General features: G+C 44.8%; 3 protein-coding genes across 3 annotated transcripts; all 3 read left to right on the top strand.

Annotated features, from left to right (window-relative positions):
- The first annotated feature begins 1363 nt into the window (after positions 1-1363).
- DISP2 (dispatched RND transporter family member 2) lies at positions 1364-30392 on the top strand. The gene is made up of 8 exons (XM_035097324.2): positions 1364-1461; positions 11374-11826; positions 15848-15877; positions 19000-19123; positions 20322-20434; positions 24502-24620; positions 25827-25924; positions 26896-30392. Exons 1-8 carry the CDS (start codon positions 1364-1366, stop codon positions 30304-30306), a joined length of 4446 nt encoding a protein of 1481 aa, XP_034953215.2. The 3' UTR covers positions 30307-30392.
- A 3057-nt stretch (positions 30393-33449) lies between these two features.
- KNSTRN (kinetochore localized astrin (SPAG5) binding protein) lies at positions 33450-42448 on the top strand. The gene is made up of 9 exons (XM_035111154.2): positions 33450-33724; positions 35217-35295; positions 35834-35951; positions 37984-38043; positions 39089-39188; positions 39836-39950; positions 40866-40927; positions 41225-41299; positions 41969-42448. Exons 1-9 carry the CDS (start codon positions 33593-33595, stop codon positions 42110-42112), a joined length of 885 nt encoding a protein of 294 aa, XP_034967045.2. The 5' UTR covers positions 33450-33592; the 3' UTR covers positions 42113-42448.
- Positions 42449-43884: 1436 nt separating this feature from the next.
- On the top strand, positions 43885-65196 carry IVD (isovaleryl-CoA dehydrogenase). Its single transcript, XM_035111166.2, has 12 exons — positions 43885-44055; positions 48249-48338; positions 51316-51367; positions 52222-52391; positions 54688-54781; positions 55925-56061; positions 56750-56846; positions 58862-58955; positions 60355-60436; positions 61320-61424; positions 62045-62117; positions 62451-65196. The coding sequence occupies exons 1-12, from the start codon at positions 43915-43917 to the stop codon at positions 62582-62584; spliced, it is 1269 nt and encodes a 422-aa protein (XP_034967057.1). The 5' UTR covers positions 43885-43914; the 3' UTR covers positions 62585-65196.
- Positions 65197-107253: the final 42057 nt, after the last annotated feature.

Genomic DNA, 107253 nt, shown 5'->3' on the forward strand with positions numbered 1-107253 from the left:
CAAACTACCGTAGTATCACAGAACAGCTTATATGGTTTTTATGCTGTCTTAAGACTGCTATGGCATTAAAAGAGGAAGGGCTTATTCTAAACAGAAGGTGGATTACTGAGTTTCCATCACTCTTAACGATTCCTATTATTTAATTATATATTGTCCTCGCTTTTCAATGAGGGTAACACAAAGAAGATGTCATTACAGTATATTGAAAAGGTCACGGTCAATGCTAGTGATACAAGAGTCAGTGTCAGAAGTTAGCCCAAAGCTACTACAATCACAGACAATTCTGCCATTCATTCCTGAAAGGATATAAATTGTGCTATGCATTGTGAGGATACTATTGTGTAAGCTAAATTTAACTCCCTTTAATTTAAAATCACTGTTTTGTGGCCAGACCTCAGCTTGGATTGTGTTATGTTTTGTTTATCTTCATTCCCTGATTTTTATTGCAGCTTCCAACATGCAAAAAAACAAAGCAAATCCATCCAACTTAAATTAAAAACATTCAAACGATAATCATCTGAATGCACTGAATGCACAACACCTGAAATTGGTTTTCTTTTAAAGTCAATTTCCCCTTAAACCTTCCTTGACACATCATTCACAAGGAATCGAGTGTTAAGCCTTTTTAAGCAAGATGGGAACTTATTTATTTTGAACACACAACTTTTTAATCATAGCTGAAACAAAATAAAATAAATTCAGTAGCACCTTAGAGACCAACTAAGTTTGTCATTGGTATGAGCTTTCATGTGCATGCACACTTCTTCAGATACCTTTTAATCATAGGTAGGAACCCCGACCCCTTCCCAAAAACCGAGAATTAATGTTTAAAGCAGAAATTAAGAAGTGACTGGCATGCGGAGCTCAGGTAAGGTTTACTGCTCCTGCTCCTTTATCGGAAACATCTGGTCAAGAAGTTTGGCTCAGAAACTACAACATGTATTCAAATGCAAGTTGCTTTTCTTTTCTGGATGGATTTGGGGTCTACAAAGTTACAGAATTTGTGGAAATAAATCCAGGCTGGAAAAGCACCGATACTTCGAAGGCACTGAGGACCATAGGCCCATTATCACCCTCGTGGATATGTTCTCGGCCATAACGAGGTTGATCAGCCCAACTGGCCAGCAGCCCCAGCCCCCGCTCCAAAGCATGTCTCCCCTCCCCTCTCCCTTCGCTGCTATTGGACCACGTGTCCGGCTCGGCCCGGTCCCCTCCCCAGCCGATTCTCCCAGGATTAGCGCACGCGCTTTCTCGGCCGAGGGAGCAGCCGCTTTCAGCACCGCGGAGCTGCGGACAGCGCCTTCCGCCCTCCCCACCAAGGCGGCGCTTTTGCGGTCAGGAGGCCACGGCGCCGGCGAGGACCATGGAGGGCGCGGCGGGCTCCCAGTCGCTGGACGGGGAGGCGGCTGCCGGCCAGAGATCAGAGGCGAGGCGCCCGGAGACAGCGGGCTGCACCTCTAGGTAAGGTTGAGCCTCCAGGGGGCTGCCAATCGGCCGGGGAAACGCCGCGTGCCCATCTCCTCCTCCTTCCCAGAACCTTCGGGGGTGTCCTTGAGGTGCATCGCTCCTTTCCCCGCCGCCACCCCACCCCACCCCCACCCCGCGCTCCGTTCCCGCTCCTTTCCCAGACAATGGAGCCGATCTCCCCTGGGCGATGGGAGGTGGGAGAAGGGCGGCGGAGTGGAGAAGGGGGGTAGGGAGAGAGGGACTTCTGCTTTTCCAGCACCCCACCCCACCCGGTTGCATCGCCGCCGCAGGCCACATAGCCGCTGATCCTCCTTCCTCGAAAAGTTGGCCTTGCAGAGCGAGTGGGGGAGGAAGGCGCGCGGCAGTGTCCCCGAGGTCCAACCCTATTGTTCTGGGATCTGCCGCGGGAAGGCGTTGCTCTGCGACGGTTTTGCAGGTCCCTCGAATCTCCCTCGCGATGCTCCGGGATGGGAAACGAGACCCACCCGAGCCAGGCGCCTTCACTGGGCCAGGGGGCTGACGCGCCTGCCTGCCTGCCTGATATGCCTGCGAGGGCAAAGGATCCCCGTCGGCGCATCTGTCGCCACGCTGCGGGGCGCCTTTTCATCCCCGATTGAAGGGACGCGCGTCGCCCTTGATCCGGGAAGAGGAGCTGTCGTTTGTGTCCGGGAGAGAATTCCTCCGCCCGGCAGCCCGGGATCGAGGGAAAGCAACGACTAAGAGGAGCCCTGTGCTGGGGCGCCACGAACAAAAGGAGCGACTGGGCAAGATTTCGCCCAGCTTTCCTCGCTCTGCAGTTCCCAAGAAGGCGGAGCCAAGGCTGGGCTGGGCTGGGCTGCCTTCGATCTCTCACCCTCTCTAAAATACACTGTGTCTTTGATACCGGCTGATCAGAGGGTGCCGGATATGTAACAACGGCAAATGCTGTGATCTAGAAATATATCTGCCGCGTAAGGTGGGGTGTGTTTGTGTGTGCTTTGAAATTGGAGCCAACTCCTAGGGCCAAACCCCCGCCCCAAAGTTGATGGGCGATGCCATTCAAATAGTGTTTGTGTGTGTGTGTGTGTGTGTGTGTGTGTGTGTGTGTGTGTGTGTGTCGTGTCGTGTGTCTTGTGTCTTGTGTCTTGTGTCTTGTGATCGATTATGCGGGGCGGAACTTGCCTGGGGTCCCCCAATATTTTATTCAAGTTGCCACCACCCCCGATGGGTGCAATGGAATGAAATCAGGCGCTATCAGAAGAGGTCCTAACTATAGCCTTAGAGCAGGCATCCCCAAACTCGGCCCTCCAGATGTTTTGCAACTACAATTTCCATCATCCCTGACCACTGGTCCTGTTAGATAGGGATGATGGGAGTTGTAGTCCCAAAACATCTGGGAGCCAAGTATGGGGATGCCTGCCATAGAGGAAGAAATCAGTAGGGTACTGGGATGTGGTGGGTTTAGGAAACATTGCTTTAAGGAAGCTCTCTTTAAGGAGAGCTTCGTCTTGGATTCCCTTCATGGGCCAGGGAGGTAGGTGTGTGTTTATAATCAACATGGATAGGTTTAAATTCGAAGCCAGGGATGCAAACTCTGTCAATTCTTTCATGGACTGAAACAGACTGAATTGCAGATTAACTTTGCCCCACCCCAATTAATCAAAGGTCTGAAGGCAGGTAGGGCCTGATCAGCCTGCTCCCTCCCTTATTTAGGAACATAGGAAGTTGCCTTCTACTGAGTTAGAGCGCTGGTCCATCTAGCCCAGTGTTGACTACAAGGACTGGCAGCAGCTCTCCGGGGTTTTAGACTGGAGCCTTTCCTAGCTCTACTGGGAGATGCTGGATATTGAACCTGGGTGTAACCTTTTGGGTGTAAAGCCATGGGTGTAGCCAGGATTTATGTTTGGGGCCAGAACCTCAGTTAGTCAAGTATTTTGTATTGATTTACTTTATGGGGGGCAGCTGCCTTTGCTTGGCTACACCCATGTGTAAAGCAGATGTTCAGCTTTCCACAATGGATTTAATGAAATGAAAGCATGCAGAGGAATTAACTAGCTTGCAACCCAAACTGGCCTTCCAAGTGGCGCAATGATGGCTTTCATTCAAACAGTATGAAGCATAGGCAGCTGATGCCACCCATGGCCATTACAGCATTTGAGCTGAGCTCAGTGTGATCTCAAAATTCAGGAAGGATGGATCAAGTGATGACTCTTAGTCATTAAAATTCTATTTCTCCAACTGAAAATTCTCTAATGGAGAAGGGTCATAGCTCAGTGGTAGAGCATCTGCTTTGCTTACAGAAGGTCCCAGGTAAAATTCCTGACATTGCTAGGTTGGGCTGGGGGGGGGGACTCCTACCCAGCCTCCTGGATTATTTCCTGCCAGTCATATTGAGCTAGATGGTCTGGCTCATTACAAGGCAGCTGCCTGAGCCCCTGTGTTGTAAACCAGATACGGAAACAGCATGTTAGATGGAGCACATGACTTTTGATTTGGCCTAGCAGGGCCCTTCTTGTGTTCAGTAGGGGATCTTCTGCAACACTAATAGCCTTGAACTTTGTTGTTTTTCAAGGCATTCCCACATTGGTTGAAAAAGACATACCGTACTTTTCTGTGTATCAGACTAGGGTTTGGTTTTTTTTACTAAAAATAATGTTAAAATGGGGCTAGTCTTATACACAGGGGCAATCTCCCTCCATTTTCTTAATTTTGAGTCCCCCAAAATAGGAGGCGTCTTATACATGGAAATGTACATTAATTAAAGGTGGCTATTGCTTTAACAAAGCCTAGCCACTCTTCTTGGTCAAACCACAGTGAAGAGAAACACCTGTTCTTTCAGGATGCCCATGAAAGCACCTGTATTGTGGTTTTGCAACACACAAGTGTGTTTAAAATTAATGGATGGATGGCTTGTTTGAAAACCAGTGAATTGAGAGCTCTAGTGAGAGACTGTTATAGCCTAATGGAATTTGCATATACACGCTGTTGTCAGCCAAACATGCTAAAAGTGTTTTATGTTTTTAGAGTGGTACTTCAACTGTAGCTGACTGGGAATAGGAAGGATTCCCAAACTATGTTCCATAACATCTCAAAAGCTATTTTCCTCTCTCTGGAGCATTAGAGATCATACACCTAGTTGAGTAGAAAGGCTTAAGCTGTTGGCAGGTGGACAGAAGATGGATCAGGCTCCACTGGTAGATCTCTTGGTGATTTGCATAGGGTTGCCAGACTCAATAGAGGACAGGACTCCTGTGCCTTTAATTGCCCTGCTCTCTTTTGTGTCTGGAAACCTTAAAGAGAAACCAGCAGACCCTTTGCTTAGAAATTAAACAAAGGGTCTGCTGGTTTCTCTTTAAGGTTTCCAGAATCAAAAGAGAGCAGGGCAATTAAAGGCACAGGAGTCCTGTCCTCTATTGAGTCTGGCAACCCTAGATTTGCATCAGGTCAGCAATGATTTCTAACTCCCAATTGCAATAACAAAGTGGTTTTTAAGTGGTTTACAATGAAGGTTTGAACACCAATTTATTCAAAGCAACAAACCTACAATAATTGAAGAAGGATAAAGAATAAACGTCAAGAGGCAACAAAACAAAAGTAAAAGTGCAATGGCACATTACATCAAAGCAATACAACCATTTAATAAGAAGGTTTGGAGAATAGGAGAGTTGTTGTTTTTCACCTGGTGCTGAAGGTTATGAGAATAGGTGTCAGTCAAATACCACAACTTGGGTACCACCACTGAGAAGACTCTGTCCATGGTGGTCTCCCACTTTAACTGAGACAGCAGGGACCGTCATATGGGAGCAGGCAACCCTGACCCCAAGTTGTATAGGTCAAAATCAACGCAATAGGCCTGGAAAGAAATGGGAAGTCAATGATTTTCTAATATTGGGGAATATATCATCGTTGGCATGTTCTAGTTCTTCATGGACCACTTCATTCTGAACCAACTGCTGTTGCACTTTAACCATAAGCTCTAGAATTTTGCTTTCTGCATATCTCATTGACTGTTTAAGTAATTTTCTACTCAAATAAGATTGTGCCAATGGCCTTTTTTCTATCCACTTCCCTCAAACTGGGTTCCATATTCCATTGCTGTCTTTATTTATAGCTTTGTAGCCTAGTAAAGAGTTCTGTATGGGACGCGGGCTTGCTGATCAGAAGGTCGGCGGTTTGAATCCCCACGACGGGGTGAGCTCCTATTGCTTGGTCCCAGCTCCTGCCAACCCAGCAGTTCGAAAGCACATCAAAGTGCAAGTAGATAAATAGGTACCGCTCCAGCGGGAAGGTAAACGGCGTTTCCGTGTGCTGCTCTGGTTCGCCAGAAGCGGTTTAGTCGTGCTGGCCACATGACCACGACTGGACCTAATGGTCAAGGGTCCCTGTGCCTTTAAAAAGTTTTGTGGAACAAAACATTTGCTTCATTCTCACTCTAAACAAATAGGTTCAATAAAACGCAGTGCCTCTGAACTACGCATTTATGGCTGGCAAGTATAGAACCCTAAATCTCAACATGTCCAAAGCTATGTCATTGTGAACTCATTCCAAAATGATGTCATTGCTGGCTCAGCCTCAAATTTTCTGCTTGCTGATTTACAGCTATGGACCTGTTTGCTCAGCAAAAAAAATTCCGAGGTTTTCTGACGCTCACCTTTCCTCGGTAACTTAATTGGGTCCTGCCTGATCTCACCATTATTTGCATACTGACAGGTCTCTGTGTGAGATGAAAAAGGTTCCTCACAAAGAGGCATTATTGACAAGAGATGTGGGAGGATAAAAATATGTGTGCCTTAGTTTAGCATTGTACTATACCTATCTTATACAGTACTATGTCTTTAGCTGCTTTACTATTTTGTACATTGGAAGCATCTGTTTATATAGAAAATGAGAATGATCAGCTTTATTGTGGGTGGCAGATGCATTTTAAAGATGCAGTGACTTCCTGCTTATGTCTCTTCCAGAACAGATGCAGCCTTTACCTTTAAGCCTAGTTTGGGTGGATGACCTAGACTGGTTGATTGGCAGGAGGAGTGAGAACCTGTTCATTCTCCTGAACCTTTCTGATGTTTTTGCTATCTTTAGTTATTGAGGCCTCCTGGGCCATCTGGCAGGGATGGGGGACACCTTCTTCTTCTTCTTCTTCTTCTTCTTCTTCTTCTTCTTCTTCTTCTTCTTCTTCTTCTTCTTCTTCTTCTTCTTCTCACTCATAGCTGAGTAAGATTGTCTTCCATGAACACAGTCTTAACAGTGAGTCCTTAAGTGACTGTGGAGGCCAATTCTGGATCCACACATCCTTCCACAGTGGGAATATAGGTTTCCGGGCAGGAGTTGATCACGGTGAAGGTTTGCCAAGCGTGCCTTCCTCTTAACACGTTTCTCCCTTGCATCCTTAGTTTGAGTGTCTTCAAAGCCCATGACACCTTTGGTAAAGGCTGTTCTCCAACTGGAGCGCTCGCAGGCCAGTGTTTCCCAGTTGTCAGTGCTTATATTACTTTTTTTTTTAGATTTGCCTTGAGAGAGTCTTTAAACCTCTTTTGTTGGCCACTAACATTACGCTTTCCATTTTTAAGTTCGGAATAGAGTAATTGCTTTGGAAGATGATAATCGGGCATCCACACAACATGACAACAAAGATGATGTTGAAGAATCATTGCTTAAACACTGGTGATCTTTGCTTCTTCCAGTACACTGGCATTAGTTTGCCTGCCTTCCCAAGTGATACGTACATTTATTTATTTTTGAGACACCATTGAGAGAATCATTTGAGGAGTTGGGGATGCAGGGGAGGCTGTGTGGCACACACTTTGTCCCCCAGCCTTGCTGCTGCCACCCCCACCACAAGCACCAGAGGCAGCCATCTCACTCTGCCTAATGGTTGGCATTAATCGATGTGGTTCTGCTCCATATTAATGGTGAGAAATCCAACTTATCTGGAAATGAGTGGTTTTCTATTGGTGGACAGTTGTAACCCCCAAGTCCAAGAACCCTCTAGCCACAATGATACATGCATATGCCACCATGATATATATACCGTCCTACTTACCTTTGAAGAGTCTTCAACAACTTCACTTAATTCAAAATGTGGCACTCTGTGGTAATGAGATGAGAAGAGTGTGCAACTAGGTTGGTTACTGGGGGGAAATGCATTCTTTTCCAGTTTGTTTAGGGCACTGTTTATGTGTTGGCCCTAACCTTTGAAAACTCAAAAGTCTAAACAGGCTGCAAACCTTGGGAAGACATTCTTCTGAGTGAGTGCCCTACACACACACACACACACACACACACACACACACACACACACTGGTACACAAAGATCCTTTAAAAAAACATTTTTCTGAAGTAAAGAAGTTGATGGGGAAGGTGGACGGTCTCAGCAGAGGTGCATACTTTATGGAATGTTCATCCCAGCCATGTCTAATATATTGTCATGATCAGCTGCTTTGATATTCTGTACTTTGGAAGAATGGGAGGCTCATGATGCCACAGGTGGCAGCCAATCAGTGCTTTGCACTGTCGGCCACTGGTTTGCCTTGAGCTCAGTCCTGGGGAGAAGAACAAACAATAAGCAAATGCTTCCACATCAGCCCCACTACTCCAATTATTGTATGTTTGATTGCATCCCTTTTCTTCTCCTCTTTACAATTATCACTGCTGGATTCTGGTCAAGATCAGGTATCTTCTCTACATTGGCTTATGAAAGTGATAGGAGAGACAAATAAGGGGTGGCAGTCAAGCAGCTGTGATACACAATTAGAGCTGTTGGCTCCTACCTTTTCTTCCTTGTTGTCTGCTTTGCTGAGTATCTCTTTTGTTTCTTTCTTGGTTGCATCCAGCTGGTCTAGACAAAAACAGAGCTGTCAGACCATAACTTTGAAGCTGCAGGCTTTTACTGTTCCATGGATGGGAGAACATTTCTGCTCCCACTGTAGTCTCAACAGTTCTGAATATAAATTCGTACTATGACTGGGAATCTCACTGCCCATCCAGATCTCTCCTTTTTTTGCTTTGTCCTTGGATCACCATCAGTGAATTGATAGATGACCATAAATTTGACAGTATCGCAGTGTAATAAAGATACCAATTTCTCTCAATTAAATATGTCCGGCATCTAATATTTTCCTTAGAAAATCATCTTGATGTGCCGCCCAAAGAAGTGATAACTTGGATCACTGTTAACAAATAGTGCTGGCCTTCCTGTTCATCATTGAAGGTCATCGCAAAAAAATGTTTATGAGTCTGCAAATTTCCTTAGCACACAGTTAAGAAAATTGGCTTGTCATTTTCAATCAGGCAAGTGTGGGAGTCCTGTAACTAAATGTGAATTTTTCACTTACTCTATAATGTTCTTATTCTTAAAAGTTTACACTCACATGTGGACTCTTAAAAGAATTGATACCCTGACATTTGAAAGCATTCAGGCTGAAAGTCTAGTATGAGTTTGGGCTACTTTTTACATACCAAAATAACTTAGCATTGCTGTGCCACCGTGGGAACTAGAAACTTGCCTTAAGGAAACAAAAATAGGACCTGAAAATCACTAAAAAGGCTTCAAGGCTTATATGCTGGTTTTCAGACAAAAAGTTCACATTTTCTCAAAATGTGATCTGAAAGTGGGGCAAGCTTGCCCCAATGCCGAATGCCCCACTCCTGATTTTCACATGTTGAGTACAGACATCAGCAAAAGGGGGCGGCTGCACCCAAGCAGTTGCAGGTGTATACCTGCATGATCAGGAATTTATTTGTCTGAAAATAACTACGGTAGCGGGTATGGTTGGTTTAAACTACCAGTCAAGTTTTAAAGAGGGAGGCCTTCTGTTATGCAGCATTGCTGCCCCAGCTCTCGCCAAGTTCAGAGAGAGGGGAGGCATCCCAGTGGCAGCAAATGTGGGGGATAGCATGGAGGGAGGGGCACCATTCCTCAGGTGGTAAAGCAGGATAGGCCCCCCTGACAAGCAGGCTTCCTTAAGTTCATTCCTCTCCCCCTTATGAAAATGCCCAAGCTTTATAATCAGCCTGGGAAGACCTGCTCTCTGGCCCATTGCTGTCAAAGCATCTTCAATGTATTTTATGAAAATCTAACAATATGTTTAGGGTCACAGGTGGCGCTGTGGGTTAAACCACTGAGCCTAGAGCTTGCCAATCAGAAGGTCGGCAGTTCGAATCCCTGCGATGGGGTGAGCTCCCATTGCTCGGTCCCAGCTCCTGCCAACCTAGCAGTTCAAAAGCACATCAAAGGGCAAGTAGATAAATAGGTACCGCTCTGGCGGGAAGGTAAACGGCGTTTCCGTGTGCTGCTCTGGTTTGCCAGAAGCGGCTTTGTCATGCTGGCCACATGACCTGGAAGCTCCCTCAGCCAATAACGCGAGATGAGCGCCGCAACCCCAGAGTCGGTCACGACTGGACCTAATGGTCAGGGGCCCTTTACCTAGCAATAATTTAGAAAATGTAACACTAAGTACATAGTAAAAACTAACGCACAGCCCTGTTTACACTTCCTCTCAATTATTCTAAAGTGCAATGTTGTTGTTTAGTCGTTTAGTCGTGTCTGACTCTTCGTGACCCCATGGACCATAGCACGCCAGGCACTCCTGTCTTCCACTGCCTCCCGCAGTTTGGTCAAACTCATGTTCGTAGCTTCGAGAACACTGTCCAACCATCTCGTCCTCTGTCGTCCCCTTCTCCTAGTGCCCTCCATCTTTCCCAACATCAAGGTCTTTTCCAAGGATTCTTCTCTTCTCATGAGGTGGCCAAAGTATTGGAGCCTCAGCTTCACGATCTGTCCTTCCAGTGAGCACTCAGGGCTGATTTCCTTAAGAATGGATAGGTTTGATCTTCTTGCAGTCCATGGGACTCTCAAGAGTCTCCTCCAGCACCATAATTCAAAAGCATCAATTCTTCGGCGATCAGCCTTCTTTATGGTCCAGCTCTCACTTCCATACATCACTACTGGGAAAACCATAGTGCAATAAAGGGCTTTACAAAGTGCCTACAAATTCATTAATCTGCAAGATGCCTATTCCTATCAATGTGTTATAGTTCTCTCTTTTATATTCACTGTAATGGATTGTAATGATGAATATCCAACCTCTATCTATTCTCCATCTCATCTGTAGATAATACTCAGTGGTAATAAAACTTCCTATTTTCTTTGTACCATCTCTTAACTAAATATTGTTATGAGAGGGGTTTGGGGGGGCGGGGAGAGAGTAGGTTGTAAGTGTAATCCTCCTAACTCCTGGATCCTGCAAGTGTTAACATTTAAGCCAGGCTAGCTTTTTGTGTTGAAGTGATCACTGGGTGATGGGCCATTAAGAGAAACAAAGGAAATGGGCTTTGTGTGAGATAGCAAATGGGTGGGACTCCTTTATGGGTGGGGCAAATCATTAGATGGATAAAGCAGAGCTTAGAGTTGAGTTATGGTGATGTGGGCCAGAAGCGAAGCAGCAAACAGAGATGGGGGTCATGTTTGATTCCTGTTTGAATCCAAGGTTTGTGGCTATGGAAGAAACAAGATCCTTTTGGCTCTGAACCCCTCCATGGTAGGCTCAGGTTGTATATTATGTACAAATAATCCATAAATCCTAAAGACACCACAGTCTCTACTATGCCTAATTCCAAAAGAAAACACAGGCCTTGGGTAAGCGCCGGGAGCCCCAGGATCTCGCACTGCTCAGAGATTAGGGTGGTATGCCACAATACCGTGGGCGTAAAACCTTCCGATACAGGCAGTCGTTTGAGGGATAATCTTTTTGCTGTGTCAAAAAGCTTTTATGCTGCTTCTGTTCTTCTGTTGCCATTTCAGTGTTTTATTGGTTACTGTTCACGTAAGGAACTTCCTCTCTGTGATTGCCGAGACAATGAATGCCTCTTGGCATATTTTTTACATAGGAAAGCAATAAAGAAAAGCAAACCCATTTCTTCTCACAGGGAAAAAGTAAAGCCAGAGCTTTGTCAAAGTTGTCTTAATGTGCCGGAGATCAGAAAGACAGAGCCGAGCTCCAGCGGACGCTCCTGGGAACGGAGATGTCCCGTCCATCACTGCCCGATTGATGCTTCTCCCAGCTCAGCGAGATATCACCAGGCCTCTTCCAGCCATATGCATGCCCCAATCTCCACTCGATCCAACGGGCAGGTGCCCTCTGGCTCCCAGGACTCCTTCCAGCCTCACCTGTATTACCACTGCAACCAGCAAGAAGCCAGAAGCAGCTATGCCTTGCCTCCCCTGCCAGGGCACGGGGAGAGGGCGACCTTGTGCTCCCATCACTCCAGTGGGGATTCGTCGTCAACTCCCCAGCACGAGGCTGCGGACATGAGATGGAAACAGTGGCCCCATGACCAGCAGCAGTTTTGGCCAGTGCAACACCATGTCGTCACGGTCAGGTGAGGACGGACGACTATAACATCAAGGGATAAGGAGATGGAGAGTCTTGGCTTGCTCTGTGGAGCACCATGTGCCTCTGAAATCCTCTTCGTGCATTTTATTTTTCAGTGGACACTTTAGGCCATCGCTTAGCGGTGGAGCATGTGCTTTGCATGCAAACCACCACCACCACCCTCCCGTATCTTCAGCTCACAAAAGGACTAGGTAGCCCCATAAAGTTTCTGCCAGTCAGAACAGACAATGCTAGCCTAGATGGACAAATGCAAAGCAGCTTCCTTTATTTCTATGTGTACCTAGAAAAGCAAATGCAGCAAACATGCCTCAGTTTTACAGGTACTGTACACTCATTAGGTAACCAGGAATGGTTATGGCTCCCTAGTTGGGTGCAGATTCAGTGGCAAACCCGAGCATAGTTTTGGGGAGGGGGTGAAGTGGGTTTGTGGGCTTGCCTTACTCCCATGTTTTTAAAACACTTCCCCCTTTGCTCATTTCTCAGAGGCACCTAGTAACATAAAAGCAATAGTCACTTAATTTTGATGCTAATACTCCTTTACAAGCTGAAACTTAACGATCCTCGTTCTGGCTCCAGGCCAGTCTAAGGGCTGTTTGCTGCCTTACTTTTAAGATCTGAATACACTCTTGGGAGTTAAACCTCCCTCTAAATCGCCATGAAAGTGCCGTGCTTCTATTATAAATTTATGCAGCTCTCTCTCTTGGGAGCTGTTTCTGCGGTTTTGCCCTTTGTGTGTTTTTTCGTCAAGAAAACAAACAGACAAGCCATTGTGTTTTAATTTAACAATTAATTTTTTCATAACGTTGCAGAGGCAGAAACAGCTCCAGAAAGTTTGCACCGTTTTTTCAGACATGGTGTGAAATGTGAGTCTTAGGGTAGGCATGTGTGCTGATTTGCACAGGGAAGCTCTCAATTGGAAGGACTCCTCTCTCTGAAGGGCTGCCCACCCAGTCCTAGTCCAACTGCCTCACAATAGTGGGGTGTGTAGCATAGGTAGATCCATTCCCTCTTCTTATAATTCTGTAGTGATACATTTTGAATTCCCTCCTTTGCAAGTGGCCACTCTAGAGCTTAATACACTCTCCCTCACCCAGTCCTCGAACAGCAGGATTCTGCTTTAAAATTTCATTTAATGGATTTTGCTATTTGTGTGTGTGTGTTCTGCATGCAAATTCTGAAGCAAATTCTTCTAATTCAAATTTACTTGCCCAATTTCTAATGAATGAGCCTCCTGATTTGAATCTTGTTTTCACTATTCTCAAGTTTTGGATACTATCGGATTTGGTTTTGGTTGTTGCTCTTAATCTGTACTGGAAATCATATCTGGAAAAATGATATTTATTTATTTACTCCCTCCCCTCGGGGCTACCAAGAATACTTAGCATTCTCGCCTTAAAATTCATCCACGAGGAAAGTTAGGATCTATGATGACAATCCAGCGCCTTGCATCTTTTTATCTTTTCCTCCCGCATGCTCTGTTGTGCATGTGTTCTCTGCCATTGACCTTTCCTTCTCCTACACTTAGAGTGGCATTTGTGCAAGAGCTCTGTTCCTAGTGCATTGCTCCACAGAGGGTATGGGCTGATTTGTCCTCTGCACTTTTAAGATCAAAAGCAAAATTTGATCATTTAAAATTAAGTTGCATTTGAATTCTAAATGGCCGAACAAATTCATTTCTGCTCTGGCTTAATGACTGTAGTCTGGCTTTGCAAATTCTTTGCTTTTCATGATCATGCCTCTCTCCCACCATTATGAGAGGTCCCCTTGGCAGTACAAGCTCACTCACCTGTACAACAACCTTGTCGTACTTCACCTAATCTATATGGGTTGGACTTGGGTACCATCACCGAGGTTGTGCCAGTGTCAGCGGAGGCATGACGCTGAACTTGATTGCGAGCACAGTCTTCTCACTTAGGATGGCAAATACATGAATGATGGGCCCTTCCCTGCATCTTTATAAGTACAGCTGGAGGGGTGTGTACAATCCCCACCTTTCTTCCATGGAGCTCAAGGCAGCGAACACAATTGCTCCCCTCCTCATTTAATCCCCACAACAACCCTGTGAGGTAGGTCAGGCTGAGAGGCAGTGACAGGCCTAAGGTCACCCAGTGAGCTTCATGGCCGAGCGGGGATTTGAACCCTGGTCTCTCTCTGACACTCTAACCATAATAATAATAATAATAATAATAATAATAATAATAATAATAATATATTATTTGTACCCCGTCCATCTGGCTGGGTTTCCCCAGCCACTCTGGGCAGCTTCCAACAAAGATTAAAATATATTAAAGCATCAAACATTAAAAGCTTCCCTAAACAGGGCTGCCTTCAGATATCTTCCAAATGTCAAGTAGTTGTTTATCTCTTTGACATCTGATGGGAGGGCGTTCCACGGGGCGGGCGCCACTACCGAGAAAGCCCTCTGCCTGGTTCCCTGTAACCTCACTTCTCACAGCGAGGGAACCGCCAGAAGGCCCTCGGCGCTGGACCTCAGTGTCCAGGCAGAAGGATGGGGGTGGAGACACTCCTTCAGGTATACTGGGCCAAGGCTGTTTAGGGCTTTAAAGGTCAGCACCAACATTTTGAATTGTGCTCAGAAATGTACTGGGAGCCAATGTAGGTCTTTCAGGACCGGTGTTATATGGTCTCGGTGGCCGCTCCCAGTCACCAATCTAGCTGCCGCATTCTGGATTAGTTGTGGTTTCTGGGTCACCTCTAAAGGTAGCCCCACATAGAGCACATTGCAGTAGTCCAAGTGGGAGATACTGTAACTAGAGCATGCACCACTCTGGCGAGACAGTCCGCGGGCAGATAGAGAACCAGATGGAGCTGGTAGACAGCTGCCCGGGATACAGAATTGACCTGTGCCTCCATGGACAGCTGCAAGTCCAAAATGACTCCCAGACTGCGCACCTGGTCCCTCAGAGGCACAGTTACCCCATTCAGGACCAGGGAGTCCTCCACCCCAGCCCACCCCCAGTCCCCCAAGAACAGTACTTTTGTCTTGTCAGGATTCAACCTCAATCCATTAGCTACCATCCATCCTCCAACTGCCTCCAGGCACTCACACAGGACCTTCACTGCTTTCACTGGTTCCAATTTAAACGAGAGGTAGAGCTGAGTATCATCTGCATATTAGAATCATAGAATCTACCTCTCGTTTAAATATTGATGGACACCCAGCCCAGCCCCCCTGATGATCTCTCCCAGCGGCTGCATATAGATGTTTAAAAGAATGGGGGAGAGGACAGAACCCTGAGGCACCCCACAAGTGAGGGCCCAGGGGTCTGAACATTCGTCTCCCATCACCACTTTCTGGACATGGCCCAGGAGGAAGGAGCGAAACCACTGTATAACAGTGCCCCCAGCTCCCAGCTCCTCTAGACGGTCCAGAAGGAAGTTATGGTCAATGGTGTCAAAAGCCACTGAGAGATCCAGCTGAACTAGGAAACAGCTCTCACCTTTGTCCCTAGCCCACCGGAGATCATCAACCAGCGCGACCAAGGCAGTTACACCACAAAGGCTCCCACTCCTACATTCTGCCATTGTGCCTTTTGAAACTTATAACCTATATTCCAAGCGGATGCAGGGATTGTGCACTGAATTCCTCAAGGAAACTTTCAGGGATTCCCCAGCTGAGAGCCCAAGTCTTTCGCCAAGGGACACAAATTCCCATCATCCCTTGCTGTCACCTGTGCTGGTTGAGCCTGGTGGAAGTTGCTGTCCGAATCTGCCTGGAGAGTCATAAGTTTTAGATGCTTCAGCCTGGTTGCTGCTTGAATGAACCAAGTCAGCAGAGGACCCCCGTAAGCTGCAGGGACAGCTAAGTCCATCATCACCCAAACTGCCAGCCTCCCCAACCATGCTATTTAGGGTTCATTGGCTCGTACCGCATCCCAGACCTCTGACTTTGTCCTTTGCCTGCCTGGAAGGGTTAACGCTCTCATGAACAGAGACTTCTGCCTGGGCTGAAATTAATAAGCCAATGAATATCTTTCTCCCTACAGACATGACAAAGTGTTCAGGATGCCAAAGAGGTAGGTTACAATCAATCTCTCTACCCTATCATCATGTCTTCCCCTTCTCCTCACACCCTGCTATTAGGAACGAGGCAATGTATTATTCCTGGTGACATCCCAGGCAGGCAAAGAGCTGCAGCTACATTAGTAGGTTCACAGCTCCTCATTAAGAGCTTCCCATCTGTTTCACGTCCCCCGCTCCCCCCAAACCCAACCCGCTTTGCAAGAGATGTACTCCGCAGCTTTAAGGAAAAGCTAGCCTTCCAGAGAGCTTTCCCCATATCACGCTCGAACCAGGTATTGCCGTGTATTGTCCTGCATGTATGGCCTTCCTTTGCATGTTGCACGGTTTTGCACGTTCAACATTTAGCATGCCCCGTTATGCTCAACATAAGACGTGAAGTGCCAACATTTGCTTTCCCCCACATCACAAGTGTTTCACATGAATGTACGTTAGGTAGTTGGTGACGGTTGTGGCTCTCCGTGGTGTTTCTACAGTGTAAATATGGTGTGTGTGTGTAATATATGTAGTACTTTCTGTGTTGTGAAGCAGGCGTATGCTAACTTCTTAATTTGTGCCTATATTTACTGAAATGGATTTAGTGCCCTGAAGCTAACACTAGTAGCTAAAGGCATTTTGGATACAGAAGCTAGGGACTGGCCTTCAAAAAAAGTGCTTTCATTCAGCTGGGCATGCTGGGTTGAGCATCTTGACTCACTGCATGATATCGGTCTCATCTCTTCACTTCTGCATGCTCCAGCCTCTTCATCTTCCAAGTGATGACACTGTTTATTTGCCTCAGCTAGAGATCTGCTACCAAGCTGCTCCTCTGACAGACACAGCATAATATAGATAAAATGTTAACAAGGAAATTCAGGGACTGGACGGAGGGCCAACATTTCTCTGACAAGAATTTTCAGATCGGTTTTTGAAATATTTCCTTTTGGGAGCTTCACCGCCAACCTATTGGAGAATGTTAGCCCGGCCCAGAGAATATTCAGTGAAAAGCCACCCCAAATGTCTCTGGCCATGAATGAAAATGGGGACTGACTGGCGCAGCTGTAGTTTAATTACTGTCTAATACCATTGTCATCGTAGGGAGGGAAGCAGCAGGCTTGGCACCTGCCCCTTTCAGTCTTACCTTCTCGTTGCTTCTTTCATCCATTCAGTATTACCTGAGCCAAAGGCTGTGTACAAACCAACCATTTAAAGCACGTGACTTGCCCACAAAGAATCTGGAGCACTGTAGATCATTAAGGGTGCTGGGAATTGTAGCTTTGTGAAGGGGTAAACTACAGTTCCTGGGATTCTTTGATGGTATATAGGGACACGGGTGGCGCTGTGGTCTAAACCACTGAGGCTTGCTGATCAGAAGGTTGGCGGTTCGAATCCCCGCGATGGGGTGAGCTCCCGTTGCTCGGTCCGTGCTCCTGCCAACCTAGCAGTTTGAAAGCACATCAAAGGGCAAGTAGATAAATAGGTACCGCTCTGGCAGGAAGGTAAACGGCGTTTCCGTGTGCTGCTCTGGCTCGTCAGAAGTGGTTTAGTCATGCTGGCCACATGACCCGGAAGCTGTCTGCAGACAAATGCTGGCTCCCTCCGCCTATAGAGCGAGATGAGCACACAACTCCAGAGTCGTCCGTGACTGGACCTAACGGTCAGGGGTACCTTTACCTGTACTTTTACATACTTTAAATGGATGCAGGTAGGTAGCCGTGTTGGTCTGACGTAGTTGAAACAAAAAATAAAAAAATTCCTTCAGGTAGCAGGAGCCAAAATTTATCAGAAGAGAATTTCAAGAAACGTTTGATAACATTCTTTTTGGCCACCCCAGAACTATAAAATGAGGAGGTTCTAACTCTGATTGGAGCAGCAGTGCTGGGGAAGGGAGTGTTTCCCTCCTGTGTCATTTTCCCCAAAGAGAAATCACTCCCAAGTTGTTACACTAGTCCTGCTGGTAAATAATAGGCAGGTATTTACTTATATTATGCATCTCTTTCCTCCTAGCAAGAAGGCTAAATGCAGCTTCTCTCTCTCTCTCTCTCTCTCTCTCTCTCTCTCTCTCTCTCTCTCTCTCTCTCTCTCTCTCTCTCTCTCTGTGTGTGTGTGTGTGTGTGTGTGTGTGTGTGTGTGTGTAAGAGAGAGAGTTTTCAATCCAGAAACAGCACAGGATCTCCACTTCTCTAGCCCCACTGCTCCAATCAAAATTGCAGGCTTCACCCCTTCCAAATGGCTGCTTTAAAGAGGAAGTCTCTTACTGCAGTGAGAGAGACCAACCATTAGGCTGTCTTAGGGTATTGTTCACATTAGTAGCTTGAAACACAGCAAGGTCACCCCCTTCCCCCTGCATTTCAAGCCCCATTTTCACATCAGAGAGGGCACAGGGATGTCTAACATGTATGGCCTTTTTGGTCTGAAGGTAAAATGCTGAGACCTCAAGGCAACCGGTAGTTTGGCCGGGCCTCTCCTCTAAAATAACTTGATAGGGTTTCCCTCTCAGCTCCCCCTTATTCCACCCCAAGAGGAATGGAATAATTTGGTCATGCATGGTGCTAAAAACTGAGCTCCGTTACTATATACACCTCCTCTCCATCCTTGAAAATGGAGAGGGGACATGACGAACAAGGTACCCGCGGAGGAGCAAAGGATGCAGGCCCCCAGCCGCAGGACTGCTCCACAGAGCCCTCCAAGCATGTGTGCTAATGTTATTTCCCTAACCATTCTGGGGTGGGTAAGGCACCTTTTAGCCACTTATTTATTGGGGGGATTAAAGGAAGAGCCTAATTTCAGGGCAGAGTGAGGCAGGTAGGTTGGCCTGTTCTCCAGCTATGAAGACTTGGGGGAATAGTTACAGGTACAGCCTAGTATGTCGCCATGTGCTTAGGTAATCTGAACCAAAACTTGTGAACCCAGAGCATGAGCCAGTGACCCGCTCGCCGCTCCCACCAGCACCCACCCTGAAACCTGGTGCCAGAGATCACACCAGTAGCCAGTGTGGGTTTTAACTGGCAATGTCAAAAGAAAGAAGACCCTCCCCCCTTTACCCACCTAAGAGAGGGGGGGGGAGAGAGAGAAAAATGAATGAAACAGAAAATGAAATGAAATGGCAGCTTCTTGTTTTCCTTTCGCTCCTTTCCAGTTTGTCCCAAGTGATTGCTGAGTGGCCGGTCGCTGTCTTAGTGCTCTGTTCGTTGACCGTGTTGGTCTGTACGCTGGTGAGCGTGTTAGTGGGGAATTTGCCTGATTTTTCTGAGCCCTTGATGGTAAGTTCCTGCAGTTGATCTGCCTCAGGGACATACAGTATCCTTCCATGTAAAGGTTGGTTACCCCCTTTCCATGCTTTAGAGTTGCCCTGGCAAATACTTGTACTGTAGGTGCCTAATGAGATTTCTTCTCCCGCAGACTTCCAATAAAATATGTAAAGAGTGTCAGTTTGCATTTCTTAGTACAGAAAGTATTGATCTGATGTGTAGAGGTCTTTCCTATTCTAATTAGTTCAAGAAGGTTCCGGAAGCTTCTCTGTGTGAAAGAAACAAGCAGAAGGTTCATGATGTTTGGGTTATTCCTTCAGAGAAGCCGAGTACAGCTGGTTTAAACTGGTTCTGTTCTCTCTTCTGTCAAGATCATGCTGACTATAATAATAGGCCAGAAGGAGCCTGGGTTTCACTTTCTCTTTCTATCTCTCTTCTTTCTGGTGTGGTGTTCTGTATATAGTGTTAAGGTTTAGACTTTAAGTTATTGTAAGTTTCAGTTAAGTCTGCTGCAACTGGACTTCTTATGGACAGTGCCAATCCTGAACGTATTGGATTTGTGACCATTATGCTCATTTGCCTTCAGTAGCAGTGAAGCTCTGCTGGATGAAATATTAATTGCCTCTGGTCTATTTTCTGGGAATCCTGCAATGTGTTTAAGTTTTTACTCTGCTAACTATACATTGGAGTTCTGCTCTGGATCAATGTTGAGTAGAATTTCCACTACAATGAGAACATTATAAGTGTTGTCGTCTTTTTCAACCACTCTTGTAGATTTTCAGAACTCATTAAATAACCTGACCTTAATAAAGTCCTCAAGTAAATTATGGCCTTTTCTGGTGTGGGGAGGCTAAATCCAGACTTTACATATTGGGCAAAATCCTCGTAGCAAAAGTCCTATTGACATGGATGATGGGAGCTGCATAATAGATTTGCATTGAATTGAAATGAACTGGAATTTGTTCAATCCCATTGAAATTAATGGGACATCTTACCTATCGAAGCACTTCATTAAAATGGGTCCAGACTTGGTTTGCTCAGGATTAATTCTGGTTATCCAGTCTTGAAATCTTAAACTTGTACATGTTTCAGAAAAAAGGACTCATCTGAACATACACATTAGATTAGTGCTGTAGCCAATGGCGTATTGTAAATAGAAATGCTCTTGTATAACATCTTGAAATATGCACATTTTTATATTTATAAATAGGGATTTGAGCCACGAGACACCGACATAGGCAGAAAGCTCACTGTCTGGAAGAATATGAAAAGCCACACAGGCTATAAGAAGATTCTCTCTCTTTCCCCTCACACTGACAACAGGTACTGTACATGTTTTGGGGGCAGTGATATGGATTACAGATCTTCGACTACAACAATGAGATTGTTTTACTGCAAAATCAGATGGCCGAATATCAAAAAGAGCATTGGGGACTTTAATATAAGCTTATTGTATTATTGCATTGTGATATAGCCAAACCCAGTTGCCCCAAAACTGAAAAGCCTAACAAACAGTGGGCCAAATTCAACTAAATAGTTTCACTAGTGGGAGCCAGCACGAGTTCTGCTAGAGCAATAGGACTTCCCCCTCTTTGTTCCCTCCACACACCTTCACCAAATCTGCTTGAGAGAGTCAAGAGATGCCCCTGAACAGCGCGTGGGACAAGGAGAGAGGAAATGCCTTTGCAGGACTTTGAATTCTGCCCATCATCATTAGCATCTCTAGAGCAGGAGTGTGGAACCTTTGGCCCTCCAGAGGTTGCTGAACCAAAACTTCCATCAGCTCTAGCAGGCATAGCCAATGACTTAAGATTATAGAAGTTGTAGTTCATCAACATCTGGGGGAGCCAAGATTCCCCATGCCTGCTCTAGATCAAGGGGCTCCCAAACTCTGCTTCAAGGGCCACTGGCTTCTTTCAGGCAGTCTATAGCATGTTTGTAAAAATAGTTAATTATCGTAAGCCGTGCTATAGTAGTTCATGGGTTGGTTACTTCCAGACTGCCGCTCATGCTTGATCCGGAAGCTGCAGTTAGCGTATAATGCTGCAGCACGATTGCTGACAGGAGTGAGGCCTTGTCAGCATATAGCACCTGTGCTCAGAGATCTGCACTGGTTGCTGATTTCCTACCGGGTCAAATTACTATTAGTATACCAAGCCCTTAGCAACTCTTATATATATATATATATATATATATATATATATATATATATATATATATACTTTTCAAATTTATACGTTTCATTAATTTTACAATCCATTGAACATTTCAAAATTTGACTTCCTCCCCCCTCTTTCTGTGGTTCCTTCAATTTATTTTTTCATATCTTCTGCATATCCAAATTCATTTAATTTACTCATTTAATTATCTACTGTAAATACATACTCTTATAAAACTGCAGGCTATTACAATAATCCTGCTAATGTTTTTATATGTTTACAGTTTATCTGTAAATATTCAATAAACAATTTCCATTCTTTTATAAAGAGTTTGTTATCTTGATTTCTTAGTATTCCAGTAAGTTTCGCCATTTCTGCATATTCCATAAATTTTTGTATCCTTTCTTTACTGGGACTTCTGCTTCTTTCCATTTTGAGGCAAGTAACATTCTTGCTGCTGTATAAATTTCTATACAATCTAGGTAGTTCTGTCCCTATAATTCCCAAAAGAAAACCTTCTGTTTTTTTAATAAAAGTTTTTTTGAACATCTTTTTCAATTCATTGTATATCATTTCCCATTTCCCTTAACAACTCGTGACCAGTTTACCTATGAGATCGTCTTACCCAAGTGCCCACTTGACTGCTTCGACCGGCAGAATTGGCACGACTACAGGCTCAATACATACTGCCACTTCTCCATTTGTAAGAACTTGGTTGTTTAGTGTGGCATCGCCTGCAATTTTGGAACTCCCTGGCTCTTGAGATCAAGCAGGCAGCTTCACTGTTCTCTTTTCAGTGCCTGCTAAAAACAAACCTACCCAGATGCTTAGGAAGTTGAGAAAATTTTAATCTGTTTCCGTAATTTAACTTTCATATGTTTAAAAACATAGTTGTATTTCTCCCCCTGGATTTTATTGTTTTGCTTTTTGGTAAACTGCTTTGGTTTATTTTAACAATCAAGTAGTTTATAAATTTTATAAAATAAATAAATGCATCTAGTGCAGTGCATTATGACTGCTACAACACGCAGACAAAAAACCAATTAAGTGTTCCACAGGAACCTCAGAATTTTTCTAGGGGGTGCGGGCGCACGTGCAGGGAGTTTGGAACTATTGCTCTAGGACAGGGATGTCCCAAGAGATTGCGATCTACTGCCACTATAAAAACACTGGCAGTGATCTACCCATTGGATTAACCAAAGATTAACCAAAGTTGTTGAGCTTTTTGGGGGGAGCCTTCACCAAAAGTTGAGCTTTTGGGGGGGGTGTCAGGCCGAAAGTTGATGAGTTTTTTTGGGGGGGGTTGGCTGATCCATCAGGATTACACGATCGACCAGGAACGCCCCGCAATCAACTGGTAGATCGTGATTGACCCGTTGGACATCCCTGCTCTAGAAAGAACAATGATCCATTTCTTATTGTGTTATGTATTGTGGAACCATCAATATACATGGTGCTTAGCAGCATAAAATAGGAACTGGAAAAAAGACTGTGGTCTATATTTCCACACTGGGGGAGGCAACAATGTGGGGGGCAGGAAGCACAGGGATAACAAGCAAGAGGCACAGAGGCTTGTCTCCTAAGATGTTAATGCAATAGGGTTCCTACCATATTTCTGTGAGTCAGATATTCAGGCAATGTGTTTCCATAGAAACTAATCATTAGCCAGTCTTCCTTAGGTCTTCTGAATGGTGCAAAAGCTGGCCTCCCCTCCCCCAAGGATGATGATGATGATGATGATAATGATGATGCTAACCACCACCACCATTTTATTATTTATACACCGTCCATCTGGCTAGGTTTCCCCAGCCACTCGGGGCAGCTTACATAAAACATAGATGTGATCAAGGTGTCCGTAGGGCTGGCCTAAGGCATTTTATTTATAGAGGAAAGAGCAAGACATTATTAGCCAGGAGTTTTGTTGGGGGGGGGGGAGATCACAGGTAAAAATCCTCTCAATAAAAGGACATTGTGGGGGAGGGGACAGGCTTCTGTTTAATGCTTTTCAATATTTTTTTGAGGATTTCACGTGGGCTATGCCCAGGCATAGGGACCCAGGTGGCGCTGTGGGTTAAACCACAGAGTCTAGGGCTTGCTGATCAGAAGGTCGGCGGTTCGAATCCCTGCAACGGGGTGAGCTCCCGTTGCTCGGTCCCAGCTCCTGCCCACTTAGCAGTTCGAAAGCACATCAAAGTGCAAGTAGATAAATAGGGACCGCTCCGGCGGGAAGGTAAACGGCGTTTCCGTGCGCTGCTCTGGTTCGCCAGAAGCAGCTTTGTCATGCTGGCCACATGACCCGGAAGCTGTCTGCGGACAAACGCTGGCTCCCTCCGCCTATAGAGCGAGATGAGCGCCGCAACCCCAGAGTCAGACACGACTGGACCTGATGGCCAGGGGCCCCTTTACCTTTATGCCCAGGCCCAGCGCTTTTATTTCTTAAAAGATGTTTAGGGGTACTCTCATTTTGACTCAAGAAAATCACCATTTTATAATTCAAATTGGGGGAAATAAAGACAGTAAATGGAGAAAAGTACTAAGATTCACAAAATGTTTAGGGGTGTGCATACAAGAGCACTGGCTATGCCCATGTTACCCACCCCACTTCTTGTGCAGTGGCAATTAGCTCTTACTTCCTCACTGGCAATGGGGCAGTGCCCTTCCCCCCTGAGACAAACAGGGGAGTTTAAAGGGTGCAGGAGAGACCATACCACACACCTCTCTTCTCACCCTCTCTCTGATGTGGGGCAGTGGAATTAGCTGCCCCTTGGAGTGCTCAAACTATTATTTATTTATTTGTAAATAAATGCAAACATGACACACCATGGGCTGCCTCCAAATGAAACAATGTCAGCGCCCGGTAAGTGCTGCGTCCCTGGAATTTCCGCTACTTGAAGAAGTTGGGTGAGCATAGGGATAGGTGAACTTAAGGAGCATCACGGAAGGAAATTTTCCCCACCCCCAAAAAGAAACCCTCTCTGTGGGGAAGAACAATGTGGGGTGAGGTGACACATTGTTAGGAAGGAGGAGGGGGCAGGAACTTATTTAAGTTACACTGTTGTTTACATTCCCTCCAAACATACTGTAGGATCCAAGCCTGGCAGAGGACAAGGGCAAGAGAGGAGGGAGAAGGAGAAGCCTTTCTTACAGCTCTGTATCATAAAAAGCCATGCAAATGAGTTGCAGAACAATGCTCAGTTCAGGACAATGTTGTTTCTTCTTCTTTTTTGCTAGTTACGGGGACATAGGCATGAACAGAGGGCAGAGATCCATACAAGGTGAACAAGCAGCAAGAATAAGGAGGATGGTGGAGCCAGACTATGAAAAGGATGGCTTCTTTTGTGGACCCCCAGGTAAGTTTTGTTTGAGATTGCCCTGCAGAACTGACCAAGGCAAGAAAGTAGTAAGGATGTTTTCTGTGAACCCCCCTGAGACCTCCGGGTATAGGGCGGTATATAAATTCTAATAATAATAATAATAATAATAATAATAATAATAATAATATAATTTTCCTTATGGAAGGTTTTTGAAGCTGCCTCGTTCCATATACTCATTTAAGAGCCTTCAGCTTGTGTGAAATACCTTCAGTGCAGATCTGAAACTAATAAGAGGTGTCATTTCCTATATTACAAGCAGGGAAGCAAAGTGAGAGCTTCTATTCTTTATCAAATTTATATACCGCTCTTCATCATAAGATTGCAGGGTGGTTCAGAGAGTAAAATACAGGATAAAAACATGGAAATAAGTAAGACAAAACAGCAAAACAACCCCCCACTTCCCACAGACACATTTAAAGGCTCCAGAATATTAATCAGCTTAAGAGTTGGCCAATATTGTGTGGTGTGTGTGTGTGTGTACGCATTAGTAATAGTGAAAGGACTCGGAGATGCTTCTTATCCCCCAGCCTCAAAAACCCACAAGTGCAGCACTGGTAATCCAAGGACATGGGTATAAACTGGAATGATTTGATGCTTTGAGGGTTAAAATAAATAAATAAAATGAAGCAGTGTGTAGATTTTATGAAATAAAACAATTAATAAATTAAATAAATGGCCAGACACAGGATGCCAATTAAAACCAAGTTAACAGGAAAAGAAAATAAAGACGGCTAGATAGCTGTGGCATAGCCCAAGTTTAAGTGTGTGAAGAAACCAATGGTTTAGCAAACAGGGTAAGTCTTGTATGAGTTACAGGTAGGTAGCCGTGTTGGTCTGACGTAGTCAAAACAAAAAATAAAAAAATTCCTTCCAGTAGCACCTTAGAGACCAACTAAATTTGTCATAGGTATGAGCTTTCATGTGCATGCACACCTCTTCAGATAAGAAGTATCTGAAGAAGTGTGCATACACACAAAAGCTCATACCTATGACAAACTTAGCTGGTCTCTAAGGTGCTCTTGTTGTATGGTTACCTCTTTGGAAAGCAGAGTTATGCAAGGACAGTGAAAGCAGCCTATAGCATCATTCCCCCCTCCCAACCCAAATGTCTAGAGCTTGTTCCAAGTAGGTTGTCAGGTATCTCTTCTGTTACATAACTGTACCTACTATTTTGGCCCTTAGGGAAAAGTTATTCTCAGCTGGTATTTATGTCCACAACTGCTGGAAGCTTATGGAACTTGAAAGCAATACAATCCATGTGTCAAATGGAACAGGACAAGGTTGGTATTGCTCTAAGGAATATGTACACACCTATACTCCTGGATTGTTTTAACTTCAGGTTAATGCTTCTGAATCAGTGTGAAATCCTTACTTAGAGGTATACTGTATATACTCGAGTATAAGCCTACTTTTTCAGCATTAAAAATGTGCTGAAAAAGCCACCCTCGGCTTATACTCGAGTGAGGCGGGCAGCAGCGGAGAATGGCACAGGACCGGGGGTTCGGATAAGCGTTGCGCTGTGACTCTCCGAACCCCCGTCCTATGCCTGCTCTGTGCGAGGCGGCGGGGAGGGAGAAGCGGAGAGGAAGGGATCCTTCCTTGCCGCTTCTCCCCCCCACCCCGCTGCCGACAGCTGGGAAAGGCATAGGATGGTACCTGTATTTATTTTTATTTTTGAAATGTACCAGTAGCTGCTGCATTTCCCACCCTCTGCTTATACTCGAGTCAATAGGTTTTCCCAGTTTTTTGAGGTAAAATTAGGTGCCTCAGCTTATACTTGAGTATATATGGGTAGTCTCTCTCTCTCTCTCTCTCTCTCTCTCTCTCTCTCTCTCTCTCTCTCTCTCTCTCTCTCTCTCTCTCTCTCTCTCATACACACAGAGAGGCACATAGGAGGTGCCTTACTCAGACCATTGCTCCATCTCGCTCAGTATTGTCTCCATAGGCTGGCAGAGGCTCTCCAGGGTTTCAGATAGGGGATATTCCAGCCCTACTTGGAGATCTTGGGGACTGAACCTGAGGCTTTCTGCTCTACCACTGAGCTACTAGCCTTCCCCACAAATTCCGTAGAACCCTACATCTTGAAACACGACACTATGCTTTAAATGACGACTGAAACAGGGGATGTGTGTGAACAATATCTTTAAAACTCCCCATCCTCAGAACAAGACATTTGTCAAAAGGATAAAACAGACACGGCAGTGGCAGCGGGGCAGGCCTAATTCATTCTTTTCCCCTTTGGCTTTTCCAGATCCGTTCTCATGCAGAGTTTGGGAATCTCTGCCAGCGTACTGAAGCCAACGAATGCTGTCCGAGTTGGTCTCTTGGAAACTTTATCGCAGCCCTGTACAACCGGTCGTCTTGTTTAGAGGTTACCGAAGCCGACGTTTCCCACACCCTTGTGCTCCTTCGTACATGTGCCCCCGACTATCACAAAGGTGTCCTTGTCCCTCCTTGCATCGGTCCCAAGACTGAAAGAGACAAGCACGCCCAGTGCTCCAAAATCCCCGAGAAATGCACACGCTTCCGTGCTGTTTACCAGCTTCTTCATTTCCTGGTCGACCGAGATTTTCTCAGTCCACAGACAGTGGGATACCAAGTGCCAACCTTGAAATACAGCCTGCTGTTCTTGCCTATGGTGAAAGGAGCATCCATGCTGGGCATCTACCTGAACAACCTTGAGTCGTGGGACTTGTTTGATAATTACACGTCCATTACTGGGATGGATCTGGGCCTTAAGCAGACCTTATTCCAGCACTACCTATTACTGGATACCGTGTATGCAGTCTTGGCGATACTGGCCATATTTCTAAGCATATTTTTTTATTTGCGCTCGGTCTTTATTACTTTTATCACCTTAATTATTGTCTTTGGTACCTTGATGATTTCCTATTTCTTGTACAAGGTGGCCTTTAGATTCTCCTACTTCCCTTTTGTAAACCTAACAGCGGTAGTCATTCTCAGCGGTCTTTGTGCCAACCACACCTTTGTCTTTTTCGACCTCTGGAACCTGAGCAAGAGCCAGAACCCATCCGCTGGGCTACTGCAGTGGGTAAGACTAACCATGCATCACTTTGGGTATCTCATGCTAGCATCTTGCCTGACGACTGGTGCTGCTTTCTACGCCAGCTACATGAGTTACATAACTGCCATCCGATGCTTTGCCATCTACATGGGCACCTCTGTCCTGGTGAACTTGGTCTTCATGCTGACCTGGCTTCCTTCCACCGTTGTGCTGTATGAACGTTACCTAGCAAGGAACTGTGTCTATAAACCAGAGGGCTATTGGAATAACAGTGGGCACAAGAGTGTCATTCTCTCTCTCCACCACATCCTCAGGCGTATCCAGAAAACCTGGCATGAAACCGCCAAGTTATTATTTGAGAAAGTCCTTCCTTGCGGGGTGATAAAGTTCCGCTATATATGGATCTGCTGGTTTACCGCCTTGGCTATAGGGGGTGCCTACATTTCCTGCCTGAACCCTAGGCTCAAATTGCCTTCTCTAGAGATGTCATCTGTGCAGGTTTTCAGGCTAAGCCACCCCTTTGAGAGGTATGATGCCGAATATTGTAACGAGTTTATGTTCGAAAGGCTAGAGCGAGGAGAAGACCTGCACATGCCCGTCACTATTATATGGGGTGTACTCCCAGTGGACAATGGGGATCACTTTAACCCCAAGAACAATGGCACTCTGGTGATGGACCCAGCATTTACCATTGAAAATTCTGAAGCTCAGTTATGGCTGCTGGACTTTTGCCAAAAAGTTAAAAACCAGACTTTTTACTACGCTGAGCTGGAACAAAAATCCACCGTTTGCTTCATGGAAGAATTTCACCGGTGGATGGATAGCCGCCAGTGCTCTAAGAGAGATCACAGCTTCAACCTCTGCTGTAATCACTTCTCCTTCCCATACAGCAGAGAAGTCTTCCTTCATTGCATCAAAATGATGATTATGGAACAAAGCAGAGATGAGGCTGAGACTCGGGACCTAGGCCTCAGATTTGATGAAAGGGGCAACCTGGTTGCTTTGGTGCTACAGTTTCAAACCATTTACTACTACAGCTTCAACTATAGCAAGGCCAAGCATTTCTATGATGAAATTGGCCTCTGGATAAGAGAAGAGATGAAGGTAGCCCCCATGGGGCTTCAGAACGGCTGGTTCACCAGCAAGCTGGAGCTCTACAATCTCCAGCACAGCGTGGACACAGAGAGTATGGTAGTGCTGGGCTTATCAATAGCCATCACATTTGTGGTTCTTTTGCTCACAACTTGGAATGTCCTTCTTAGCTTGTTCTCCGCCGCAGCTATTACAGGCACCGTTCTGGTAACTGTCGGCCTGTTGGTCCTCCTGGAGTGGCAGCTCAACGCGGTGGAGTCTCTCTTCATTTCAGCAGCAGTGGGTCTCTCCGTTGACTTCACGGTCAACTACTGCATATCCTACCACTTGTGTCCGCATCCTGATCGCCTGAGCCGTGTAGCCTTCTCCCTGAAGCAGATGAGCTGTGCCACTGTTATGGGGACTTCGGCTTTGTTTTCGGCAGGTGTCCTCATGCTGCCTGCCACCGTGCTGGCCTACAGGAAGCTGGGCATTTTTGTGATGATGATCAAGTGTGTCAGTTGCGGCTTTGCGAGCTTCTTCTTCCAGTCTCTGTGCTGTTTCTTTGGCCCGGAGAAGAATTGCGGACAAATAATTTGGCCTTGCACTCGTGCTCTGAAAAAGTATTCGGATGACCCGAGCTCTTCCAACAGAACGTTTTCCTGTGGAGGAAATGAGAAGCAGAGTCGGTTACAAAAAGATCAGGAATCCAACAGTGCAAATGAACAGTACGAGCTCCAGCCTTTGGCCAGGAAGCTTAGTGACAGCTTTGACAACAGCACCTCCACAAGCAAGTTGTCCAATCGTCCGTCTGTCTTATCTGAAGACATTCAGCTCCAAGATAGCAAGTGCTCTGGAATGGAAGTTCATCCTTCCTCTGAAAAGGACAGACAGAAGCTGGAACAGAATGCAGGGCGTCATGTAGCCCTTTGCCAATGTCCAGCCATGCAAACATCTTCTCCTTACAAACCTGGAAGCAGCTCTGGAATCGAAGGAGAAAGTCATAAGGACAGGCCTTGCAGAGACTGCAGATGTAAAAAATATGGCCATAAAGCTTGGGACCATCTTCAGTCAGCCAGCACAGTCGATGACAAACTGCTGAATAAATCTCACTCCTCAAGCAACACCGATCAACAAAAATCAGATTATACCTCAGAAAATAGTAATGTACCAGAAACTGAAATGTACGAACTCCACAGATGCCTTTATTCCACTGGCAGCTCTTTCAGTGCTCAGAATGTCTCCAGTGAGACATCCCTGAGTGACTTTGAACCAAGCGTAAAACTCATGGAATCCGCCAGTTATTGCCCAGGTCATTTAGATGTAGCGGGTTCTTGCTGTCCAACTCAAAGAGGTCACCTGAATGGAAAGAGAGACACCCTGAGGCTGGACCTGAGGGAGACTGTCTTTGACACTTCTGCTTCAGCATCCCAGCAAAACAGCGGTTTGAGGAGAACTCAGAGGTTAGGAGTAGGGGGCGAGGATCCAGTTGTCTTGCCAAACAGCAAACCAGATATGCCTGATGTTTGGATCAAGCGGTCTGGCGCCCAAAACTCTGGATACTGAAATGAACATCTCAGAGGAAATAATTGCTATTTCAGGGGCAAGGATAATTAATTTCCATTTTGAGTAGTGAGTATAGAACTTTTCCAAAAACGAGAACAAGCTGCATTTTTACAAAGCCAGCAAACCTGGTGCGGATTAGAGGCGGATGTTATTGCAGTGTAAGCTGTTCAACTGCCTGCTCAATAGACAGTGCCATATTCTCTATTATACTGCAGGATTATTAAGCAAGAGTTCTTTGTCATTCTCCAGTGCAATTCGTTTTGGAGTAAACGGAGAGGCATGATGATGAGTGGAATAAGTGTGAAGTAAATGGCTCAAAGGATATTTTAAAGACAAAGGGAAACCCTTTTCTAAAACATCATTGCTACTAACCGACTGAATTTGATGGCGTGACACAAAAAGTGTCTTTTAGCTCAGTCACCCCTCTTTTCACCATCAGTTAAACAAATCTCCTTAGGGAAATTGTATTCAGATAGCTGAAAGTAATATTATCTGGGGTACTTTCTTTCAGAGAAGACTAACCAGTAGCCTTTCAAAAATAATGGTGGTTGCTCTCTCCAATTTATCCCTGCAATGTAATTTACAAGTGGAACCTGCAAGAAATTGTTTTGCAGCATGGAACATTTCTGTTCTGGTGTCCAGCCAACCAGCCATGCCTTTCCCTAGATATGTTGTTCCATTACCCCCTCCAGTTTTCCACCTCCCTGCCAGTCAGGATTCTGTGGCCACTGAGCATGCTCAGTCCTCATTGGGTTGCTGTTTTTGCCCCCTTAAGTCTGCCCCTCCTACTTATTTTGTGCCCTTCTGCAAACCTTAGATTTCCCCTGCTGATAGCTTCCTCTTTCGCGTGGATAGTGAAGTTTTGGCTGCAGAAGAGCTGGTACACAGAGAACAAGTTTGTTATTAACATATAAGATCCCTAAATCAGAAATTCAGCATATTTTTCTCTTTCCCACTGACAGTGTGCTTAAAGTTCATCAGACATTTTTCTTGTAACTCTTCATTTTCTGATATGGGTAATTTGTGTTTCACCTTAGCTGCTAGTATTTCAAGCTGTACAGAGATGTCTAAGTTTGCATATTTATGGAATCCCGCAATTTACTTTCTCTCTCTCCATTGGCCATGTCACGCCCTGCCCTGGCCCTCTGAACCATCACAGTCTTTTCCCATTTACTTGTCAAAGTGATATCCCAGCGTAAAAAATAAACATGTTTCCTAATCTGGGCTCAAAATCTTAATTATTTTTGTTTTCGCAGCTAGTTGTGTGATTTATATTATACATACATGGACAGAGTGCCAACTACCACCCACACCAAGATCCAGGGCGCTCTGTACTTTCACACACACACACACACACACACACACACACACACACCAGACCTTCCATCACTATTTAACTAACACTGTGCTCTTCCTTGAGGCTGGTTCACATGCATTTTCTCAGCAGGCCAGTCCTATCCTGTAAAGCAAACAGAAGTGTGCAGTAGCTGAACAGATGTACTGAAAATGTAAAGGAACCTCTTGCCAAAGATTTTTGCTTGCTGGATTAAATTAGAAAAGGGGCAAGGCTGTAAATTTTCCTTGACACCAACCTCTCACAAGCTGGTGCTCCACATGCTTTGAACTCCAACTCCCATCAACCCCAGACAATATGATCAACAGTCAGGGATTACGAGAGTTGTAGTTCAAAACATCTGGAGTGAGAGGGGATGTTGGCTTCACACAATCCAGTGTTGCCACATTGTTGCTCTCTGGCTGTTTGAAGGGGTACACTTGCACAAAAGCAGGACAAACCCCCACAGAACATCTGTGGCATGAAACGTTACAGGATTTCACCAGGAACCTGTTTGACATGCATTGCCTGGACGTACAGTATATGAATCTCAGGCTAGAGTGCATCAAGCCAAACCAAGGCAGGAAATAATCAGGTTGTTGACTTTTTGTATCTCGGCTAAAAAAAAAAAGCCGCACGACAGGAGTACAGTATACACCAGGGGTGGCCAACTTCCAAAAGACTGTGATCTACTCACAGAGTTAAAAAACTGGCAGTGGGGGGTTCAGGTCAAAGTTGTTGAGCTTCTTTAGGGAAGAGGAAAGCGACGTTGAGCTTTTTTAAAAAAGAAAGAAAGGAAAGCCCTGTTTTGGTGGTTAGGTGGTCATTTTAGGGGTGCAGGGCAAATATGTTGAGCTTTTTTAAGGGGAGCCAAAATAAATTAGCTTCTTTGGGGGGAGCCACTGACCTATCGGTGATCTACCACAGATGTCCAGTGATCTACCGATATATCATGATTTACCTGTTGGACGTGCCTGGTATACACCAAATATTCAACCCCCAGCCCCACCAACGAATCCCGGGAGCTATACTTTGTTAAGGGTGCTGGGAACTATAGCTCTGTGAGGGGTAAATCCCTGGATTCTTGTGGGAGGTGTTTGTGCTTTAAATTTATGGAGTGTACACGATCACTGTCTAACTACCGGGAAGGTGCGAGTGGAGTGGAGAGTAGTCGGCATTGCTACCGGTAAGTGTCAGTCGGCACTACAGGCTGGCTTGTTCTGTCCACTTGCCATCCTGGCTCAGGGACACGTGTATTGTCACCTCTGCAAAGCAGGACACGTGCCAGCAGTGCTGCATTCCCTATCCTGAAAGCCCAGTGACGGAAGAAGCGACACTTGGTGGCACATCTGCTTTCTCAGCAGCGCTGAAGCTACAGAACCCCCGATGCCAGGTGTGTCCTAGAAATAAATATATAGGCTAGTCCACCCAAGTCTGCAAACCGAGGGTCACTTCCTTCGGAGCAAGCCCCATGGAAATCTGTCCGATATAAGCCTCACTACGCATCGCTTCAAAGCAGAGCAACAGCAACCAAAACATCCCCTGATAACACGCCCCGTCGTGCAAAACCCTTATTAAGCCTCTCCTCGTCCGCTTCCCACAGTAGCGCAGGGCAAGTTCTTCCTTCAGCGCCGGAGTTGGAGGAGTCGAAGAGGCTTCACTTTTCATCCTGCGCAGGCGCCGCTTCGCCGGGTTGGGGTGGTGGGGAGAAAGCAGCGGGGAGCCGGAGAAGCCGAGTAATTCGGCGCCTGCGCAGCGGGCTCGTTCCTCGGCTCGCTCGAACTCTCGCGTGGTAACGCGGTGACTGGAGTCGGTTCCCGTTCAAACGCTGGCGGGAGTTGGGCGGCGTCGGTCCCGATAAAGCGCAGGAGGACGGGAGTCGGCTCTATTGTGTTTAGAAGGCCTTGTGCAATTAGGCGGAGGGAACTATTGTGCGGCGGCCTTTGCTCGCTAATGCGCGGTGCGCTCTGTACATGCTCAGGAGAAATACTTAACCTCATTGACGCTCGTTATCCACTGAGCCGTGGGAAGTTCCCGGGGTGCTGCTCTTCCTTGGGGAGTTTGGTGGCCTCCGGAGACTTAACGGTATGTGTGCGTTGTATTTGCAAATACATGGCTGGGGGTGCAGCATTAAACTACACCATGACTCCCTCTTTAGGGTGACAGGCAGCGCCCTAAGACCCTCGGGGAGACCAGCTCTGCCCCCGCAGGGCCTTCCCCCCACCCAACCTTTGCATTGAGCTGGTAGGCTGCTGTTTTGTCTCTTCTCCAGGCAAGGTATAACCAGCTCCTTCAGCCTTTCTTCATAGGACCTGGTCTCCAGGCTCCTCAACATCTTCCCTCTAGACACCTTCCAGTTTGTTGACTGCCTCCTTAAACTGCCCACAGCTGCAATACTGGTCGGTATCTCCCTTGTAAGCTACACTTTGCTAACAGGGCTATTCCTTGCGGGGAAGTGGGCAAGACATAGGTTCTGGCCTCGTCCATGTTGCTTTCCCCAACCTTTGGAAAGGTCGGGCCTGCTGTGTCTCTGCTTCCCCGCCTTGGATAACGCAGCTCTTTTAAAATATTATTATTATTTATTAAATATTTCTTAGTTTACAAAAATCCGTGCATTGTCTCTTTTTCAAGTTGTGTTTTCTACAGATCAGTTTCATTTGTTGTGAGACATTAGCGTTTCATACAGCATTAAGTTAGGTAGGAAAGGGGGGGATGGTGAGTGGGGTGTGGTCAGGTGGTTATGTTTCTATTGTACTTAGTGCAGGCATCCCCAAACTTTGGCCCTCCAGATGTTTTGGACTACAATTCCCATCATCCCTGACCACTGGTCCTGTTAGCTAGGGATCATGGGAGTTGTAGGCCGAAACATCTGGAGGGCCGCAGTTTGGGGATGCCTGACTTAGTGTATGTGTGGGGTTTTGTGTCAGCGTCACTTGTATAGGTTCTCTTACTATTTGCTTGCATTCCCTTGGTGGTGAGAGAGCTTGGTTGTGGCCTAGGGTGTGGTTGGTTGTCTTTGGTTGGCTGTAGTGAGATTTGTTTTTTTTTGTGTGTGTGAGTGTGTGTATTTTTGGATCAGGTTAGCTGATTGATAAAGCAGCTCTTGAAGATGAAGCTGGCATGCAAATAAAATGATTAAAATCAGTCAGTCATGATAAAACTCATAAAAGAGGTGCTGTGGATCAAACTTGTTGGGAAATGTCTTTAAATTCTAGGCTATCAGTGAAAACCTAGTGATGGGGTCAATGTGTTCTGTGCATCTTGAAATGGGGCTGGTGTTTCCAATTTTGAGAGATGAGCCAGCACATTCAAAACAGATGCCATATTGTATGGGCATGCCCTTTTTTCAAATCAGCCCTCTGTGTAGTAGAGAATCTGCAAGGAGCATGATTGAAAAAGGGAGGTGACTTGCTGCTGGGTTCTTTATTCTTCACCCACTGCTGGATGTTGTACGTGCTGTGTGTTCCTCTGGTTTGTTTCATTCCTTGTGCCTGAGGGGGTCCCTGCACTTCATGCACCCTATAGGTTGCAGCAGTTTGTCTAACAAACATGCAATGCTTCTTTCCTGTTCTTACAGGCTTTCAACATGGAAAATGAGAAGTCCAGGATTCCTATCTACACCTTCCAACAGCCCAGAGTTGTCAGTATACCAACAGGTCTGTTAGGCTCTTGAGAGAACTACTGTATTGTTACTGTATATCTGTGGGTTTCCCCCCCCCCTATGTTGCTCATCTTCAAGTGCTCATCCTAACAGCTGTGGCAGCCAGGATGAATCTCCCAGGCTAGGAGATGGCTGGAGAGCCTGTGGCCCTCCAGATGTTGCAGCACTCCAGCTCCCATTGGCCAATAGTCAGTGGTGATGGGAGCTGAAGTCTAGCAATTTTTAGAGGCCCACATGTTCCCTGTCCTGCCTAGAATTTTCTAATAAGCTGCTTGCCCTGAGTTGAGCTCTACCATGTGATCAAACCTTAGGTTGGCACCATGTGCCCAGACCTTCATTGAACCTGCATTGAAATATCATCTAGGTAAAACAAGGGCCAAACTATTTACCTTTCTAAATGCCTGGTGTGGTTGTGGGCTTTTAGGGAGAAAAAAAAGTGGGTCTTCAAATGCTATTTAAATGTGAGGGAGGTGCTTTCAATAGTGTGAGTTACTGAGTTTCCTTTTGTTTTTAAATGGATTCCTTTTTTGCAGATCCACATTCAAAAAAGCAGTGTTTTGTCAAAAATGACCTCGGCCCCCTGAAAGCTCCTGATTTCACTTTTGATGAAAATGTTCCTGTGCGTGCTGCCCTCAAAGACACAAATCAAAGGTAAGTACCATGTTTCTCCGAAAATAAGCCATACCCCGAAATTAAGCCATAGTGATAGGCAGTTTAACCTTGTAGGTTAAACTGTACCATACTTAATAATAATAAAAAAGACATCCCCTGAAAATAAGCCACCATGTGTTTTTTTGTGTTTTTTTTAGGAAAAATAAATATAAGATGGTGTCTTATTTTTGGAGAAACACAGTATAAGTGTATACAGTGGTACCTCAGGTTAAGTACTTAATTGGTTCCGGAAGTCCGTACTTAACCTGAAGCGTGCTTAACCTGAAGTGAACTTCCCCATTGAAAGTAATGGAAAGTGGATTAATCCGTTCCAGACGATGAAAAAAACCCCTAAAACAGCAATTTAACACGAATTTTACTGTCTAACGAGACCATTGATCCATAAAATGAAGGCAATAATCAATGTACTGTACTATAAAATAAAGAAGACAGTATTGTAGATGAAAAAATTAACATTTACAGTGGTAACTCGGGTTAAGTACTTAATTTGTTCCGGGGTACCATTCGCACCCTGAAAAGTACTTAACCCGAGCGGCGATGGTGTGTGAAGCGCGCAGATCACTTCTGCGCATGGGCGCGTGGCGGAACCCGGAAGTAAACACTTCCAGGTCCGCGGAGTACTTAACCTGAAAGTACTCAACCTGAAGCGTACTTAACCCGAGGTATGACTGTACTGCCACGGAGATTTGCTATGGAAGTTCTACTGAATGTGCCCTAGACACCTGTGTTGCACTTGACTGGGATATGAAGGAACAGACAGCTTTCTTCAAGGCCATGCCTAGTTTTGGGAACTCCTTACCCATTAAGGCCTCTCTTCTACCAGCTGATCTGTTGACATTATTATCTTTTCTCTATTTTATTATTGATATTATTGCCTTCCTGCCCCTGCTTTTTTATAAAAACATGTTTAGATGTGCAGACTGCTTTGAGCACTTCTTTTAATGGAAAGGTATTGTAAAATACCTTTTAAAAAGCAAACAAAGCTTGTAATCATTGGTATTTAACAACAAACATGACTGCTTGACATTTCTCAGCAAATGTGCTGCTTTAACCTAGAATCAATAGAACTAACAGCACTAACACGGAGCTTGGGGGTCACGTTGTCCATCCCCTGCTTGACACAAGCTGCAAGTACAGTATTCCTGACAGATTGCTATGCAGCCTCTGCCAACCAGCTTCTGGTTTAATGTCCCAAACTTTTTTCAAAGAGGGCCAGATTTGATGAAGTGAATGGCCGTGGGGGCTGACCAAAGGGCCAACCAAGGTTGTTGAGCTTTTTTTAAGGATTTTACCCCAGGAAATAAACTGCCACAGGAGCCAGGTTAAACCAGCTGGCGGGCTGGATTACGCCCCCGAAACGGACTTTGGACATGCCTGCCCTAAGTGAATGTGAGCCCACCACTACCTGATGGAGTCTCATCCATCAGCCTGTATTTTTCTAAGTTCTTTTACAGCTCAGGATTGTTGCAGTCTGCAAGTTTCTCCTGCAACTTCCAAAGATCTCTGAAGCCTGCTCCATAGTAACTCGGAGCAAAACTTTTAAGTACGGCTGCCCCTGTTCTGTGAAACAGCATTTCTGTCAATAGCATTTCTATCTGCACTTTCTGGAAACAGTTGAAGGTTATGTTCCGACATACTTTACCAGCTGCATAATGGATCTGTACCCTGAATGCCCGCTTGTTGGGATGGTTAGCCTTGTTTTAAATGTATTTGCCTTTTTGTGTTCTTAATTGTTTTAAATTATTTTATGTGTAAAAAGCCTGGAGATTGTGGTTTGGAATGTTTAATTATTATTAAATTAATAATAATAATAATAATTAATAGGTTTCTCATAATGTTTAGCCAAAAGCTACTTCCTTGCAATTTCTACACTTGATGAAATGTACCAAATGGTGTGATGGAATTTTGGATTTAAATAATGGCAAATGTTCAGAGGATCAAGCTGTTAGTTGGTTTGGCTTTGTAATAATAATAATAATAGCTACAAATATCATTATTTTACTCTATTAAGGTACATAAAGAAGGCAACACAGCCAACACCTAAGAAAGCAGCAACGTCAAATGCTCGAACGTGAGTGCCCCAAAGCAAAGCTGCTTTTTATGCTTTTTCTTTCTCTGCTTCCTACTTGTTCACAACATGACTATATCTGTATATAGTCTTTTTGATTCTGTCAATGTTTAATTTTTTTGAATTATTTCCCCCCTATATTTCTTAAAGATGACCTCATTTAAGAAAATGCAGAATATCATATAAACATCATGATGTATTTCAATGTTTGTTTTGCATTATGTGATTTTTTTTAAAAAAAGTCACCATGCAGCTTCAGTGTGCAGCTATATACAGTCATACCTTGGTTTTTGAACAGCTTAATTCTTGAACATTTTGGCTCCCAGACACCGCAAACCCAGAAGTGACTGTTCCGGTTTGCAAACTATTTTTGGAAGCTGAACGTCTGACGGGGCTTCCACGGCTTCCAGTTGGCTGCAAGAGCTTCCTGCAGCCAATCCGAAACAGCACCTTGGTTTCCAGATGTTTTGGAAGTCGAACAGACTTCCGGAACGGATTCCGTTCAATTTCCAAGGTACGACTGTATACACTTCTGAGTCCATGGTGAACACTGAAATGTCCAAGAGTAGTAAATTGCAAAGCTGAGAATGTTGTTATCATAGGCTGGTCAGAAAGTGCTTCTTGATTAGAATATTCCTCACATAGGGCCCTAAACTAGGAACTGCAGGTTTGCTGGATCTTCATTTTTCATACATTTAAAGGTTAAAAAGATTTCGGAGCCCAGTCCTTGCATGCAAAAAGGCATCCCTAATTACCCCCAATCTTTCTTCATTTCAGGTGTGTAACTTAGAGCAGGGATGCTGGGAGGGAGTCGTTTTGTTGCTGCTATTGATAAATAGTTGGGAGTCAGAAATCCTTACCTGGGTACATTACCCAAAGATCTGGTACACCTGGATCTACTTTCTCCCCTCTGCCTATGTTATAAATGACAACTCAGGTATATTTACCTCTTTCTATCTATGGTGTTGTGTGTGAGCTTAGTCTGAATGTTAAATGCAGACAAACTGCTCATCCACGATGCATCAGTGATATGTTTTTGATCCTATAGCACTATGAGCAGATACAGACGGGAGGCTGAGCTCAGAAACAAGAACAAGCAGTTGGAGTCTGCTAAATGGGAAGTGAGCTCAAAGCTGATGGAAGCAGAGGTAGGAAGCAGACTTGATTCTGATTATCCTAAAATGATCTCAACTGTGCGCTGAGTTCCCCCCAGATTCCAACACCCTTCTAAGAAGATTAGGCAAATTCATGGAGAATAAGGCCATTGATGGCTACCAGCCATGGTGGCTGTATGCTACCTCCCAAGATCAGAGGCATGTTGTCTCTGAATACTAGTAACTGGAGAAGAACAGTGGGAGAGGGCTTATGCACTCATGTCTTCTTTGTGGGCTTCCTATAGGAATCTGGTTGAGCACTGCGGGAAGCGGGATGCTGTACTAGGCAGCCCTTTTGGTCTGATCCAGCAGACCAAATCTGGGACAAGATGCTAAGGTATCTTGTCCTGGCATTGGCTCATTGGACTGTATTTGCCCAATGGGCCACACTGTGTGTGTGAGGTTATTTAAAAATATGTTACCAGATTTAAACAGGTTTTGAAAAGGCCATGTAAGAAATTGGCTTGTAGAAATATTAATGCCTGCTCATGCCAGCAGTCTATGCAGGGTGGAGGGCAGGCTTGCTTCCCTCTAGTGTGCAGTTTTTCATTCCTCCTGCACCAGGCAAGCAAATCTTAAATGCTTGAAGGCCTAATAAAAACTAGTGTTCTGCTGTTTGGTTTAGTTATCTGTGCTTGCAGAAAGAACTGAAGAATACGAAGGAGCAGTGCGATAGTCTGGAAAAAGAAAACCAGAAGCTGAAGAAATTTCAGGAGAGCTGCATGTTGATCTTGGCAGCTAGGAATTGTGATCCAGGTATAAAATACATTTGCTTCTCTGCTCTCCCCTGTACGTATACATCTGCAGTATACCATCACTTTCTCCCAAATGTCTTAATGGAATTGAAATTCCTTGGATAAAATTCCCTGTGATTTTCTTTCTTTCTTTCTTTGTTTGTTTGTTTGTTTGTTTCTTCCTACACTGGGTGCAAGGAGGTTGCAGGGCCTCTTGGCACCTCCTGTGATCAGGGCACATACACGGGAACACCTGTACACTTCTGGATGTTTGTTTATGGTTCACCCAGAGTGTACGGTAGTGCTGGAAGCAGGGTCAAGGGGATGTGCTGATATTGGGACCCCAGTGCCCCACATTTGCCTTTGTGTATTCGTGGAGGAATGTGCAAAAAGGACTATTAGCTGGGTTTTAGTACAGGTTAAAAATCTGAGTGAATGTATGAAACTATTTTAAGGTTAGTTTGGACCATTGGTCAATCTTGTGCAAGCTTATCTACTGATGGGCAGCCCACTCCAAGGCCTAGAGCAAAAATCTTTCCCAGTAGTGCGGCTTTAAGTGGAGATGCCAGGGGTTGAATCTTCTGGATGGAATGCATGTGTTTCACTGCTGAACTTATAGTCCCTCCCCATGCGATCACACTGTGATCTGCATAATCTTATAAATTCTTAATTTGGTGTTTTAGATGGGAGAGTGGGTTATTGGTTTGTGTGGCGCGGTGTTCTTGTTTTTATTATGTATCTTGTTTTTATCTTGTATTTTTATGTCGTGAACTGCCCTGGGATCTATGAATGAACGGCAGTGTATGAATTTAATAGTAAATTTTGGGTTGCTTATTTAGGATAGTCCCAAAACTATGGGACTGGAAGCCATGCTTCTGGTAAATTAACAGGAAATGTATGGTTCTGGCTTGTAAATGTTTCTTTTCATTCCAATTAGCTACAGGTGACAAACTTTTGGAAGAGGATGAGGAGAACATGAAGAAACAGGCTGAAATAATGGTGAGAGAATGAACCTGTTTCCTCTTCCCTAGGAAACTGCTTGCCTGACTCTTCCCCTCCACCTGCAAAGTTTCTTCTATACATTTTGCTGAGTTCCAGTTGTCATGGTTCCTAAATAACTACGGAGATACCTTCTGAATATCTCCAGGACAGGATTTGACAGAACTGCTGTCCCTGATGCATGGCAGTCAATGTGATGACCTCTACATATTTCTAGGCGACTGTCGTCATCCCTGACCATTGGACATGCTGGCTGGACCCCACCTTGTCAACCCCTTCTCATCCCTTTTCTTTCAGGACTTGATGGAGAAGCTGACTACTGACCTTGAACTATTCACCCAGATGGCAAAAGAGCAAAAAGAGAATCTTAAGGTAAAATCTGAATTGTCTTCCTTCTCCATTACTGCCAACATACAGAGCTTACACAGCTAGGTCTCCAGACACACAGCAACACCACACAAATTCCTTTCTTCTAAATGTTTTTTTTCTTCTCTGTTCACGTGACGCTAACCACACCTCCATATATGTATGCAAACTTCTTACTTCTGTTTGGCAAGAGGGGAAAGGCCTGAACTGACAACTTCACACTGCAAGCAAGCCACTTTGCAGAGCGATCTTATACCTGCTAACTGAAAACAAGTCATGTAAACATTGAAGGCTAGCAAATTTATTATGGCATAAGCTTCATGGACTTCAGTACTTAATCGAAACAAAATAAAAACAATTCCTTCCAGTAGCACCTTAGAGACCAACTAAGTTTGTCATTGGTATGAGCTTTCGTGTGCATGCACACTTCTCAGATACACTGAAACAGAAGTGTATCTGAAGAAGTGTGCATGCACATGAAAGCTCATACCAATGACAAACTTAGTTGGTCTCTAAGGTGCTACTGGAAGGATTTTTGTTTGTTTGTTTCGACTACGTCAGACCAACACGGCTACCTACCTGTATTCAGTACTTAATGTTTTTGCTGCCTTCCTGAAAACTGAAAATACAAGTTGTGTGTAGAATACCTTAACTATTAATTTTCTTTCCTCATAGGAGACACACATCAAATGGAAGCAGGTGGAGGAGGAGCAGGCCCATTTCTTAGAGCGGGAGCAGTGTTTTCATAGAGAAATGGAAGATTTGTTTGCCATCTTGGATCAGGCAGAGGAACTTGTTAATTCACCTTTTGAGGGGTAATTAATTGAATAAAATAAAAGCAATTTAGAATCAGAATCATACGTAGGATTTCTTTTTTTGTAATAAAATGTAATAAATGAAAGAAGCAATATAAATACAATTTTAAAATACAGCATCTAGCACAACTTATTACAATTGCTACATCAAGTATAGAAAGCATTAAGTGGTCCGTCAAGGCCATCAGCAGTTTTCAAGTAGTAGTTATTGGGGAAGTTTGGGAATCTGTGCAGTGGTTCCTCCCTTGGGGGGGGGGGGATACTTCTGTTCAAATTGAAAACAGGATTTATTCTGTATCTATTCAATAAATCTACTCCTTTCTGCTTGGAATAAATGAAAGTATTCCTGTTTATTTCAGTACTGTCTACAACACTAGTATTACTGTACAGTCGTACCTTGGAAGTCGAACGGAATCCGTTCAGGAAGTCCATTCAACTTCCAAAACGTTCAGAAACCAAAGCGCGGCTTCTGATTGTCTGCAGGAAGAACGTTTGGGTTCCAAAGAACGTTCACAAACTGGAACACTCACTCCGGGTTTGCAACGTTCAGGAGCTAAAACGTCCGAGTACCAAGGCACAACTGTACTTGGTTTCACTTTAGTATCAGGGCAATGAAAGACAATAGTAATGGAACAGCAGACTTGAGGCCTTGTTTCCTTAAAAACTGAATTTACACAACTGCACCTGTTTGTTCACATCTTGATGCTTGACTTTTTAAAGGGGAGTGCAGAACTCAAGTTTAGCAGCTCATGAACTATCAAGTACAGTGGGTGTATAAGCTGCAAACTTGCTATTGGCAAAGTATTTAAAAATATTAAAGACTAGGATGGCAAAGCCTAGGAAAGGTAAGGTAAGGTTTGTTGTGCAAAAAATTGTCATGTACACAACCACCCCACCAAGCCACAGGACATGAAATAAAAACCGTACCAGGTGAGTTCTGCTTTTTGTAGGGAAGACAACAATTAATAAATAGCATAATCATCCAGGGATGTGGGTGGCACTGTGGTCTAAACCACTGAGCCTAGGGCTTGCCAATTGGAAGGTTGGCGGTTTGAATCCCCGTGACGGGGTGAGCTCCCATTGTTCGGTCCCAGCTCCTGCCAACCAAGCAGTTCGAAAGCACGTCAAGTGCAAGTGCAAGTAGATAAATAGGTACCGCTCCAGTGGGAAGGTAAATGGCGTTTACCAGAAGCGGCTTAGTCATGCTGGCCATGTGACCTGGAAGCTGTCTGCAGACAAACGCTGGCTCCCTTGGCCACTAAAGTGAGATGAGCGCTGCAACCCCAGAGTCGTCCACAACCTTTAGCATAATCATACCCCCCTTGCTTGCCATTTTTCTAAATTAAAAAGCCTGAAATGTTATAACATTCCCTTGCAGGCGGTTATTCCAGTCTCCTTTGTAATTTTGGTTGCCCTTTCCTGTTTTCTCTAGCTCTATAAAATCGTTTCATGACGCATGGTGTCCAGAGCTTCATTTTTTATTTTCGATCGTCTTCCCAACGATCCCCACCATGGAATTTGCCTTTTTTCCCCACAGCAGCCGCACACCGGGAAAGTACCTTTGAGATTTCACATCAAAAGGGTTGTGGGGTAGCACGAAGCTGAAGCCGCCGCCGCCCGACACTGGGCCACCCAAAGCCGATTCCTTGGATTTGGTTAAGGCAGCGTCCTCGCAGCGATTGGCTCTTGTTTCTCCCACCCGTCTCATTGGGCAACCAGTCCCCACCCGCTAGCGCTGGTTGGTAGAGAAGGCCTTTGGGGCGGAGCCATGATCCACGGGCCTGACGAGTCCCACACGGAACCGAGATGGCGGCGGCGGCGCTGAGGCGAGGAGTGGCTGGCTGGGCCCGGCGCCGCTTCTTGGGAGGACTGTCGCAGGGGCGGCGAGGCTGCGCCGGAGCCCCGCTGGATGATACGGTTAATGGGCTTAGCGAGGAGCAGCAGCAGGTACAGCGGAGCCCTTGGTGGGCTGAAGGTCGCTCACCGGGAGCCTTTCTCTCCCCGACGCCCCCTCTGCGCCTGCTCCGTCCAGACTCCGCGCAGGAGTCGCGCTTCAGAGCTGCGCTCCTGTTGGCCTCGAAGGGTCCCGCCCCGTCGGGTGCTCGCGCAGGGCCTTCTCCTGCGACGGCCAGTTCTCAATAACAAGGCTTTGCTGTGGACCATATGGAGCAGTGGTCGGAAAGACGCGAGCGCCTCTGAGCATCTGCAGAGTGCCCACTCCACCCCTCTCCACGGCCTTGGGTTATCGTGTCCCCAAATTTCTAATGCGGTGGAGGACGACTTCCTAGTTTGAAAGGGCAACTTGATCCCATCCTCTTCCCAGCGCAGCAACTTGCTTTCTATTATTTTACAGGGCTTTCCTTTATAAGTTCCACAGCTGCAAGTCGGCCTGGATGTCTTTTATTCTAGAGCAAATGAAAGGTCACTGTGTGAGATCTCATTTTGACGTGGACACAGATTTGCACCCTTAGCACAGCAGTTAATTCGGAGTAGCTGCCCTTTCTTAGTTACAGTCACCATTGCAGATTAATGTCTCTACTCCTCTCCTAAGTGTACTAGGAAGGGAGATAAAAGGTGACTCTTTTAAAGGCCAGACTAAATGTAGCGAATTGGTTTTCTTTCTCTTACAAAAATGCAGCTAGGGAGGCTTTTTAGGGACCCAGGTGGCGCTGTGGTTAAACCACTGAGCCTAGGGCTTGCTGATCAGAAGGTCGGCGGTTCGAATCCCTGTGACGGGGTGAGCTCCTGTTGCTTGGTCCCAGCTCCTGCCAACCTAGCAGTTCGAAACCATGTCAAAATGCAAGTAGATAAATAGGAACCGCTACAGCGGGAAGGTAAACGGTGTTTCCATGTGCTGCTCTGGTTTGCCAGAAGCGGCTTTGTCATGCTGGCCACATGACCTGGAAGCCATACGCCGGCTCCCTCGGCCAATAATGCGAGATGAGCGCGCAACCCCAGAGTCGGTCACGACTGGACCTAATGGTCACGGGTCCCTTTACCTTTACCTTACTCCTCTCCTAAGTGTACTAGGAAGGGAGATAAAAGTTGACTCTTTTAATGGCCAGACTAAATGTAGCGAATTGGTTTTCTTTCTCTTACAAAAATGCAGCTAGGGAGGCTTTTTAGGCTGTTTAGGGAGGCTTTTAATGTTTATTAGATTATTTTATTTTATTTTTCTGTTGGAAGCCACCCAGAGTGGCTGGGGAAACCCAGCCAGATGGGCGGGGTATAAATAAATTATTATTATTATTATTATTATTATTATTATTATTATTACTGTGTTTGAGCTTTCTCCTCTTCTGGGTTTCCTATTAAAACAAGTGTTCCCACCCACCCTTTCTCTCTCTCCTGCCTCCCCCCCCCCACTTTGGTTAAGGGGGGTGACAGCTAACAACCAACAGCAATAACAAAGCCACCAGAAAGGAACACACACACACACCTTGTGGCAGTTCTCTGCTTTAGATTGCAGGTTTATTCGTAAATGAAATACCTTTGGGTCGCAAAGCCACATGTTGTTGTTGTTTAGTCGTGTCCGACTCTTCGTGACCCCATGGACCATAGCACGCCAGGCACTCCTGTCTTCCACTGCCTCCCGCAGTTTGGTCAAACTCGTGTTCGTAGCTTCAAGAACACTGTAGTTTAGTTCAAAAGTTAAGGGGTATATGTTTTGCTCAGCTCTATCTGGAGAAACCTGTTAAAGCTACTAGATTCCAAAATGGCTCAGGTAACTGACATCAGGAATCACAAGACAGAGAAACCAGTAGGAGAACACTTCAATCTCCCAGGACATTCTATACAAGATCTCAAAGTAGCTGTCTTATTACAAAAGAATCTCAGAAATAGACTGGAAAGAGAAGTTGCTGAATTGCAACTTACTGTATTACCAAACTTAAAACCATGGAGAGACTGAAAAGAGACATTGGATTCTAACGTCATTATACATGATAAAGCTATTTTTAGCCGTCTCACCCCTTGATTTTTCCTGTAAGACCAATTGCAGTCATTAACAGTCGTCAACAGGTTTACCACACCTATTGGCCAATCACCCACTCCCACCACCTTCTGAGTAATACGCCTCCCCACCCTCTCACTATATATAAGGGCCTGGTGACTTCTGTTTCAGTGTATCTGAAGAAGTGTGCATGCACACGAAAGCTTATACCAATGACAAACTTAGTTGGTGTCTAAGGTGCTACTGGAAGGATTTTTTTTATTTTGTTTCTAGGATGGTGTAAGCCAGATAGCTCTCCCAAGTTTTTTCAGTCAGATAACAGCTTACCAGCATTCTATTGGTAATTTTCTGTATAAAGGAGGATATTTCCACTATCCCTATCCTTTCAAAAGCACCGAAGAATTAAATAAAGGTGCCTTTAAGGGTGGGTGTCAGTTTCCACCAGTTCATTTTCTTCTTTTGTGTCTCCTTGAAAGAGTGTGCTTCTAGCCTTGGAAAAGAAGGTGATTTCTAAATCTTTGTCAGCAACTGGTAGCTGCTTACAGTCCTCATGACACAATGGCAAGTCAAGGGAGGGAGTGTCTAAATTTCAGTTAGGCTCTTGCGGCACTGCTCTCTTCAGATGCAATCCTAAATATGATTTCTTGGCAAATTAAATTGTACTGGAACCAGTAGGATTTCCAAGTAAATGTGTTGTCTGAGTTATTTCTATCCTGCCTTTCACGGCAAGCTCCCACAAGGCAGTTTGCAGTGACTTTTAAAACCAATACAATAAACAATATACTGTACGATAGATCAGAAGCTGCATCTGATACAAAGACAAAAGGACTCGGCAATGGAAAAAAAAAAGTTTGAGGGGAAACATTTAGGGTCTGTTTTGAAGGCCTGCAGAAGTGAGCCAGATTTGAGTTCATGGGGGAGGGAATTCCACAGGTGTGTTTTAAGATCAGATGGGTTGTCTCTTATGTTCTGGGATCACTGCTCAGTTGTAGAACGTACGTTTTGCAGGGCGCAGGGTGCCACCTGTGATTTGGGTTGCCTGTGCTGGAATTATCTCTGGAGGGCCACTACCAGTTCAGAGAGGCAGGTTTGGGCAAGATAGAAAGCTGGTGTGATTTAGTATATACTAGCTCCACTGTAATCTTTATAGTATACGGTGTGTGTAGCAGTGATGTAGCGAAACCTTTTATAGCTTATCAAGCAGTGATTTGGCTGTAAACCTCTCGTGCTGCGTCCATCCGTTTTAGTGCAGTTTGTTTCTCCTGTAAAAAGTAGGGCTAATGATACTTGATCATACAGGTTTTTAAGTGAGATTTAAAAAAAGAAGAAGAAGAAGTCTTGATGATGCCCAAGTGATAGATTCTTGTTATGTACATACTAAAGCATCTCATCCAATAGTAGCATTACAGAGCAAGTCCTAACTCCCACATCAGTTAAGAAGAGGCTGAAATGTTCCTCTATCAGCAGGCCCTAGTATATTTGCAGAAGGCTTTATGGATGTAAATCTCCCCTCAGTGGAAAACCTCAAAACAGAGGGTTTCAGGGCCAGTGACAGCCAAGGTCTTCTGCTTCTGAGGCCTCTCCATATTCCCGAGAGACCCCAGGATCCCATCCATCAATTTGGCTCAATCAGCAGTCTTGGGCCATGTATTGCATGCAGCATTCTTTAGAGTGGCTCTGCGGGTTTGGTTTGGTTTTGCTGGCTTTGGGACTTTGAAATGTCACATTTCTTGCTTAGTTGAACATCACTTTTTTGGTGTTGGCATGCTACATAGATAGGCCCACGGGTAGTTAGGAATTAGTGTGAACTTTCTTCTACCCATCCACACATCCAAGTTTTTGGGGTATATTTCAGCATAAAATATTTTAACCGAAGCCAACAAACTTCTTCATGTTACTAGGTAGGGGATAACTCTAAAAACCAGATTGAACCTGTTTTAAAATATCAAGAGATATACATTGTAGACTAGACAGAAAGTGCTTTGTCAGTAACTTCACAGGTTTCAGCTGCCACCATAGTTAGTGCTAAACAGTTTTATTGAATAAGTGGGAATTTAATAGAATATTCTATTCTGGGCTTGCGATATCAAAGAAAAACAGCTAGGGAACCTTTTTTGATAGCATTCAAAGGAAGGAACTTGGCAGTTGTGATGCATAATGTGCACTTTTACTTTTTCATTTCTAACAGCTTCGGCAAACTATGTTCAAATTCTGTCAGGAGCACTTGGCTCCAAAGGCCCAAGAAATTGATCAGCAGAATGAATTTGAAGGCATGAGGGTAAGTGCTTCAGTACTGTGAACCTTCGCTTAGCCACAGAGCTTGTATTTTTCAGTGATTTACTTATTATATATGTAACATGACTTCAGGAGATGCATGAATATAATTTAAAGGATGCAAATATGAAGGGTTTGAGAAAGTTACAAAATGCCTACCCATTAGAAAGAATAAACAACTAATATACATGTTTGGTATTGTTTCTGTCTTATTTTTCAAAGTTTTCCATCTCCGTCACCTGAAATAATGTATATCCTCTCCTGAGCATATAAATCTTTTCTTGGAACCTTCTTCAGGTTGTAAAGAGCTAACTGTTCCATATGTTGGGTTTCTAGAATATGGGATTTAACAGATTCCCTCTTGCGTTAATTGTTAATGAGCTAGAGATTTTTTTTTATGGGATTTCCTGCTTCTCACTGTTTTTATAAGCCTTGCAGTACTTGAACTTTTATACCTGCTGTGTTTCACAGAGAATTACTTTTAAAATGTTTGCAATAGCCTTTTATGGAACCAATTTTTGAGTGCTGTGGGACCTTGCAATTTAATTATATGGTGTCCTTCACCAGGATAGCTAGGAAATGTAACCAGTTCTAAGAAGTACAGAAAGTAAGCAAAATGACTACGTTATTGGCAATTGTACCATTTCCAGAAGGTCAGTCACGCAAAATAACCATTAACAGTAAGTCACTTTGTAAATAAGCCCACAAAAGTTAGGGACACCCCCCCCCCCGGAAGGGCAATTGTAATGGCCTGTTGGAGTCTGGTAGTGAGCTCTGTCCGTTTTCTGGCAGTCCACTTGCCTTCTAGGCTGGGCACAGAGAAGGGTCAGGTCTCCTATCTGTCCTCTAACATAATTATGTAACTTCTCATAGAGAAAGAAACTAGAAAAGCAAAGATTAAAAGGTGACACCCCCACCCCAACTCCACAAATCAGGGCCATCCATCCTGACAACGTTCCAGGCCCAGAGAGCAGCTGTGCTGCAGTAAGGTGTTCGTCTAGAAAACCACTTGAGGGCTAATGCAGTGTCAACGTATATAAGGCAGGGGAAGGCAGTTCCCCTTCTCCATGTGCCTCCACCTTCCCAGGGCAGCTGGGACATTTATGAGACATTAATTCCTTCCTTGCCTTGTATATACAAGCAAAAGCCGTCCTATGAGTCCCTCCAAAGGGAAGGGCAGTAACTCAGTGGCATAGCACATGTTTCCATGAAGAAGCTCTTGGTTTCAATCCCTGGTGCCCCCCACCAAGCTTCAGCTGCTAAAACATCCACGGTAGCAGGCTTGGGGCAAAGCTTTGCCTGTGATCTTGTATAGCTGCTGCCAGTCAGAGTAGACATTATTTGGCTGGATGGACCAACAGCAGCTTTGTGTGAAGTTCGGTTGGGCATATCCCACACTACCAAAAGACCTGTCCTTTGCTGTTTCAGATTCTGGCTGGACAGGCAGAACTAGGGAGAAATCATTATGAGATGCTCAGGAGGAAGAAACTCTTCCTGGATTCAAGCTGATGTGACAGAGGAGTGTCAAATATTGAGAGATCCCAGAAGCTGTTTTAAAATACAAAGTTTTCTGGTTTCTGAGCTGATCTCCTGATTATAAGTGGCTGGCTCCTAATTTGAAATGGTTCGGCTTAATAGTGCTATGGTTCCCTGTCACCCTGTTAATGAGGAAAACCTGATGGTGATTGGCAACCTGTCACATTTTTCAGTGTGTCAGGAATGTCTTGGGAAGATGAAGCATCACTGCAGAAGAGATGGGGGCTCAGTGGACAGTATGTCAGTTCTGGAAGATGAATGCTGCTATTTAATTGGATTTTCCCACATCACGATAGTGACTCATAAGCAAAGGTCGATCTAAATGGTGATGTGCATGTAGAGCTACACTAAGTGGGGGGAAACAGTGCTGGGCACGTCTGCTTGGAGCAAGATGAACTAAAGACAATGTTCATCAAACTTTTTGAACTCTTGCTCCTATACAAAATTACTATGCTTCTCTGGCCATCTGTGTTGTACAGTAAGCCCACAACTTGTGCCCATTTAACTTGGTGCACATTCAGCTTTATGCACATGGGTATATATTTAAAAGTGGGCAGGGTTCCAGGATAAATGGTGTTTGCAATCTCACCTGCCCTGTTTAGGGAAGTTTATAATGTTTGATGTTTTATCATGTTTTTAATAATCTGTTGGGAGCCGCCCAGAGTGGCTGGGGAAACCCAGCCAGATGGGCGGGATAATAATAATAATAATAATAATAATAATAATAATAATAATAATACACAACCCAGTGGGTTTTGACTACATGCAATTTTGACTTTAGGTGTGATCCAGGGAACATAACTCCCACATAAGTTGTGAGCTTACTGTACAATCCTGTCCCTTCATTCCTCCTCCTGTGTCTTGTGTGCCCCATCCCACAGAGACTTTTATAGCGGATATGTGACACATGTTTTCACTACCTGGGATCACCTTGTGGAAAATAATGTTGTGTAGACTCCTTTGATCTTGGTGAGCTAATGATTGTCTGCAAAATGACGGCAGAGTGCTTGTTTTGAGCTTGCACCGGAAATGCTATCAGGTTGGGTTGCAGAAGAGCCAGATGTCTGGAGCCATGTAGATTGATGGTGCTATATAAATAAATGCTTATAATGTTAATCACATCCATGTAATGCAAGTTCATATGTTAATCTATTTAGGATTACAGAGCGCATTGTTCTGGTGGTTCTAGCTGGGTAGCAGCATGGAAGAAGTTGTTCTTTTTTTTTTAGTATTTCTTAATTTTTATGGAACAAATCTTTAGTGGATGTGAAGTATTCCAGGTGGCCATGACCTTCTGTTTCACAGCAGGTTCCATGACAACCAATATTTTGCCCAGCTTTTTGCTTCTGTGGGGAAATTAAAATGATATGTTCAGGGGAAAACCCTGGTTCCTGGTCTTGTGAAAGGTCAGGGCCTCTCTAACAGCTCTGCTCTGCTCTTTGTAGGCATTCTGGAAGAAGCTGGGTGATCTAGGTGTTCTAGGAATAACTGCTCCAGGTGAGTGTGTAGCTAGCCCTGCCTTCCTTATTCTGACGAAATATGGTATATTTAAGTGGGAAATGCTGCGGGTTAGTAATCTCTGTGGATGAATAATTGGGAGAACAAGGGCTTGAGGGAAAAACAGACCCCATTAGCTCACTGGCAGTTTGTCAAAGGCCAAAGCTGTTAAGGTCTAAACGAACACCTTATCTATGACATGTTTTCTATATGGATATTGCCTTTGTTTAGAAGGTATGTGTACTTTTGTTACATGTGACAAACACATATGTGGCTGTGATGGAGCATGGCACACACAGGGAGCCCTAGTTGGTGCATGTTGCGTGTGCCCCTAGGACTTAGTCATATGAAATATCTCCCACCATTTCCTAAAGTTGTAACGGTGTAATTCATTCATCACTGCCTGCTCTTTGTTGTTTGCTTCCCTCTGACCTCACTTCTGCCCCACCTCCTGACGGTATGTGCCATACAGTGGTACCTTGGTTTGCAACCGCTTTGGATTACAACCGTTTTGGATTACAACCACCTCAAACCCGGAAGTGCGTGTTCCTTTTTTTGGATTACAACCCTTTATTATTATTATTATTACAACCAATTTGCGGGGGAAGGCCCCATTGGCAAAAGCGCGCCTTGGGTTACAGCCTGTTTTGGTTTACAAACAGACCTCCGGAACGGATTATGGTTATAAACCAAGGTACCTCTGTAGATGCCTGCCAGGTTGGGATTACACTTCACACATCTGATGAGTGTAGTGTAGTACAAGGAAGTCTATGGCATTATAAATCTTAACTGTGTCACAAGGCTCTTCAACTGTGGTCTAGGTAAGTCTATAAATATTTTCTTCTCCTTACCAGCTGAATATGGTGGCTCTGCGATGGGATACCTGGACCACGTGTTGGTGATGGAAGAGATTTCTCGGGCTTCCGCAGCTGTTGGGCTGAGCTACGGTGCCCACTCTAACCTTTGCATCAATCAGATGGTGAGGAACGGCAACGAAGCACAGAAAGAGAAGTACTTGCCCAAGGTATGTGGAATTGTGGAGTCTGGTGTATCCAGGAAACTAGAAGCATGCTGGGTAACAACTTCAATTACAGAATATGTTTTAGAGCAAAGAAAAATAATGCTCCAAAATAGGACACTTTGCCCCCATCATTTTATTTAAAATTTAATTTTATATTTCCAAGCATTCATTCATTCATTCATTCATTCATTTACTGTATTATTAAATTTCTATTTTGCCCTTCCTCCAAAGGCACCTGATTAAATAATGTAGTTAAAAATAAGAAAACATATAGAAACCATCTAAAACATTATTAATGAAAATTCATTTTTTTAAAAAACCTGAACTCAATATCTTAAAAAAAAACTCTTCTGTTCCGTTGCTACAAAAAAAAAGTCACGGATCTTTGGGAGAAAAGACTATTGGTTTGAAATCCAAATGTGCAATGAAAGTCTTAAGTACATTTGCTCCAGAGCAAGTTCCACTGAGTTTCATCGGACATATTTAGAATTGCATTTTGTTGAACCAGCCTGGCATCCGCCGCCCACCTTCGGCTTGGAAGGTGCAAGCTGGAAGAGTCTGCATTCTTGACTTTGGTATCCCTCTGCCTTTTTCAGAATTTAGTTTAGAATAGTTAACACACACGCTATTAAGTAGAGGCAGGAATGGCACCTGGATTTCCATAAGGTTGATTAACACATACAAGTTGAGCACTTGGTGGATGATCTGTCACAGAGCAAACATTGTGAATGTTTCATATTCATAAGCTTGTCTGTCCTCCTGTCAAACATGATGCTTTTCAGTGGAGTCGGTTCACGTACCCAGCTCTGAGTCATCACTGTTTGAAACTGCCTTATGTGTTTCATCGGGAGCAGGAGAAGCTGTTGTCATATCTGTCATATAGCACCAGACACACTTTGGTCCCCTGTAGTGAGTCCTAATTTGCTTTCTAAAAATTCAAAACTTCAGACTGTTCCGACATGCTCTGCACACAAGGGTATTTACCCGCTTGTCCTGCAGCTTGTCTTTTGCTGCCAAGGACGGTCTGTGGCTAGTTTCGGGAAGAAGAGGAAGCACTTGAGAGTCATGGGATACTTCTGCAGACAGAAAACAGGTTGAAAAAGGCCCTGACAGCATCATCCTCTGTTGTGCCCTTAAGAACAAACCAAAACTTCAAGGCTACCTCAATCTCAGTGCTGTAAGAACACTCCCTGATCCCCATGATCAATTTCCAGTGCGATAGTAAAAACACTAAAAACAGCACAGCACTATTAAAAGCCCTTTCCTTAAGAGCAGTCAGTTCCCAAAGGCCTGCTGGAATAAACAGTCTTCACCCGCCAGAGGATGTGTATAAGAAGACCCTGATGACTAGGAAAGGTCTTCGGCTATAAAGAGTCTACAGGGGCCACATGAAACAGGGTTTTTATTTAGTTGGGGGTGAATTATGATGGAACCCGATTTCTTATTACATTCCTTTTTCTTAATCTACTACCGTCACCCAAATGAATGAACAGTCTCCACTTCTAAATCTAATAAACAGCCTTTGCCCATCTGAGCGCAGGTTGAAACTTGTGTGGTTTGAATCTCATTAACCTGAGACACTTGCATGCAACATCTCATTATATATTGGAAATCATAAATCAATATTGGTAGAGGGGTGTTGCAGTTGGCCATTATCTCACTAGTGATTGGTTATGAAATCTATTTCACGTGTAAACCAAAGAAGTTTGAAAGGGAATAGACTGGGTGGACAGGAGGAAATTGATGGGGGGAAAGAAGGCAGCAGCTGCTGCCAGAGGGTGGCGTAAGAGAGCCCAAAAGGAGGGTCACCACCTGCTATTCCATTGCAAGCATCAAAGGCTTTAGTTTATTGCCTACCATTCTGGTGTCTCGTCCCATTCCCCTGATTTATTCCATACACTGGAGATTCTTGTTCTTTGTGAATTGCCCCTTTTCCAAGTGTCTTCCAACTGTCTACCCCGTCCAGTCATCCATTTTCAAAGGACAGCACAGGATAGGGAATTAAGAGGGACATCTATGTCCCCTAGCACGGTTTGCTTGGCACTCTCTCCTACCTAAGGAATCCAACGAAAACTGTAAGTTTTAGTTTGCCGCGTCCTCGTGAAACTGCAATGTCTTGATTTTTGTGCCATTTCTTAAATAGTAGACCTCATTGGAGAATTCTGCCAATGGTAGTGTCCCCACCATAGGATGAAAATACTTTCAGGTTTATTGTGATCTGATTTTTAAGGCAAGAGTGGGAACAACTGCAGGAAAACAATTCATTTTGTATCTTTCTTGTCACCTCTCAACCCTTCAGCTGATCAGCGGGGAGCATGTTGGAGCACTAGCAATGAGTGAATCCAATGCTGGTTCTGATGTTGTCTCTATGAGGCTGAGGGCAGACAGAAAAGGTAAATGCCAACGATTTGGAATTTGCCACCTACAGTGGCCTTTGGACATTGTTGTTTAAGATTTTCTGATCCTCTGTGCATTTTGTTTTGTCCATTCATTGCCAACACGAGTCTGTGTGTGTCTTTGCATCCTCCCAAACAGAATAGCCAGTGTGGTCTAATGGTTGGAGTGTCTGAAGACCTGGGAGACTAAGGTTCAAAACCCCACATGGTCATGAAGCTCACTGGGTGACCTTGGGCCAGTCACTGTCTAACCTATGTCACAGGGTTGTGTGGGGATTAAGTGAGGAGAGGGAGAACCGTGTACACCACCTTGAGCTCCCTGGAGGAAAAAGATGGGATATAAAATGCGATAAATAAATAAATTAAATAACAGGAAATGGAAAGGGATAATCCAGGTGCAAGGTGGGCATGAGCAGGCCAGAGGTTCCACTCCCCAATTTCAGCTTCATTGGGATTGCTGAAAGGCAGGAGTGGAGAAGACAAATTTCTGGTTTCCAGAGGTCCCATGGCCTTAAAATAGAGATTAAGTGGTATTAGGAACAAGAGCTGGGGAAGAAACTGTGTATGTAGAAGCCAGGTTGAGACACAGAAACTCCCAAAGTTAAGGGAGTGTGTGATGTAAATTACACTATTCAAGATACACTGACCTGTAGGCCAGGCATCCTGTTGTGAATATTTTGAGAATCAATATATATTTTAGCATGTATTTATTTATGAAAGTTTATTATATAGTGCTTGATACTAGTAAAACCTCTAAGTAATTTACACTGAATATTTAAAATTATCAATAAAAAACAGTTAAAAACAATTTGAAACATTTAAAAATAATTAAAAATTAATATTCAAAAAGCATTAAATTGCATCAGCATCTGCAAGTCTGGACAGCCTTGCCTAAACAAAAATGTTTTAAGCATGGGGGAAATTCTAGCCCTACTTTCTACGAGAGCTGGCTGGTTATAGAAGAAGCCAGCTACAAAACTGTATTTTTTTTGCAGTAGAAGATGCAGCTCTGCAAGTTTTTCTTTTTCATGATATGCCAGACCTAGGAATGGAGGAAATCAGATTTCCAGAAATTGAGAAGAATTACTTGTGGAATGTCAAGTTGTCATGTATGTCTTAACAGAATTTTCTGCTTTCTAGGAGATTATTTTGTTTTGAACGGGAACAAATTTTGGATTACCAATGGTCCAGATGCTGACGTCCTAATTGTTTATGCTAAAACAGATCCAAGTGCTGTTCCAGCTTCTCAAGGGATAACAGCATTCATTGTGGAGAAGGTAGGTTTATGGGACAGTGATGCTCCCTCTTTTGATCCCTAAGGAGGATATTTTCCAGGTGGTGTCTTGTCACTCAGGTGTGAGATTTCTTTCGGGGGGGGGGGGGCGTGTCACGCTTTCATTCCCACCCCTTGACTTGCACTTCAGAATGAATTCAAAATTCTTCCCTGCTGAATGAATCTACAATGGTTGCTGAAGTAAGCTGTAGGCAGGTGATAGCACTTGTCGTTCAGAAGTTTGCCGTGCTGCTCTGTGACATGGAACAGAGCCAGGGAATCATGTTCCCTGAAAGTTCTGGGCAAATGCCACATTTGGGTCCCTGTGAGGAGAGGATTCTCCTGGGCCAGCTCTACAAATGGTAAAGTTGGACATTTGGCCAGACACCAGAACCAGCAAAGGACCTGCCATCCAGTGCTCCACTTCGAGAAGAAGACACGGGGTCTCCAGTCTCCCTGGAAACAACAGAGTTCGCTCTGGTTGGGGTGTTCTCCCCCTGATATCTGAAGTTCTTGATTTGATGATGGAGGAAATAAACTTGGGTTTATCTGTAGGCACTTTCATGTTTTCTTCTCATAATGAATCCTCTTCCTGCTTATTCTCTGAATTGTCATGCAGTGTGCCATCATTCGAATGGCCTCTTTATAAAAAAATGGATTTTCCCAGTAGTTTTTCCTCCCCTTTTCTTCAGGGTACACCTGGTTTCAGCACCGCACAAAAGCTTGATAAACTGGGAATGAGAGGGTCAAATACCTGTGAATTGGTCTTTGAGGACTGCAAGATTCCTGGTGAGTGATACTGAAGTTGCACTGCCTCCCTCAACCCATGGCAACTCTTTCCCTACTTATATTTGCTAGTCATTGCAATGTCCAAATATGTGTACAATGAAAAGTTAGAAAAAATAAAACCCAACATGAAAAGCATACGTTCTTAAATAATTCAAGCAAGTGATTTATAAAAAGCACCATCAAATCTACTTGGCTCGTCATTAGTTTTGTTTTGCAGTATTAATCTTATCAAGCTTGTCTAGAAAGGAAGGTCTTAATTGTCCCTTGAATGGGGCAAGCTTGTGGACCAAGACTGAGCCGGTACCCAAGCTGAAGGTGATATTACTGCGAGGCCATCAGTTGAAAGACTAGCCAGGAAAGGCTACCAGATTTACACTCCCTGTGGATGATTTCTGTCCCGTGGGAAAAACCAAGGTCTCTTCCTTGGTTCCCTTTGTGTGGTGGCAAGTTCTTCCCCAACCACCCCCAATTTGCAGGTGTTACTGAGAAGCTCCAGGACTGATTGCTTCCACCCTCTTTCCCAAGGACAACATGGCAGATTTACAAACTTTTCAGAAACACAAATTAAATGGCTGCCAGGCTGCCATTTTCCCTTACAGTGTGTTTCCGATCCTTCCAGTGTGCTCTCGTGGGCACAGACTCCCTCTACTCAGCGGAAGAGATTAGTAGCAGTACCAAAGAACGCATGTTCTTTTTGAGACTCCCTCTGATCTCCCAGGACCACATCAATCGTTGCTCAGTGTCGAGCTGCTTCAGTAGATTCCTGCATCTCCAACGCAACATTTCCCTTAGATCAGAGTGTGCTTTTGAGTGTTTGCCACCCCCTCTGCTGTATTAGCGTGCGGCTTTGTGTCATTGGCGCTCCACCAAGTGTTGCGCAGGTTCCTTTGATCGTGAGTGCTGTCCCATGGAGTCCCACTCTTAGGTCACGCAGCAATGGTCAGGAGCAGATTTGGAAAGCTCATCTTGTATTTTGCCCGAGGCGTAATTGTTGAAGGTACACTCAGGGAATTCAGATGCAGCTCTTTCCTTTTTTTGTATTTCACAAGGAGTTACTTCATGCACTTTCTCCATTCAGCAGCATTACCCACGCTATTTGCCAACTGGGTTTTTAAATTTTTAATTCTGTGCTCCCACCCATGAGGCCCATGCTTCCTTCCTCAGTCCCTGCAGGTTGGGAGGATAAAACGCATGTCCAAATTCAGCAGTTAAGATCGGGATGTGGTGTGCAGTAACACCACTGATTCAGGCACCATTTGCAGTGCAGAAATTGATACAGTACTGGCCTCATGCGCATGAGATGCCAGCACATGCAGGAAACAACCAACACTGGCTTAGTGTTATGTCTGAACCAGTGATCCTGTTTTGCTCCCTACAAACCATGATCTCTAGCTAAGGTTTGTCCTTGGCTCACTGATCATGAGTTGTTGGAGCAAAACAGATCACAGTTTGGATATAATGCCAAGTCTGGAATCATGATTTCCTTCTCGTGAAGGAGGAGCAAACTGATGAAGACCAGCGCTTTTATGGTAAACCATTAGCTATGGCTTCCCATAATGTGTGAACAGGGTGAAAAAGTTGACGTAAGTCAACTGAATGCATATGTATGCCAAATTTTGTAATGTAATATAGAACTCAGTCTCCTGTCTGTAGCAGGCACTTGGAATCATGCCGCATTCTGCACCCTGATCACTAACAGATGAAAACAAGTTCCCATTGAAGCTAATTCATGCATAATTTGATCTGTCCCTTGGTAACGATGCCAAGACATAGGCCATAAACACACTTAGCTGTTTTGTGCAAGGTACATGAGCAACTGAGATCGTGTTGCTGCTTTCTCTTTGTTAATGTTGCTTGAAAATAAAAAGTGATGTTTGAGTGTAAGGTGTAACTGTGTTTGTGCTTCTATACCTGTGCATATTCCTATGTGAGCACACATACATAGACGCACAAGGAATGCACTATCTAGGATTGTGTAGGTTCACCAGCAATCAGCTTTCCCTTGCTCCTCACAGCTGCAAATGTCTTGGGGCAACTGAGTAAAGGAGTCTATGTGCTGATGAGTGGCTTGGATCTGGAGAGACTTGTGTTGTCTGGCGGACCCCTGGGGTAAATATGTATTTATTTATTACTCTAGTGACATGGCTTGTTGTGCTTCATTGGTTCTATTAATACATGGAATCGCCACCACTTTGATGGCTGGAGGGGGGTGCTCATCTTTTTGTGAACTAGTGACCTCACACAACTGCTATGCTACAGGACAACTTGAAAATGGCTGTGGTAATTGTGCAAATCCCATCAGCTATGTGTAGACACGGCATATATTTTGCTCTCTAGTGCATTCTCCCTGAATGTAAAGATGGCATGGGATTCTCCCTGACATGAAACTCTTGACTTTGGGAATCCTTGAAAAGCAGCAAGGCCTTGGCTAGGTCTTAAGCCCAGCCAGAGTTTGTGGACCCCGGGTTAATACGATTGCCAACGACAGTAGTCGAATGCCCTGTGGCATATTTTTTGCCCCTTTTCTAATATCCAACCTGATGGAGACTTTTGATTAAAACTGAAATCTTCCCCCTTTCTTTTTAGCTTCTTAGTGTGTTCTAATAACAGTAGGAATACAGGCATCTGTCTTGGATCACAGGGGACTCTTTGTCCTTTTGGCCATTACTACGGGTTGTGCTGTGGTCTAAACCTCAGAACCTAGGGCTTGCCGATCAGAAGGTCGGCGGTTCGAATCCCTGCGACAGGGTGAGCTTCCGTTGCTCGGTCCCAGCTCCTGCCCACCTAGCAGTTCGAAAGCACGTCATAGTGCAAGTAGATAAATAGGTACCGCTACAGTGGGAAGGCAAACACCGTTTCCGTGTGCTGCTCTGGTTCGCCAGAGGCAGCTTTGTAATGCTGGCCACATGACCTGGAAGCTGTACGCTGGCTCCCTCGGCCAATAACACAAGATGAGCGCCGCAACCCCAGAGTCGTCTGTGACTGGACCTAATGGTCAGGGGTCCCTTTACCTTTACCTTTTTACCTACTACATGGACCAGCGGCAGCTTTCGAGGATCTCAAGCAGGGAGGTCTTTCCCATCACCTGCTACCTAGTCTCCCTGGTGACCCTATTAACTGGGGTTGCCAGTGATCTAATATAGGATTTACTGAATAGATTCGTGCCACCACTAAACTGGTCCCTAACCTACTATGACTTCTGGATTTAATTTTTTTAGTGGACAAACAGAGCTACATGCACTTGTTAAAATTTACAGGTTTCTCTATGGCAGGAGATGTTATCCTATCCATCTGTCCATCTAAACATACCCACCTGGGTATTGCAACATCTCAATTGTGACTTTTTCAGTTTATCTGTAAGCTACTTTTGCAGCTCTTTTACGTTTTTTGGTTTTATGGATTGTATTTTGATGGTGATGATTTGACGTTTTTTATTGACACTCTATAAGCCACCTTTTCAAAGGCAGGATGGAAATATTAAAAATCTGCATGCCTCTTTCCTTTGCAGGATCATGCAGGCTGTCCTGGACCATGCACTCCCATATTTACATGTGAGGGAAGCTTTTGGACAGAAAATTGGTCATTTCCAGGTAAGAGCCATAAGAGGGTTGCCAGTGAACTTTTATGGCCTGCTTTTATAGTTTGGCAGAGACCTGCTTCCTTTTACAGTTGGAAAAAGCTGGTTTTGAATCAATCTGTCTTCCTCAGATAAATATTTCCACCTAAAGCTGTGGTGTTGCTTATTTCCTAACAAGCAATTCTGAAGCTAACCATTTCCCCCAAATTTCTTTTTAGTTGCTGGCTGATTTTAAAGTAACACTGAAATGTGTCCTATTGCTAGAACCTCATGGTACCACATTCAGAAATTTAGGGCTTAGGAGAAATCCAGGGTTTGGTTTTGATTTGCTGATTATGGCAGCTGATGTTACCTTTGAATAACCAGGTAACTATTTCAACTTGAGTTGGATTTGGAATTGCAGTGTGCACTAAAGGTTTTCTACTAGATGCTTGTCTTTTTAGTGGTCGGCCAAACTCTTTTTTAAATATATGGGCAGTACGTTTAAGTCTGGGTTTTAAAAAATAGGATCCAGATTGCTGCTGTCCGAACGCTAAAGATATGCAGCAAGCCCGCAATTTACGTGCATTTAACTTGTGCACATTCAGCTTTTGCACATGGCAAAATAAATACATAGATAAATAAGGGGGCGGAGGAAATGACTTTGGCAATCCCACTTGCCATTGAACCTAATGTGTTTTGACTATACACAACTTTGACTTTAGGCACTATTCCCGGAACGTAACCCCTATTTAAGTTGCGGGCTTCCTGTAACTTTTAACTTGATAATTTTTATTGATTTATTTTATGTGTGTATACTTGTTGCCATCTTAATTGTTTTTATACTAAGGATATCAGCAAGGGGTGATAAAAATTGTGAAAATAAATTCAAATCTCTCTCCTTATGCTCTGATTAGCTCATGCAGGGTAAAATGGCTGATATGTACACACGGCTGATGGCTTGTCGACAGTATGTGTACAATGTCGCAAAGGCCTGTGACCGAGGACACTGCAATGCAAAGGTGAGCTCATGGGTGCTTGCGACATTTCTTTTTGACCCTTCTGTATTTTGTGTAAGCAGGAGGGGTGAAGAATCGGTAGTATACGAGACCTAAGTCCACAGTAGAAAACATATGATGTTTTGAATACTCTTTTAAAGGAGAATACTTCCTTGCCCACCTGGCAATGACTTTCCTTTTGCATATAGATGCAGCATGTGAAATTGATGTGGTACTAGAATATTTGTGCCACTTGCTTTTGCCACTAATATCATAGTTTTTATGTGCTCTAATGATGACACCCTAATAGGATGGACAACAGAAGTGCTCTCTCTTAAATTCCATGTGTACCTAAACAACGTAGCATGAAGCCATGAATGTTGTGGTTTCTGTTGCAATTTGCAGGTGGGTGGGGGTATTCAGAGCTTAAAGGACACATAACAATGCCCTCATCTCGGAAGAAAAGGTGGGTGCTTCCTTGTTGGTAACTATGGTGTGAATTCGAAATCTGGTTTAGCTAGAAAGATGGCTGGCTTAGACAATTCTGCCAGTCGCTTCTGGGGGGGGGGGGGGGTTAAGGCCAGAAGAGCTGAACGTCTCTCTTGGAAGTTCTTCATTGAAAATGATCTTGTCTGCTCCACCAGGACTGTGCAGGAGTCATTCTCTACTCTGCGGAATGTGCTACTCAGGTCGCTTTGGATGGAATCCAGTGTCTGGGTAAGATCATAGGTGTGCATGTGGTTGTCCCACCAAAAAGCAGGCTGACCTAGCAGGCAGTTGCGCAATTGCATGCCATCTTCTTGTTGCCCTGCTTTAATCATGGAATCGGGAGCAATTATTACTAATATTAATAACTTTTTTATTTGTACCCCACCCACCTGACTGGGTTGCCCCAGCCGCTCTGGGCTAACAAGTGATTTCCATTTCAGTGATTTCCATTTTGGCCAAATTCAGCATTCATCATCCCACAACCTGCTGCCCCCAGGACCCAGTCTGCATCCAGGAGCTCTGTCTCTTGTTAGACTTTAAGGCCGCCTTCTTGTGTTGCAGGTGGAAACGGCTACATCAATGACTACCCCATGGGTCGCTTTCTGCGCGATGCCAAACTGTATGAAATAGGGGCAGGAACCAGCGAGGTGCGGAGAATCATCATAGGCCGGTCGTTTAACGCTGCCTTTAAGTAGCGCTGTCGTTCGAGGAGGATCACACTTCAAACCGAGAGGCCTTTTATTTCTAAGAATGTAAAGCGCACAAGCATTTTTCCACTCCCGCTACCAGAATGACCACCTCCACTTATCTCTCGACCTTCTGTTCTCAATGCAAACCCAGCTAGATTCCCTAAGAACATGCGATTGCATTACAATTACAGTGGAATACAGTAGGAAGCTCAAGTGGAATATGTGGATATCTGCCAACGTGGCTTGCTTAGAAAGGGAGAAATTTTGTACACTTTAAAAAAGGTTATCAGTTTTGTGAACCATTGAAGTAGATTTTCCTCTCTCCCGAACGTGGTGTTTTTAGTGAATGGGATTAGCAACATGGTGTTCTGTTGCGTCACACCTCCAGAATGCTAGCTGACTTTATGGGGTTCTTTTGGATTTCATGGGATCAGCCACCCAAGCAGAAATAAGGCTGCTGCTGAAACATTGGTAACATGGGAGGCATGCATTTTTGTTTGTTCCTATCCTCTCTTGCTGCATACTGAAGTATATTAATACCCTGCAAAGCCTTCATTTGATGGACTGCCACCTCATGCTTGATTCATGCGGTGATGTCAGCATCTATCATTCTGGAAGCAGTTAAAATGTCAAAACACTACAATGTGCCCGCCGAGAGTGAATTGGGGAGGAGGCGGAGGAGGCAACTTGACTGGGGAATGTTAGGTGCTTTTGCAAAGCTTCCCCTGCATATACACTTTGCTCTGCCTACTAGAAGAAACAAAAGCTCAGCTGATGGAGAAGACGGGGTGGGATCTAGCAGTGCTTTACACACCATCCTATGAAGACTGAAGGGTTTTCGTTTTGTTTTTTTACTGGATTGTAAACAGCGTGACACAATTTCCAAAGATCTTAAAGTCCAGGCAAAAACAGAAGTTGGCTAGGATTTAAAATGGTTGTCGGTGGCTGGATTATTGTCTTCGCTTCTATTGATTTCTCTCTCTGGGCAGTACCTTACCATGAACTTTTAGGCTGATCCTGTACTGTCCACATAAAGGATGGAAAGGGAGGCAGTATAATGAAAACCAGCAACTTTCAGCACTTGGGCTTTATTCATCTTCGACCAATTCACGAAGGGATTTGGTGTGGCTTGAATGTAACAGAGAACCAGTATGCTAGAACATACAAGGTTTATGTTGGCAAGCTGGTCTTAATAAATCAATCCTCATATAATGCATTAAATTTTCTAACGAGAGGGGATCCTTTCACTGCAAGCCCGATGTGCTTGCATCAGTCAGACTTCCTTTTATTTTCCAGTTTTATATACCACTTTTCACCCAAGTGATTTTGAAGTGGGTCACATAGGTTCTTATGTGCCAAAAACAGCAAACGAGACCAGGCACTGTGGGCCATCCCTGTGGGACAGAAAACATCAACCCCACAAACATCTAAAGCTCAAATAAATTGTAGAAACCCTTTAGATCTGATGGGGTTATGGGGAATCTTGATTAGTAATTGGTAACCCGGTCAACTTTTTTCAGACCCAGGACACATCTTTAAATCCCATATGCGCAACATAGGATTCACTTAAAAGCTTTTACTATTTATGCACAACTTTCCCCTTTCTTCTTAATAAACTTTTTTTAAAGGTGGTGGTGACAGCACTTGATGGTTGAACTGGACCTTGAAGGTGGAAATCATGACAATCTCCTTGACCATTCAGAATGATATGTTCTTTGGGGAATAGCCTTGGAGCACATAGCATATTTGGTCTTCAGTGTTATTTAAGTCTCACAGAGTCTCTGAGGACACCAACTTTCATTTTAAAAGATAAGTAGTAGATGGGCAGAGAGATGTTTAAAGGTGTGATGGCAAAAGTTGGCAGTACACTGTCAAACAAATTGCCCATCTCTCAGCATACATGTCCCATAAAAACTCATGGAATCTTTGCATCTCTCAATCACATTAGATTCTGCAGCCTTCTGCCTCATTTTCAGAAGGTATGTGTTAAAGGGCAGTTATTGGAAAAGAGACACAGAAACAGGAAATATTTCTAAAGCGCAGTGAAAAGTTGCTTTTTACCCATTTTGAAATCTGAATTGCAGCAGGATTGTTTATACATCATGAAATGTGGTAGCGGGTTACAGCTTTATCACCTAACTTTCTCCAAACTCCATTGAAGTGAGTGTAAAAGTTGAATAATACAAAGGAACGAGCTCCCTCAGGAGGTTGTGGACTCTCCTTCCCTGGAGGTTTTTAGGCAGAGGTTGGATGGCCACCTGTCTTGGATGCTTTAGTTGAGATTCCTGCATTACAGGAGGTTGGACTAGAATCACTAGATAATCCTTGGGGTCCTTCCCAAGTCTACAGTTCTATGATCTTTAACACTCTGACTTCTAAATTTGCTGCCTGGCGCTTGGGCGAGCTTCTTCACAGAAGTGTAAGATGGAATCCGTAATTCTTCTGGGAGATTGCTAATAAAACTCTGGATGTATCCATAAGTCAATGTGATAGAATATATTGAGTGGTTTATTCAAAGGGTTCCTTCCAATGTAATGTGAAACATGGAGAAATTGCTGACTAACGGATGGCTTTGTTGAATGTATTAATGTTGATTAAACTTTTGCAGTACAAACAAATATATGCCCCCTATTCATGTATCAGCTATTGGCATGCTCTAGTATGCCCAGCAGGAGGCAGGTAGAAACTTCATGTGCTTCTTAGCATTAAATCGCCACAACTGTGAAGCAAACCTCTCCCAACCAGTACATCCTGTATGGGTGAAACTGGTGTGTATGTTGGGGAGGGGTTCACTTTTTTAGCTGCAGTACTCCTTCCTTCGCAACACATTGGGCAGATACAGGGACCTTTGATCACTGGGGAGTCATAACAAGCAGCAGGCTTTATATAAGGCCAAACTACCCAAACATGTCTTTCCACTGTTGCATTATGTAGATAAGTGGCCATTTTGCTAATCCTATCCTACCCAGATGCACTGCTTTTCACAAGATGTGCCTTCATAATTACTGTGTTGGAAGGATGAGGCCACAGGGAGTTGACAAGGGAATGCCAACCTTATTTAATGTTTTTAGATTTATGGCTGGACTGGTGCAAGGACCTGTCGTTAGGCCTTGGGCCTGGATTCGAACGCTTGCTGCAGCAGGGAGGGGCAATTTGCAAAATCCCCCCTCTGTAACTGGGGGGCCTAGTTTGTAATCTAAATTACCAGGATCTTTAACTTAATTGTGTAGGAGCCAGATATACCACCAGCTTTTATTGTGAATTTTTCGCCGTTACACTTAGCAGGCAGCACGGAGGCCCCATAGGCTGGCAGCATTTCCAAGCCATTTCTAATTATTCTCATTATTTCAAGTACAGCATGAGACTCTTAATATCAGGGCCTTGGGTTCGAGTCCCACGTTGGGCAAGATTCCTGCCTTGCAGGGGGTTGGACTAGAATACCCTTGTGGTCCCTTCCAACACTACAATTCTACGATTAAGAATTTTTCACCAACTTGCCAGCAGATTGGTGGTCATTGTTACCCCGAGGCTTGCTCCACGGAACAGAGCAACTTGTATTAAACCGAACGTGTGTGTACTATGCAGGCAGTGGCAGCTGATGCCCATTGAGACAGGTAGGGCAGAAGGTAAAGAGAACAACAGTAGATGGAGCCAGATGCAGTGGCTGGCAGAGCCAACTAATTCAGCTGGACAACTGAGGGGCAGGTAGTAGCTCTCCTTTCCCTACTCCCTGCCCTTGGTGCAGGATCACGCTTGCTCTTGGGGGCATCGGTGTGCACCCTGTGGCTCACTGACAATGGCCCACGCTACCCCTTTCTGAGGAACTGTTGTGCTGAAAGATTGGGAAGAGGGCTTCACTTCAGCATAAAGGAGCTAACAGCTGTGAAGAGAAGACAAAAACATCCTTGAGCGAAGCAGACAATATTGCGCGGGGTGGAAAGAGGAGTGGGGATTACCGTTAGCAGAGTTGTGATCTCTCTTTCTTGCACCTGCTGTTTGCTGAAAGGCTAATGCTGGGGCCCAGTTGTCAGCCGGAATGAAAAAGCCTCTGATCAGTACTCTAGTCCAAGGAAAAGGCAGGCAGGCCATCCACGCAGGCAGCGCCAAGAGCAGAGGGGAGGGAGAGGAAATGCAACATGTGGAGGCAAGAGGCTGGCGGGTGAGGTGCCCGATTGCCTCAAATCTCCATCCGCACTTAAGCACCAGGTAGGTGAAACATTGCTGCAATGGGATAGGTGTAGCAAGAGATTGGCAGATTGCACTCAAATTTGCAGGCGAGGTGCTTTGCAAGCTAGCTGTTTAACCCAAACTTAATGGTAGAAAAATAAAGCTTACGTGGCCAAGGGACTCTGGGTGCCTACAAATGGGTTTATATTATGGGATCGGCGCTTGTCCTGTAGACATGGGTTTTTCTATATTTGCACGACATCACCGTGGCATCAAAATGACAGCCTGCATTTCCCTCATTTAATCCCTTTCCAGGAAAACCCCCGTAAATTAAACTCATTTGCGTCCTCTCAACAGGTTGTTTTCAATATTAAGTCCCCAACTGGAAGCATTCTCTGCTCATGAATCAGGATGTTTCTAGTTCAGATCCTTCCTCAGCCATAAACTTGCTAGCAAAAGTACAGGTAATCATGTGGGTCCATTGACAGGCAGGAATTAAAATGCCACACAGTACGGGAAACGCCTTCAATGGGGACGACTGAAATGTCAGAGTAGTGAGTCCGTCTCTCTGCCTCACCTTGTCTGCCAAAGTAGAGTAATACAGAACTACTGCATCATTCCATATTGCCTTATGGCTAGGATGTTTTAAGGATTACAAGATAATGCAAGGGAAAGTTTTTGAACAGATTGAACAGAAAGTTTTAAATTCGAAGGACGATGATGATTTAGTAATGCCATATCATCGTTCAGGTGTGATGCTAAAGTTGTTGACTGTAAGATTAATGAGGTTATTTCTGTTAGTCCCATGGCTGCACATCAGTGCAAACAAACAGGTTGATTTGTTGTACATGCAATTGGTTTCTTACCAAAACTAGCTTCTGAAAGTCAGGCCTCGAAATTATTGCTTTTTTTAGAGTTGTACTTGAAATAATTGTTATGAATTCCTTGTTTATTATGTTGTAAGGTTCCCCGTGGTCATTTGGTGAATGGCGGTATATAAATATCCTAATAAATATGTTTTTTAAATGACATTTCCAGAAATGCACAGTGTACTCCTAGAATCAATTAATGCAGCAGCCACAATCGGAGTGGACAACTTTATGTAAAAAAATGAAGGATCTTTTTGATGCAATCCAGTTGCTGAGAATGTTCATTGTTATGTACATCTCATCTACATATTTATATTCTCTGCTTGAGGTGGATTATAGAACACCTGAAAGAAGCTCATTTTGATGTAATTCATAATAGTTTATACACTAAAGCTATCCATGAAAATCCCAATTTCAAGCTTCACTGCTAATAAAACTACATTTCCTTTCACTGTTAATAAATTTAGGACAAGCAGATTGTCTGTTTCTGCAAATTCCCACTTGGTTTCCATTAATCCTCTGGAGGGGGAATTATTAATATCTACAATAGGACAATGCATTTTCTGCAGCAGCATGAAAAACATGAACAAGGAACCAAGATTAATTGGGTTAGTGTGTTTGTCAACTCATATTTTCATTTACAAACATAAGCACGCACTTGCTCCGCCCTCCACCCCTCCTGAAATTATGGCTATGTACACAACACCGACTTAAAATCCAGCGAGGTCGTTCTGTTTCTCAATTCAGATCAAAGCTAGTTTGGGTAGATATGAATCAAGATCCCATATTTCATAAGAAACAACAAGGTAGATAAGAGTATATGGATAATATACTTAAGATAATGTGTGCACCACTTCCCAAGCGAGCAGTATGAGCACACTGGACCCAGATCAAACGAGACTATGTGCACAACCTTTATTGCTATACAGCAGGCATCCCCAAACAGCGGCCCTCCAGATGTTTTGGGCTGCAACTCCCATGATCCCTAGCTAACAGGACCAGTGGTCGGGGAAGATGGGAACTGTAGTCCAAAACATCTGGAGGGCCGAAGTTTGGGGATGCCTGCTATACAGTATAATTTTGTATCCTCTGTGAAGATCAGTGGGCGTTTAAAGCAGTTTATAAAAGGTAATCTATGATCATTCGTGAGTTGTTGACCTGGGATTATTGCAGTACAAGAGGATAATTTTAAATAGCATCATCTCATCAACATTAAAGAATTTGGAATTAGCTAGTGAGATCTGCAACAAAGTGTTGCAGAATACAGTATCTTCACCTCCTTGCAAAATTGCTCTTGTCCAGGGTGACAGGACAGAATAATCCTCTCCTGCAAAATATTCCATCTCACCTTCTCCATTTTCAATTTTCCCCAACACTTTAATGTTATAGGGCTACTAAACATGTTTATTCTTCAATGGATTGGTTTTTTTACTCTCTTAGAAGGGTTTGGTAAAGACTTTTTGTACTTCTGCAAATATTGGAGTTCCCTGAGCTGCTGCCCCCTGCTTGTTTCTTAGTGGTCCCATTTTGGCTATACATCCATCACTACCCAACCAGTTGGCGTTTGCTATTACCTAGCAGGGCTGGGAACTTGTTTCATTAAAGGTGTTGACCTTTAAAGCCCTAAATGGCCTCGGCCCTGTATACCTGAAGGAGTGTCTCCACCCCCATCATTCAGGGCCTTCTGGTGGTTCCCTCATTGCGAGAAGTGAGGTTATAGGGAACCAGACAGAGGGCCTTCTCAGTAGTGGCACCCGCCCTGTGGAACGCCCTTCCAACAGATGTCAAGGAAATAAGCAGTTATCCTATTTTTAAAAGACATCTGAAGGCAGCCATGTGTAGGGAAGTTTTTAATATTTAATGCTGTATTGTTTTAATATTTGATTGGGAGCCACCCAGAGTGGCTGGGGAGACTCAGCCAGATGGGCGGTGTACAAATAATAGATTATTATTATATTATCTGCAGAACCTTTTTTAACACACAGGGCTTGAACACACACTCCATTCCTATTTTGATGGGATGTTTTTGGTTGGGTTTTTAAAAAATAGTATATGAATGGCAATGCCAGCCACCAACCTAGATGGCTTTAAAAGAGGATTAGACAAATTCATGGAGGAGAGGGCTATTAATGGTTACTAGCCATGTTGGTTATGCTCTGCCTCCACTGTCAGCAGCAGTAATGCTTCTGAACACCAGTTGCTGGAAATTACAGGAGAGGGAAGTGCTCTTGTGTCTGAGTCCTGCTTGGTGACCTGAGATTCATCAAAGCAATTACTTTCAAAAAGGCTCCGAGCTAGTGCACCCAGCACTCCTCAGTTCAACCTACACACACATTGCTGGGGGAAGCAGGCGTAGCTTCCAGCTGTGCAAGATAAGGCAGCCTGCTCATTGCCCCGGCTGACCCCACAAAAGCTTCCTAAAACCCAGAAACTCAGACCAACACACCCTATGTGTCCCCTTATAAGTTACTGAGAGTTTAAAGGCAGATCACACTCCTGACTCTCTCCCAGATCTCAGAAGAGCGCTTGCCATCTTACAACTCTGATTCTAACCTTTCAGTAGCATGAATTCTAAGCACCTTGGTACGTGAGGATTCTAAAACCCTGAGGTTGGCAATTACACACAATTCACTGGTCAAATTAGGGAACTTTATTTTTTTTAAAAGAGGGAAAGCAGGCAGGTCAAAACAGAATACCAAATACAGTTGTACCTTGGAAGTTGAACAGAATCCGTTCCGGAAGTCTGTTCAACTTCCAAAACGTTCGAAAACCAAATCGCAGCTTCTGATTGGTTGCAGGAAGCTCCATTGGACGTTTGGCTTCCAAAAATAGTTCTCAAGCCGGAACAGTCACTTCCGGGTTTGCGACGTTCGGGAGCCAAAACATTCGGGAACTAAGCTGTTCGAAAACCAAGATACGGCTGTAAATAAGAGCACTGGACTGATCCTAGCTTAGCCACTAAAATGTGGTTCTAATTGACTTACAAGTTGGCAGCAAGGAAGTTCCACTTCCCCAAAGTCCAGTGTGGATTCCTGATGGTGGGATGGAACAATTTTGCAAGGGCAACTCAGCTTTTCAAAGTCTCCTCTGCTGGAGAAGTGGCCCCTGGCTCTTACTGACCAATGAGATCCAGAGCCATTTGACCCCTCTGGTCCCCTTTCCCAGACAAGCATTTTGAGTACCCTTTTGTGACTGACTGGCTTAGAGAAATAATGGGGCAGATCAGAGCCTTTCTTCACACATCTATTGCATGTATGAGCATCTGAGTTCTTATGTAGGACATTTTCTCTTGGACAGATAAACAAGAAGTTACTCTTAAAATCCCACACACAGCTGAGTCGACATCCTGATTATAGTTTGTAGACAGCCTTTGACGAACATGGTATGCCCATAAGGTTCACAAGAGCCTGATGAAGGTTTGGCTTTTTGCAAGAAAGTTGTCCGGCCAGCTAAGCTAGTAATAGTTTTGTGTTTGGCAGCCTACAAAGCTGGTTCACATAACTTCTCAATACTTTCCGAAAACCTTTAGATGCAAAATTGTATTTTCCTGTTGCAGTGAAATGTTCTGTGATCCTCAGCAAACAGCAACATTGGTACAAAGAGGGTTCCCAGATGATGTTGGACTACAATCCCCATCACCCCCGACCAGTGGTCATGCTTGCTGTGGCTAATGGGAATGGTAGCCCTCAAAATGTTCTGGTTACCCTGGCTTTACTGCTGGAAACATCTGTGTAACTCAGGCATCCCCAAACTTCGGCCCTCCAGATGTTTTGGACTACAATTCCCATCATCCCTGACCACTGGTCGTCCTAGCTAGGGATCATGGGAGTTGTAGGCCAAAACATCTGGAGGGCCGCAGTTTGGGGATGCCTGGTGTAACTGCAGCAAACAATATTGCTTCATAAAGTGCAAAGCAGCCCAATGCCCCACCCTCTCCAATATCCCTTTGCATGACACACGTGAGCTACATAGTGGTTCAAAGAGACAAGTGCTTGCAGCTGAACATATGGCCTGCTAGGGATCAGGGTTCAGCACAGCTGGGAACCTGCTGGGGCCCACAGCTCAGAAGCCCCACTGCTGATCCCCAGAGTTTCTGGGCCCTGCTTGCTCTCATGTTGTTGCATGTTTGCCTGCCCTCTCCACATATGATAGGAGCAAACAGGAACAGCAGCAGTTGTCTCCGCTTGCCTCCCTCTCTCCTTCAGGGCAGTGTTCCACTTGGAATCCGGAGGGAGGCCAAGCGGAGATGACAGTGGCAAGGAGAAGGGCCTAATAAAAGTGTAATGACCAAGGGGCCCAAAAAAATCTGGCGCCAACACTTTTGACAGTAGATGCTTGGAATGCTGGGATTGTGCCATTGTCTTGACATGCAGGGTGGGGCTGCCCAGGTCAGAAATTGTGTCTGTTTCTGACTGATAGGGGGATTTCCCAATCAGCTGAACCACAGCTATGTATTTCAGATTTTTGTGTCTTGATATTATTGAACCAAAGTGAGCAGTCACATTAAAAGCTGCTTTCCTAAATGAAATGTGCCTCTTTGTGTCAGCCAAAGGTCTGACAGCTGAACCACATTTGTTGAACTGGATGCAATCCTGTTGGCCTATGGCAGGCATCCCCAAACTGCAGCCCTCCAGATGTTTTGGCCTACAACTCCCATGATCCCTAGCTAAGAGGACCAGTGGTCAGGGATGATGAGAACTGTAGTCCAAAACATCTGGAGGGCCGAAGTTTGGGGATGCCTGGCCTATGGGAAACCTGCAAGCAGAACCTGAGAGCAGCAGCACTCTGTCCCCCTGCGGGTTCCAGCAACTGAGATTCAGAGGCACACGACCTCCAGCGTTGGTCCATCTGGCACAGTGCAGGCTCCACTGACTGGCAGCTGCTCTGCAGGGTTTGGGACTGAAATCTTTCCACTAGGCCTAGTTGCAGATTGACCCTCAGACCTTCCACAAGTAAACCATGAGTCTTGCTGCTAAGAGAGAGCCCTTGTCAGAAACATGTTAACCCACCCTAGGAAAAGGGTCATACATAGTTCTATGACAGAGCACCTGCTTGGCATGCAGAAGGCGCCAGGTTCAATCCCAGACGTTTCCAGGTAGGGCTGAGAGAGGCTCCTTGGAGAACCACTGCTGGTCAGTGCCAACAACACAGAGCTAGACGGGTCGGTGACTTGACTCCTTCCTGTTCGCCTAGGAAACTGACCGGGAGAGGCGCGACTCACGCACTGCTGCTGCTGCCGTCACCTCTTTGGGTCCCGCCGATTCTCTTTCCAGGCATTTCTATTCTCGCGTCGCGGCGGCAGACTTCGGGAATGACTGACGCGGATGATAGACGTCGTCTGAATAGGCGGGCAGCCCTCATGTCGCGCGGGGCTGGGCTCACAACAGGAACAAACTCCGCCGTATTAGAACGGAGAGCTGCAGGGATAGGGATAGCAAGAAGCCCGCCTGAGCTGCACGAGAAGCGCGGCGTCTGGAGAAAGGGACGGGGGGTGGGGTGGGGGAGGTCTCCGCCTTCTCCTCAGCGGAGCAGCGGGAGCTCATTTTCCGGGCTTTTGCTCCCGGCCGGCGGCTCCTGCGCCCGCAGCTGGGAAGTGAATGGCGCGAGCCTGGAAGCTGCCGGAGCCGGAGCGCGCAGCTGGCAACCAGCCGAGCCCCGTCGGAAGCCGCTCCCCTTCAGGCGAGCAGCTTCCCTCCTGCTTGGAGGAAGGCAGCCCTCCCGCGCGCTCGTTCCCGCCGCTCGCTGTAATCTACCTGACACAGCGGGAGCAGGAGGGGGAGAAGCCGGGAGAGCACCAGGGAGGCAACCAGGGGCGGGCTGCCTGCCTGCCTGCCGCACACTCGCGGGCTGGGGAAGTGGTGGGGAGCGCGGGCGGGGGAAATTGCTCGAGCGCTCTGTGGAGGCGGCCCCCTCGAAGGAGGCGCGGTGGGCGCTGCTTCCGCAGCTAGGGGGGCCGCAGGAGCAGGGACCCTTGCGCGCCGTGCGCCTCTCCTTGCGCGCCAGCAGGCAGCAGTAGAGGGTCAGCCTGGGAGCAGCGCGCGCCGCGACCTCGGGCAGGGCGAGGCTGGACTCCGAAGCGCCGCACGGGCGCGTGGCGGAGCACGCGGGGAGGGGCGCCCGCCTACCGGAACCGCGCCCCTAGTGGTGAAGGGCGCTTAGTGGTCAGGAGGCGGCCTCGCCCCCGCTCCCACGTTCCTTGTGCAATAGTTCTCTGTACGCGCAGGCAAACCTACTTCGTTAGATGAAAGTAGTTACGTAAGGGTACCGTCGCGCGACGGCACCAGGTGTAAGGCGTTAGGCAACATGGATCGCTGCGGTGTTTTAACAGGCTAACGAGCTGGTTGAATGGACTAACGAGCTGGTTAATCAAGAAGCAGATATAAATAATAATAATATAAGTACTGTACTTATAAAAACGGCACCATCTCAAGAAGGTCAATGCCCGCTTCTCTCTCGCCGAAGGGAGTGCCTCTAGATTATGGCTACTGCCGCACATCATTCAACGGCAAAGGAAGCATTTACTGGCTTTGGAAATAGCGCTTTTGTTCATTTGATTTTCTGCAGATTTAATGAATAGGCTGGTAAGAAACTGAAATTCATATGATTGTGAGCTATTCCAGTCAGCTGTAAGTTATCAAGATTCGCAGTGCCACACAATGTCTTCTGTATGTCACAGTCCACCACACACAGCTTTTTGAGAGTATTTTTGGGCTTCCTGCACATTTTTAAATGACCTGGTTTGGTTTGCACTGATAGAGTTACTGGAAACATAAAACCCCTGTGCTCAATGGGCTTACTCTCTCAAGTTGGTGTGCACAGCATTATAGCCTAAAGAACATGGTTGGCATCCATCTGCCTCAAGAGACAATGGAGTGCACTTCTGGGGGCAAAGACAAACCTGTGTGTTGTTACCACCAAAGGGAGTTCCCCAGGGTGCAAGCCTGGACAGTGTGTATGGAGGTCCTGGGCTGCCCAGATGACAATACCACCCTCTCAGCCTTGCTGATGTGGTCCAAAGGAAAGCAGAGCAATTTGTTTGGCACTTGCCTGGCTTCAGGAGTTTTTGGAAGGAGGCATATAAGACGCCATCCACCTGTCTTGGGGACTCCACTTTAGATTTGTGTAGGATTTATTCCTTAGCTTTTTCTTCTCCCGATGATATCCCACTTTGCAGGAGATCAGAGTTTTCCTTCTGGATGGGCTGCCTTCCCAGGTTGACAAGCTGCATCTGCCCCTCACTTCCCTCTACACTGCAGCATGTGCAGAAACTGCCTTCTTGACCGTTGGACCCACTATTTGTCTCATCTGCTCAATCTGCTGGAGCCTGTCTTTGCATGCAGGGGAAGTCCCTAACTCACTGAGGGCTTCAGACCCATCAGCTTCCCTCACCTGCTTTAGCCAGCCAATCGAGGTCCTTTCCAGGGTGTGGCCGCTCTCACATGCTGACAGCTTCTAGGAGCCACAGGTGAGAGCTGAGTGCAGGGCGGGGACTAAGGTAGATAAACTACCCCCAGGAAGTGCACAATGTGTTCCCCAGCAGAGGTACTACGCCTCCCCTAACCATAGCTGTCAAGTTCTCCCTTTGTTTAAGGGAAATTCCCTTATGCTGAATAGGCTTCCTCGTGAGAAAATGGAAAACTTGACAGCCATGCACCCTAACACACCATACACCCCTTAAAGAACATAACCTATCCTGTTTAGGTAGGTAGGTAGGTAGGTAGGTAGGTAAAGGTACCCCTGACAGTTAAGTCCAGTCACGAACAACTGGGGTTGCGGCGCTCATCTTGCTTTACAGTCTGAGGGAGCTGGCGTTTGTCCGTTCCGCAGACAGTTTTTCCGGGTCATGTGGCCAGCATGACCACGCCGCTTCTGGTGCAATGGAACACCAACACCAGAGCAGCGCACAGCCAGAGCGGTACCTATTAATCTACTTGGATTTTTTTTGCCGTGCTTTTGAACTGTTGGCAGGAGCTGGGACCAAGCAATGGGAGCTCACCCCGTCACGGGGATTCAAACTGCCAACCTTTTGATCGGCAAGCCCAAGGCTCAGATTAGACTACAGTGCCACCCGTGTGTGTATGGGTGTTGCTCTTTTGCATCAACGCTGTCTCTTGACATATTTGTGCATTAAGCCCAGTTTCTGTTTTAAAAAATAAAAATGGTGTTATAACACGGCATGCCTTTAAAAAGGATGTTGTGTGTCTAAATTAGCCACGCACCCTGTAATATAAAGATGTATACATACACCACACACCATTTCAAAATGGAATAGGGATTTTGAGTGGGTTTGCACTGTAAGTAAGGGGATCTCTACCTTCTCAGGTGTGTAATAGCATTTGGCCCAGACGTTGGCAAGTGCTGATATGACCCTTCCCTCCCATTGCTGAAGCCCAGAACATGCCCTGTCCTGTTTCCTACAAATCCCATTGCACAACAGAAATGAAGCTCTAAACCACAAGGCCCTTCCTGGGTGGTTAAGGTCATCTAGCCTGGAGCCTCCATAAAACTGCCTGAGGCCTGCAACAATTCCCTAGAAACTCTCTTGCCTGTCATGTCTCATTGCTCATTCAGCAGAGCTTCTGCTCTGAGGCTGCGCCTGCCAAGAGTTGTGGGAGCTTCTGTGCCACTGGGCACCTACCGTACCTGCTTCCCCACAGGCATTGCCTCTAACGTGGAGCTGTGTAACAGAAGCTCAGCTGGTAGTATGGAAAGGCCATTTCCTCCTTGGCCCATCCTATCCCTTTGACTTGTTGCCTCTTACAGGGCAGCTAATAGAATGAAATCCTAATTTGAATGTCTCTGGGCTATTTCACTGACTTATTTTCTCCTGCGGCAAAAGCGCCTCGCAGGCTGCCGCTGTCCATTTCTGCTGCTTAATCTTTAATGAAGATGTTCTGCGTCTTCTGTCTGTCGGCTCCTCCTCTGTCTCTATTTCCCTGGTGCAAAAATATTCTAATGAATGAGCTGGCCAGCCCTCTTTTCCTGGCAACAAAGAAAGTGTCGTGTCATCTTCTGTGTTTGAGGCTGCAGAGCGGCTAAATGTTTTCCTCTTAAGCAAGGCCACTTCCCTTTGCAGTCATGTGCTCACCCTTCCAGCTACAACCATCTCAGAGAATTGTGGTGAGTTCACGGGTGAGGTCTCTTTAAAGTTGTATCGGCGCATTGATTTTCCTATTGGCTGCCTGCTTTGTGAATAGCTTATTGCATGGCTTTCAAATGTGGCCCCCAGAAGGAAGTTTGGATGTGGCGGAGGTGGGAAGTATTGGGGTGCAGAAGCAAGAGAAGAAAGGGAAGGAGGGGGAACAAGAACGTGTGGAAGTATGGGCGTACCCAGGATCAAAACTAGGGGGGCACGCCAGCCACGCCCCCACCCCCAGCCACCTGATTGGCTGGCTGGCGATGACATGGCTGGGATCCCCCAGGAGGTGTGGTCAATGTCCACGCCCCCCAGGGGGGAGGGGGCAGTTTCCAGCCATTGCCGAGGCGGCACACGGAGCCACCCGCACTTGCGCTTCTGCCTCGCCCACTCCTTTACCGGCAGCGGTGGCTAAAACGAGGCAGCAGCAGCGAAGCTGCCTCTGTTGAGGGAAACCTGGACCTGGGCTAACTTCAGCCCACACTCCTTCAAGTCACAGCGAGCACAGCACAGAAAGTGCTGCCCCACAATGCTCCACAGCACCTCATTTGCATACAGGTCCTCATTAGCCCAGGTCCAGGTCCAGGTTTCCCTTGACGGAGGCAGCTTCGCTGCCGCTGCTGCCGTTTCGCTTCAGCCGAGCAGGTTTGGGGGTGCCTGATCTAGTCCAACTACCTGCAATGCAAGAATCTCAACCAAAGCATCCATGATCAAACGTTCAGAAACCTCGCTCAAAGGCAGAGGGAGCCGTGTCAGGCTCTGTTCGCGGGGCTCCCTCTGCTTTCATCACCCGGTGGAGGTGGGCAAGCTACCTCTTTCTCCCAGGAGAAAGAGGCAGCCCACTCGCCCCTCCCACTTGCCCAAAGATGGAGTGATCCCCCAATCCGCCTCTGCCTTGCATGAGCCGGAGGCAGGGTGGGCAGTCCCTGAACAGAGAAGCTTAAATGAGCTGCTTGTACGGTCAACCAAGGGAGGAACAAACTACATTGACCCTGGCCAATGTAGCTTGTTCTGCCCTCAGTGGTATTAGGGTCCAAGCAGGGTGGCAGTTTCACCCGGCGGTATATTGTGGGTGAAACTGCCGCTGCTCCCGAGTCCCTCTGTCACCAGCTCATGGCTGCTGCTTGTTTCTCCCTCGTGTGCTAGGGGCAGAGGATTCAGGAGCAGCGGCGGTTTCACCCGCAATATACCGCTGAGTGAAGCAGCCATCGTGGTCTGGCCCTCATACCTGCATCGATACATCGTCCAGGCCTAGTTGAAGCCTAATGGGAATGCTCAGAAGTTCCTCAAAACTTTGGACAATGTGGTAGGTAAGCACCACCTCAGATATTTAGAATATCTAAATGTGAAATGAAGAGAGCAGATTTTGTCCACTGTTGGTGAAACTGTCCTGAGGTGAAAAGTACTATATGAAATTGCATCCAATATTCTGAAGTTCCGGCAACTCCCAATTTACGCGGGGGTTACGTTCCAAGGCACCACACGTGTATATTTGAGACACAATTGAAAAAGCCTGCAAACACCCACCCATTCCTCCCCTTTCTGTGGCATTTTTCGGGTCACTTCCGGGTTCAGCACGATGCAGGCCTGTTCAGTTATGCATATACCAGGCATACCTAAAGTGATCACTGCCAATATTTGGAACAGTTAGACCCATATGTATACTAATTTATCTTAAGGATATGGTTCCTAAGGACAGAGAGAAACTATTATACCATGTGATTCTAGAAGCAAGAATTTTGCATGAAAAATACTGGGAAAAGAAAGAATTCCCACATCTGAGGGAATGGTTTATAAGACTTTGGGAGCTGGCAGCTTTGACTGCTTTCCCCTCTCAGGCTGCGTTCTGGCCCCAGGCCTGAGGTTCCCCACGCCCTGGGCTAGATGAACAGTCTGACTCAGTATAATAAAGCAGCTTCATATTATTTGTAGAACAGCCACAGGGTGAATATTGTAACAGTGACGGGAGAGAAGCATCTGCAAAGGCAGAGTGGTTGCGCAGGAAAAGGGGCCCTAAGCCCATCGCAGCAGCTCCCTGGCCTCCATCTACTGCAATAGCTCCATAAAGAGCTCCATAAGAAAGCTCCTGCAGCCCATTGGAAGTTGCGGAAACCCCGTCAGACATTAGGGTTCCAAAGAACGTTTGCAAACCGGAACACTCACTTCCAGGTATGCGGCGTTCGGGAGCCAAAACATCCAAGTACCAAGGCGTTTGGGATCCAAGGTACAACTGTACTGCATCTCCAACATCAGGAAAAATGGTGCAGAAGGTCTTAATGGCACAGGGCTTATGACCGATTCCCAACAACAACAACTCACCCCACAAAATGAGAGCATCTTTTTAAGCCAGTGGTAGCCAACCTGGTGCCCTCCAGATCTTTTGGACTACAACTCTTTTGAGCCCTGCCCAGCAGGGCCAGTGGTCAGGGATGCAGTATCTGGAAGACGTCACATTGGTTATCTAGGTAATACTGTTTTATATGTCCCACTGACCTCCAGTGACATTGGTGCCAATGAGAGCTTTCATCCCAATGCAAACAACTGTCACGGGCCAGGAGTCAGCTTGAAGTGCAGGGAGGCAGGATCAACCTTCAAGGGCAGGGGGAGAAGGCACTGAAGAGGACCAGCTGGCTCTGGCCTTCTGAAACACACCTCTCAGCAGCAGTCAGAGGCTGGAAACAATGCCTGTAGTTCCTGGTGCTACCTTGCTGCTTCCTGCTTTTCATCTGGACCCTTGGCTCTGTGATCATCTGGATTACCTGACCTCTGGACTGTCTGTATGTGGATTCTGTTCTCATGCAAGTGTTACTCAAAGACTCCTAGCCCCTGCTTGCTTGGCAACGGGACCAGGGCCGGTGCGTCCATTTAGGCGGACTAGGTGGTCGCCTAGGGTGCGTAAATGGAGGGGGCGCTGGCCAGCCTGCCCTGCAAAAAACCCGCGCCACCGCCACCCTCCCACAGCGCGCGCTCCTCCCACTTATGGAGGGGACGCTGTGAGTTCCTCAGCGGCTGCAGAGAGCGAGCGAGCAGCGTCAGCGCCCGTAGCTGACGCTGAGCTCTCCTTTTGGCTTGCGGTGTTGTGCATGGGGCATGGCGCATGCGTCATGGCGCATGTGCCGGGGGGCGCCAGAAGGCGATTTTGCCTAGGGCGCAAAAAGCCCTAGCACCGGCCCTGAACGGGACTCAGATGGGGCTACAACAACAGCCATGGGGGAGCCAAATCCAGAACAGAGACTTGGCTGGGGCAATGGGCTAAGTCAGCTCTACCCTTTGCTATGGTTCTGCTAGAGATCCATCAACGCTCCTCACAGCAGCTACCGTATTAGATATTTCTTTTTGCTGGGGTGGGGAATGCAGAAAAAGTAATAATGCAGTAATTAATTGCATGGTTGTCATGTCTGATTTGACCCTAAATGGCTCGAACTTCTAAGTAATGTAGATCCTTTTTGGAAATATTGCCCTTGGCTTATTTCCTTTCCCAAGGCTGTGAGGACTCTGCTCTCTTTCCCCTTTTACTGTGACTCCACTAGTTACCCCACCCCACCCCATGCATCTCCTGCTACTGTTTTGTCTCTTTCTATATATACAAACAGAGCTCTGTGGTTTTCAGCATGAGGTCAATGTTTGCCTAGGCTCGAGATCTGTGCTGAGATGGGTTGGAACCATCATTTTGGCTAGGCCCACCCCTTTGGGCCTCTGTGGTTTTCGGGACAGGGTGTTTGTTTTTGTGGTATGATGAACTATATTTCTACCCCACTATGTTACTTGTTCTTGTTGCTTCAGAGAGGAGGGGGCCGACTCAAAGTAGGTGCTTTTGCAAGTATAAACATCCGCTTTTGACCATTTATAAGCTGTAAGACGGAAAGAGAAGAACACATGGTTCCAAGAATGTGGAGTGTGAGGAGAAGCCTCTTTCAATATGAAGCAAGGGAATGCAAAAGCCTGCAAGGAAAATGTAGCAGATTAAGTTCACTGTTCCTGAAATTAAAGGAAAGGGCAGGGAGAAAGTAGAACAGAAGATTAGCCTTAATGCTCTCCAAATTTAATAATAAAAGGTGGAAGGAGAATGTCAGTACAGTGCTGTTTACCATCACTGGGAACATTTTCAAATATATTTTTTTAAAAAATTCACAAAATAGCAGGGGCTTTTGCGAGGGGCAGCACTTTCACTCAGCACTCTCCAGTAAATGCTCCCTGAAAATTCATTCCGCACAATAGTCACAATCGTAATAGACTTGCTAGCTTATGGGGAGGGGGAACACATCCATGTTTTCTCACTGACAGCTTGAAAGTGGAGGAGACAGAACTGTTCCATAACAGAAGAGAACCTAGAATTGGTGTCAGTGACTGTAGGCCCTTGGGCTAAATCCAATCTCTTCAGGTTTTCTGCAGTTCACAGTTGCCAACCTAAAGGCAAAAAGTATGAAGGATCTGTCATTTGTGGCAAAAGCCACTTTTAAGATTTAGGGTAGAGATGTGGAACCTGTGGCTCTGCAGATATCGTTGAACTAGAACTCCTATCAGCCCTGACTATGGGTCATGCTAGTGGCTGTTAATGGGGGTTCTAGTCCAACAATATAATGAGAAGCCATGGGTTCCCCAGTCCTGATTTATGGAATGAGGCACTGGCCTGCCACACTTGACAATGGTGCAAAGATGGGCAGCGACTGAGCATTGCCATTGATTACACTGCAGGGACAAGGATGCCATCTCTTTGGTCCATGTTCTGCACGTCAAATAAATAAGCTAAGCAGAGGTAAAGGTAGGTCACAATGACATGCATGATTAAAGGTAACCTCACACTTTTATTTTGGAGACCTATCCAAAACTCTATTATGGCTAACCAAAACAGTTAGCAAGGTCTTGAACTCATGATAACTGCTCATCGAGCTGGGTGTTAAGCAAATGGGTGGATATGAGGGGGGGAAAGTGGCTTCGTATTGAAGTCATAATGCCTACATTGGTCAAAAGTTCATTTTTGCAGCATAGCCTTAGAAGGGATGTGGTGTCATGAGGAATGCCAGCACTTTGCCATAATTTGCCACTAGTAAGGTAGCGGTAAAGAAGGCTGATCGCCAAAGAATTAATGCTTTAGAATTATGGTGCTGGAGGAGACTCTTGAGAGTCCCATGGACTGCAAGAAGATCAAACCTATCCATTCTTAAGGAAATCACCCCTGAGTGCTCGCTAGAAGGACAGATCCTGAAGCTGAGGCTCCAATACTTTGGCCACCTTATGAGAAGAGAAGACTCCCTGGAAAAGCCCCTGATGTTGGGAAAAGATTGAGGGCACTAGGAGAAGGGGACGACAGAGGACGAGATGGTTGGACAGTGTTCTCGAAGCTACGAACATGAGTTTGACCAAACTGCGGGAGGCAGTGCAAGACGGAAGTGCCTGGCGTGCTCTGGTCCATGGGGTCACGAAGAGTCGGACACGACTAAATGACTAAGCAACAACAAGGTAGCGGTACTAACTTAAATTAGAGCATGCTTAGGAAGACATGTGAGTTGAAATATGAAAATGTTACTTCCTCTGAGCCATAAAGCACAGTAGGCTCTCTATCGAAATATATGAATGCATCATCACAACATTGTAGAAGCTCTTACAGAGCACTTTCCCCAGCATTCTTTTTTTTAAAAAAAATAATTTTTATTCATTTTATAAGAACAAACAAAAATACAAAGAAAACAACAAACAACACATAAATCTTACTAATTTCTACTTTTTCTTAACATCGTTAGGTGACTTCCCCAAGTCCCCCCATCTGAATTCCACTTCTGATCATCTTTACAAGTTTCTTAAAATTCAACATATATCTACATCAAAATCTTAACTATATTAAAAAACTTACTCATCATAAATCTTAAACTCTAATTAAAATACAACATATAACACCTATTTCTACTCCGATAGCCTATATCAACTTCCCTAAGAATTTCAAGATTTTTAAATACTACAATATTTTTTTCAGGTACAGTGGTGCCTCGCTTAACGAATGCCCTGCTTAACGAAATTTCCGCTTAACGAAAGGATTTTTCGAGCGGAGCTTGCCTCGGTAGACGAATGCGTTTTACGAAAAATTCGTCTAGCGAATCGCGGTTTCCCATAGGAATGCATTGAAATTCAATTAATGCGTTCCTATGGGCAAAAATAAAAAAATCGAAAAAAAACCAGTGCATTCCTATGGGATTCGCTAGACGAATTTTTCGCTATAAGAAAAGACCCGTGGAACGAATTAATTTCGTCTAGCGAGGCACCACTGTATACTTTAAATTTCTTCCAGTCTTCTTCCACCTTCTCTTCTTTCTGGTTGTGGAGTCTCCCAGTCAGTTTGGTGAGTTCCATAAAGTCCATCATCTTCATTTGCCATTCATCTGTAGTTGGTACCAGTATGTCTTCTGTCTTCCAGTTCTTGTCAATTAATAATCTTGCTGCTGTTGTGGCATACAGAAAGAATGTAATATCCTTTTTGGGGATTTCTTCGCCCTTACCCCAGCATTCTTCTAGGTAAGGAGATTAACCTACCACAAGGAGGACAGATGGATCACACATTCCTTTCCCTGAAGTATGTTCACCCTGCCAATAGTAGATTAGGTATGCTACAAAACGGGTGTGAAGGTGCCAGTCCACTAATGAGTATAATTAATTGGGGTTAATTCATTCACCTTCATTAATCAATTACCATTATAAGCTAGACAATTAAATGACTAAAATAACACTGATAATTTGGTGTTATTTGGGATGAAGGGTGGGTAATAATAATAATAATAATAATAATAATAATAATAATAATAGATTGGGACTGGCTCTCAAACTGAAGTTAATAGTTAAGGTTTACAATAATGGTACATATACACAAACACACATTTGCTCTGGTCTTTCAGTTTCAATCCCTTCCCTGTGTTTGCCTCTTAAGATGTCAGGTCAGGGAAGTTCCGCTGAAATCTAAGAAATGTCAGGTAGTCGGGGATGTCAGTCCATGCTTTGAACAGGATCGAGCATCTTATCAGCATTTAACACATCAATTAATTACAGTTTGTTCTGTACTCAGGAGACTTGAAAGTTCTCTGCAATTTGTATTATTTTCCACCAGGCATAAATCTACCAGCTGGATGCTGAGATTCCTGCATATTAAAGTCTTGGGCTACAGTGATGAGGGTATGTTCCTCTGCAAAATGTAAATTGCTGACTTTGAAAATCCTTGCCTAACTGTAGAGACAGGAGGGTTGACTAAATGCAAAGATAATTGCTTTCTGTTAAAATAAGAGAATAGCACAACTCTTCCAGTTCCTCTCTCTCTACACACCCACCTATTTTCCCCACACTAACAATGTTTAAAATGCACTATTATTGCAAGCATTGTTTCCATGTGTTTTATAGCTGGTGAACAGGATACTGAAATTAAAAGTAGTAATTTTCAAGCCAAATATTTTTATCTGATATAGCTGTTCCCCATAACAAGTATATCCCAGCATAGTTAACAATCAATAATTAGTTCTTGGAAGCATGAAAAAGTGTGCAGATTCCCTTGAATCATCAACACAGTACTTGTCAGAGCCGGCCAGCCGGTGGGGCAGAGTGAAGCAGCTGCCTTGGGTGGCAGAATCCCATGGGGTGGTACCCCCATGGATGCCCCACCTGTCCCTACCACAGCTGGCAGAGTCACGCAGTGGCGGCTTCCTGTGAGATCTCAGTGAGATCTTGTGAGAGTTCCACAAGATCTCACTGGAAGCCATCACAGTCACATGAGGTAAGCGAGACTTCAGCAGGGAGGTAGCGGAGGGCAACCAGGGGTGGGACATTCCCAATTCTCCTCAGGTGGCGATATAGGGTGGGTCACCCCTGCTACTTGCAGACTGTGCCTTCTAGTGGCAGAAGAACCTCAGAGATTTGAAGTGATCAAACAATCCCTTGTTGTCTCACCTACTCAGTTTTCTGCTTCTTAGAGCCATGCCAGCCTCACAGCTAGAGCAGCGAAGCTTGGCTTTCATCACATCCTTGTCCCATCTCTTCTGCACTTGATTTTCTAGCCCCCTGCTCCGTACAAACACCCTGATAAATATATTTAGGGTTGCGGGCAGCTAACCAGGGAATTGCAGGCCTGATTTGCTCTTGCGCCTTTGTAGAAATTGGCCAGTAAAGCTTCTCACAGTAGACAAATAAGCATTATAACTGCTGATATCAGCCGATCAATCTGCTATTGAAGGCACAGGAGCATAAGCTGGTTAAAAAAAGAGAGAGAAGCAGATGGCAACCCTAGCCAGTGCTGGTGCCAGGCTATTTTGCACTCTAGGCAAGGCCCCAGGTTTGCAAAGGCTGCTGTAGCACAAAGCTCTGAGTTTGAAATGTAGATATTCTATGCTGGATGTTTGTAAATCTGGATCTTCTCCTCCTGTCAAGCACGCTACTTGTGGCTTGGCTGGCAATAACAGCACACAAAGTAGTAACAGGGGACTGAGGTGAGGGAAGGGGAAAAAGAGAGAGATGCCCCCCCCTCGCTCCAGCTGCCAAATTATGATGAAAGAAAATATTACCAGCTACCTCCCGTTTCTCAGTCCTGCTAACCAAAAGCAAGCAGAAGAAAATGTGAGGTTTTAAGTCAGCACTCAGCATTAAAATTCAAATGTTTTACACAAAGTTATTTTGTCTTTTTCACCCCCTAGCAGCGCTTTCTGCGTAATTCATTACATACCGTTAACACTGCTTGTGTTTTAAAGTGTAGTTTGCCACAAGCTTCAGAAGTTGACATAAAGCCACAGGCCCTGGGTGATAAAGAACACAGTGCAGATTTGTAAACAGCCCCAAACGTGATCAGCTCCAGGACAGCCTTCCCCAAGCTGGTGCCCTCCAGGTGTGCTGAACTGTAGCTCCCACATTGGCTGGGGCTGATGGAAACTGTAGTCCAAAACATCTGGAGAGCACCGGGTTGGAGAAGACTGTCTAAGAGCAGAACGATGACAACACCATCATAATAACTGCTTTCCTGAATCAGATCTATCTAATCCAGCCCTCTCCCTCCAACAACAGCCAGAGAGATACCCTTGGGTGTGATTCACACAGGAGGCAATAAATTTGTTTTTATCACAGTGGGAAGCAAGCAGCAATAATTACAATTATATTATTTGCCTCCCACTTTTGTTATGCAAAGCCAGAGAGACACTGACACTGACAGAGAGACACAATGGGATTAATTTTCTGTATGACTATCAGATACGGGGCTTGTGGTGTAGTGGTTAGAGACATGGGAAACATGGGTTTGAATCCCACCTCAGCCATGCATTCCACAGGTTCACACAGGACTGCTAATCACCACTCATTTTTACCTACCGTACATCATAAGAGTGTTGTAAGAATAAATGGAGTTTGCTCTATGTATAGCTGCTCTTGAGTTGCTTGGAGGAAGACTGGGCTACTAACATAACTATAATGATGCTGCTGACATCACACAGAGCCCTCCCTACCAGTTAAATTTCTATGGTCTGTCTTTGCCTATCGGAATTAAGCTCTGTGGTCTTAGCCCCTTCTCATGCTATCTAGGAATAATATGCATTGCTAGGTTGGGCTGCTAAATCTCCCACACTACTTTGGTGGATAGTGGATCGGGGCATGCTGCTTATTAGGAGTAAAGCAACAGTAAAGCTTGCAAGTTATCGGAATCTGTGGAGATGGAATAGACAAAAAAGGAACCCATTCATCCCTTACTGATTCTTTCTCTTTTAGTAACTTTACCAGTTCATAAAGTACCGTAGATCACCAACTCTCAGGCTTTACTTCCTTCTTCCTTCTTTTCCAAGTTAGTCTGAGTATGAGCTGCTAACATGTGTCACTGTTAACTTCACATCTATTTGCAATGACTTTGTTTGCCTTGAGTAATAAATCTTTTAAGTTTTATCCTTTCAACCAGAGTCTTTCGGCACATTGCTGCAATATGTCCATCCAACTCCAATGCTACAAATGGCTGCCAGATCACTGCAGTGACAGAAGTTTTGGGTTTCTCCATTGTTTTCTACGCCATCGTTTACACCATTCTAATGAGAGGAAGCCACAATGGGAGCTAAAAGGGAAAGGGGAAATCAGGCTGCAAACAAAATGAACTGTCAGCATAGCACTACGGTAGTTACAGGTAGGTAGCCGTGTTGGTCTGAGTCGAAGCAAAATAAAAAAATTCCTTCTGTAGCACCTTAAAGACCAACTAAGTTTATATTTTGGTATGAGCTTTCGTATCTGAAGAAGTGTGCATGCACACGAAAGCTCATACCAAAATATAAACTTAGTTGGTCTTTAAGGTGCTACAGAAGGAATTTTTTTATTTAGCATAGCACTAGTTACAGGTAGGTAGCCGTGTTGGTCTGACATAAGGTAAAGGTAAAGGGACCCCTGACCATTAGGTCCAGTTGTGACCGACTCTGGGGTTGCAGCACTCATCTCGCTCATACCAATGACAAACTTAGTTTGTCTCCTGGGTGCTACTGGAAGGAATTTTTTAATTTTGTGTCAGCATAGTACTTTTATATGTTTACATTCAGAAGATCTTTCTCCTTTATTATTAACTTCTCATACTCTTAAGATTAAACCCTAGCATTAAATTAAATCCAGGACTAACCCCTGATGAACGTCTTAAGGGCCTTGATCTGCAATCCTATAAATTCAGATAAAGGTCTTGCTCGTTTCAATGGGTTTTACTGCCAGATAAGTGGACATAGGATTTCAGCCTAAATGAATGAATAAAGGGCTGTAGCTCAGTACCGGTAGCAGAGCACAGGCTTTGCAGGCAGAAATTCAGTGCTTAGCACCTCCAGGTAGGAAAGGGATGAGACCTTTCCCTGGGGCCTTGGAGAAACACAGCCAGTCAGTGTATAATACTGGGCTAGAAGATGGACCCCCTTCATGGATCAATGCCTTGTCGTGGCGAAGGGGCTTGAATAACTCAGAGAAGCTATGAGCTATGCCATGCAGGGCCACCCAAGATGGACAGGTCATAGTGGAGAGTTTTGACTAAACGTGATCCACCTGGAGAAGGAACTGGCAAGCCACTCCAGTATCCCTGCCAAGAAAACTCCATGGACAAAGACAACAGGCATATAAAAGTTATGACGCTGGAAGATGAGCCCCTCAGGTCGGAAGGCGTCCAACATGCTACTGAGGAAGAGCGGAGGACAAGTACAAGTAGATTCAGAGCTGATGAAGCGGCTGGGCCAAAGCCGAAAGGACGCTCAGTTGCGGATATGCCTGGAAGCGAAAGGAAAGTCCGATGCTGTAAAGAAAAATATTGCATAGGAACCTGGAATGTAAGAACCATGAGTGGAGGTAAGCTGGATGTGGTCAAAAATGAGATGACAAGAATAAATATAGACATCCTGGGCATCAGTGAACTAAAATGGAAGGGAATGGGCGAATTCAGTTCGGGTGACTATCGTATCTACTACTGTGGGCAGGAATCCTGTAGTAGAAATGGAGTGGCCCTCATAGTCAACAAAAGAGTGGCAAAAGCTGTAATGGGATGCAATCTCAAAAATGACAGAATGATCTCGATACGAATCCAAGGCAGACCTTTTAACATCACAGTAATCCAAGTTTATGCACCAACTACCGGAGCTGAAGAAAGTGAAATTGACCAATTCTATGAAGACGTACAACACCTTCTAGAAATGACACCAAAGAAGGATGTTCTTCTCATTACAGGGGATTGGAATGCTAAAGTAGGGAATCAAGAGATAAAAGGAACAACTGGCAAGTTTGGCCTTGGAGTTCAAAATGAAGCAGGGCAAAGGCTAATAGAGTTCTGTCAAGAGAACAAGCTGGTCATCACAAACACTCTCTTCCAACAACACAAGAGACGACTCTACACATGGATATCACCAAATAGGCAGCATCGAAATCAGATTGATTATATTCTCTGCAGCCAGAGATGGAGAAGCTCTATACAATCAGCAAAAACAAGACCTGGAGCTGACTGTAACTCAGATCATCAGCTTCTTATAGCAAAATTCCAGCTTAAACTGAAGAAAGTAGGAAAAACCACTGGGCCAGTAAGATACAATCTGAATCAAATCCCTTATGAATACACAGTGGAAGTGAGGAACAGGTTTAAGGATTTAGATTTGGTGGACAGAGTGCCTGAAGAACTATGGATGGAGGCTCGTAACATTATACAGGAGGCAGCAACGAAAACCATCCCAAGGAAAAGGAAATGCAAGAAAGCAAAATGGCTGTCCAACGAGGCCTTACAAATAGCGGAGGAGAGGAGGCAAGCAAAGTGCAAGGGAGATAGGGAAAGATACAGGAAACTGAATGCAGATTTCCAAAAAACAGCAAGGAGAGACAAGAGGGTCTTCTTAAATGAGCAATGCAAAGAAATAGAGGAAAACAATAGAATGGGGAAAACCAGAGATCTGTTCAAGAAAATTGGAGATATGAAAGGAACATTTCGTACAAAGATTACCATAATCAAGGACAAAAGTGGTAAGGACCTAACAGAAGCAGAAGACATCAAGAAGAGGTGGCAAGAATACACAGAGGAATTATACCAGAAAGACATGGAGGTTTCGTACACCCCAGGTAGTGTGGTTGCTGACCTTGAGCCAGACATCTTGGAGAGTGAAGTCAAATGGGCCTTAGAAAGCACTGCTAATAACAAGGCCAGTGGAAGTGATGATATTCCAGCTGAACTATTTAAAATTTTAAAAGATGATGCTGTTAAGGTGCTACACCCAATATGCCAGCAAGTTTGGAAAACTCAGCAATGGCCAGAGGATTGGAGAAGATCAGTCTACATCCCAATTCCAAAGAAGGGCAGTGCCAAAGAATGCTCCAACTACCGCACAATTGCGCTCATTTCACACGCTAGCAAGGTTATGCTTAAAATTCTACAAGGCAGGCTTAAGCAGTATGTGGACCGAGAACTCCCAGAAGTGCAAGCTGGATTTCGAAAGGGCAGAGGAACCAGAGACCAAATAGCAAACATGCGCTGGATTATGGAGAAAGCTAGAGAGTTCCAGAAAAACGTCTACTTCTGCTTCATTGACTATGCAAAAGCCTTTGACTGTGTCGACCACAGCAAACTATGGCAAGTTCTTAAAGAAATGGGAGTGCCTGATCACCTCATCTGTCTCCTGAGAAATCTCTATGTGGGACAAGAAGCTACAGTTAGAACTGGATATGGAACAACTGAGTGGTTCAAAATTGGGAAAGGAGTACGACAAGGTTGTATATTGTCTCCCTGCTTATTTAACTTATATGCAGAATTCATCATGCGAAAGGCTGGACTAGATGAATCCCAAGCAGGAATTAAGATTGCCGGAAGAAATATCAACAACCTCAGATATGCAGATGACACAACCTTGATGGCAGAAAGCGAGGAGGAATTAAAGAACCTTTTAATGAGGGTGAAAGAGGAGAGCGCAAAATATGGTCTGAAGCTCAACATCAAAAAAACCAAGATCATGGCCACTGGACCCATCACCTCCTGGCAAATAGAAGGGGAAGAAATGGAGGCAGTGAGAGATTTTACCTTCTTGGGCTCCTTGATCACTGCAGATGGTGACAGCAGTCACGAAATTAAAAGACGCCTGCTTCTTGGGAGAAAAGCAATGACAAACCTAGACAGCATCTTAAAAAGCAGAGACATCACCTTGCCGACAAAGGTCCGTATAGTTAAAGCTATGGTTTTCCCAGTAGTGATGTATGGAAGTGAGAGTTGGACCATAAAGAAGGCTGATCGCCGAAGAATTGATGCTTTTGAATTATGGTGCTGGAGGAGACTCTTGAGAGTCCCATGGACTGCAAGAAGATCAAACCTATCCATTCTTAAGGAAATCAGCCCTGAGTGCTCCCTGGAAGGACAGATCGTGAAGCTGAGGCTCCAATACTTTGGCCACCTCATGAGAAGAGAAGAATCCTTGGAAAAGACCCTGATGTTGGGAAAGATTGAGGGCACTAGGAGAAGGGGACGTCAGAGGACAAGATGGTTGGACAGTGTTCTCGAAGCTACCAACATGAGTTTGACCAAACTGCGGGAGGCAGTGGAAGACAGGAGTGCCTGGCGTGCTATGGTCCATGGGGTCACGAAGAGTCGGACACGACTAAACGACTAAACAACAACAACAACAAGAAGATGGACCTGTTGTCTGACAAAAGGTGCTTCCATATGGGGTTTAAATACTGTAAATGAATTGTTGAGACATCAAATAGGTTGTTGACAACAGGTTTATTTTAAAAGACTTTTTACTGGATTAAATGAGAAGAAAATGTGAGCTAGCATTTTCAGAGCACCGTGTAAATGCAGTGAAAAACTTTCATGATGAGCATTGTTCCCACAATAAACACATGCCTGGTTTCACCCTGACACACACTGTAAGGCACTCTTCCCTATGTTCATAGCTCAGTTTTGACTAGCTTGTGGTTTAGTACTGTACATAGAGGCAAGATACAACACAACTGAGCAAATGCTCTTTGGATACAGTGCATTGGCACAAATAACAGCCATTCTATCATTGCTGAGCTTTATTCCCTTCCCTGTTGCATCAGATGTTCTTTCTGGAATATTTACTTCCTCCTGGGTAACCCAGCTTCTCTTTGTGGCAGCACCTGTAGTGAAGTCATAATTCTCTTTTTGCAACATCACAGTCTGTTGCCATGGGAATGCATGTAATGTAATGTTATAAATTCAGCTGTAGAGCTTCATTCTGGGAGCGGGTGGGAGCAGAAACTCTGGAGCAGGAAGACCCCTTATTTAAAAATAACAGGCTTTGATAGATAGCCAGAAAAGGCACACAGGCAATGACTGAGCTCCTCTCTAATTAGGATCTACGTAAGAATTGTTCTGAATGTGGAGATGCCTTTTATAGTAAGTGCTGATTAGGCAGGAGGGCGGGAATGCCTGTTGGGGAGGTTATAGACTCGCACTTCAGACTGGAGTCTATTACAATTTTTTAATGGCACGCTTTCCATTTCCAGCTTTTGTTCCCAGTTCTCTAATTGCACATTAATATTAATCGCTGCTCTCTGAACATTCAAGGGGAAATAAGGAAATTCACGAACTAAGGTAAATCCACTCCAAAATGCCCAGTCACTTTATTGTTATTAATCATGTATGCAGCACAAGAATTCTACAGGGTGCTTTAGAATCCTTATCTCATTCATTCTAACTCTGGTATGACAGGAGTGCTCCACTGCGCATTTCTCATGAGAGATTAAGAAGAACGAAGAAATTCTCAGAGGCTGACAAGGAAACTCTCTGCCCAGTCATTCACAAGTGAAGGCACTGCAGAAAAAGAAAGCACACATGGGATTCAGGAGCAAAGGCAGATTTTAGGCTATATGGAAGCATCTTTCCTGATTGCAGTTTAGCCCTTTAACACGAATAGGTAGCTTTAAAAGGGGTCTGAGGACAAAGTTATTTTATGTATTTTACAGTGGAATCCACTGTGTGTCAACTGAGAAGTAAATTGCACTCAGCTGAATTTTTCTTACTCATTGTGTGTAGGATGGTCAGCCAGATATGGCTATTTCAGTTCTGGCGTTTTACTGCAATAGGAAATGAAAAAGAAAACAGTAAAGACAGCATTTCTTTCTGATTTGTTTGTTTTATGTTGCCTCGCACTTCAATAGCTCAAAAAAAAGCACCCACAATGAAGTTTGGGTGATATGCAAAATTTAATTGAAATTACTCAATCAAACAATTAACTGGTTAAAAGGAAGGTGATTAATCAACTTAGGGAAAAGATAATAAAATGTACATTCAGACATAGGAGAACATAAACACAAAATAGAATACCAAGTTGTGCTTGGTTCAAAAACATTAAACCAGACACGTGGTTGAGATCGCTGTAGCCATGAGAATGCTTAAATACCATGGAGTCCTGTTGGAGAACAAAGTACCAAACCAGTTATTCCATTTCTCTGGGGTCAGCAGTACTGGATTTTATGTTTCCCACACTATTTAGCAGACTCACGTAGGAAGGCATTAAAAAGTTATTGCAGCTCTATAAGAGCCCTGGACCTGTGGCGGTAGCCAAAGAAATGAGCCATATATGAAGCAGCCCTTGGATAAAACGCTGACTTCAGAAAATTCCAGAAATCCAAGTTATGTCCTTTTTAGTGTTTGTAGTTAGCAAATATAATTCAGTAGCAGGCAGGTGTTGTTTCCCTCAGAGTCACTTTACACACTCCAGCGTTCCTAGACAGAACACACATCTGCATAGAAATCACCATGTTTCATGCCAGCAAATTGGCTCTACATGTGAGATATGTCATAAACATATAGTATAGTACTTTTCTTCTATTATTATATCACCATGTAGAATGTTACAATGTGTGAAAGGGCCTAAACCAGTCCTCTCTCATAAAGCGTTTGAAGTTCTTTCCAACATACATATTGCCGTTGCCAAAGAAAACCCAAACTTTTCCCTATACTGTGAACTAGAAGCCTTGGACCCAGCATTGCTTGGGAATTCTAAGAAACAAAAAAAAAATTAATGCAGTTTTGAAATTTGTGGTTTAAATCGGTGCAGTTTTTAAAGGTTCAGTCTTGATTCAAAATGTCATCCAATTGTATCCAAGCAAAGATGAAAACCTGCTTCTTGATCTTAGGAACTAGCATGAAAAAAATGGCTGTAATATCTTTAGAGGTATCCAAATGCATGGTGAACAAACAACTTTCCAAAATATACAGTAGAAGCTTAGTGTGACACCACAAATCCATTAGATTTGAATGAATCAAAAGCCTTTCTCTTACCTTTTCAGATTGGGTAAAGATGTAATTTATCATATAGGTCTGATCGTCATTGAGCAGTTATAAAGTCATCTGTATCAGTGAACAGAACAAAGTATTGCTTCTTACAACTTCCTGGTTAAAAGGTTAGCTTAGAAAAGATAGAAGAGATATGCTTGAAGCACGCTAGGCTGGTGTTTGAAGTGGCAAGGGGCTAAATATGGGTCAATAAATTCAAGCTGAACTCTGATAAAACAGAGTTGCTACCTGCTCGGAGTTCTTGGCCTCCAGAGGTGGAGAGATGGTCTCCTTCTGTGCCAGATCAAACCCCCGTTAGGAGGAGGTTCATTGCATAAGGGTACTCCTGGATCCAGCATTTTCACTGGAGGCTCAGGTGGTCTTGGTGGCTAGGAGTGCCTATTTCCAGTTCCAGCGGCTTTTGGGCAGAGATTACTTGGTGATTGTACTCCACACTCATGTAATTTACAGATTGGATTATTGGAATGTGCTGTACATGGGGCTTTCTTGAAGATGTGGGATAACCGCTCTGATATAATCAACATGCTCAAGTCTAATTAATGCACAAAGGGGTTAAGATCATAGAGTAAGCTGTCCTGCCATGCTTAGCTATTTAGCCTATTGTTCCTTCCCAGTCTACCGGAGAAGCTCAACGTGTGAGCATGGCTCTCACAAGCCTTTCTTGAGTTCCTATTATACCAATAGTTTAGGAACTTTCACCACTAACTAAACCAAATTTTACTGCCTGTGCAACCTCTTCTGAATGTTATATGGAAAAAGCACATGAACCAGACCTTTGAAGTTCGTAAGTAAACCATTTTTAACTTACCAAATGTGTGGTGTGTTTTTTTCTATGCTAAGGGAAGTTTTGGAGCTCACAAGGGTATATTTTAAAGGTCTAGCAGCCTATATTTGCATGCATTACTTTACTGAGTATTTTGTGATTTTAAATCTCTGCTGGGGTTCTCTCACCAGAGTACTTGCCCCAAACTTCGATGTTGGCACCCAGGGAGTTTTCCTTCATATACAGTATCTATATTCTTTCCTTGGCCAACAGAAGATGACTTAGAAACTTAACTGTTCAAAGATGCAGCAGACAAATTACTAGATGGGGTTCCATTTAGAACTCGCAATAACCCCTGCACAATAACAGCTGCACTGCTTGCTAGTTCACTTCCACGTGAACTAATTCAAGGTGCTCACACTGGTGTTTAAAGTCATATACCTGTATGATTTAGGCCCGAATTATCAAGAGGCTGCATCCTTAACTACAGAATCTAATGAGCATTGAGATGAAAAGGAGGGCTTCTTGATCCACTCTCCTCAGTTCAGGGAGCAGTGGGCTGGGAGGGGGTTCTCTGTGACAACCCCTATCTGCGGAATTCCCTCCCCACAGAGGTGCATCTGGCATCTTCACGATGTAGCTTTTGTTGCTTGCTGAAGATGCACCTTTGCCCTTGTGAGGCCCTATAGATTTTTAAGATCCACCCCATTACCTTGACTAGGATTTATTTTGGCAGTTTTTTATTGTATTTTAAAATTGCTGTAACCTGCTCAGGGGCATCATACTGAATCTAATAAACAAAAGCATCCTGTTCTTCCCCGTGGCCAATCTGATGACTATGGGAAGCCCACAAGGGCCGGAGTGCAGGATAGCTCTCCCCCACTCATCATTCTCATCTGGACCTTCCCAAATCCTTCTTTTCTTGGAGATCTTCTTGGAGCTATAACACGGTATATAATAATTTTAAATAAATGGTCTCCCTCAGTTGATATGGGTGGAGAGGCTTCTCCCTAGCCCCTATCATGGGCATAGCCAGGTTTTTAGGGGGAGGCAGGCATTTGTTAGGAGGGCAGAACATCAGATTTGTATTGATTTTGATTTATTTGGGGAGGACGCTGCCCCTCTTGGCTACAACCATGACCCCCCCCCCATTGCAGCAGATCACACTAAAACTGTGGGGAAAGAGTCTCGTTTGTAGAGACCACACGAGTGGGCGGTGCAAAAAGCCATCTGAACGCCTTGACACCCGTCCTAAATGTACAGCATCGCCGCCGGTAAAAGCACGCTCTGCACATGCTCAAGGGGCAGGCGTCCACTTCACACGCTCTGCAGGTGACCCCTTGCACTTGAAACAGGATTACAGTACTCAAGAGAAAGAGCAAGCTCTGCTTCTGACTTCCTTGGAGTTAACCTTAAGAGCCTGAAACGCGCCAAGCACACACTTCACTCCTGTGCCATGATGCCCGCTCCCTCGCCCCTCAAAACTGCATCCCTACATTTTCCCTTCGCCTCAGCGCCCCTTTCCCGCCCCAGGACCCTGGGTGGGTTTGAAGCGGAGGGTCAGCTTGCAGGAAGGTGCGGCAGCAGCAGAGAGGGAGACAGAGAAACTTAAGACTTTCCACACACCAGGAAAATAATAATGTATACTTATTTATTATTCCTACCCCGCCCATCTGGCTGGGTTTCCCCAGCCACTCTGGGTGGCTCCCAACAGAATTATTAACACGATAAAACATCCAACATTAAAAACTTCCCTAACAGGGTTGTCTTCAAATTCCTGACATGTCCTGGTTTGGGCGCAAACTGCCCTGAGACCCCCAGGTTTAGGACAGTATATAAATTTATTAAATAAAATAAAAAACCGGTGTGTGTGTGGGGGGGGGGGGTATTTTGCTGAATTGGCAGAATGTCATGTGGCAACGTGATGGAAATAGCATCAAAAATGACGATTTCGGGGGGAGGTTTCCCATCCTCAAGCTCAACAATTTTGGTAGTTTCTTTTTTAAAAAAAAGTGTTGGGGCCTTCCTAAAAACAACAACAGCTGAACAACTTTGCGGGTGTCAGGAATTGTACTTTTTGAAACATGGCAACCCTAGAAACGCAGCCGCCTCTTCTCGGGCCTGGGCTGAGGCTCCTGCGCGTCTCCCTGCGCTCTAGGCCACGAGGCGGAGACTTTTCGAGGGCGCCGCCGGTCTCCGGCCAGCCAGGAAAAGAGCTGCTACCGAAGCGGTGGCGACGCCTGCCTGGGAGAAGCAGCTGCCGCCGCCGCGAATGTGTGGTCGCGCGGCTGCTGTTTGCACAACAAGCGGGCCGGCCTGAATGGCTGACTGGGAAAGGGAAGACGCGGGTATCAGCATCTGGCCCCGACTCCCGCCCCGCTCCTCAAGCCTGCAATGGGCTCAGCAGGGCCGTTTTCTTCGCTCCGCCAGTGGGGTTTGGAGAGAGCACCGCGAGAAGCTCGCTCGCTCGCTCGCTCGCTCGCTCTCCGGCTGGCGCAGACCGAAGCCGCCTTTGCTCGGCTACCCCTAAATCTTTGCAACTCTCGGGCGCTTGGAGGGCCGGCAACGCGCGGCGTCTCCCGAGGAGGAGCCTTTCCAATACTGTAGTGGAAGCGGCATCTGTTTGCCGCTTGCCGAGCGTTTTGGCTGAAAGCTTCGAGCCGCTTCCTGGGCGAAGTTTCTCGATTGTTCTCGAAGCTCTTTCCTTGGTTAGCTGAGGCTGACGCTCCGAAAGAGAAAGTGCCGGCGGTGGAGGTGGCTTTGGGAAGCCACATCCTCCCAGCTTGAATCGTCTTGCTCCTGGGGTTGCTGGCTGTTTAGATTTAAGTTACTGACTGATGGAGAAAAGCACTCTGCATATGCCTCTTGCTTCACTAGGTTCTGAGAGAATCCCGGCTCCAGTAAAACCCAGCGTCCCCTTGCATTGCCAGGGTAGCTTACAATAAAAATGTTTGCTATAACATAAAAACAGAGGCATCAAAACAACAAAAATGGGAACGCTATAAAAGCAGGCTTCCCAATGAAACAGAGCAACAACCAAAGCTGCGAAAATGAGAAAGGCCGTTCCTTGGCAGAGGAATGAAATCTGAGTGGTGCCAATTGAGCTTTTGGGGAAACATTTCAAAGCTGGGGCACCAACACTAAAAAGGCCCTGTTCCCCAAAACCAGCCACTGCACCTCAGGTAGGGAGGATGAAGATTTCGAAGTATTGGAATCGCCAAAAGCCATCGTGCTGTGGTGGTATGTGGGGATTGTTCATTATATGTATTTAGAAACCGGAAAATAAAGTTAAGAATGGACAGGACCGGGACCAGCACTTCCTACTGGGCCTTGAAACAGACTGGAAGTCAGTATCTGGTATAGTACTAGCCTTTGCTGAAGGCAAGGTGGGCTAGATAAGAGGTTTCTATATGCAATCATATAACATGCAGAAACAATATGTATAAATAAATCAGATAAGGGAGCTGAGGGAAGTCCGGGGAGGGTGGTAGAGGGAAGGGGGAGGGGGGAAATGGGAAAAATGTAATTGGTTATAGTATTGATAAATTGTATTAATTTTTATTAATAATGATTTTTTAAAAAGAGATTTCTGTGGAAGGCAGACTGCTTCCAAAGTAGCCCCTTAGGACTTCTGTTCACTTTTGTATGAAGAATGGCCTTTCTCTCTGTGGAAACTCTTCTTACAGCTTTCGCCCAGGAGGACAGACTAGCTGTCTCTTCCAGGGGGGGGACAGGACCCTGTAGCAATATGTTTATTCCCAGGAACACACCGCTTCAAAACGTAGTGTAGTGCCATCTCTGAGAGTGAGAGGCCTTGTCTTACATACCTTCATGCAGCCAGCTTTTGCTGCATTTATATGATTAGAGGAGGTGTGCTATGTATTATTTAAAATCATCCTATAAGAATATAGTTGATTGTGGCAGGTTTCCCTTAACTACTCCGTTCCTCCCCCTTCCCCCCCCCCCGGTTTTATTTTGCAAATTTGCTACTTTGATCTACATCTGTCAGACAAGATCTCTTTACTGGCACTGTGGATGAAAACTGAAATGAGACTGGTGAAGGGGAAGCAATGTGTCTTTCAGCAAGTAAGACTAAAAACATTGATGAGCAGGTGTATTCAGTTAACTCACTAAATGGGAATTTTAAACGGTGGGCTTGTAGCTGAATTTTAATGGTGAATTGTCTCTTGGGAAAACATAGAGCTCTATTATATAATAATAGTAATAATAATAATAATAATAATAATAATAATAATAATAATAATAGCAACATCTTGAGTTGTCATAAGGCAGTTGCAGGAAGCCAGTGGAGTCTTGAGAGCAATGATGGGCTACTAACAATAAACTATCCCTACCAGGCCACTGTGTCAGCAGAATGTTTTGAGTAGGGCTACCATTTTTACTTGCTAAAATTTTTGTCCTTTGAATGGCTGCATAAAGGGAGAAAATCATCTGAAAGTTTTGTATCACTGCAGCTCCACTCTGGGAAAAGCTGTATCTCATTAATTTCTGCCTGTTCAGTTGTTTGAGGCAACAGAACCCTGCTCGAAAGTGGCAATCTTGATTTTTAACTACTGTATTAGCAAGCATATTTCAACATCTCCATCTGAATTTTTGTAAGGTATTTGGTATTTGGTATACAGTATATATAAAGTATTTCAGTAATTCAGATAGAGATGGTGAAAAGTTCTCCTGGCTGCTGCTAGTTCTACAGTATTTTGAAACACCCACAGTTATGTGCTAGCATTGATGTCCTTTGCCAGCCATTTTAATCTGTATGTTCAGATACTGGATAAACATTGAGAATGCTGGATTTGGGTGAGACAAATCTGTGTTCTCTTTTGATTTTATACTATATATATTTTCTAAACAAGAAATCATATATTAGCTGAGAGAGAGAGAGAGAGAGAGACTTCAGTAAATGTTCTCAAAGTAATACACACTTTGAAGTTTTGGATTCATCCATTCATCAGTCATATAATGACAATCAAACAGATAATTTACACGTTGATTATAAGCACATTTGCTTAAGATTCCAATGGAACTAACTCCCAGATGGTAGGCTCTCTGTTTTTAAACCTTCAAGTTGGCATGTGTTTACAAAAGAAATTAATGAGGCCCTAGATTTCATCAGTTTTGAGGTAGAACACAATAAAGGTTATATACTGTATGTTCTCTGTCAAATTGTAATGTAGACTTCAGGTATATTTGGGGACATTATTTTCTATAGCCATATTCAAACAGAGAGATAGGTCATTAATCATGCATTTGTGAAAAGTCTCACCCTTGAATTTTATTCAGTGTTAAAAGGAATTAACTATTTCATTATAAAAATGCTTACAACTATTAGGATACAGGTAGGTAGCCGTGTTGGTCTGGGTCGAAGTAAAATAAAAAAATTCCTTCAGTAGCACCTTAAAGACCAACTAAGTTTTTATTTTGGTATGAGCTTTCGTGTGCACACGAAAGCTCATACCAAAATAAAAACTTAGTTGGTCTTTAAGGTGCTACTGAAGGAATTTTTTTATTTAACTATTAGGATCTTTCCCCTCTTTGGCAACCATCCATTGCCTTTTATACACTGTGGTTATCACCCGATGCTGACAGGTTATTAGAAACCCTTCCCTGCTGGTCACCCATTAACTGGTGTGGGAAATAGTTTCAATTGGATAGTGTAGATAGGAGAAAACAAGTAGCTAAGCCATTTCCAATTCCAGTCAACTAACAGTGGCTGGCTATTTTTCAAAAGTAACAATTCTACTTCTCTTCATTGATCAGTGAATTGCATCTGTATGCTTGCACAGTATATGATGTAGTTAAGGATCTGAAACAAACAGGTATGCCGTATCTATAGAGTATCGCCCAATTCCCCATCCAACTCACTGTAGGATACATCCTATGTTATGCATAGGATGTGTAACACTGGATTGACTATTGACAGGACATGATGGAGGAGATCCAGTCTGCCTCATGCAGTGTACTTGGCCCAGAAGAGAGTGGTTTTGCTGGTGTAACGCCATATGTATTTTAAGGGGATGGAGGGGGGTTGGCATAGAGCAGAATCTACCTTTCTTCCCGTGGGTAGAATGCTGTGATTGCACATTTGCAGTTATGCCGATAAATTGTGCTTGAGTATGAAAATGAAAATGCTGTAGTCTAAACAGTTTATCATGGCATAAGCTTTCATGGAGCAGAGATTTCATCATAGCCTACAAAAACCTTTTAAGAACATCCTAAGAGACTACTGGATCAGGCTAGTAGCCCATCTAGTCCAGCTTCCTGATCTCAAAGTGGCCAAACAGATATCTGTAGGAAGCCTGCAAGCAGGACCTGAGCCCTCTTTCCTCCTGCAGTTTCCAGCAGCTGGTACTCAGAATCATACAGTCTCTGGCCAAGGAGGCAGAGCACAGCCTTTATCATGGCTCCTAGCCAAAGTTATTAAAATTGGTGGCCACCACTGCTTCCTATAGGAGTGAATTCCATAGTTAACCATTCCTTCACGCATAATTTTATAAACTTGACACGCATAATTTTATAAACTTCTATAATGTGAAGTAAAATAAGCCACTCTAAGCCGCTGTGAATTCTCACTAGAATCAGAATAGCAGTAAATGCAGACAGCTGGGATGTTTGGAGGGATTAATTCAAGGGACATCAGTTCCTGAGGGAAGAGATTTGGGACACAGAGTGCAAGACCAGGAAAGGAACCAAAAGAGTGTTGTTTTTTAATATATATATTTAAGATGTGAATTGCAATGGGTAAATATCTGTTGTCATACAGAACACAATAATATTTTATTGCAGGTCCTTCCTATCTAGAGACTGTAAACTCACAGCACAATCTTATGCATGCCTACTCAGAAGAAGTAAAGGTAAAGGGACCCCTGACCATTAGGCCCAGTCGTGACCGACTCTGGGGTTGCGCTCATCTCGCATTATTGGCCGAGGGAGCCGGCGTACAGCTTCCAGGTCATGTGGCCAGCATGACAAAGCCGCTTCTGGCAAACCAGAGCAGCACACGGAAACGCCGTTTACCTTCCCGCTGTAGCGGTCCCTATTTATCTACTTGCACTTTGACGTGCTTTCGAACTGCTAGGTTGGCAGGAGCTGGGACCAAGCAATGGGAGCTCACCCCGTCGCAGGGATTCGAACTGCCGACCTTCTGATCAGCAAGCCCTAGGCTCTGTGGTTTAACCCACAGCGCCACCTGCGTCCCTAAGCCTCATCAAATTCAGTGGGGCTTACTGCCAGGTAAGTGGATATAGGATTTTAACCTAAGTAAATGTGGCTGAAATAATTGCATATTCTTCCTTTGTTCATTCCTCAAACTTCATATCCTTCTCCTTCCTTGGTTGTGTCTGTCTAGATTCTAAGCCCCCTGAGGGCAGAGTCCTCTCATTCCTTACAAAGCTCTGCAGTGCTATATTGTCCTTATTACAATTAATAGAATATCTGATATCTCAATAAAGAGTGTGGTGCACAGTATGAAGCAAGCACTTAAATGGATGCAGATCATGGTAGTCCACACCCTGCTCTTAATGAATAATAATAATAATTTTATTATTTATACCCCACCCATCTGACTAGGTTGTCATAACCAAGTTGCAGAAACACTGTTGCTCCAGCACTAGATTTGCATTATGCTTCTGGGCATAACTCAAGTTGCTGTTTTCTATCTATACAGTTCAGTTCAGTCCAACACATTGAAGAAAGACTGCTTTCTCTCTGTTTGTTTTGATCTCAAGATTGTCTGAAGAATTCCTACTATCCATCCTAGTTAAACAGCAAGAGGTGTTCTGGTGTTCCATAACTCCTTTCCCCCTGCATTTTTTTCAAAAAGTATTGCAACATGTTTTCAAAAGCCAAAATATAGTAGATTAGGTAGAATTCTTATCATTTGTGGGTGTATTTAGAGAAAAAAAATACTATTTGATTACAAGGATATTTTTAGATCTCATTGGTAATCATTTTTCCGGATTTCAGGAATTAAAAGGTAGCACTTCCTTCCTGTCCACACACACACATTATAGTTATTTAAAATCAGCATGAGATGATTTATCTATCTATAATCTCAATGCATATGTTAATTGATAATAAAGCTCATGACCAAGAAATGGAGCCAAGAGTGGGTCTCCATAGTACAGCAAGTTTCAATAGTTTCTGTTAAATTCTGTGGGGCAGAGTAAACGTCCCACAATCTGCTGTAAAGGTAAAGGTGTGTGACCCCTGACCATTAGGTCCATTCGTGACCGACTCTGGAGTTGCGGTGCTCATCTCGCTCTATTGGCTGAGGGAGCCAGCTTACAGCTTCCAGGTCATGTGGCCAGCATGACTAAGCCACTTCTGGCAAACCAGAGCAGCACATGGAAACGCCGTTTACCTTCCCGCTGGAGTGGTACCTATTTATCTACTTGCACTTTGATGTTCTTTCGAACTGCTAGGTTGGCAGGAGCTGGGACCGAGCAACGGGAGCTCACCCCGTCGTGGGGTTTTGAACCGCCGACCTTTTGATCGGCAAGCCCTAGACTCTGTGGTTTAACCCACAGCACCACCCATCTGTACAGTGTAAACAATCTGCTGTACTGCTGGTCAAAGGAGCATATTATGGATCTCTCTAGTCCCCAGTCTCTTAAAATAGATCACCAGGAGCAAAAAACAGTTTTAACACATCACAGGTATAGGTAAAGGACCCCTGGACAGTTAAGTCCAGTCAAAGGCAACTATGGGGTTGCAGCGCTCATCTCGCTTTCAGGCCAAGGGAACTGTCATTTGTCCACAGACAGCTTTCTGGGTCATGTGGCCAGCATGACTAAACCACTTCTGGCGCAACGGGACACCGGAACAAGTACACGGAAACGCCATTTACCTTCCCGCCGCAGCGGTACCTATTTATCTGCTTGCACTTGTGTGCTTTTGAACTGCTAGTTTGGCAGGAGCTGGGACAGAACAATGGGACCTCACCCCATCACACGGATTCAAACCACCAACCTTCCGATCGGCAAGCCCAAGAAGCTCAGTGGTTTAGACCACAGCGCCACCTGCATCTCTATAACACATCACACTAAGTATCTTGGAGTACACCATTTTTGCTTTCTCTTGTATAAGTGGATGACCCACTGTTAAGGTGAAAGGGACCGTAGATCAGTGGTTGATCATAAGACTTTTCTTGGTAGAGGTCCCAGGTTCTGTCTCTGGCACCTCCAGACAGGGCTGAGCAAGATTCCTGTTTGAAACCCCAGAGAGCAGTTGCCAGTCAGTGCTCAGAGCACTGAGCAGCTTCCTCATGTTCCTCCTATTCACTCTGATGGAGGAAAAGCAAAGTGCTGCAGAGAGAAATAGCATAACTCCCCCCCCCCCGGGCAATGCCTTCTTTCCATTATGCTGGTAGGCATATAATAAAGACCGAATTGTGAAATCAATTGGAAAACTTGCCAATTTTAGTGGCACAGGAGCCGAGAAAGTGTAGGTTTTACATGCAGTCAGCACAGCACAGCACCATTTCAGAGGATCTCCCACAGTGTTTTGCTACAGAGGGCAGCAATTTCCAAGACAGTCCAATTCTGCGTGTGCACCGTAGGGCCCTTTGAAGAAGAAGCTGTTAATCAGAATGCTGGCTGTGCCCTTAACTGGAGGGTTCCTTATAAAATGCAGTTTTGCGGTGCTGACTTTGCAGGACCCTCTGTGACCTAAGTGAGCCTGGCTTGCAAAAATGATAGCGCTGCAGACTGATTAATTTTTTTTTTGCGCATGTAATTTTTTACAAAATTTAAATAATAACTATAGTGGCAGAAAGGGATAGGAAACAAATGTTCTAGGAAGGTCTTAACTGCTGCATAGATTCATCTTGTACCTGACAGGTTTATCTCAGAAGCATTAAAACATAGGAGCATCTGGGGTGGGGATCAGGTTTTGCACCATGTAAACAATACCCCCAATTGTCTCAATTGTGATCAGAAAAGGCAAAGGAGCTGCAAAGGTGAGGTAGGAGTGAAAATGCCTACATCCCACTCTCGGCATGAGTTAGTGTTCCCACAGGGCGGCAATGACAATAAAGATTATCTATCTATCTGTTGCAGGGGTTGGGCAGGTTTAGACTCTTCCCTATGTTCTTTGCAGTTGATATTCTATATAATCGGTGGGAGCCATTCATTTCTGTGGGACGGTGAAAGAGCAAGACCTGTGAGAAGAATTCGTCAACTTGCTGAGTAAAATAAAAAAATTCCTTCAGTAGCACCTTAAAGACCAACTAAGTTTTTATTTTGGTATGAGCTTCCGTGTGCATGCACACGAAAGCTCATACCAAAATAAAAACTTAGTTGGTCTTTAAGGTGCTACTGAAGGAATTTTTTTATTTTACTTCGACCCAGACCAACACGGCTACCTACCTGTAACCAGAACTTGCTGAGTGTCAGGATGCAGTGGTTGAAGGTGCTGTTTATGGCGGGGGGGGGGATAGTAAAAGGCACTGGTCTCAGAGAGACCAAGTGTGATTTTTCCATAAGGCTATTCTTTAACAGGATAGAAAAAGGGTAAGTGGGCAAGATTTGCTGGTCTACTCTTGAAGCAGACTCCAGAGAGGGATTCTGAGCGATGAATCTAAGCTTAGAAGGAAGTTTCCAACTATAGCAGCAGCAGCAGCAGCAGCAGCAGCAGCAGCAGCAGCAGCAGCAGCAGCAGCAGCAGCAGCAGCAGCAGCAGCAAAATCTGCTTAGGGATTGTTTCGAAATTTCACTTAAAGATTTTCAGCAGGTTGTTGTTGTTGTTTAGTCGTTTAGTCGTGTCCGACTCTTCGTGACCCCATGGACCATAGCACGCCAGGCACTCCTGTCTTGCACTGCCTCCCGCAGTTTGGTCAAACTCATGTTCGTAGCTTCGAGAACACTGTCCAACCATCTCGTCCTCTGTCGTCCCCTTCTCCTAGTGCCCTCAATCTTTCCCAACATCAGGGTCTTTTCCAAGGATTCTTCTCTTCTCATGAGGTGGCCAAAGTATTGGAGCCTCAGCTTCACGATCTGTCCTTCCAGGGAGCACTCAGGGCTGATTTCCTTAAGAATAGATAGGTTTGATCTTCTTGCAGTCCATGGGACTCTCAAGAGTCTCCTCCAGCACCATAATTCAAAAGCATCAATTCTTCGACGATCAGCCTTCTTTATGGTCCAGCTCTCACTTCCATACATCACTACTGGGAAAACCATAGCTTTAACTATACGGACCTTTGTCGGCAAAGTGATGTCTCTGCTTTTTAAGATGCTGTCTAGGTTTGTCATTGCTTTTCTCCCAAGAAGCAGGCGTCTTTTAATTTCGTGACTGCTGTCACCATCTGCAGTGATCAAGGAGCCCAAGAAAGTAAAATCTCTCACTGCCTCCATTTCTTCCCCTTCTATTTGCCAGGAGGTGATGGGACCAGTGGCCATGATCTTGGTTTTTTTGATGTTGAGCTTCAGACCATATTTTGCGCTCTCCTCTTTCACCCTCATTAAAAGGTTCTTTAATTCCTCCTCGCTTTCTGCCATCAAGGTTGTGTCATCTGCATATCTGAGGTTGTTGATATTTCTTCCGGCAATCTTAATTCCGGCTTGGGATTCATCTAGTCCAGCCTTTCGCATGATGAATTCTGCATATAAGTTAAATAAGCAGGGAGACAATATACAACCTTGTCGTACTCCTTTCCCAATTTTGAACCAATCAGTTGTTCCATATCCAGTTCTAACTGTAGCTTCTTGTCCCACATAGAGATTTCTCAGGAGACAGATGAGGTGATCTGTCTCCTGAGAAATCTCTATGTGGGACAAGAAGCTACAGTTAGAACTGGATACAGTTAGAACTGGATATGTATATTGTCTTCAGCAGGTTAGGAGAGGCTTATGTCAGGGTTGCCTGGGTATCAGATGGCCTTCTTCAGAAGAATTGGCTAAACTTGCTGATTCATCAGTTCCTTCCATTCCTAATATTTGACCTGAGGCTGTAGGCCTTGACAGAGGCTGCCTGAGATTTGAGTTACCCCAATCTTGAGATTAGAACAAGCTGCTCTTTGCCAGCTTTCAAACCATTGATCCAAACAGCTGGTGAACCATGCTTCTTGCCTCTCAGGATTGTTTTACTGTTGGGAATCAAAAACCCCACTGTGGATATCACCGGTTGAGGCTAAAGCCGCAAGGCGGAAAAACACCAAGGAAAAATGGGTAACCTATCGAACACTGCTGAGGTGGAGTGACGAACAAGTTGAAATGAAGGGTTATGAAGAAATAAAAGATGAGTTAGTGAGCTGGTTAGACTATCATCAATTAAGAGAAACCTTTAAGGATGATTTAAAAAAAGGATTTAATACGGAACAATCTAGAATGGAAAGAGATCTGTTAAATAATAATACTAAAATCATCTCCGAAATGTATCATTTACTTCTCGAATGGGAAGTCCAAGAAGAAGCAGTGAAGCACGTTATGATCAGGTGGGCCCAGGACCTGGGCCATACGATAATGATGAAGGACTGGGAGACCTTGTGGAAATATAATATGAAGTTCACGGCGTCATATGCAATAAAGGAAAATATGTACAAAATGAAGTACCGCTGGTACCTCACACCTTACAAGCTGTCTAAAATGTATCCAAACATGTCCGAGATCTGCTGGAAGTGTGGGGCTGCAAGAGGAGATTTAATGCATATGTGGTGGGGTTGTGGTATGATAAAGGAATTATGGAATAAAATTTATGAGGAACTGAAAAAAATATTGAAAATTAACTTTGTAAAAAAACCTGAAGCATTCCTCCTAGGAATTTTGGGGAAAGACATACCAATAAAGTATAGAGAGATCTTCTTATATGCCACGGCGGCGGGGCGCCTGCTGATAGCGGCCAATTGGAAAGGGGACAAAATCCCTTCAATTGAAGACTGGCGAATTAAGCTATTAGAATTTATTGAGATGGCTCAATTAACAGATAAATTAAGGGGGAATTCGAAACAAAAGTTCATGGAAAATGGGAAAGGTTTAG

This window comes from Zootoca vivipara, chromosome 1 (assembly GCF_963506605.1).
Source record: "Zootoca vivipara chromosome 1, rZooViv1.1, whole genome shotgun sequence".
NCBI classification, from domain to species: domain Eukaryota; kingdom Metazoa; phylum Chordata; class Lepidosauria; order Squamata; family Lacertidae; genus Zootoca; species Zootoca vivipara.

Excerpts from the sequence above, each read along its gene's own strand:
- DISP2 (XM_035097324.2), top strand. The coding sequence starts at position 1,364 with ATGGAGGGCGCGGCGGGCTCCCAGTCGCTGGACGGGGAGGCGGCTGCC. Across the intron at positions 11,827-15,847 it reads CACCATGTCGTCACGGTCAG|ACATGACAAAGTGTTCAGGA; the intron begins GTGAGGACGGAC and ends TTCTCCCTACAG. Across the intron at positions 24,621-25,826 it reads CTTCTTTTGTGGACCCCCAG|GGAAAAGTTATTCTCAGCTG; the intron begins GTAAGTTTTGTT and ends TTTGGCCCTTAG.
- IVD (XM_035111166.2), top strand. The coding sequence starts at position 43,915 with ATGGCGGCGGCGGCGCTGAGGCGAGGAGTGGCTGGCTGGGCCCGGCGC. Across the intron at positions 56,847-58,861 it reads TGAGGACTGCAAGATTCCTG|CTGCAAATGTCTTGGGGCAA; the intron begins GTGAGTGATACT and ends TGCTCCTCACAG. Across the intron at positions 61,425-62,044 it reads GAGGACACTGCAATGCAAAG|GACTGTGCAGGAGTCATTCT; the intron begins GTGAGCTCATGG and ends CTGCTCCACCAG.
- KNSTRN (XM_035111154.2), top strand. The coding sequence starts at position 33,593 with ATGCGCGGTGCGCTCTGTACATGCTCAGGAGAAATACTTAACCTCATT. Across the intron at positions 40,928-41,224 it reads AGAAACAGGCTGAAATAATG|GACTTGATGGAGAAGCTGAC; the intron begins GTGAGAGAATGA and ends CTTTTCTTTCAG. Across the intron at positions 41,300-41,968 it reads AGCAAAAAGAGAATCTTAAG|GAGACACACATCAAATGGAA; the intron begins GTAAAATCTGAA and ends CTTTCCTCATAG.